The 144,179-nt window shown below is 45.0% G+C and overlaps 4 protein-coding genes across 5 annotated transcripts; all 4 read left to right on the forward strand.

Moving 5' to 3' along the window:
- Positions 1 to 8,389: 8,389 nt before the first annotated feature.
- On the forward strand, positions 8,390 to 78,664 carry LOC306917398 (nck-associated protein 5-like). The gene is made up of 14 exons (XM_079495618.1): positions 8,390 to 8,518; positions 33,113 to 33,188; positions 37,914 to 38,132; positions 41,852 to 41,920; positions 44,476 to 44,514; positions 46,212 to 46,331; positions 53,976 to 54,092; positions 55,482 to 55,706; positions 56,190 to 60,112; positions 62,871 to 62,958; positions 65,076 to 65,163; positions 73,282 to 73,682; positions 77,714 to 77,826; positions 78,642 to 78,664. Exons 1-13 carry the CDS (start codon positions 8,490 to 8,492, stop codon positions 77,717 to 77,719), a joined length of 5,400 nt encoding a protein of 1,799 aa, XP_079351744.1. The 5' UTR covers positions 8,390 to 8,489; the 3' UTR covers positions 77,720 to 77,826; positions 78,642 to 78,664.
- Positions 78,665 to 96,920: 18,256 nt separating this feature from the next.
- On the forward strand, positions 96,921 to 110,110 carry LOC306917250 (ly6/PLAUR domain-containing protein 1-like). Its single transcript, XM_079495393.1, has 3 exons — positions 96,921 to 97,034; positions 101,607 to 101,741; positions 107,365 to 110,110. The coding sequence occupies exons 1-3, from the start codon at positions 96,983 to 96,985 to the stop codon at positions 107,643 to 107,645; spliced, it is 468 nt and encodes a 155-aa protein (XP_079351519.1). The 5' UTR covers positions 96,921 to 96,982; the 3' UTR covers positions 107,646 to 110,110.
- LOC306917128 (polyribonucleotide 5'-hydroxyl-kinase Clp1-like) lies at positions 103,200 to 104,552 on the forward strand (the record flags this gene model as incomplete). The annotated part of the gene is made up of 1 exon (XM_079495261.1): positions 103,200 to 104,552. The coding sequence occupies one exon, from the start codon at positions 103,200 to 103,202 to the stop codon at positions 104,550 to 104,552; it is 1,353 nt and encodes a 450-aa protein (XP_079351387.1).
- Positions 110,111 to 116,112: 6,002 nt separating the features above from the next.
- LOC306917401 (actin-related protein 3) lies at positions 116,113 to 136,637 on the forward strand. Of its 2 annotated transcripts, none has more exons than XM_079495625.1 (12): positions 116,113 to 116,124; positions 125,947 to 126,002; positions 126,103 to 126,227; positions 126,986 to 127,096; positions 127,894 to 127,989; positions 129,276 to 129,383; positions 129,628 to 129,771; positions 131,753 to 131,926; positions 133,216 to 133,308; positions 133,891 to 134,016; positions 134,657 to 134,740; positions 136,286 to 136,637. In XM_079495625.1, the coding sequence occupies exons 4-12, from the start codon at positions 127,025 to 127,027 to the stop codon at positions 136,379 to 136,381; spliced, it is 993 nt and encodes a 330-aa protein (XP_079351751.1). In that variant the 5' UTR covers positions 116,113 to 116,124; positions 125,947 to 126,002; positions 126,103 to 126,227; positions 126,986 to 127,024; the 3' UTR covers positions 136,382 to 136,637. The 2 variants fall into 2 exon arrangements, with proteins under 2 accessions (XP_079351751.1, XP_079351750.1); XM_079495624.1 differs by lacking the exon at positions 116,113 to 116,124 and adding an exon at positions 124,470 to 124,640.
- The last annotated feature ends 7,542 nt before the right edge of the window (positions 136,638 to 144,179 follow it).

The raw sequence follows: 144,179 nt of genomic DNA on the forward strand, positions 1-144,179 counted from the left end.
ACACACACACACACACACACACACACACAGCCCCAACCCAGGGTTCTCTGTCTAATGAAGAGATTACTGAGTCAGTACCCCCAGTACCCCCCTGTCACCATGCGCACACACACATGCACGCGCACGTCGCACACACATAGGACAAACGCAAGCATTTGTGAAGCGCAGTTATCACACATGGAGACACACACACACACACACACACACACACACACACACACACGGAGACAGACAGAGATAAACCCAGTGCATGCCATGCACCCACGTATCCTCTCTGTGATAGCGCTGCACTGTGAGCGTTGGTTGTTCCCCCTCTCTTTGTGAGGCAGAGAGACATCATGAGCCCATGAAGAGAGAGAGAGAGCCAGAGGTCCCTAATTAATTTACAATCCTCCATGGATCAGGGGGGGGGGGGGTTAGAGGAGAGCCCTGGGTAATTCAGCTTGGGTAAATAATGTTATAATCAAATGCTGTCCAATTACTGAGGAGGCAAGGTTCATTCTGGACTAAATTGCGACTACATTACAATCCTGCAAGGCCTGCAGAAATGTGATTTGTTGCGTCGTTGTTGTGACTTTTAAGTCAACTGCAATAACCTAATGTTATTTTTTTTTGTTCTAAAATGGTGCACTCTCTATACATTATATCATATATTTGTACAGTACAGAGTACAGTGTACATTTAGTGTATTGAAATCAATACCATATCTGTCCCTCCATTGAGGCTTTCTAGCTAAATCTGTACATGTAGGGTAGATGATTAATGTTGTATTATATCGATTTGAAGATTCTTTATCGGCCAGGAAATGAGACCGGGCTGGTAACAATAAAGGCCTATAAATTAATCTGGAAACCCACAATCCGGGAATTGGGGAAAAAAAAAAAGAAAAAAAAAATCTCTCCAGCTAAAGAGGTCTGTTTAGAATCCAGCCTCTGCCATTTTTCCTCTTTCATATCAAGGCCCATTATTTATTTATTCGGCTATTTGAGCCACGGGGGGCCCAACCATGTGATGAGATTCAGCACCGCACACCCAAAATAACCTACGAATATTTTGTTGTCGATGAGATTTTGTCCATATATTTACGTGGCTGTATTGATGTTGTTGTTGGGGCCATTATAGGAGCGATAACAGGCAAAACGTTGGTCAAAATAACAATTCTTCTACATTCTCATATTTTCGTTAAAAATGTTCCCTCTGAAATATATATATATTCAATGATTTGCGCCACATTTGAACGATTTTTCAAAAATAGCAGACCTACAAGCTCGTAGCGCGCCACTCGGTGGCGCGCTATGAGCTTGTAGATCTGCTATTTTTCAATAGCTAAATTATAACATAATGTTTACAGCATTCTCTAATGGTTTAAGCATCTTGTAAATTAAATAATGCAGATGTTTAACAATAATTTACATCTACAGGATAAACAAAACATCTATAAGGCTCCATTTGGTCACCAACTCTTGCAGGACCACCTGGAATCCCTTCAACTGGTTTTAAAACCACCGTTCTAGGTTAATAAAACATATGTTCCATCAAGATATGACAACAGTTTTACAACCAGTGCATTCATTCATTGTTTGATACCCACTGGCTTTGTTTGAACAGTTTTCTCTCAGGACAAGGCTGCCCTCCGCTGGAGGAAAATGGCTAGTACAGTACAGACCTATATATTCACACAGTAGTTGTAGACAGCCAAGTCATACTAGCGGCGGATTATCCTCTCAAATCGCTGGATTAACCCGTTTTGACCTGATGTTGAAAATTAAAAAAATGTCTTCTAAATCATGACAGTTTTCTGAAATACCTATGTTTCTATATCAGTGGTGCTCAATATTTCATGTCAAGGACCCCCAGAATTATGTGTATTTGGCCCGCCGACCCCAATTTGAAAAACATGTTGTTCCAGACCCCCCCCCCCCCCCCCCCCCCCCCCAGAAGCAAAGATTTGAGTTAAAAACGTTCGCTCTGAAAGAATATATAGTCAAAGATTTGCGCCCATATTTTCACGATTTTTCAAAAAATAGCAGACCTACTAGCTCGCAGCGCGGCACTCTAGCGGCGCTATGAGCTTGTAGATCTGCTTTTTTTTCAATAGCTAAAGCATAAAATAATGCTTTAAAAACATCAAGGGGTTCCCGCCCAGAATGGATTAACCTCAGCAAAAATGTTCTCACAGACATTTTGCCAAGCGTTGCTGTCATCACATCTCAATCCTCTCACTCTGTTGACTGTTAGAAGCATCTTCCCAGGGCTGTTGGCGCACCGTGACGTGTAACTACGCATGCATGCGCGTTGCTTCTGCAGCTTATAATGGCGTTGGGACTGTAACAGCAATAATATGCTTTCAATTAGCACGGCCAGGCAATCACGGCGAGACAAAGCCAAAGCCAATGAAGTCTTGTGCAGACGATAACCCATTTAGACCTGAGGACGATTCTACAAATGAATGTCTTCTAAATCATGACAGTTTTCTGAAAAAGCCTATGTTACTATGTAAGTTGTCTCTCAAACATTTTCATGTCAAGGACCCACAAAAATATATGTAATTGACTCCCATCTGAAAATATATTTTTCCAGGGAAAACGTTCGCTCTGAAAAAATATACGGTATTCACAGATTTGCGTCACGATTTTCAGGATTTTTCAAAAAAATTGCAGATCTATAAGCTCGTAGCGCGGCAGCAATTTTTCAATAGCTAAAGTATAACATAATGCTTAAAAAACCCCACCAAAAACGACTTCCCGTCCTGAATGCGATAAATAACTTCATCTGTGAAACTGTGCAATGTATTGCCTGGAACCCGCACTGGCCACATAAAGATATGGTAATGCTTGATTTAAGGGCTCCTCGGCCCCCTGTTAAATCGTTGGGAATTATATATTGAACAAAAGCAAACACAAGAGCATTTTTACTATTATGTAGGCAATAAATCCAGTGTTGTTATTGAAGCTTTTGGCTGAGGCTGTGTTGGTAGATGTAGTGGTTTATGCCCGCGGGGCTCCAGGAAGGCAACAGAACAGGAGCAAACAGAAAAGCCAGGTTTAAGGCTACCGTTCCCTTTGTGTGAATCAGTGAACAATGCTGTAAGCACTGTTGTTTTTGGCAGCAAATTTCTATTTTTGGTTTAGTCATAGTCTTCATTTTAGTTTTAGTCATATTTTAGTCACCTGGACTGTTAGTCTACAGTAGCTTCATGTGTTAGTCTAGTTTGGGCAGGCCTTAATGCCGTCGTAATGGCTGAGTTTACACTTGCATCTACAAGCTAGACCTGCTATTTTCAGCATGCAACCAATTGTAAAATGACTTGTGTCTTTACTTTTACTGCATCTTCTGTCCACTAGTCCCTCCCTTGCAAACAGTTTTGTCTAGTTTCTATTTGTCGACAAAATCTATCACTATATTTAGTCTTAGTTTTAGTCATCATGGCTTAGTTTTCATGTAGTTTCCATTTAGTTTTCGTTAAGTGAGAAAGGGTAGTAGACGAACATTTTTCATCATAGTATTAGTCGACGAAATCAACACTGGCTGTGCGCAAAGTTTATTTAATGGTAATGCATTTGCAGCCGCGGCGATGTGCATTTACGGGGGGTTTGTCGAGCGGTGCAAATGTGAGTAAATAAATACTGAAAGCTGATACAGTACAGTAGGGCAGGCCTATAGTTGCATAAACTTTATAAAGTGTTTGTTCTCATTGTGGAAAAAGCGCAAAATGTTTTTTTTTGCGCATGACGAAGACAAGAGCATGCATGTGTGACGTTTGTTTGACGTTGATATTTAATTTATGAACGTATAATGATATAGTGTCTCTCTCTCTCTCTCTCCTCGTGATTGCTTGATGAGTAAAAACAACAAACAAAACGAAAAGAAACAACCGCATGCCTTGCTTTGGTCGTCTACTGGTTGCTCTGTGCTGTTCCTCCTCTCTGCATCTGCATCATCATCATCATCATCATCATCCCAAGCCCAGTTTCCATAGAGAGAGCAGGGAAGGAGCCAGGAACTAGCTTTGGTTTGGGTCCAGCGTATATAATATAGGTCCATGGAGCTACTTGGCACTGTGGGTTGTGGTGCTTTATGTGTCTGTAGCGCTGAATTTACAGCCACCATTATCCCTGACAGAGGGAGCCTCCTCCCCGTTGCGTAAAGAAGCTCTCCACATAGTAGTAGTCGGGGATTTATAGTCGCACTGAGGACCACAACTGGGGTTTTTTCTTCTTCTTCTTTTAGTGGTGACTTGGTTTTTAATGCGCTCTCCTCCCATCTCCCCGATGGCATGGCGTTCACAAACAGGAGTACTTCATGCCAAGTCACTCAACTCACTGCACTACAGTGACGCATTGTTATTTACTGTTTGGCATTAGGACAGTTTGGACATGGGACAAAAAACTATGTTACTTTGTTTGTTATAATTGCTTTTTAAATTGAAAGCAGAAGACATTTCCTCGGTTGATTCATATTTTACCGCATGCTATAGCAATGTGTAGCCTCGGCCGGGAGGCGAACCCGGGACTACTTTCTGGCCTTGACATGACAGCCCATACATCCAAACAGACGCTGTGGGTGCTGGCGGCATGTTTCCTCCTCCGTGCCCATACCCGAGGCGGGGTTTGGTGAAAGGGCCTTTCTGTGTGGAGTTTGCATGTTCTCCCCGTGTCCCCTAGGGTAAAAACATGCAGTAATCCTGGTCTCTAAACTGCCTCCCCCTGGCCAGCCGGGGCGCCTGATGGAGGGGAAAGGAACTGGTTGGAAAAACGTGTTCCTTCCACGCGCTACGTCCAACCAGGGAAACTCCCCCATGTCAGGTGTAAAGGAGCAACTTGGACACTCAGGCATGAAGGAAGCATGAGTTCAAGTCTGTTGCTCTCCCCAGGTTGGCGGAAGGTGTGTAGAGCCCAGGATCAAATTAGATAATTGACACAGGGGTGAAAAATGGGTTCCAAAATCGTGGGATTGAACTGATTCTATTTTTAAAAAAACCTGGTCCGCCCCGGTAACAAGATGTGCACATGCATTGCACACACTACAGTGGGGGGGACACACGAAAGGCCAACAGCACACACACGAAGGCCCACCCCTGCTCGATCATGGTTGGCGGAAGGCCCTTCTCTATCCTGAAGGCTGGGCCACCTAGCCAAAAACGAAACCTATGGTTTTTTGACCCCCAGGGGTTAACTGGGGACAGGGAGAAACTCCTTATATGGTCAGCACACTCTATAGTAGGGAGGATTATCACGACAAAACAAAAAATAAGTGATATTTGAATTAAGTGAAAATCACTGAATATACCTTTTAAACAATGTTAAACAACTCACTTTGCCACTCAATTTGCCATTGACTTTATGCATGCACATACCCTCTATACTTTCTAGTTTTGCTATAGTTTTTTGTTTTGTTCTTAATTGGCCACTAAAATACATTCTGATTGTGTTCCTTCCTTGCAATTTCGTTTTTTTTTGTTGTCGTAACGTTGTGTCGGCGGGCTACTAAATTAATGCTGTGCACAAGGCTGACACAATGACAACAAGCAGTGTGCTCCCTGGCCTGCTGCTGCCAATGGTCCGGGGACCACCAGTGGTCCTGGAGGGGGTTCCAGGTGAAACCAAATGGACCCGTACGTACAGGTCCATTTGCTTCAATTTTACGCTCTCAAGGGTTACTACAGTCCTACACAATTAGAGAATGTAGAAGAATTGCTATTTTGATCAACGTTTGCGTGTTGTCTCTCCTAGTGGTACCAACATCAATACAGCATGGAATTGTGGACAAAATATGCTCTAGTTTTGGGTACGAGTTTTGGGTCATCAGATGGTGGTCTGTGGCTCAAATGATGAATACATAATGGAACTTGATATGGAAAGGGTTGAAAAATGTGGCCACTGATGATGTAAAGGCTGCTGTCTTTAGAGTCTTTCTCCTGTGTCTCTCCTAGTTGCCTGTAAACAGGAATGGAATTCCTATTAATTGTAAATAGGAATGGAGTTCCTATTTACAGCATGGAACAGCATGGCATTGTGGACAAAATCATATATCCAATGATAACACAATATTTTTTAGTGTTGGGTCAAACGTCGGTCCTTGACATGAAAACAGGTTGAAACCCACTGCACTAAGAAGAATATCCACACAGTAGTTATGATCCCATTTCACCACTAGATGTCGCTGTAATACTTCCATGGTGGAGCTAAAGCCCACACTGTGTGGACACCATGGGCTTGACTGCAGGCTTCACCAGTCTGCAATCTTTTTCACATGAAGTGCCCTGTTTTCATTGTTGTGATAGTCAGTGGGCCATATAGAATTATGATGACACCATATCCAAAATGCAATATTCCCCAACCTATTTTGATTGTCCACAGGATACACATAACAACCTTAGACATGTTTTCTTTCACATTTTTTTCTTTCAGGATGTAATTATCGTTAAACTCCCCAGTCATGATGAGTTAGGAGTTTGAACGTATGCACAATTATGTGCAGGATGTAATTTGTGGATGTTAGTATTTAGACATAAGGACGATAAAAATAAATAAAAAAGGGCTTCTAAATCCTAAGTTTTCTTAAAGTTTTCTATGCCAGCAAGCAAGACAATACTTTTAAGTATACAAGCATTTCTAAAGATTTCTCAGATCTGTCACGTCTTAAGCTTTGGTGCCTCAGTTGAATCAAAAGGATTTCTTTCACTTCGTTCCTTTTGAAGTGCTCCTCAGTACTTGGTAATCTCTTAGAGCCGGAACAATTTTCGTGTTTAGGGGGGGGGGGGGGGGCCTTGTTTTTTTGCGATGTTATAATTCCAACTGAAGTAAATAAATCTGCAGCTAAGAAAATATAAAGCTGTAAGACGCTGAAGCCAGACTGTCATAAACAGTCTCAGGACAATATACTGTGGCTTTGGGAAGAGCCACAGTATATGCCCGGGCCTACATTTGAAAGATCCGCCGCTCTGTCTGCTTTCTTTGTCACAGGAAGAGCCAGTTGTAATCTCAAACATCTCATTACTCCTTTAAGAAATGAGTCTGCAGGCACAAAGCCCAAAGTCTTTGAAGTTTTATTTATTTTATTTATTTATTTGTTAGACAAGGACGCTTCTCTTTTCGGGAGAGGGACGGTTGATGCTGACGAAGCAGAATCCTGCGTTAACAGACAGTGGGGAGAGGAGAGCATGCAGGCTTGGGTGTTTGTGGAGTCTTCCCGTTACCAGTTTTTAAAAAAAAGGTTTACGGTAGACTAACCCATCCGTAGAAGAGAGAGAGCCATCTCTTTTGTCTGTGATGATGATGGGGTTATTAAGCCATGCAGTAGCAGACAGATCACGCAGCGCAGCAGTGACGCGCTGCCTGCTACTGTCTCAGCACGGCACCACAGAGGCCCTCGCTGCCGCCACGGAGCTATATAGGCGGAGGTGATGAGGAGGAGGTGGAGGCACGCACCAGCGGACTTTATTGCCATCGCGTTTTTTACTGTAGTTTTTCTTTGCCATAGCAACTGAGAGCAGGGAGATTGCAAAATAGGAGTAGTAGGCCTAGCTGTTCCGGTAACTTATGAGCTGTGAACAAAACAATAGAGGGCTTTTTTGTCCCCCTTCTCCAGATCAGGATGTCGTTGGGCTCTAAATGCTAGTGATAAGATCAGTCAGCTCTCAGGTGGATACTGTTGCAGTAGAGCAGTGGTTTTCAACCAGTGGTCCAACCAGGGGACAACCAATGGTCCACCAGGGGACAACCAGTGGTCCAACCAGGGGACAACCAGTGGTCCAACCAGGGGACAACCAGCTAAAAGATGGACAGTTGTTATTAACCAAATAGACCCTTTAACTGTTGAGAGCGTAAAATGAAACCAAACGGAACTCTTGGAGGCATAAAATGAAAATGAATTTACAAGAGTGCGTGCGTGCGTGCGTGCGTGCGTGCGTGCGTGCGTGCGTGCGTGCGTGCGTGCGTGCGTGCGTGCGTGCGTGCGTGCGTGTGTGCGTTGGAAGTACCTTCACTAAAAACACGGGACAGCGCTCCACACGTTCCCCAAACTCTTCTCCCTTCTGGCACCAAAACTATGGAATGCACTTCCCATCGCAATCACAACTGCAGCCTCACTCGCAACCTTCCGCCGTAGTCTGAAAACCCACCTCGTCAGACTCCGTCTTATAGCCCCGACGACCTTACAGGCGTATGCAAAGGCTCAGCTTACTGTATGCAACTTAGATAGGATTTTATGTAGACATAGCACTATATAGTATAAGCATAGTTTCATTATATACATATTCCACTGTTAGGTTCTTAGCTTACGCATGATTCTTGATGACACATTTATTTGTATATGATGTATTACCATGTTTTTGTTCTTGATTGAGAGCGCCTGCTAAAAGCCTACATTGTGTTTGTCCACAGCGAGAGAAACTGATCCACGAGCTAGAGGAAGAGCGACGCCTTCGACTGGACAGCGAGAAGCGTCTCCGCGAGGTGACGGAGGAGTCGGAGCTGGGACGGGTGCAGATGGTTTTGCTCCAGCAGCACTTCTCCAGGTAATCCCCTAACCCTAACCCCATCCTCTATAGACTAGACTTGATTTAGTCTCCTCTTCTGTGTGTGTGTGTGTGCGTGTGTGTGTGCGTGTGTGTGTGTACGTGTGCGTCACACGCGTGCGTGTTTTAGAAGAAGTAGCAGGTCGGGAGTGGCTTCTTGTCGTTCTCAGCCGGTAACACGCGCAACAATGCACTAGACCAGAGGTGGGCAACTTTGACGTATTTCCACACTAACTCCAGAGGGCCACTATAGTTCCACACTCACTCCAGAGGGCCGCTATAGTTCCACACTCACTCCAGAGGGCCACTATAGTTCCACACTAACTCCAGAGGGCCACTATAGTTCCACACTCACTCCAGAGGGCCGCTATAGTTCCACACTCACTCCAGAGGGCCACTATAGTTCCACACTAACTCCAGAGGGCCACTATAGTTCCACACTCACTCCAGAGGGCCACTATAGTTCCACACTCACTCCAGAGGGCCACTACAGTTCCACACTCACTCCAGAGGGCCACTACAGTTCCACACTCACTCCAGAGGGCCACTACAGTTCCACACTCACTCCAGAGGGCCGCTATAGTTCCACACTCACTCCAGAGGGCCGCTATAGTTCCACACTCACTCCAGAGGGCCACTATAGTTCCACACTAACTCCAGAGGGCCACTATAGTTCCACACTCACTCCAGAGGGCCACTATAGTTCCACACTCACTCCAGAGGGCCGCTATAGTTCCACACTCACTCCAGAGGGCCACTATAGTTCCACACTAACTCCAGAGGGCCACTATAGTTCCACACTCACTCCATAGGGCCACTATAGTTCCACACTAACTCCAGAGGGCCACTATAGTTCCACACTAACTCCAGAGGGCCACTATAGTTCCACACTCACTCCAGAGGGCCACTATAGTTCCACACTCACTCCAGAGGGCCACTATAGTTCCACACTCACTCCAGAGGGCCGCTATAGTTCCACACTCACTCCAGAGGGCCACTATAGTTCCACACTAACTCCAGAGGGCCACTATAGTTCCACACTAACTCCAGTGGGCCACTATAGTTCCACACTCACTCCAGAGGGCCACTATAGTTCCACACTCACTCCAGAGGGCCGCTATAGTTCCACACTCACTCCAGAGGGCCACTATAGTTCCACACTATAAACTCCAGAGGGCCACTATAGTTCCACACTCACTCCAGAGGGCCACTATATTTCCACACTCACTCCAAACATGTTTTGTTTCCATGTTTGGAATTGTAACAGCTGAAATGAATAATGTATCAACATTCTTTAACCTGAGGGCCGCATTAAGTGAAGGTGGGGGCCGCCAGTTGCCCATGTATGCTCTGTCTACACTCTAGACTAGAGTAAGCTTCCTCTTGTGTGTGTGTGTGTGTGTGTGTGTGTGTGTGTGTGTGTGTGTGTGTGTGTGTGTGTGTGCGCGTGCGTGTGCGTGCGTGCGTGCGTGTTTTAGAAGAAGTAGGTCGGGAGAGGCTTATTGTCGGTTTTGGCCGGTATAGCACGAGGGAGTCGTAACAATGCGACTAGACCGGCGGGACTCGTACGCTTTGTTGGCGGCGGTGCCCGTGATCAAACCCATGAACCTGCGGTCCAAAGGCGAGAGCTCTAGCAACTGAGCTACTGGGACTTTACCCTGTGATACAATCATACACTCTGGTGCAACGCACCGGTCCTGGGCCTGGTGAGAGCAGGAGTGGACCTGGTGAGACCAGAGACGTACTGTAGGAGGGGCCCGGACAGGAGTCAACCCACAGAGCCTAGTCCTTCCATGCACCAGAAGCGTACCTCCCAGCCCTGGCAGAGTAGTTCTTTAGTAGTTCCAACGGATTGTGTGGCCCTGGTTTTGCCCTAGTGCGACTGAGATTGAGGGTAGCTACTGGGACGTAAGTCGGGACTTGATCACCCCGGCTGGGTCGCCTGAGTGAGGGTTATGATGTTGACAGACACCGAAACCCCGATGACCTTGGGATACATCACTGAGGATACGTCCCAGGTGATGACATGATGACATTTCTAAACAAATTCTTTCAGCGCAAAATGCTGCGTTCAAGATCAGGAGAGTTCTGAGAAAAAGCAACTCTCGGGTATGGCATTATGGAAAGGAGAGGGAGGGGATTTGCATTTCTTTCACCATGTAGTAAATGCTGCATTCATGGTCTGGACAGGGCAGTTGTTTTACAGACGGGTAAAAGGGCAGGGGGCTGAAGCCTCCCTTTGATGTCTATGTGTGCACGTGCCTGCATGTGCAACCCTAAGCCGTTCCGCTATCGGGTTGCCTCCTACGTTCATGTCGTTGTGAAACGACTGTGGAAATGATCAGTAGGCTTCGCTCTGAAGGGATGATTACCATTTCTGGGGGTCAAAAAGATCAAGGGTCAAGGTCACAAAATAAGGTCAAGGTCCAGATCGGGAACAGATGTGCAGTCAGTGTAAATGTCTCGTGTTCAATATGTACTCAAGTAAAAGTACAAAAGTATCAAAATGCAGGCACTACTTAAAGCACTAAAAGTAAAAGTACTCGGACATTGCAGAATGTCCCATTTCACAAGTTCAAAATGTGCACAAAGATCTTTTTGAAAATAGCAGATCTACAAGCTCACAATGCATCGCATCGTGACGCATCGGGAGCTTCGGGGGTCCCTGGAACAACATATTTTGAGATGGGGGGGGGGGGGGGGGGGGGTCGGCGGCCAAATATATATCATTTCTGGTGTCCTTGACATGAAACCACTGATATAGAAACTAGTGATGGGAGATTAATCGGCAAACACATCGGTATCGGCCGATTCTAGTTGTTTTTAGATTAATCGGCATCAGTTCGATTAATCAATCAGACCAATTCATTAACCGGTCTGTCTTTACAGATAAACAAGCCCAAAGTAATGCAGGGAAGCTGGAAGTACCCTCACTAAAAACGCCGGGACAACGCTCCACACGTCCCAAACTCTTCTCCCTTCTGGCTCCAAAACTGTGGAATGCACTCCCAGTCGCTCTGGATTAAGAGCGTCTGCTAAATGCCTAAATTGTAAATTGTAAATTGTTGCAGTCAGAACTGCAGCATCACTCCCAATCTTCCGCCGTAGTCTGAAAACCCACCTTTTCAGACTCCACCATGGCCCATAGCACTTACCCTACCACCTTAGACAGCACTTTTTAGACTTAGATAGCATTTGATACAGACTTATAGCATGTTATGTAGACAGCACAATAATTGCATTGTATGTAGTCATAGCACTTCATAGTATATATGTACAGCATAGTATATATGTATAGTTTATATGTACAGTGTCATTATATAGATATGTTCTAGCTACGTTCTTAGCTTACGCATGTTTCTTGATAAATGCTTTTTATATATGTGATGTATTCCCATGCTTTTTGTTCTTGCTTAATGTAAGTCGCTCTGGATTAAGAGCGTCTGCTAAATTGTAAATTGTAAATTGTAAAGTAACAGCTTGAACAGATCTACAAGCTCACAATATTAAATATAAAGGCATTTAAGTTAAATCTGACTTGCCTATAAGCCTGCAGTGCAGACACCCTGTTACATGTATTTTTCAGAATGAACAAAATGAATACAGAATGAGATCATATCGACATCAGTGATATCGGCTATCGGCCATGACAGCAATTAATTATATCGGATATCGATATCGGCCAAAATGTCTCATCGGCACATTAGGTTCAGAAAACTCATGATTTTTAGAAGACATTTTAGTATAGAATCTGCTTCCAGGTCTTAACCCATTCTGAACAGGAACCCCTTTTGGTGTTTCAAGCATTATGTTATGCTTTAGCTGTTGAAAAATAGCGGTCTGCTATTTTTTTTTAAACGTGAAAATGTGCCTGAAATCTTTGAATATATATTGTTACAGAGCGAGTTTTTAACTCAAATCTTTGCTACTGGGAGGGTCCCTGGAACAACATATTTTCAGATGGGGGTCGGCGGCCAATTACATATCATTTTTGGGGTCCTTGACATGAAATGTTGAGCACAACTCATACCGAAAAATAGGTTTTTCAGTAAGTCAGGATTTAGAAGACATTTTTTAAATTTCGACGTCAGGCCTAAATTGGTTAAACGGTTAAATTCAGCCTCTCTGCGGTGACCTCCACCTCACGGCGCTTATCCACCCCATCATGCACCCACCGAGGCGTGACGGCGGCGGCACAGACAGCTCGGGGAGTCGGCGGCGGCGGCAGCGCTTTTTTATTTCCGAGACGAAATTGACGGCGTAATTAGGGAGCGATAGATAGGAGGCGTGGGTCGCTCACACATCACTCATGCACAGAATAAACCGGGGGAAATTCACATTGACTCCTTATCTCCTCATTAAGTTAGAGAAGAGAAAATTCTGCACATTTCCTTTTTTTAACAGTCTCCCGAGTTATAGTTCTGAACCGTGGAGTATAGTCCCCGTTGCGGGGGAGAATGGGAGATGTAAAAAATGTTAAAGAGCCCCTTTTGCAGATTTATCGCGCACTAAAAGACGTGTCATTGACGTTTCAGAAGTGCTCGCTCCACAAACGACATTCTCCCGGGTTATATAGCGTGGCATTCCGCACTCCACACACACGACGGCCGCTCACAGCGTGACGGCGGAGTGAACTCATCCATTGGAATGGCGTGCGTGGGGGGGGGGGGGGGGGGAATTGCTCGACTCGAGAATGTATCGATCAGCAGGACTAGTAGTTTAAACCTTGCCATCTGTACTTTTCCCACATCTTCCCTCAAACGTGTGTGTGCGTGTGCGTGTGCGTGTGTGTGTGTGTGTGTGTGTGTGTGTGTGTGTGTGTGTGTGTGTGTGTGTGTGTGTGTGAGTGTGAGTGTGTGTGCGTGTGCGCGTGCGTGCGTGCGTGCGTCTCTTGTCTGTGAGTGATATCCGTCTGCCAATAACTGAACAGCGATATTGGGTCCAGGGACCCCTGGGGGTCCCCGGACCCCACTTTGGGAACCACTGGATTAGCACCCTTACACGGCAGCCAATAATGGGTTGGCGTCGGAGGGTCCCGGAGAGGCAGATGGTCACATCAGTGTGGTCACTTTAATTAGGGGGATTATACCGGCCAGACAGAACTCACTGGGTCACTGGGCTGTGCACTGACACTGGTCCTGGGAGAACCCTAACCTCATTTGTGTCTGCCAATATCGCTGTTCAGTTATTGGCAGAGGGATATCATTCGCACGCACGCACGCACGCACGCACGCACGCACGCACGCACGCAACCAACCAACCAAGGAGACACATGTTTCACACACAAATACAAGCACAAGCACATAAGTGAACAAGTGTGTGGTTTTTTTCAGTGGTGCAACCGCTCCCTTACGGAGCTATGTGTGTGGCTGGCTGCCTGCCTGGGTGCCCATGGGTGCCTGGGTCTGAGCACGAAAATGTGTTAATCGCCCCCTAGTCTCGTGTTGCCAGACTGTTACCTCTCGCAATTTCCAAATACAGTCTGGAGCAACGGAAGTTCTGTCTTGAGTAAAATATAAAGCGGAAGTGGAGCCTCCTCCCCACTTCCATTTCGTCTTTACAGCAGATTTATCCTAATATAAATAAAAAATCATCTAAGCATATATTGCCTGCTTGCTTAGCAGAAATGGAAATGAAAAACTAAGCTCTAAAGATATTTTAAAATATATTTTCGTGAACGGAAATGGCAGCTTCCTTACTCTGATTTCAGGAGGTGTAGTTGTTCCAGACTCATTCAGAGATTGTGGACTAGCTGTCTGGCTATACGCTGCCCCGTTTGAAAAGACCTTTAGTCTGTATAATGTGTCTATAGTCTTAGGGGAAGTCGGCACCTCGGTCCAACTTGGTTCATCTCAGTCCATCCTCGTTAGTAGATAATACTCTTTAGAGATAATACTCGCAAATTATGAGGGACATGGAATCTTTTAAAATAGCCCCTGGAGTCTATTTGAGTGGAACTAATGAAGTGGAAGCTGTGCCTTGGATGGTGGTGACCAGAGCCATAGAGTAAGACAGAGTTACGACATTGAGGGGGCAGAAAACCGAGCGCTCGAGCGCCGTTCAAGCAGCCTGGAGAGAGACGAGCTGGAGTTTGAAATACATTGTTTTCCAACGAGGGTGGCGCAAATAAGAGCTATTTTTGGCATGTGTGCAACATGACTGTTAAAGTATTCTACAGTGACAACTAAAGTCTCTGTAATGTTTATGTTTTTTCATGTCATATATGAAAGCAGGGAATCATAGCTTCAAATTGACATTGTTGTTCAGTTTGACCCAGCAGTTTTGGAGATATGGCTTATAGAGTTAATGTCTTGCAGAGAAACAGCGAGTTGAGAAAACAGGCTTGAAAGGTTCACTTCTGTGGACTCTAACATTACACCTATAGCTATATGTTTAAGCATTTATTTCATATTTATATGTCGATTTTCTGACATTTATTTCAGACATGCTCTAGTACTGTATGTGAATAGTCTGCCTGTGCTATTAACCCATTTCGGGCGGGAACCCCTGTTGGTGTTTTAAGCATTATGTTATACTTTAGCTATTGAAAAATAGCAGATCTACAAGCACATACAAGCTTGTAGGTCTGCTATTTAAAAGAAAACGTGAAAATGTAGTGCAAATCTTTGAATATATATTCTACGTTTTTAACTCAAATCTTTGCTTCTGGGTGGGTCCCTGGAACAACATATTTTCAGATGGGGGTCGGCGGCCAAATACTTGACATGAAAATGTTTGAGAACCACTGACATAGAAACATAGGGTTTTTCAAGAAAACTATCATGATTTAGAAGAGGCATTTACAGTTTTTCTCCTCTCCTGAAAGTTAGTCTAGCAGCCATGACTGTCTCTGTATCAAACAGAGTCACATATATATTCATGGGCCTTGGTGTGACGCTTGCATTCAGACACAGAGGTGTTCTGTGAGAATGTGTTGGGGGAGAACTACTATAGCGGTAATGAGCTGCTTGTTAGGGGGGCCACTTTATGGTGTGACACATACAGGAAGACACGCACGCACACACGCACTCACGCACGCACGCACTGAAAAGATCAGAGACGTGCTACAGGAGCCAGACAAACTCCAGGGAGTGTGTGTGTGCGTGTGTGTGTGTGTGTGTGCGTGCGCGTGTCTTTGCCTCTTGCAGCTTTCTCTGTGGCTTGCAGGGGGTTGAATGTTTAGGGGCAGGGAACTCCATCAAAACAATCGCCCCGAAGGCGGGACTGTCTGGCTTTCTCCCCCCACCTCTTTCCGCGGTAGGCAGTATAGCTATAGCTCTGATGCTGCATGGCCTTTTCCTGTGTTTTCACCGCTATAGTGTCCCACGATCACAAAGTCTGCGTTCCCCATGAAGTGAGCGCGCTGCTTCCACCCGATCTAGCCCCAGACACAGAAGCGCATGCACTTACGCACTTGAATGTATATACACATCCCACACACACAAACATGCACACGCACGCATGCACCCTTCCCCCGCAGCTAAGTGAGCTCTTAGCCCTGTGTGGGTCACATGTTTTGCCCCTCCTGACTTGGGTCAACCCCCCAACCCCCCCCCACACACACACACACACACACACTCTCCCTGGTCTCTACCACCATTCGCGCGCGCGGCCCTGGCGTCATTAAACTACAAGGGATTAGCGAGAGACTTCCTACAGCCCCCATGGTGGCTGCAGCCCTCTCAACCCTCTCAACCACTACTTCAGTGGACAGCACAGGACAGGAGAGGACAGGAGAGGAGAGGACAGGAGAGGACAGGACGGGACAGTGAAGAGGACTATAGTTCATCAGCAGGCTAGGAGGCCTTGTCTCATTTGTAACAGGTGACAGAGAGAGAGAGAGACAGAGAGTGACAGAGAGACATTTATCTCTGGCTGCAGAGGCAGAAAGTGAAACTAGTAGACACAGACAGTGAGTGCATATACCTGTATAGTGTCAACTGCAAGCGGATGTTTTCCATTTGGACATTACCGGTTGGCTGAACCAACGAGACTTCTATACCATCATGCAACGGGACACTGAGCCTTGAGACACTTCACTTTGCCTCCGTCCGTCCCTCCGTCCTTTTCTTGTGTGTCTGTCCACTCCTCCTCCACGGTCCAGCAGAATGTCCCGTAGGCCGACGAGGGGGACAGTGGGGTCGCCGGCGGCCCCGGGGGCCCCGAGACAATGTCCCACCTGAGGACGAGGGGGGGACGGCTCTAAGGTAAACCAACGCCAGAAAATGTTTCTGTGACGCTTTGTTTTTCTATGAACTTTTTCTTTCTTTTTTTCCTTTTTTTTTTGAGGGGTCTCCCGTGTCCAGCTTTTGGTGCAGTGTGTAAACTTATTTGTGTCGTAACTTACTTACTTATCCCTTTTACACCGGCTGGCGCATAGGGCAGCAACAAACACTGTGAAAAGAGGAGTTCATTGGCAATTATGGGCACTAGATTTAACCGTAAACCTCAAATTTAGCAGGCATATACAGTTAATATACGATAATATACAGGTGTGATGGTACAATTCGGTCAGTTTGTTGGAAAGTTTAACGGGAGTTTCTGTATTCCATGCTCCACTTGCATCTGTCTTTGGCCATCTTCTCTCTAGTCCCCCAGCTCTGATGTTGTTGCTGCCTGGAGCTCCTTCTCCATCGTCCTACGCCATGACATTTTATCAAAACAAAGTGCGTTCGTTCGGAAGTGGACGAGCACGTCCTCGGCGTCCCCTTTATTCTTTTTCTTTTTCTGCTTCACGGAAGGTCAAATCATGGCATGAATTTTATCGCTTGGTATAGCTTCTAAAATATTGATGATCTGCCGCCTGTCTCCTGCCGTTCAAATGGGCTTGTTTAGCATTCACCCAGAGGGGGCTATGCCTGCAGCACCTCGGGAGGTATGGAGCTGCCGTTTTGGAAGTCAGTTCCCGGACCCTCCCTCTGCATTAGTGTCAAAGTGTCTTTGAGAACTATAGTCCACTTCAGTGGCGTATCTACAATAATCCATTTCTGGCCTGCATGGCCAAAATCCATACAATGAGAAAAAAGAGAGGACAAAAACAAGACCTGAGAACTATTAGTGGACAGCTGATTGGCCGTTGCGGTAGAGCGCGACCCTCAATCACCCATTGGAATGTAAATGCATGCCTTTCAGCCTTTGTATCCTACTCGTCTGGCAGGTATATCTCTTTGAAAACCTTTAGTGCTACGATTGTGCGCGGGGGAGACGACAATTAACACATCTTGCCTGTCCAAAATGTAATTCCTGGTTCCAGTCGTGAGGAGCAGGTCTCTTCACGACAGGATGTCGGGAGACTAACAACAACAACAACAACGCACCATGAGCAGTGCCTGACGATTTATGGCTCAACGGACGGTGTATTCGTTGTGCACATTACTTTGCAAGCATGTGCATGTGCATGTGCATGTGCATGTGCATGTGCGTGTGCGCACGTCTGCGGCGAGGCGATGATGCAAACGGGCAGGAATGGCTGTGCTTTTCGGGGGCCAAATGCGTGCTGTTTGGACAGTCACGCTCGGATGGAGAAGTCTCCACGGTCTGGCTGACTGACTGCTGCAGAGCAAAGTTCTTGCACTCGTATTAGGCCCCTCTGGCCACGGGCGGGTTCATGTGCTTCTCTCGTTAGCGATGTGATTCTGCCGATGCTTAAATAAATACACAGAGAGAGAGAGTCGAGTGCTGCTGCTGTGTCAATTGTGTGGAATTGTGTTCTACTTAACCTCTTTAACCACTTTAAACCCAATACACTTCATTGCCCCATGGGGTTCATTCCATGAACCATTCCCTTTTGCACCAAATCTCTTCACCGGAAATACTGTGTAGACGATCTATAATTTCACACCGCATCGCGTTGTGTGAGCATTTGTACTGTACAGTGTGGCCTTTTACAGTGGCTTACACTAGGATATATAGCCTTACCCCCATTGATCGGGGGTAAAATTGAATCTGTGAAAATCGGTCAAATTCTGATGGGTGTGTTTTTATTCCTGTGCGTTGTTCTAAATGCTGAATGCATTCGCTCCGGTGGAACACTGGTGTCATGTGCAGAAAGTATAGCAGATCTACAAGATCACGTGACAACCGCTTTCTATCGTCAGACACTGAACTAGGCTTTCCATTCTGTTTGTGTATCATGGCATGTCCACATTTCCCAGTACAGGGTTGCTATAGAGGTCATGTGGACGGCAGTGAGCGAGAAGACAAGGTCGGTTCAGTGCTAATCTCCTCAAGGGCATAAGAAAGAGTGCCCGGCGGTGGCTCAGGGTTAGAGTGGCCGGATGGGAACAGTTCGAACTCTGTGGGCTCCCCCCAGAGTTGGTGTCGAAGTGTCCTTGAGCAAGACACTGAACCCCTAATTGCTCCTGATGTGCAGGTCGGTGCCTTGCATGGTTTCCCCCGTCATCGGTGTGTGAATGTGCATGTGCGTGTGAATGGGTGAATTGATGCACAATCTATGTAAAGGTGCATGAATGGGTGAATGTAAGGCATGATCAAACAGGGACCAGCCACGCCTATGGCCAAAGCGTTTGAAGACTGGCGAATTCAAAGGCCCCCCCCCCCTTCCCCCCGGCCCTCGCCCCTCCTCAGATTGTGGACCAGCTGTAGGATTTAGTCCGATGAATCGGGTCCCTGTTTCAGCGCAACACATCTGGGGTCATTAACAGAAATGGAGGTGGGGTGGTGGTGGTGGTGGGTCGGGGGGGGGGGGGGGGGGGTGGTGGTGGGTCGGGCGTTCTTTGAAGCCACTTGTTCCTGTCCAATGATGGCGATGACCATCGTTACACAGATAATGGGCGTCTGGACTATTTTTGGAACACCTCATATTTAAGGGGATTTGCCGGTCTGACGGATTTAAAGAGTCATTATGCGTGATTGTAACTTCCATTGCAACTAGTAGTAACTACTACTTTAAGTACTGTACTTAAGTACAATTTTGAGTTATTTATACTTTACTTATAGAATTTCAATACTTTTACTTCTACTCAGCTACATCTCGGATCCAAATGAACTATTGTGTGTTGTAGACTGACTTACGTAGGTATTTGACATGTATGATTTTTTTCTTTTTTACCGCACAGCCTCAGAAAGTTATCTATCATTTTATAATGGCGTTTCGGGCAAGTGGGCATGACCTTTGGGCAAGTACAACATGACCTTTTACTTGCCTCTGTGACCTTAGTGTCAACCCCTGAGCATACATTTACAGTATGACGTGGCAGCACGTACAGTACATCAATGCAACCCATTACTCTGCTTGTAACTGTGTCACGCAGAGAGACACACACGCACGTGCACACACACGCACACACACACACACACACACACACACACACACACACACACACACACACACACACACACACACACACACATATGCGCGCACACACACACACACACACACTCTGCTAACTCATGGATTAAAAATGCTGATTATGATGTACACTAAAATAGGTCAGAGTGCATCCATCCATCCATCCATCCATCCATCCATCCATCCTCGCACTCAGTGGTTTTCAACCAGTGGTCCGGCGGGGACCACCAGTGGTCCTTGAGGGGGTTCCAGACCCTTGTCCCTATAGCTAAATGATGGAGAGTTGATAACCAAATGGACCTTTAACTCTTGAGAGCGTAAAATGAAACCCAATGGACCTTCCCGGGTCCATTTGGTTTCATGTTACGCTCTCAAGAAGAGTTAAATTATTGTTAAACATCATGCATTACTTAGAATTGTTATCTGTTGTCTCTCCTATTATGCCACCAACATCAATTTGGAAAAGAAATGGTGGCCAAAATTCAACGACATTCTTTAGTTTTGAGTCTGAGAGTCTGAGACCAAAATGCCATCAAATTGTGGTCCATCCGTGGCTCAGATACAAAGTAAATAATGGTCTTTTTTGGTATGAAAAGGGTTTGAAAACCACTGCTCACACATCCCTGTCCTCTCTCTCTCTCTCTCTCTCTCTCTCTCTCTCTCTCTCTCTGTCTCTCTGTCTCTCTCTCTCTCTCTGTCTCTCTGTCTCTCTGTCTCTCTCTCTCTCTCTCTCTCTCTCTCTCCTCTCTCTCTCTCTCTCTCTCTCTCTCTCTCTCTCTCTCTCTCTCTCCTCTCTCTCTCCTCTCTCTCTCTCTCTCTCTCTCTCTCTCTCTCTCTCTCTCTCTCTCTCTCTCTCTCTCTCTGGCTGGCTGGACTACAGCTGCTGCTCACTGACTCTCTAGCCTCTGGGCAGATGACATGGGATACGCACTGACCTTTTTATGGATGCCATATAGATGGTGTTCGTTGGGGCTTTCCTCCTCCTGACACACATATTCACTGAGTTCACTCCAGACCTATACAGTATGTGTGTCTCTGAAGCCATGCAGGAGGGGCGGCGGTGGCTCAGGGGTAGAGTGGCTGGATGGTAACCGCAAGGTTTGCCAGTTCGAACCCTGTGGGCTCCCCCCAGAGTTAGTGTCGAAGTGTCCTTGAGCATGCAAGACTCTGAACCCTTAATTTCTCCTGATGTGCTGGTTGGTGCCTTGCATGGTTTCCTCCGCCATCGGTGTGTGAATGTGTGTGTGAATGGGTGAATATAAATGCACCATTTACCATTTATTTACCATTTAGGACATATATTTCTGTTCCTGATGAATCCAGCAGTTAGACAGAGATCACGGTGACTTGATCTGCAAGAAGTACAAAGTCAACATTCTGTGTGATATCCGGTTCAACTCACTGTTGTCTCAGTCAGTGACTGATTATATTAGGGTAAAAGTCTATTCTCCAGGCTGGGAAGTGCCATTTTAATAAAGTCATGTACCAAACAGAGTAACTTCTACTACTGCATTTCCGGGTGGCGCCTGCGCCGATCCGGTGGGATGCATTTTATTTCATGACACAAATAGTGCATTTTAGAGAGAAGCTGGGGAACTGAGACACTTCCCAGCTTTGAGAATAGACTTTTACCTTAAGGTCTAGCAGGCTTTGTTTCGACCAGTTACGTTGTTTGGTTTTATTTTCGGGGAATTCCAAAGTCTCGCACGGCAGTGGGAAAACTGCTACAGAGCAGTGGATGGCTGTCCGACAGGGCGTCAGTGAGAGACTGGCTGATGTACTGGACCAGGGCTACTGTGCCTCATCTCACACTCAGCCATCTTCCGCTGTCCCTCCGTCCCCCACCCCCCCGTCCCCCCAGTTGGGTAAATGGAGGAGCAGTTAGTTGGGGGTCAGCTGTGGCTCCCGGTGTGACCAAAGGGGATTCACGCTGGCATTCCAAACCCAGACGTCCCCCCTCCTGGCGTCTAGCGTCTCCGCGTCTTGTCTCCGTCTCTCCGTCTGTTTCTCCGTACGAGAACCGTGTCAGACATTTAGACGTCCAGACAGACAGACGTCCAGACAGACAGACAGACAGACAGACGTCCAGACGTCCAGACAGACAGACAGACAGGCGGTCTCTAATCCGTCTTCCTGTCTCCATGGTGGCGGGGGCAAACATTCTTGTATAATCTAATAGGATGTTGCGTTAAGAGGAGAGCGCTTGATTTTATGATAATTAAAAAAAATAAAACGATGGTTCGTTCGTTCGTTAAAAGCTTTCCCTCCTCGACGTTCGGGACAGCGTTGTATAATATATATATGGAATCTATTTAACTTCCACATACAGCTGGCTCCATCCATGCATAATGTCATGTCACTTTAATTTCATGTCGGTGAAAACGGGTGATTGCGAGAGGGAAATTACATTCCGAGCTTTCATGCCATGAAGCCATTGAGTGAAATATGAATGTCTTGAACACACAGTAAACGCACGGTTCCCCCAAAGTGGGTTCCTGGGACTCCCAGGGGTCCTGGAGGGAGTTCCAGGGGGTCCCCCAGCATGATGATAGCTATCGGAACCAAAATGGACCCTTATGGGTGTGTAACTCAGAGCGTGTACAAATGGAACCAAACAGGTCCGTTTGATTCCATTTGTACACTCTCAGTTAAATTAACATTGATTGTACAAAATAAATTGGGGTCCCAGAGATAGAATTGCCATGAAATGGGGGTCCGTATGTAGACTGATGCATGTCCAACTGGTGGTGCTTGAAATGAAAATGGTTGAGAATCACTGCTAGAACCGTATAATACTCTTATGCGGGGGGTCCCTGGCATATCTTTTCAAATGGAGGTCCGCATGAAGGCCCCCCGCCTCGGGGCTTCTCGAACCCCTGTCACGTGGCCCTCATTGAAGGGGGGTCAGAGGTCGGGCCGGCCGTCCATAAGGGGGGCGAGGGGTCTTTGTAACGCTATACCCCGCCGTAACGCGCATGACTGACTGACCTCTGGAAGAGTTTTACTGCTCCAAGCTGTCCTCACGACGCTAAACTGGGATGCCTCGCAATAAATCTGTGGAAATTAAGGCTATTTATCTCCACCCTCATTTGGAAGCGCATGTCCTTCCCTTCCCCTTCCTCCTTCCCTCCCTCCCCAAGCAGAATGACCCCCCCCCCACCCCCCCTGCATGTGCATGAGCTCCACTGGGGGGGAGAAATGCAAAACCAAACAAATGCTCTAAAGAGGATAGATGTGGCTTAAACATTATAGGCTAAGCTGGGGGTAATTAGCCTGGGTGGGCGTGCATGGAGGGGCGGAGATTTGCCGGGGACCGATTCCGAGGAGAAGAATGGGATACGTATATTTTTCCCCGTGGCCAAAACGGACTGCATGCACGCCGCATGCATGGGGCTCAAGTCACCGTGGGGTCATATAAGGCCATTTGTGGCCAAATAATATTGGTCCCACGAGGGGCCCTCTTATAATGGCCTCAATTCACACGCACACACACACACACACACACACACACACACACACAAGCAGGGTGATTGTTCTCCCCTTATTTCGATTTCGACCAGGATTTGGGTGACATTGTGTTCTCTTATGTCCAATCTGATTAGTGGGCTCTATTGGGTTGACCTGCAGTGTTGACAGAGTGAGAGTCATGGGCGGAAAGTACTTAAGTATTGTAAAGTAAGTAAGTAGCCTTGCCGAGCCATGGGGCCCATAGGGCAGGGCAGGGCAGGGCAGGAGACTATCTCCTGTTTCTGTAGCGTGAGGCAGCTTGTACACCCCCTGGAGATGACGCTAGTATGTCGCAGGGACTTACCCCCAATGCAACCCTTGATGCTGAGTGTCAAGCAGGGATGTACTGGGTTCCATTTTTACAGTCTTTGTTATGACCTAGCCGGGGATTGAACCCCCGACCTCCCAGTCTCATGGGGCCCATAGGGCAGGAGACTATCTCCTGTTTCTGTAGCGTGAGGCAGCTTGATGTACAAGTACACCCCCTGGACATGACGCTAGTATGTCGCAGGGACTTACCTCCAATCCAACCCTTGATGCCGAGTGTCAAGCAGAGAGGCACTGGGTCCCATTTTTAGAGTCTTTGGTATGACCCGGCTGGGGATTGAACACCCGACCTCCCAGTCTCAGGGCAGACACTCTAACCACAAGGCCACTGAGCTGACATACTTAAGGGAGGTGGACGCTTTTCAGACAGGGCATTAGTCCGACATTCATCCGCATGTAGGACTAGCGTCTGCTCCCGTGCTTGCGGTTATGGTTAGGTTAGGAGATGAGGTTGGTTGTCGTTTGTCGGACCAATGACTTGTCTGAACTACGTACGCAGGTTTTTTAGGGTGCAATTGAGCTCAGAAAACCTAAAAAAAAGAAAATTACAAAAACTTTTTTTAATGTCACAGTCCTTTTTGTAGGCTCTGGAAGATTACATTTGATTAGTGTGTGATTGTGTGATTTGATTAGTGTGTGATTGTGTGATTTGGGGGCGTGCAGTACTTCTGCTTTGGTAGACAAGAATGTCTCGTTAAATGAATGGACAATTAAAGCAGATCTCTGCAAATCTACGATCTCATCAACAGAGCGCGTTCAAGTTCAAACGTCGAGCTGAGAAAGACAAAGGCAAGGAAAAACAAAGACAATTATAGCACTTGGGTCTTTTCCTGAAGCGTGTGTGCGTGCGTGCGTGCGTGCGTGTGTGTGTGCGTGCGTGCGTGCGTGTGTGTGTGCGTTCGTGCGCGTGAAGGGCGTACATTTACGGCGTCTGTGTTTAGCCGAGATCTCTCATCATATGGCGAGCGTAATGACAGGACGCGGCTGAAATTGCTCGTCTTAGCGCGCAAAAAAGTGTCGTTTTTTTTGGGGTAAATCCTCTTAATCCCCAGGGAGCCAATGAAGCACCATATGTCTGTGCACAGACAGACAGACAGACAGACAGACAGACAGACAGACAGACAGACAGACAGACAGACAGACAGACAGACAGACAGTTGCCTCTCGCAATCTCCAAATGCTTCCGTCATACTTTCTGGAGCAACGGAAGAGCTGTCATGAGTAAACTATAAAGCGGAAGTGGAGCCTCCTCGCCACTTCCGTTTCGTCTTCACATTTGCGCACGTTTATCCTAATATAAATAGAAATAATCTAAGCATATATAGCTTGCTGCAAGCTTAGCAGAAAAGGAAATAAAAAAAGTAAGCTCTAAAGATATTTTAAAATATATTTTCATCATCACCAGGGTGATTCTATGACCCCGGGCCGCGGGGGGCTGCATGCATGTATGCATGCATGAGAGACTGAACATGTTCACATGTCGATGGAGGAGGGTGGCGGGGGGGGGGGGTGATCACTGGGGCTTATATGATGACTGACTGCAGCGTGGCCTATTTAGTTTATTTAGTTTTGTATCGGCAGAGAGCCACGTATGGTATGAGCAGACGTCACTGGGCCACTCTGGTACGTGGCGCGGTGACAGCAGCGAGTTGGCGTGTCTGTGCGAGCGTTCTTCTTCTTCTTCTTTTGCGCGCGGCCTGTATGGTACTGTAGCACGCGGCCTGTATGGTATACTGTACTTACTGTACTACCAGTCATGGAGCTCAAGGGGGTCTGTACGGTGTTTCTGGCGTTGTTCCGGAAGAACGGCAGCGTTAAAAATGGAGGGAGATTCAAGACGGGGTGAGTGAGTTGTTGTTGTTGTTGTTGTTAAACCTTGACTACAGAAGGGTTTTTTTTCCCGGGAGATATTTCTGTGTCGATGAACTTGCAGCACCGTCTGCAGCCTCGTTTGTTCAATTATCCACAGACCTCTGTCGCTAACCAGCTCAGTGGCCTTGTGGTTAGAGTGTCCGCCCTGAGACTGGGAGGTCGGGGGTTCAATCCCCAGCCCCATACCAAAGACCCTCTCTGCTTGACACTCAGAGAGTGGGGGTAAGTCCCTGCGACATACTAGTGTCATGTCCAGGGGGTGTACTTGTACATCAAGCTGCCTCACGCTACAGAAACAGGAGATAGGCTCCTGCCCTATGGGCCTCATGGCTCGGCAAGGCTATACTTACTTACTCTGTCGCTAATAAGATTTATTCTGCTACTGGTTTTCAGTTATTGGCTTTTTTTCCCTTTAAAAGTGCTGCATTTGAGTGCAGCACCCCCAAGAGATCCAGTATAAGTAAAATACACAAGTCATTACAATTGGTTGCATGCTGAAAATAGCAGATCTTCAAGCTCACAACGTGTCGCGCTGCGACGCGTTGTGAGCTTGTAGATCTTGAGCTTGTAGATCAGCTATTTTCTAAAATCTTGTGATTTAGTCGTGCGAAACTAGACTAACACTAAAACATTCCGGGTGACTAAAATGTGACTAAAACTAAATGGAAGCTATTCAAGAGACTATATATGACTAAAACAAAATGTCCTGCCAAAAACAACACTGGTTCTGTACCAACTGCATGTGTCCTCGCATCACATCCACCACCATCGGCCGACACATTCTTGTCATGTCGCTGGCAAAGTGGAGCAGGAAGCTGGTGGCGGCGGGGGGAGGGGGGTTGTTGGGGGGGGGAGGTGTGTGTGTGGGTGTGTGTGTATGTGGAGGGGGGGTGTTGGTGTTGGGAACGTCTTTTGACATTTGAATAGGCCTGTGGACCTACGGTAATGACCGATGCTCGTTAACCAGCCTGCGTGCGTGCGTGTGTGCGTGCATGCATGTGTGTGTGTGTGAGTGAGAACGAGAGAGAGAGAGAGAGGATGCAGCAGCGCCTCACCTCTAGTCGCCCTGCATGTAAGCAGTCACCACCAGCGGTGAATTCTGATGACATCAAAGGGTCCTCGTTGTTCTTCTCAGTGGCGCGCCGCTGCCCCCCCCCCGCCACCCGCCAGTGGCAGCTTGTGGATGTGTGCTGGGTGGTGGTGGTGGAGGGTGAGGGGGGTGTTGGGGGGGCGGTGGGGGGCGGACGGTTCACTGGTCGACCCTCAGGCTGAACATTGATTGAGTCTTAATTGTACTTCCTGGCCTTGTGATGAGCTGCCCGTTTGAAATTCAGCCTGGGCCGTGTCGGGGTCAGCGAAACGAGCCCTCGCCCCCCCGCCCCTAATCTCCCCCCCCCCCCCCCACCACCCCCTATACCTCCCTTGCTCGATGAGAGAGGCAACGTTTTCCTTCTTATTTTTTCGATTATAAATAATTATAAAATTGGTATGGTGACAGTATACATTTTTTGCGCTATTAAACAAACATTAAAATGCCATTAACAAATAAAGAGAATTTAATGTTTGTTTTGACATCACCATTACATCACCCTGGTGAAAAGCTGAAGTTTGGTCACAAATTGACTCTCTTTGTTGTTCAAGAAGTTCCTTATTCTCTCAAGGTGACGTGTATAAATACAGAAAATAAAGTTTGTTTCTCTCGCTTGTGGAAAAAAAGGCTTCCAAGGCCGCTGGCATTAGTCCCCAATCAGCTTCAGACTACAAACCATGTTTGTTGGGTATTTTTTATGTGCTTAATAATTAGATTAATTTAATCCCCATCCCATTAATTACATTTCTTGGAGGGAAAATGTATCGTTGAAAGCGGCCATTTCCTAAGAAGCATATTTGTGTGGAGACACTTGATGTGTTTTCCATGAGTTCTTTGCAGGAGATTTGCTCTAATTATCTCCCTCCGCAGGGAACATAGATATGGTTATCCATACATTTACATTTGAGCCGTGACTTAAATCTCCCCAGTACTTTGTGATGAAATATTACTTCATTGACTATTATGAAGAAATGGTATATGGCGCCACTTATTGCCATTAGCAATCAGTGCACCGTCAAATTGGATTATCCGGAGGCAACTTGTCCGAGTCATTCTTATTGGTTTTGTTTGCGATGCCGTGTGAGTCACCGGAGAAAATGAGAGAAGAATTATCAGTCGGTCAACAACCCGTACCCAGTAATCACAGATCGCAATAATACAACAGAGTAATATTGCCCCCAAGTTATTAATGTGGTTCTTCTTCATGCATTAACTGCTATACAAGCTTTGCATCAGATGTATAATAATAGACCGAAAGGCTTTATTATTTAGTACTTTATGTCAGTCGGGAAACAACTCATGAATGGATGAAATGTATATTTCTCGAATATAAAATGAACATTTTTATTTTGTTTTGGCGATGAATTGGATCTGCTTCTTAGGTACTCTGATCAAGCACATGCATCAGTCCCAACCTTATAGGGACTCCGAATCCGCCGTATGCCTAAACAGCAGATCCTAAATGACAGGTGGTGGCTGCAGTATCCTCGCGTCACCAGGATTTCCACCTCGGAGGAAAGCCTCGTCTGTGCGTTCCGTGTGAACCGCGGTCTGGAGCGGATGGTAACTTCCGTCATGTTGTAGTCAATGATTTGTAGTCATCTGGCAGGAAACCACAAGGCGGAATCAGACGTACCCCATTCACAGTACTGATTCTGCCTTGTGGTTTCCTGCCAGATGACTACAAATCATTGACTACAACATGACGGAAGTTACCATCCGCTCCCGACCGGATCATATACCCCGAATTGGAATGCTGCCTCTGCAGGCTAGGTAGCTGGGGTGGAGGAGGGTGACGCACTTACGAGGAAAAAACACCAAAAACGAGGTAAAAACACCATAATGCTTAAAACACCAAAAGGGGTTCCCGCCCAAAATGGGTTAAAACTAACCCGTGCTGTGGGTTAAAAAAAATCACCCGTATAAGATGTCGGACTCGCGACTGTTGGTTGCAGTGTTGTTTTTGGCAGCAAAATTTGATTTTAGTTTTAGTCATAGTTTTAATTTAGTTGTAGTCACATTTTAGTCACCTGGAATGTTTTAGTGTTAGTCTATTTTTAGTTGACTATATCTTCAGCTGAATTAGTCGACTAAAATGTATTTTGTTGGGCCTTGCATGCTGTCGTAATGACTGATTTTACGCGATGCGTTGTGGATCGGCTATTTTCAGCATGCAACAAAGTGTAAAATGACATACTGGATCTCTTGTCCACTAGTCCCTTCCTAACATTTTAGTCTAGTTTTTGTAATTTGTTGACGAAATTCTTAGTACGGTATATTTAGTCTTAGTTGTATTCATCATAACTTACTTTTCATAGTTTCCATGTAGTTTTCGTCAGTGAAAAACGGTAGTCAACATTTTTTGTCTTAGTTTTAGTCAACGAAATCAACACTGGTTGGTTGGAAGATATGGATATCTGGCCCTGTGTGGTAGCAGGATATACAATTAAAAAAGATTATTCTATATTTCAAAAGCCCTTGTTTTGTTTGGCCTGTATTTTATGTTTATATGTAGGCTATAGGTCGGGCCTGTCACAAGTCATGCGCCCGCCTGTGTGTGTGTGTGTGTGTGTGTGTGTGTGTGTGTGTGTGTGTGTGTGTGTGTGTGTGTGTGTGTGTGTGTGTGTGTGTGTGTGTGTGTGTGTGTGTGTGTGTGTGTGTGTGTGTGTGTGTGTGTGTGTGTGTGTGTGTGTGTGTGTGTGTGTGTGTGTGTGTGTGTGCGCGCGCGTGTGTGTAGATCATTACCACGTTTTTAAAAAAAAACAAGACAAAGTCCATTGCCAAACGAACGGATCAATCTAATTCCTTCCTCCATCATGAGACGTTGTTGTTGTTGTCTCAGATACTTTGGGATTCAGGTACAGCAGCCATGACCGCCGGCCGCCCCGGCTGGGCCTTATGACCGCCGGCCGCCCCGGCTGGGCCTTATCGACTTTCTGTCTGCAAAGCTCTTCAGCCTTAAGTTTATCCACTTGGCCTCTGCTGCTGATCACACAACTGTCACTTTCTGTCCTTGACCCGGTCATGGAGACGACCCCCCGCCCCCACCTGGCCTGGCCTGGCCTGGCCTGCATGGCCTCCCATGGCTCGGCCCTGCGTGTCTGTCTTGTTACTCTCTATGTAGCCTCGGAAACCCAGACGTTTTTATTTCCAGGGAGAGAAAAAAAAGTCTGGGTCCGAGTCCACTTCAATTCGGCATAGAGTAGCGCAACCGTCGATCACTCTCTGCTGATTTCTGATCGTCTGCACCTTTGTTAAATTGACACACGCACACATGTACACACACATACTCCTCTCTCTCTCTGTCGCTCTAAGTAATTAGTCTCATGTCCAGCAGCTGCGCACAGTTTCTGCCGGCGGATCCTGCCAGGAGCTGCCTATGCCATAGAAAGCATAGGTGAGTTCCAGGCTACTCTATATGCGTCGTGCTGCTGACCCAGTGTTGATTTCGTCGACTAATACTATTACGAAAAATGTTTGTTTTTACGAAAAATGTTTGTTTTTCACTGACTGAAAACTAAATGTGAACTAAATGAAAACTATAAGCTATGGTGACTAAAACTGAGACTAAATATATTGACAATTTCGTCAACAAATTAAAAACTACACTAAAATGTTAGGAAGGGGCTACAAGAGATCCAGTATAAGTCATTTTACACTTCTTCGCATGCTGAAAATAGCAGATCGACAAGCTCACAGCTGCGACGCGTTGTGAGCTTGTAGATTGTACAGACATTACCTTTTATCCACCCGACATTGAAACATTATATCCTAAGTACGTCACCATCAACATCCAGTATACATACCTAGTACCACACATACCGTACATACATACATACGCCAGCCGACCACAGTATAGTACATTCAACTTACATACATGTATACATACCTGTACATATGTTTTCCTGTTACCCAACCAATATTGAAACATATCGTAAATTACGTCACCATTGACAGCCAGTTCTTTATTATTTTATTGCCACGATTTTTTTCCAACCCTAAAACATGATCATCAGGTATTATTATAATATAAGGAGGAAGAACTTTTTCCAAAAAGTGTACAGTATTTGTTAAAATCATGCTTTTATGTGGACACGCCCACCAGTTCATTAAGTATGCCTGCTTTGCCTGATGGGTGGTGATCCACCTGAACTGAAGCCGCACCCATGCACAGCTCCAGGCAGCGGTGGCCAAACGGTTTGCGGAGCGGTCTTGATACCGGAAGGTCGCCAGTTCGAATCCCCGGACCGGCATGTTAAAATTACCACCGCTGAAGTGCCCTTGAGCAAGGCACTGAACCCCAACCATGAATTGTTCTATGAGCAGGGCGTGGCTGTAAACAAGCATCTCGAGCTTAGTCCACCTACCCTGGGTAAACAAAGAACTTTGCTTTACTTTGCTTTTGCTTAGCTGTAGTTGTATGATAAAGGGGAGGGGTTAATAGTGTGATGTCACTATATTACTGTTTATTTCATTGGCCCGTTTGAATTTCAAGGGTTCAGCCTCCAGGAAGAAACCCTAAATACAAAGTTAATACACCATTGCACATAAAAACGACTCCAGGGTGTCTAATGAAGTACTGTCACCTCACAGACACATGAAAAACTGGAAAAATACAAAACTTGTGGCACTCCATCTTTAAGGGTTTATTTGTTGTTTTGGTATTTAATTTCAACTTCAAATTGAGTTGGCACTCGACAGAGTTCAGTTCTAGTTCAAACTGTGCCCTGCATACAGTAACCGGTGGCACATTTGTGTATTAACGAGAGCAATGATCTCTCCATCTATTTCTTTCTGTTGTGAGTGTTGTGTCCCGACGGTAACAGATACGGTCGCCACTTTTCCATCTCGCCCCACTACTCTACCTAGCTGTAAATAACAAACATAATTCATGTTGGTGATTATATAAAAGGTATTATCATATTAATTTATCATTGTCAAGTTCACTCTGTATATCCACGGGCATAATGGCATGATGATGCCATTACAAAACATGGGCTACATGGAAGAAATGTGTTTAATAAAACGAAATGAACTGCTAGAAGGTCCTAAATTAACTTCATTAAGCAGTCACCGTTTCTGTGTCATGTTGTTCTTTCTTAATGTTACAGAGTATAGAGATCGACTACTATACAATCAAATAAATCTCTATACAAGATAATTTCAGATTTCAGAGAGGGAGGGAAATACTAAATGAACTGTTAACTACATTAAAACATTTCGCGGGGGGCGAGTTGGTAAAGGGACGAGTCGTTTGGTATTCGTCCCGACTGGTTCCAAGGTTGGTTCCAAGGGCATATCTTTGATCACATATGTAAATAATCCTGGTCATATCTTGGTCACGAGCAGCATCTGGTGAAGTCCTCTTTTTCTAAGACAGGACGAAACAGGAACTCTGTTCACTGAGGGTACGACTCTACGCGTTGTGACTTTAATCCATCCGCGTCGGCAGCCGATTCCATATATTATTTAGGGTCCTTGACATGAAATAAGTTTGACAACAACTGATGTAGAAACATAGGGTTTTTTCAGAAAACTGTCATTATTCAAAAGACATTGTGTAGAATCTGGTCCTAAATGGGTTAAATGGAAAGAGGAACAGACAGGTGTGTGTGTGTGTGTGTGTGTGTGTGTGTGTGTGTGTGTGTGTGAGTGTGAGTGTGAGTGTGAGTGTGAGTGTGAGTGTGAGTGTGAGTGTGAGTGTGAGTGTGTGTGTGTGTGTGTGTCTGTGTCTGGTAGCTGTTTTGCATCTGCATCCTAAGCTGCACAAATGGAAGCGAGGATTGTTGTTCTTTCAGTAGGCAATTACCTTGAAGGTCAAGGTCATTTAATCACACAGCGTTTACCTCCGTGATTGAACTTCCATACCTATCACTATCTATCACACACACGTGATGCACGCACGCACGCACGCACACACGCACGCACGCACGCTCGCACACAGCCACAGGTCAGTGAATGCCATATTCGGTTCAGTTAACCAGGAAGTGTTTTAGTACATTTTTATCCTGGGTTTAACTGACATTGTGTTTATCTTCCTTTACCAAAAAAAAAATCTACCAATCTATCAAACCAGACGCATTTTGAGCTTGTTGATCTGCTGTTTCTTGGCGAATGTTTCCCCCGGAATAATGTGTAGGCAGGCTGGTGTGTTCAGGTGGTTGAATGTGAACAATGTAGGCAGGCTGGTGTGTTCAGGTGGTTGAATGTGAACAATGTAGGCAGGCTGGTGTGTTCAGGTGGTTGAATGTGCTCAATCTGTCAGTCAGTCAGCTATAATGGTATTTAGGAAATACAGTAACATCAGCTTGTTATTTTTGTATGCGCTCACTGCTATAATAAACATTTTGTTCACTTATACATGTCCTCTTCTCTCTCTCTCTGTGTGCGTGTGCGTGTGCGTGTGCGTGTGCGTGTGCGTGTGCGTGTGTGTGTGTGTGTGTGTGTGTGTGTGTGTGTGTGTGTGTGTGTGTGTGTGTGTGCGTAGGATGGAAGAGACCGTGCGGTCACTGCTGCAGAACCCGGGGTCTGGGGACACCATGGACATCATGAAGGCCTACAAGGTAACAGAGAGTACATGTTGAACAATAGAACTGACCAGCCTGTAGTATGCACATGCATGATTTTCCCAACAGGACACGCCCCCCTCATCTAGACTGAGTGGCAAAACATTGAGCAGCATGGAGTGTTGGAGTTTGGAAGTGCTGTTGGAAATCACTCAACCGTCCTGCGTACCACCTGTTTCTAAATGTCACATAATGCAGGAGGCAGCAAAATGTTGTGTTATTGAAAACAAGCTCTTCCAAACTCTGACACGCTGACACTGGTGGATTTTTATGAAACAAAAACTTTGCATATAGAAAGAGGATAATTCAAGCTTTTCGTATACAGCTGCAATGTTGGTGAGTTTAACATTGTTTAATGCAATCAGACAGGACTTTTCTGTTTGGATGAATGGGCTGGCATGGCCAGAAAGTAGTTTTTTGCCACTCAGTGGGCGTTCCCGCATAACTTCCAGGTACGATGATGTCACGCGCATACCCTCTATACCTCATTTCGAGCTCTTCCAAAGTCAGTAAAAGTGTTTCAGATCAAGACTCGGACTTGGTCTTAACACATTTTGTGCCCAAGACGTCTGTGGACGTCTTTGGTATTACCGCACGGGCTGAGCCCAAGACGTCTGTGGACGTCTTTGGAAAAAAAAAATATATATATATATATATATATATATTTTTTATTTTTTTTATTCAAAAAAATCAAAACAATGATTTTGATTTTTTTTTAATACATGGTGCCAAAGTTCGTGTTTTCGCCATTGAGCTTCAGCTGACTGTCTCCACAGTCAGCTGAATTATAAAAAATGTGAATGGATTTTCTAGGTGAAAGTGATTTTTGGGCAGTTTTGCGTGGGCTCTCAATGTGTTAACTTGGACTCGCTTTAGGTGGACTCGACTACAACACTAACATATATCGATTTATCGTGATACCGCTGCCTTTTTGCGATACTGATATTGCGCATGTTCATACCTCGACATCGATGCGTTAACGATATATTGTGCAGTCGACTTACCTTTTTTCACTGACGAAGACTAAATGGAAGGGACTGGTGGATAAGAGATCCAGTATAAGTCACGGACGCAGATGTGATTGGTGTAGGACGGTTGTCGTGTTGGCTGTTTTGTCGACGTGAGTCTCAAAGCGGTGGGTCCACCTTGCGCAGGCACAGCAGGCCAGATAGCTGCCGCTTACTGCCATGGTTCCATTGCAGAGGGATAACAGCATCCTACATGTTAATAAACAAGAGTGGATTACCGAGCGAGGGATTAGCGACCATGGGACAACGATCCAGGGAGGAGACGGATATCCTCGAGAGTGCGCCATGTGGCGCCAGCGAACGCACGGCATTGAGGACAGATTCCGACGGACATATGATGGATTCTGGGTAGAAGGATAATCTTAGTTTAATTCCACGGTGATGTACAGTTGGAGGCCATCGATATTGTCCTTTTCTTTTTGCTGAGGTTTGCGTGATCTGCGCAAAAGGACAGTTAACCCATTTTGGGCGGGAACCCCTTTTGGTGTTTTAAACATTGTTATAATTTAGCTATTGAAAAATAGCAGATCTACAAGCTCATAGCGCGCCACCGAGTGGCGCGCTACGAGCTTGTAGGTCTGCTATTTTTGAAAAGTCGTGAAAATATTTATTTCAGAAAACTGGAGGATTTAGAAGGATTTTTTTAAATTTTGAGGTCAGGCCTAAATGGGTCAAATGATAAGGGACAATATCGGTGGCACCCAACTGTATGTGCAGATGTGGCAATTGCAAAAGTATATTTTTTTAGGGGTGCTATAGCCCATCCTATATACAGCTTTAATGTTTGTGTTGTCTTGAACAAACATTTAAAATGCCATTGATCGGCGTCAAAGACGTCATAATGTGTCTGAGCAAATCGGCACGTGTATGTCGGTGGGTGGGAACCCTGGGCCAATAAGGGACCACCCCATTCTTGATGTACTGTGATTAGAGCGCCCCTCACTTCACATGGGTGTGATTTTTTTCCCTTGTCTTTTTACTGCATCCTTGCTTGAATTGTGCTATCAGAATATAGAGCTCTAAATGCTTACTTTAACAAAAGAATAGCACTTATACCTTCAACATTCTTTTGGTTAACCCATTTTGACCTGAGATCAGATTCTAAAAATGTCTTCTACATCCTGACAGTTTTCTGAAAAAGCTATGTTTCTATGTCAGTCGTTCTATTTTTCAAAAATAGCAGACCTACAAGCTCGTAGCGCGCCACTCGGTGGCGCGCTATGAGCTTGTAGATCTGCTATTTTTCAATAGCTAAAGCATAACATAATGCTAAGACCAAAAGGGGTTCCCGCCCAAAATGTGTTAACATTCTGAATGCAAATTTCCAAAAGCAACACAATGAAAGCTGTGTTTTAAATAAAGTATATCATTTCTAAACACAATTGTCTGATGGAAATCAGACAAGATGGAAAGCCCTAATACGTTTTGGTCGAGATTTGATCGAGTCGAGACCAAAAAAAAGAGCTCGCGACGAATAACGTTATTTCGAATGCCTATTAGGAGATAGTGTGTGGGGGGGGGGGGGGGGGGGGGGGGGGGGGGGGGGGGGGGCAGGGTGCAACACGGGCCTGCCTCTCTGCTGCATTTGGGTATAAGGCGTATAGAACGCGTGGAGAGATCCTTCCATCCATCACTGTTGCTCTAAGCATGACTTTGTCTGGAGCATTAGCCACGGAGGTAAGCGTTATCCCACAGGCTTGACAATGATGTGTCAAAGCCAGGCCGGGGATGAAAAATGTAAGGCGCGTCCACAGCCATACATCAGAAGCTATACCATTACTTAACCCATTTAGACCCATTACTAGCATGACTGAAGTAAAATCAGACACAAGTAGCATGTGCTTAAATTCATATTTAGATAATGTTTCAGATGTCAAACATGTCTGAGGTGATAGAATGGTGATGGTTGATGATGGTCATGGAAGGGGAACCTTCCGACAGCTTCATGGGCCAAAGATAATAAACTTCAAAATCTTTAAAAAAAAATGGTCAAAAGGACAAGGTCATGCTAGTGTTAAAAAAAAGTCTTCTAAATCCTAACAGTTTTCTGAAAAACCCATGTTTCTATGTCAGTGGTTCTCAAACTATTTCATGTCAAGGAGCCCCAGAATATGAAATTGGCCGCCGACCCCAGTCTCAAAATATGTAGTTCCAGGGACCCCCCCAGAAACAAAGATTTGAGTTCAAAACGTTTGCTCTGAAAGAACATATATTCCACATTTTCACGATTAAAAGAAAATGGCCGCGCTACGAGCTTGTAGATCTGCTATTTTTCAATAGCTAAAGTATAACCTAATGCTTTAAAACACCAAACGGTGGTTCCCGCCCAGAATGGGATAATTCAAAGCTCATTGACCACCAGTGGCAGCCTTCATTTCATCCCCAGCCCACTGACTCCTCCTGATCTCACTTTAGGGAAAGAGATATTCACTAAACAGCAGGTCTATATGCATGGTGAAAATGAAGGAATTTTCACAATTGGTGTGTTGTTGGCTCCAATGTGGATCCTAGACTTCAGGCCGTCGACAGGGGGTCCCCAGCTAAATGATGATTAGGAACCAAATAGACCCTTCTTATGGGTCTGTAACTCTGAGAGTGTACAAATGAAACCATACACTCTCAGAGTTAAATCAACATTGATTTTTACAATATAAACATGGGGGTCCCAGAGATAGAAATGCCATTACATGGGGGTCCGTAGCCTATTGCATGTCAAACTGGGGGTCCTTGAAATTAAAATGGTTGAGAAACACTGCTAGAGCCGTACAAATCTTCTCTTATGGGGGTCCCTGCTGTATCTTTTCAAATGGGGGTCCACGGGTTCATAAATGTTCATTTGGGGGTCCTTGACATGAAAAAGTACACTATATTTCCTGTGCCAACACGCTGACACCAACATATTAAACAAAAGTAAATAGATACAATGTATACATAACATAATCAAGAGTACTGTACATTCAAGTAGTCCATTTTGTGGAAGAACATAAGGAGATAATGGACAGAAGACCGATTTGCGTTTAACTTCGATTATAAATGCAATGTATATTTTTTAAGTATAAAACAAAGACTAGCTCCTGACACAGACATACACAGAGACAAACAAAGCCTCCTACAAAGCCACACCATAAACATAAAGAAGGAAAGATTTTTTCTTGTTAAACTATACCTGCAGCCTCTGCAAGATTTGAAAGAATGACACTTTACATTGAATTTTCTAAGGATGTCAGACATACGAGGGGAGTTGTGGAGGTCACAGCCAGTCCTTTGGGTAAACCAGTGAAACATGATTTGGGGATGATTTATAAATGGATGTTTTGGAGTTTCAGTGTCTCTGAAGCTGCTCGTCTGGAGTCTCATGTATTCCTTTGTTGTGCAGCAGTGCTGCTCGCAGAGAAACAACAACAACAAGATTATTTTTCTTCATTCTTCAGACTTTTTCTTGCTCCAGGATTTGATTCTAGTCGATTTTTCCGTGTCGTGTAACATTCCTCCCTCTGTTGTTTTCTTCCTTGCACTGTGCGTACTTAAATTAAGTGTCACCTCGCCTTTTGTAACCTCGTTTCAATTTTCCTCTCTGTCTCCCCACGTCTAACCTGCTTTTCTCTCGCTTGTCGTGTGTGTGTGTGCGTGTGCGTGTGTGTGTGTGTGTGTGCGTGCGTGTGTGCGTGCGTGTGTGTGTGTGCGTTCTCATCAGGATAAACTCTTAGAAGAGGCGCACAAACAGCATGACAGCTCCGTGGAGGCCGTGGAGCGCCGCCGCTCGCTACCGGCGCCGCCAGCCGATCCGCAGCAGCCATCGGATTCGTCCGGGTCCGTCCCGCAGAGCGGTAGCGCCGAAACCGACGGCCAATCGGACGAGGAGGAGAGAGACAAAACGACCAATGAACTCCTGGAGCGCCTCAAGGCCATGGAGGTATAGCCTATAGGAGACACTTATATAGACTGCACTGGTGGAACAACACTGCTGTCTGTCTGTCTGTCTGTCTGTCTGTCTGTCAAGTGGTCTTTCCTTCGCTCGGAGAGCAACACGATCCTACACATGTCACATGAGCATGTAGCCCCGCCTCCCTTTAGTTTGGCTCAGCGGGGGGTACATTTATGTCTAAATATCTGCCGTGTGACACTTTTAATGACGCTCTGCGTCCTGAGCCACTAGCCACACTAATACCTGATCTATATGTGGTTGTGCATCGTGTTGCACACTGAAAACAGCCACGGTGTGAGCTTGTATATCGGCTATTATATATATATATATATATATATATATATATATATATATATACTGTTTATATATACAATATGTTTTATCCCACGGTTTTGTGACACCCACATTTTCATGTTGCCCTCTGAAAACAGCCACGTTGTGAGCTTGTATATCAGCAATTTTCATCGTGTTGCACACCAACAATAGCCACGTTGTGATTGATAGTCACAGTGAAGACGGACAGGACAGAGGGAGAGAGAGAGAAGGGGAGAGACACGCAGCAAAGGTCGTCATGAACGGAACTCGAACACGCGACGCGCTGTCAGGCCAGAGCCTATAAGTGGCATGATGCGCCTGGACCACTAGGCCAGCGGGCCCCATGCACTTTCATCATGTTGCACACCGACAATAGCCATGTTGTGAGCTTGTGTATCAGCTAGTTTTGGTGCGCTACAGCCAGAGTAATATAGTAAGAGAGTGGCGACACTAGCGTTGACTCCCATTGTAACAATGGAATGCGGAAGTGCTCATTCTATCTCAATGGGATCGTTCCAGCCATATAGGAGCAATGTTTGGAACTATAGCCCATATAGGCGAGATCAAAGCGTGTCGCTACTCTCCTACTCCACACTCTGGCTACAGCTACTAAGTTACTATGCTGCAGTTACTAAGTGTAAGCATTAGGCGCAGGCCTTCATTCTCTGGCTCTTGCCACCAATGTTCCAGTGACATTAACTTCTACCTGACACGAATGGAGGCTGTAGCTAATTACAGAAACACGGCAGACAATTGCCTGTGTGTGTGTGTGTGTGTGTGTGTGACTGCGGCTTATCTTGGTGGAGTATATAGTGGCAGAGGAAGCACAGCCAACCTGTCCGGCTGACGTCCGTCGGTAGAGCAGCGGCAGCACATTAGACGGACGTTTTATACGTTTCTAAATGGCTTTAATCCAACGTTATCTGCCATTTTTACACTCCGTCCCGCCGCTCCGTGTGATGGATGCTACAGCCAGCAATAGTAACACGAGCGACGACGGCGGCCAGGCAATACATCACTGCCCCGCGCTGCGTATAACCTATTTAGAACTGAGGCCCAAAAAAAGTCTTCTAAATCCTGACCGTTTTCTGAAAAACCCCTATGTTTCTATGTCAGTGGTGCGCAACCTTTTTCATGTCAAGGACCCCAAAAAATATATGTATTTTGCCGCGGTCCCCCATCTCAAATATGTTGTTCCAGGGACCCCCCCCAGAAGCAAAGATTTGAGTTAAAAACGTTCGCTCTGAAAGAATTTGATTTGCACCCACATTTTCATGATTTTTCAAAAACGCTACGAGCTTGTACATCTGCTATTTTTCAATAGCTAAAGTATAAACATAATCCTTAGCCCAATTTGTGCCCAAGACGTCTCCGGACCTCCTAGGAATTATAACACCAAAAAGGGGTCCCCGTTCTGAGTGGGATAAATGGCGCTGACACTAAGTAAGCGCCGCCCGTCTCCTATTTCCAACACACTGATACACTCCATTGACATGGCAGGCACGCAGCCAGCCCGCCTCATATAACTATAGCTTCTCTTTTTTGCAAAAGTTCAAATTGTGTCTGCGAGGGGGAAAAAAAGAAAAGATTTGCAATTGCATTTCCTCCGTGCCGTGCCGTGCGTGGCTAAATTAAACCCCTCTTTTGTTTCAAATAATGGAAGGTGATTTAAGCGAGGAGGAGGAGAAATTGTTTCAGTCATTTGTTTTCTTTGACGGAAGAGATTATTGTGGCGGATGGTACTCAAATTTAAACAAAGCACGTTCCAGCCACATATATATATGCAGGCCAAAGAGAACTTCCCCAGGGAAAGGAAGGGACCGCACACTCCAGAGACTCAGGACAAGATTACTTATGCTTCATTTTTTTTATTGCACGACACGTTTCGCCGTTTGGCTTCGACAGGTGCTTGTATGTGTGTATATATATATATATATATATATATATAAACAGATAGCTTCTCACTTGCACATCCAGGTGGGGGAGGTGCTGGTAGGCAAGGTATAAATGCAGGCCAAAGAGAACTTCCCCAGGGAAAAGGAAGGACCGCACACTCCAGAGACTCAGGACAAGATTCAGTTATGCTTCATTTCTTTATTGCACGACGCGTTTCGCCGTTTGGCTTCGTCAGGTGCTTGCATACATGATATATATGATATATAATCATAAGAAGAGGCATTCTTATGATTTCTAATATCTCCCAATAAAAGCATTCTATAAACGTATCAATTTGCCCTACTTATGCCTTACCATATACCTGTAACCTAGCAACTGCTGCCAGCTGTCACAAACTATAGGTGACGTTAACCCACATCTCATGGGATAGCAGCAATCCCTCTCGAGTATTATCGGCCCCCGGAACGTCTCTCTCTACGTCGTCAATGTAGTGAGGCCGCTTTATATGTAACACAGAGCGAGTTTACACTAGATACACTTGAGTTCACTCGCACAGATTTACAAATGGATCAATTAACTCTGTAAAGATATGCGCGTAGATCACGGAAACGTTATTTGACTACAGTATCATCAAGTTCACGCACACACACTCCTGATGATTGAGGCTTTTCTTTTTCTTTTTTTTAGGAACAATCTAGTGGAACGGGTGAACATAGCGTTCTCTTACTTAACCCAATTTTGAAATTTTTTGCATCAGCAGCAACAGCTGTCGCTTCTGTCCCTGGAACAACATACAGTATTTACAGATGGGTCAAAAATTTCAGAATGGTGAAAAATATTTCAGATCATTTTTGGGGTCCTTTTCACATGAAATAGTTTGAGAACCACTGACATAGAAGCATACTTTTTTTCCCCCCGGAAAACTGTTATAATTTAGTAGACATTGTGTAGAATCTGGTCTCAGGTCTTAATGGGTTTAATCAGGTCTGGTGGTTCCTAGTTCCTACTCAAAGGTCATGGGGGCGGGGCATCAGAAACAGGCGCTGCGGCCTGACAGAACAGTATACGCCGCCCCTTCTTTCCCCCGCCCCGTCAAATTGTAAACCACCGCGATCGATATAAGAGCGCCGCTGTAAAAGGTGAAGCAGGAGCGCCCCTGCCCGAAGATTCAATATTCAGCCTCCAAACTCCACCGCCACGCTGCTCCAAAGTTCACCCAACATCCGTTCCTCACGTCCAGCCGGCCTTGACCTTTTCACGGAAACTAACGCTTTTGACACATGACCTTTTGTGAAGCTCCGGCCCGGCCCCCGGCCTGCCTGCCTCCATCGTGCTTGGTCATTATTCCTGATCCGGTCGTCGGTTCGTCGTTGTTGTTGTTGTTGTTGTTGTTGTATCAACTATGTCGGAACTCGAGCTGCGAGTGAAGGTTGTTGCTATTCTGACTGTGTGTGTGTATGTGTGTGCGTGTGCGTGTGTGTGTGTGTGACCTGCAGGAGCAGAACGGTGTGCTGGCCTCGGAGAACGCCAGTCAAAGGGAGCAGTACGAGCGCTGTCTAGACGAGGTGAGTTTGGACCTAACTATGGAATGCACTTCCCATCAGTCCTGTTTTTGTCGGCTAAAACTATGGCGAAAAATGTTCGTCGACTACCTTTTTTCACAAATGAAAACTAAATGGAAACAAAATGAAAACTAAGCTATGATGACTAAAGCTAAGACTAAATATACTGACAATTTCGTCAACAAATAAAAACTAGACTAAAATGTTAGGAATGGACTACTAGTGGACAAGAGATCCAGTATAAGTCATTTTACACTTTGTGAGCTTGTAGATCAGCTATTTTCAGCAAGTGTACAAAGTCATTACGACAAATCATGACAATAAACACAATGTTTTGGGCCGATCAAATAATTTATAAGAAGAAAAACAGCCTTTATTGACTGAAGAGTGACTCAGGCTCCTTACTCGGGACCTTACCTTACTTTGCAACGTTATTGAATGTTCCTCCTTTTTTCCGTTTATAGTTTTGGCAATGCGCTTTACTTTTAGTTTTGGCACCGCATGCGTGTGTGCATTTATTGCAAAAGCCACACGCACACAAGCTGCAAAATACATGAACAGACCCTTGAATTGTATTCCCACCACCTCCCTCCCTTTGCTCGGCAACACGGCTGAAGGAAAAAAATAATCAATTTTTCAGACTTTACAGTAAACATTTTAATCATCCCAAGAATGGGTGCTGCTGAGTAGCTTACGCTGCGACCCTGTATGAACCATGGTTTGTGGCAACAAATAATGCTTCTCTGGGCCCTCTATTTACTTGTGAGAGCTGCAGGGGGGGGGGGGGGGGGGTTGTTTACGAATACCAAAGTTGGTAAAGGGGCGACTCCCTTTACCAACTCGCCACGGGCGTACAGCCGGCGGAACTGCGCGGCCTGGTATTCCTCAAGTAAATGATGCTTAAACGGTAAAAACCTAACATTATTCCCAACCTTAATTAACCTCAGTAAAACTATGCCAACCCTATACCTAAACCTAACCCCAGTAAAACTATGCCTAATCCTAAACTTATTTCTAACCTTATTCTCAGTAAACGGAACAAAGAAATCACACCCGTGTGAAGTGAGTGGTGCAATTAGTAGTATCAGTATTCTGTATAGTATTGATACTTTTACTTAGTATTACTTTTGAGTACTTTTGTTCCACCCACACCCTCCCTCCCTGCATGGTCGAGGACGTCTGGGTTCATCCCGTCAGTGGCTTTCCTTGAAGGCGAGGCTCACTAATGATGCCGTGTTTGATGACAGGGGTCCACACGTCTCTCCTAACAGCCTCCAGCGCAAGGCATGGGGCCGCGTCGCCTTGCTCAGATAATGACTGTAGACAAACAATCTGCCAACAGAAGAGACCAAGGAACGCTTATTTTCAAATGAGACCGGCTGTGCTTGTTTAACTTTTTCTTTGCTGTTGTTTTTTCTTTTCTTTTTTTTAGGGTTTTTTAGGTTTTTTTTAAACGCTTTTAAACTCAAATCTTTGCTTCTGGGAAAACTGCCATGATTTTAGAAGACATTGTTTTGCAGAATCGTGTCCTCAAGTTTAGAACGACCATCCCCCCCCTGTTGTTGTGTGGCCCAGAAGTCATGGAACACATTTCCATTTAAATACTGCTGCTAGCTGCTCACTTCATCATATTTCCTGCTTTTCCCTCGACCGGTTCGATACGGGGAGAGCGAGGGAGAGCTATAGACACCTCGGAAGAAGCTCCAGTGTGGCCTCGCCCGCCCGCCGCATGTTAATGAGCAATCAATGGCCGGTAATCGGAGTCGCCGGTCGATGGACTTTGTGGTTCCCCTTGTGAGTGGTTCCACTTGTGAGGTGTGAGTCTCCAGGAGACCCAGACGAGGCCCGGTGGAGGCACAACAACACTTTAACGCCTCTGGCCCAATATACGTCAGCCCCTCCGCGCTGTCCATACAGCATACAGCGGGCCCTGGAAGGCCATTAATATCCATTTAGAGCTGAGGCCAGATTCTACAAAGTATGTCTTCTACAGTTAACTTGTGTCAAGGACCTCTAACATTATATATATTTGGCCCGCCGCCCCCCATCTCAAAATATTTAGTTCCAGGGCCTCCTCCCAGAAGCAAAGATTGGAGTTAAAGATGTTCGCTTTGAAATATGTATACGTATTGAAAGATTTGCACACATTTTCCCGATTTTTCAAAAATAGCAGACCTACAATATCTGCTGTTTTTCAATAGCTAAAGTATAAAATAATGGTTAAAGTGGTTAAAAGCTAAATTATTAGCTAATTATTAACTATTATAAGCTATTATTTAGTCAATCTATTTTCAAATTTTATTTTCAATCTGATATTTATCAACCAATTAGTTTTTTTTTATGTTTAGCCTATAATGTCCAAAATTGGGATGCTAGGATTTATACTGGTTGTTTCACTGGATGAGCGACGCGTAGGGCCTTTTGAAATGTACTGCACGCACACACATCTGTGAGCATGTATGTATGCATGCACAGCACACACACATTCATTTAATAATGATTTGTGTTTTTCCTTTTTGTCTGTCTCTCTCTCTCTCTCTCTCTCTCTCTCTCTCTAGGTTGCCAATCAAGTAGTCCAGGCGCTTCTCACCCAAAAGGTTTGTCTACTGTTTCCACGGAAACGCTTTTCGCCGCGGCTCCAATCTCAGAGTCACTGCGTTGTTTTTCGGGGTCCTATTATAATCGGGGGACTAGACTATTTGACATTCAATGTTCTTTCTCCACAAATGAGTCTTGGAAAAAATGGGGGGTCGTCTTATAATCAGAGTTGTCTTCTATTCGGCACAATACGGTAATTATTACCCCAGCGACCATGTGAAGTCATTCGATTATCCATCATCAGCTGTAGGGTTTTTTACACGTTCAATCGTGTTTGCAGTTTGCACAGATATGTTTGATATATCTCCATATTTGACTCCGTGCAAATGACTGATTGACTGTTCTCAGTCGCCACGACTGTTTTCAGTCCTTTGGATTCCATAGAAGCCATGCAGCACGTCTCCTATGGAAGCACGTCTCCTATGGAAGCACGTCTCCTATGGAAGCACGTCTCCTATGGAAGCACGTCTCCTATGGAAGCACGTCTCCTATGGAAGCATGTATCCTATGGAAGCATGTCTCCTATGGAAGCATGTCTCCTATGGAAGCACGCCTCCTATGGAAGCACGTCTCCTATGGAAGCACGTCTCCTATGGAAGCACGTCTCCTATGGAAGCGCACGTCTCCTATGGAAGCATGTCTCCTATGGAAGCACGTCTCCTATGGACGCACGTCTCCTATGGAAGCACGTCTCCTATGGAAGCGCACGTCTCCTATGGAAGCACGTCTCCACGTCTCCTATGGAAGCACGTCTCCTATGGAAGCACTTCTCCGTCTCCTATGGAAGCACGTCTCCTATGGAAGCACGTCTCCTATGGAAGCACGTCTCCTATGGAAGCACGTCTCCTATGGAAGCACGTCTCCTATGGAAGCACGTCTCCTATGGAAGCACGTCTCCTATGGAAGCACGCCTCCTATGGAAGCACGTCTCCTATGGAAGCATGGAAGCATGTCTCCTATGGAAGCACGTCTCCTATGGAAGCATGTCTCCTATGGAAGCATGTCTCCTATGGAAGCACGTCTCCTATGGAAGCATGGAAGCATGTCTCCTATGGAAGCACGTCTCCTATGGAAGCATGTCTCCTATGGAAGCATGTCAAGCACGTCTCCTATGGAAGCATGTCTCCTATGGAAGCACGTCTCCTATGGAAGCATGGAAGCATGTCTCCTATGGAAGCATGTCTCCTATGGAAGCACGTCTCCTATGGAAGCACGTCTCCTATGGAAGCACGTCGCGCACCCAAACAATGCGTCGAGATTAGGTTGATTTATTTTGAGATTATTACAAGTATTTGAACTGATCAAACTAGCAATAGAATACATGTTTTTAGAAGCATCTTCCATAGACGGTCTCAGAAATGTGATTATAGCAGATGTACAAGCTCATAGCGCGCCACCGAGTGGCGCGCTATGAGCTTGTAGGTCTGCTATTTTTGAAAAATCGAAGAACGACTGACAGAAACATAGCTTTTTCAGAAAACTGTCAGGATGTAGAAGACATTTTTAGAATCTGATCTCAGGTCAAAATGGGTTAAAGATTTAAAGCCTCAAATCTGTGATTTCTTTCTTCAACTTCAACTGTTATGTGGAACGTAAGCACCGCAGCAACACGGAATGATAATAATACCTAAACATCGTGAATACACTTTTGAGTCATGAGATATTTATTTATTGTCTCTTCCTTCCCTGTGTGCAGGATCTGAGGGAGGAGTGTCTGAAGCTACGGACGCGCGTGTTCGACCTGGAGCAGCAGAACAGGACCATGGGCATTCTGTTTCAGCAGAGGGTCAAGCCTGCTTCAGACCTGCTCCTCCAGGTACAGTACACTTACAACAATCATTTAGTCCATAATCATTAAGCCAGTCTGAAAAGGTGGGTTTTGAGTGTGCAGCTCTGATGTGTGCTGGGAGTGAGTTCCACAATGAGGGGGCGGCCACTGCGAAGGCCCTGTCACCCCAGGTTCTCTTGTTGGACTTGTGGGTTTCCAGTAGGTTGGCAGTGCTTGACCTGAGGGAGCGGGAGGGGGCATGGCGTTGGATGAGTTCAGAGAGGTAGAGGGGGGGCCTGGTTGTTGAGGGCTTTGTATGTGGTGGTGAGTATTTTGAAGTCGATTCTGAACTTGACTGGGAGCCAGTGGAGTTCACGGAGGACAGGTGTGATGTGGTCCCCTGGATCGGGTTCTGGTGAGCAAGCGGACGGCAGAGTTTTGAACATATAATTTTTGAGAACCTTGGTGGTGACGCCATACAGGAGGCTATTGCAGTAGTCGAGTCTGGATGTGATGAAGGCATTGATGAGTGATGAAGGCATTGATGAGTGTCTCAGCGGCAGTGTGAAATCTCATGAATCTCGTTTGCGTCCGAGCATAGGCATGGCAACGCAAAACGTACAAGTTAGTTACAAGGCTGCATTCTGTCGCGCGTGCCAAGCTGTCATTCTCTTGTATTATTTCCCACCACGGAGTAACCTCGCATCTCGGAGGACAGTCAAGACAGGCAGTGTCGGTAGGCCAATCAGAGGCAGGCGGGGCGTTACCATGGCCAGACCATGCCTATGCTCGGACGCAAATGAGATTCACGCGATTTCCACGCTATTTAATCCATGTTTCTCCCCTGCGTAATACGCTATTTGTTTTATGTGTTTAATTCGCCGTTTATTTATAATTAAAAAGAAATAGCGGATTTGTCGTGGACCTGCTGAGGAGGCCGTCGTGTTACGGTGACGAAACCGGAAATGGACCCGTGCTCTGGGCTGCAAGGGCTTCTGGGAAAATGAGTTCAATGCAAGTGAACGGTAGTTTCAACTGGGCTCCAGCAGCCCTCACTGCTTGTTGTTGTTTCCGCATCGCGACGGTGGAATATTTTTCGGTCAGGTCAGCTCCATATATGGAGATCTAAGGGTGGCAGCGGGGGCAGTGTCTTGAGGTAGGGCCGGGCCTGTTGAGAACTTTAGTTTTCGCCGGCTGCCGGGCACGGCTGTACTAATAACTTTGGGGCAGGCCCGTCTAGAGTTTAAATGGACCGGAATCAGTCAAAAGGGAGACATCAAAGAGGAAGGATGGATGGGGAAGGATCAACATATGGAATGTCACCATATATGGAGATCTAAGGGTTTGAGGTCAGATGTAGAGTTTCTGGTCAATATTGATGACATCAGGGATCTCCATCTCTGATGATGTCACGTGATGTCATGAGACCTGAGCACCATATATTACTTTCTGACTTTTTCCGAGCTTGTTTTTACTACAAAAAAATAATCTGCAGAATAATCAGCTGAACATATACACATGACACACACACACACACACACACACACACACACACACACACACACAAACAAGACTTTTTTCCTTTTCACCATTTGATTACAACGCCAATCGACGACAGACACGACACTTCAAGCCAAATTGTTCTGCTCCGCGTTATGCTCGAGACACCGCCGCCCGCCGTGAGAAAATTACTGATATTACCAGACAGACAGACAGACAGACAGACAGACAGACAGACAGACAGACAGACAGACACTGAGTTCTGAGTCTGACGCCATGCCTTTAATATGAGATGTGGAAAATGGAGCCTGACAGACGATAAGGTTAGAGGGGGAAGGGGGGGGGGGCTGTCAGTCCATCAGGAGAAGAGAGGCAGAGGGAGGAAGACGGACGAGCAAGGAGAGATAAGGCTGGAGAGAGAGAGAGAGAGAGAGAGAGAGAGAGAGAGAGAAGCAGCAAAGGGACACTGCCTGAAGAGAGACTGTAATGGGGTGTTAAGTGTAGTTCTGGTCACATGGTCACTTCAAGTTCCCCATGTCGGGTGTAAAGCGACCACGGTGAAGAATGGAGGGGGGGAGAGAGAGAGAGATTCCAGTTTTCATATTTGAGACGGGTGGAAAATGAAATGTCTCAGGGCTGTCATTATTTAGCAGCAGTGGATATTGAGTTTGAAGTGGTCTGAAAAGCCACCTCTTCAGACTCCATCTTAGCCCGTAGCACTTGCCCTCTAGCCCCGACTCATGTAACTTGAGTAGCATTTTATGTAGACATACGGTAGCACACTCTATATAGTGTATGGTAAATGCCTAAATTGTAGGCATTTAGCAGACGCTCTTAATCCAGAGCGATTTACAGTATAAGCAAGAACAAAAACATGGTAATACATCAAATACATAAAAATAATCATCAAGAATCATATACATACCACCTAACAGTGGAATATCTATATAATGAAACTATGCGTTGCTGTCGGGAGGAAACGTCATAACTCCATTTTTGAGAGCTGATCTGCAACAACCCGGTCACCAATCCTGCAATGGCATTCCTTGCATGGAAATGGGACCACGGTATTAATTGTCATTTCTGTTCATTCCTGTAATCTCAGGTATCACGGCTGACTTAATACATTAAGCCTGGAACGAAATAAATGTAAATATGAAATAAATGCTTAAACATGTAGCTAGGTGTAATGTTAGAGTCCACAGAAGTGAACCTTTTCAAGCCTGTTTTCTCAACTTGCTGTTTCTCTGCAAGACATTACTCTATAAGCCATATCTCCAAAACTGGTGGGTCAAACTGAACAACCAATATGTCAATTTGAAGCTATGATTCACTGCTTTCATATGACATGAGAAAACTAAAACAAAAAAAATGCAATGACAGAAATTGTCACATATGCATACAAGGAAAGAATCCACAATGAGATATAATATATGTACATACTGTAAGAATTAAGTGACAACACCAAATGAAGCTAAACACTGTTTGTTTTTGTTTTTTAATATCTCGAGAGTGAACATCAGATCATTATGTGATCCCTTCCATTTATGTAGCATTACTGAGTGTGACAGACATGTACAGTATAATATGGTAATTCAGTTGCCAATTACTGTTACAGTCGCTCTTTGCAAGGCAACCTCAGAGCCTCAAGGACACAACAAACAACACAAGCTTAAGTTCTAGGAGGTAAATAGAACTTTTAATATCTAAAGTAAATGTAGCAATTAAAGCCCTGCCTGAAATCCTCATATCTGTCTTTGGCAAGTGAGGATTCCTCTTTTGTATGTAAGAGCGGCATAAGATTTTGCTTCCCATGCACAGATCTGACATGCGATTGACGTAACAGTTGAGAAGAGATGAATCAGGTAATGGAGGACAGGACAGAGGAAGGTGAGCTCGCTGTGCGTGCGTGTATACGTGCGTGTGTGTGTGTGCGCGCACCCCTTTTTAGCACGTGCCTATGCGCCTTTTGACCAATGTCAGTTCATGGGGATGAGAGGCAGAGCCTACTATCATGCACTCGACCGAATGCATTTTGACGAGCCTGTATACGGCAGTGACTTTGCCCTTCATGGCGAGACCCTCCTTTCAAGAAGAAGTGTATACACCCCCTGGTCCTGGTCCTGTCACACCCACTCGTCATATGCGACCCCCCCCTCACCCCATGGCCTTGTGACATTATCGACTGAATCCTTGATGAGGATGCTGAGGAGGTGAAATGAAATCCTGCACCGGCGCCGTACGATAAGATCACTCCCTCCCTCCCCATGACACCCAAGCCACTCCCTCCCATCCCATGCCCTGTTGGACGCTGCTGCATGGGGCGGACGTGATGATGGCACTGAGCGATGTCTGGCTCTTCTTCAGAGGAGAGGCCATCTGGCACAGTGTACTTTCACCCAGTGGTTTTTTTTCAGCTCTTTTCATATCGAGGTCCATTTTTAATCCCATTCTGAACAGGAACCCGTGCCAGAAGCATTCCAGTGAATCACAGAATGGAACGTTTCATGTCAAAGAGAGACAAGTTGTAGGTTAAGGCTCTAAAGCAGGGATGGGCAACTTTGACGATGGAGAGGGCCACACACGGCCACACTGCATATTACTGTCGTAGCAAAAATAGCTGATCTACAAGCTAAAAACGTGTCGCACTGCGACACGTTTTTAGCTTGTAGATCAGCTATTTTTTGCTATATTTGAATTAAAATCCTGAATTATATTTTGCCATTTTTGAATTGGAATCCTGAAAAGTAACCTTTGTATTTAATTTCAAATTAATTTACCGTAGTTATAGTTATGTTAACTTTATGAACTAAATACAAATACACTGGACATAAAAAAGTCAATAACATTTTAATACTAGTCATTAAGCTACTAATTTAGACTGAAGTAATTTAAGCGGGTCGTGTTTGTATGTTTGGAATTGTAACAGCTGAAATCAATAATATATCAGAATTTTTATATTAACCTGAGGGCCACATTAAGTGATGATGGGGGCCGCATGTGGCCCCCGGGCCGCCAGTTGCCCGTGTGTGCTCTAAAGGATGTTGGTTGCTGCGATGGAATTTGCGTGAAATAAATAAATGATGTGTTTTACGGTAATTTTGAAGAAGATCTGTCAAAGGAAGTTCCTTTGGAGACATGGGGAGATAAACCTGACAAGTTACTTCACGCTCCACAGGCCCAAGGTTTTGGAATATAAAAGCAGTTTTGAACGCATCGTTGCTGAGCTTAATGTTTTTTACAATGTCTCAGAATAGAAGATTGTCCTTTACCTTATCTCTCTCGCGCACCCAGCTCTCTCTCTCTCTCTCTCTCTCTCTCTCTCTCGCACACGCGTCACACACGCCACGCGTGCGTGCGTGGCGTTTGTGCGTGCGAATGGATCAGGGGTCTGGGTCCGTTACCATGGCACCAGAATCGCTGCATCTCTCAGAGTCCAAGGCCAGAATGTGTCACTTATTTCCCCATTCCGCCCGCCGGTGTAAAGCCGTATCTGAAGAGCCATCATCAGGCCGCTCTGAAGGTCTATGTGGTGGGCTCATAATACGCTACGCAGAAAAGCACTCTCTCTCTCTCTCTCTCTCTCTGTCTCTCTCTGGCTTCTGTGTGTAATGATGAAAGTCGAGAGGAGAGAGGAGAGACAAATGTGGGCCCGTTCTGTTTCGTCTGCGTTTTACTTGCAATTTGCCTAATAGCAAAAGTAGGCGTAACGGTTTTGACATAATGTAATCTAATGTACAATGTGGGTTAGAGTGAGTTCATTTTGTTTAGAACAGTGGTTTTCAACCAGCGGTCCGGGAACCACCAGTGGTCCTTGAGGGGAGGGGGTTCCAGGTGGTCCTTGAGGGGAGGGCGTTCCAGGTGGTCCCCATGCTAACTGATGGAGAGTTGGTAACCAGAATGAATGGTCCCAACCACCATGTAGTCATTAAGTGATTTAAATTCATTTTTATTGTCATTATTATTGTGCTATTTTGTAGTTAGGTTTCCGGATGAAATTGTTGGGTTTTTATTTTATGCCTGAAGTTTCCTTGTGAAATTGTTGAAGGTGACTTTGTCTTTTAACCCATTTAGACCTGGAAAAAAGGCTTCTAAATCCTAAAAGGTTTCTGAAAAAAACATATTTCTATATCAGTGGTTTTCAAACTATTTCATGTAAAGGCAAGGACCCCAAACATTATGTAATTGGCTGCCGACCCCCATCTGAAAATACAGTATGTAGTTCCAGGGACACCCCCCAGAAGCAAAGATTTTAGTTAAAAACGTTCGCTCTGAAAGAATATATATTCAAAGATTTGCTTCACGATTTTTCTAAAAATAGCAGATCTACAAGCTTGTAGCGCGGCACTCGGTGCTCGGTGCTATATAGATCTGCTATTTTTCAATAGCCAAAGTATAGCACAATGCTTGAAACGTTCCCGTCTTGAACGGGATAAACTGCCATGCGGTTTTCTCAACAGATCTCTCCTTATATAATAACTCACTCTGCGTGGCTCTGTCTCACAGTGCGAGGGGGGGGGGGACCAAGAAGGACAGCGAGTTTCATTTTAACGTCGCCAGAGCTAATAATGATATATTGGGGGGGAGGGCCCACCCCCCCGGTGGGGCGGGCGGCGGAGAAATTATATTCCGCTGTATATTATACGCTCCACACATGACTCCCCGAATGAACATTAGATACACTCACACCCTGGGCAGCACGGAAAAGGAAATGCGGCCATAATATTATAATATGATCAAATGTTTTGTTTCAGCATAATTTCAGTTGATCTGAGCGCCGGGAACTGAGCTGTAATTAGAGTCTGAGATTAAATAATGTGGAAAATTGTATTTGGGATTTTTATTTTTATATATCCTCCTTCCCTCTGGTGTGCGAGAGTTATAAGGAACGGAAGCGAGCGGTGGAGAGAACGGACCGACACAAATTGGTGTATGAACTTAAGAGGGAATCCCTGGCTCCCCGATGCAATTATTTCTCATTCACATTAATTATTTCCAACGGATGACATTAATGATTTGGTGTAAAGACTGGGATGCAGGGGCCCTGCATGGGGTCGCTGGAAATGAAGGGCCAAGAGGGCTCCTCTCGAAGTCAGCAAGATCAACCGAAAGTAAATAGGCCATGTGTTTTTTGGCGGGCCTTGATGCCGTCATAATGGCTGATTTTACACTTGCTGAAAATAGCCGATCTACAAGCTCACAACGCGCCGCACTGCGACGCGTTGTGAGCTTGAAGTGTAAAATGACTTAGAGTCTGACATCAATATCGGTAGAGGGCGCAAAGTTCATGTACTTTTTATTAGCATTGTAATCCCCATAGGGGGATTTTAGTTCGCCTCGTATAAGAACTGTGTTTGAACAAATCATCCAGGCCGCTTCACTCATAATTATGAAGAATGAACTGACTGTTACATTTTCGCTAGAAACAGACTGTATATCATATATGAGTGACTGACTGTCGCAAACGATACAGAGACACCTCCCTGACAATAACACAGAGACACTTTATTTTCCACAATGCTTATAGTAGACGATATTAAGATCACCCCATGTTATTCTCCATAGAGAAATTACTTCCGTGAACCAGGGGAATCGAGGGGACGAGCGAGTGACGTCAGGACTTCGGTGCTCTATACTGGATCTCTTGTCCACTGGTCCCTTCCTAACATTAGTCTAGTTTTATTCGTTGACGAAATTGTCAATATATTTAGCTTTATAGTTTTAGTCATCATAGCTTAGTTTTCATTTAGTTTCCATTTAGTTTTCGTGAGTGAAAAAAGGTAGTCGACGAACATGTGTTTTGAACATAGGAACGCCTGCAGTGCTGAAAGTGCTTACAGTCGTCTTTTTTGTCTTTGTCTTTTTTCTTTTGTCTGCCCGCTCTTTCTTCTTTTTCTCCTTCTGAAATGTACACTCTGAAGCGATATTGCCCTTTGCCCCTGTTAAGTGTTGACTTGATGCCATATGTGGTCCTGAAGAAAGCAAGGATGTTACAGAGACACTGGAGATGGAGTCACTTGGAGGGGGGAGGGAGGGAAGAGGGGTGAAAAAAAATTCCTGGGAACTGCACTTGTGCCCTATGTATGCATAGAAATGCTGTTATTGTAATGCTTTTTCCAAATAAAATAAATATTATAAAAAAAAAAGAAAGTGCTTACAGTCCTGTCTGTGCGTGTCCTCCATGTCTTTCAGAAACTGCACTCTCGGATCATGGATCTGTCTGCGGCAGACCTGCTCCTGGAGCCAGAACGAAGCAAAGCAGGCCTCCTCCTTTCCAGGAACGCGGCAGCGGACCCCCCGTCGTCTCATGTAAGCTCAGTGCAGGAGTCAAGATGTTTCTCAAGCTATGTGACCTCCTCGCGTCGTGTACACCTACCACGCTGCTGTACTGTATACTGTATACCTACCACGCTGCCGTTGTTGACCCCAAGAAATCATTACCGGATATTAACCTGTTTAGACCGGAGAGGTCGATTCTACAAATGGCTTCTAATTCCTATATCAGTTTTCTGGAGAAAAACTTATGTTGCTATAACAGCGGTACTCAACAATATTTTATATATGTCAAGGACCCCCCCTCCCCCAGAATGATATGTATTTGGTCGCAGACCCCCATCTCAAAATATGTTGTTCCGGAGACACCCCCCCCCCCCCCCAGAAGCAAATATTTCAGTTAAAAACGTTCGCTGTGAAATAATATATATTCAAAGATTTGCGTCACATTTTCACGATTTTTTCAATAGCAGACCTACAAGCTCTGCTATTTTTCAATAGCTAAAGTATAACATTACGCTTAAAACACCAAAAGGAGTTCCCGCCCAAAATGTGTTAAAATACAAAAAGGGCCAACCATTTGGAGACCTGACCCTTCCCTCTCTCAGCAAGCAGAGCACATGAGTATCACTTATTGGCTCCAAAAGAAATAAATCCCTGTCGCGTTACCAGAAAAGCCATCGATTGAGACTCGTCATCGGTAAAAATGACTCCACGGAACGGCGCGGTACATTACTCATCTTATGTATTATGCATTGAGTTCTGGAAATGAGTTTGCTCCAATCTTTAGACCTTTGCCCCCCGCCTCCCTCCCTCCCCTGGAGAATGTCAGCTGATAAGACACGCGTGCATGCATGCTCCAAGACGGGGCGGGGGACTATCCATCCATCCGTCCATCCTCAACCGCTTATCCATGGCCGGGTCGCGGGAGGCAACAGCAGTGTTGATTCCGTCGACTAAATCTAAGACGAAAAGTGTTCGTCGACTACCTTTTTCCACTGACGAAAACTAAATGAAAACTAAGCTATGATGACTAAAACTAAGACTAAATAATATACTGATAATTTCGTCAACAAATAAAAACTAGACTAAAATGTTAGGAAGGGACTAGTGGACAAGATATCGAGTAAAAGTCATTTTACAATTAGTTGCATGCTGAAAATAGCCGATCTATAAGCTCACAACGCGCCGCAGCGCGACGCGTTGTGAGCTTGTAGATCAGCTATTTTCAGTGTGTCATTACGACGGCATGAAGGCCCGCCAAAAGACATTTTGTTCGACTAAATCAACTGTAGATTTAGTCGACAAAAATCTAAAACTAAACAGCATTCCAGGTGACTACAATGTGACTAAAACTAAATGAAAACGGATCAAGAGACAAAACAACACTCTTTCATGTTCACTGTATGTATGTTCTTCTCACAGGAAGTCCAGCCAAACGGGAATAGAACGGGTTCTTCGTATCTCTCCACCGCGGCGGCCAAGTGTCTGAGCCAGTGGAGTCTGAGCGCGTCGTCGTCCCCGGCGCCCCCTGCTGCCTACCCGCGAGGCAGCAGCTGTAGCAGCAGCGAGCTGTCCCTGTCAAGTGCCTGCAGCGAATACTCCAGCGGCTCCTACACCTGGAACGACGGACGCTCCTGTGGGAAAATGGTAATATACGCTAGCTGGGCTTCTTTCACTTCTAGTGATTTTTACTAGTTGACTAGTTGCCTAGTTGTTTGACATCGAGCTGGTCATTTTTTTGTTTTAAAACCCATTCAGGACGCGAAGGAACCCCTTTATGCATTATGTTATACTTTAGCTATTGAAAAATAGCAGATCTACAAGCTCATAGCGCGGCACCGAGTGCCGTGCTACGAGCTTGTAGATCTGCAGCGAACAAGATATTGTCAGATGGGGGTCCGCGGTCAAATACATATAATGTTTTCGGTCGTTGACATGAAATAGTTAGAGAACTACTGACTTAGAAACATGTTTTTTTTCCACGATTTAGAAGACATTTAATATAATCTGGTCACAGGTTCTCAAAGGGGTTGAAATTCTAATTAAAATGACTTCTGAGAGCTTCAACCTTCTCTCCCTCTTCTCTCTCCCCCCCCCCCCCCCCCCCCCCTTGTGTTTCCTTCCCTCCAGTCGTCTCTGACCTGGGAGAAGAGGCTGAGCCTGGGCTCGTCGGCGCCCGGCAACATCTGCGCCGCCCCGGCCTCCTCCGAGGAGCACCCACCGCTGCCCACGCGGAGCAGAGCCAATAAGGAGAGCCACATCCTGGAGGGCCTGCGCAAGCTCCAGAGGAGGAAGCACCGGAGGAGCTCCTCCGCGTCCTCCCGGGGGGTGTCCCGGTCGGGCGGCGGGGGGGAGAAGGACTGCATGGACTCCAACGAGGGCATCTACTCGCTGGGCATCAAGAGCAGCGGCGGCGGCAAGGGGGTCTGCAAGCCCCACGGGGCGTACGTGGGCCGAGCCGTGGTCTCCTTGGGGTTCGGGGGCGCGGGCGCCGCCATCGTCAAGAGGTTTTCGTATGACTCTGATGACGCGGACGACGAATCGGCGGCGGCGGCGCATCACGCCGGGCGCCAGAGGGGGGACGACGACAGCGTCCCGTGCAGAGACAGCTGGTTGTCCGGTTGTCAGACGAGGCTCTCGCGCAGCACCTCGGAAAGTCTGTGCAGCTGGGAGGGGCCGCAGGACAACGGCGTGAGCGACGGGGGGGACGTGGTCGGGGCGGGTGGTCCCGACGACGCTAAGCGCCCTCCGCCCTCCGGCTACGACTCCAAAGAGCGCCCCGAGAGGCTGATGAGCTTCATCAGCAGCTTCCTCTCCGGGGGACTCGGAGGAGGGGTGGGGCGGGCCTCGGCGTTCTCCAAACCCACCAAACTCCACCGCCACGTCCCGCCTGCTGCTGCTGCTTCTGCTGACCCCGAGGTTCCCAACCACTCGTCGGACCCGGAAGACCCCCTGGAGCCTGCCTTGGAGGCCCAGAGGCCGTCCAGGGGGCCCACCAAGCTGTTAGTGACCCCGTGCTGGAGGAGAGACCCGGGACGGACACAGTCGGCCGACGGGAGGCCCAGGCCTTTCAGCCTGATCAAGGAACCCAGCGGGGGGTCGGCGGGTCAGGGTCAGTTCGCCAAGTCTGAGGAGAGCCTCATGGCGATATTTGACGCAGACGGACAGCCTATTGAACTAAGCACTCAGACACTTTCCACTGGCGCCGCCGGGCCTCGCAATGACATTCCAAATAGCAGAGTGGCGGCGGTGGGCTGCACGCGACCGGTGTCCCAAGAGAGGCCGACCAGACAGAAAGGAGGAGGCAACGGGAGGAACTATGGCGTGCTCGAATCCCCGGAAAAGCCATCGGAGTTTCAGAGTAAGCCGAGTAAGGCTCCCAAAGCGAGCAATAGTAGCGAAGGCAGCGCGGAGCGGTCGGTACATCTGCCGCCGCAAAAGAAACTGATCAAACCGCTGAGCGCGCGCGCTAACAGAGGCCACCCCATCCCTCCCGTCATCATCGGTGACTCCACCGCCGCCTCCAAGTCCAACGGCTCCAAGATACCCGGCACACGGAACAAGCCGTCGGCATCTCCGCTACGGGTCTCTAAAGGTTCCTCCACTGAACCCGCGGGCAACGCGGTGAACGTAAGCCAGGAGAAACTATCACCCTCGTCCCCTCCCGTCAAACTGTCCAGGTACATCAAACCCTCCTCGGGGGGAGGAAGCTGCAGCGCTCAGAGCCCCAAAGCCGCCAACGCCAAACTCTGGAGCAAGTGCGGCGTCGCCTCTGGCTCGCCACTGCCATCCAGGAGGCACCATCATCTGGAGCAGCACGTGGACAACGACAACGTGGGCACCGAGCAGCCCACCCGAGACCAACACTGTGAAACCACCAGCAAACAAAACAAACTCAGGTCTCCGTCGCCCCCGCTGCCCCCGGGGCGCAGCACCTCCCTGCTGATCAGACCCAACTACGAGGGAGGGTCTCCTCAGGCACATAAAGCACCCGCTGCACCCACCACTGTGAGGGGACCTCCCCCGAGCTACCACCCGCCTCCCGTACCAAATAATATGCAAGCCACGCTCCCCGTCAAGGGCCACGCCGACGCCGTGGACTTTGACGCGGGTTACGGGACCGCCCTTGCACCTCAAAAGCTGGCCGACAAGACGACGGGTCAGAACCTCCTCCCCAAATCCCCCGCCGCCGCCGCCACGACCCAGAGCAAAGGCACTTACAAGCGGACGGCGCCCGTCAAGCACTACCTCTCCTCCTCCTCCGCAACCTCAGGATGTCCTCCTCCGGAGTCTGAACACGCTGCACCGCCGAAAGGCTCCAAGAACGGCCCGCCCCCCTACGGCGCCCTCCGTGGCACCTCGCTGCAGGGCCCGTCGTTTGTGAGCAAGAGGGGGTCGGTCCACGAACAGCCAACACACAAGACCTCCTCCGCTGGTCCACCCGGGTCACTTCAGGACCAGCCTCCGTGTAACACGGAGCCGCAGGACAGCAAGCTAGTAGTAACTGTAGCCGGCCCGCCATGCATCTCTGCTGTGACGTCCCCCAATGCTGTAGAAAGAAGCTCAAAGACTCGCATCCCCATGGGATTCAAAGCCTTTCTGAAATCTCCCCCCGCGCACAAGAGCGGCCAGTCTGTGGCGGGCCAAAAAAGCGAGAAAGATCACATCAACTCGGCGTCCAGGGAAACGGTGACCTTCAACGCCTCCACCCAGTGCGACGGCCCGCTGCAACCCGAGTATAGTATGGATTCGTCGCCCATGACCTCCGTCGCGGAGGGGCAAGGTGACGTCCTCCAGGGCAGATCACTGGAAGGGGAGGCGGCGCTCGGCGCTGTGCTGCTCGAGGAGGAGGGCGGGGAGGCGTGTGATAAAGGGAAGAGGGGCAGCCAGCTTTTCTCCAGGTCCATCTCCGTCACCACCAAACCTCACCTGAAGCCGGCTCTGGGGATGAACGGGGCGAAGGCCCGCAGCCAGAGCTTCAGCACCAACTACATGGAGAAACCCAACGTCGGCGCGCCAGACAACGGGCCGTCGTCGTCGGGCAAAATCCGAACTCAGATTATCACCAACTCCGGCGAGAGGGGGAACTCCCTGTCGAGGCAGAGCTCCATGGAGGTACCCTGTGGCGTCGCGTCTGCCGAGAGCCCTGCCCATCGTTCCAGGAACCGGCTGAGCCTTTACGGAGGCCTGCCGGGGTCCTGCAACAACAGCCATGGCATACTCCCCGACAGAACGTCTAAATCAGGGCCCAATAAAGTGGAATGGTCGCAAAGCACGATGAAGGGGGAGGTAATCACCCCTCCCCAGCCACAGAAAGAAGCTCGTAGCTTACCCATTACGGACAGGATCGGCTTGAAGAACTCCAGAAAGCCGGCCAAGGTCACATCCTATCCACAGTTTCAGTCTCCATCCTCTCACGTCCGTGACCCCAACTCCACTCTACTTTTGACCGATGTAGCAACAAGCCCCGTCACTAAACCGGACGTGAGCTGGATCATCAAAGCCCAAACGTGCTCCCCCTCCTCCTCCTCCTCGAACGAAGTAGTTCCAGACGTCGTGGAGGAGAAGAAAGCGCTCAGTCCGACGGCGACGGCCTGCACCATCGAGGAGAAGGTCATGATGGGGATCGAGGAGAACCTGCAGAAATGCCAGCAGGAACAACAGGAGAAGGTGACGGAGACCAAGCAGAAGACGGGGCCCTCGCTGGCCAACTGGTTCGGCCTGCGCAGGAGCAAGCTGCCTGCGCTGAGCGGCGCCAAGAAAGGCGATCCCTCCTCCTCCTCCTCCTCCCCCAGCAACAAGGGAAAGGAGCTGAAGACCATCGGCTCCGTGCTCGGCGGCGGCAAGCAGGCCAAGGCCGACAAGAAGAAGGACAAGAAGAAGAACGAGTGTAAAGACAGCCCCGAGGAGCAGAACCTGAGCCACGAGGCCAACAACAAGCTGAGCTCCATCATGGACCAGTGCAACATCCAGATGGGCCAGATCGCCACTCAGATCCACTGCACCACGGCCTACTTTGGTAAAGACCAGTTCATGAAGGACTTCCTTGGCAGGTCAGTGTATAAATATAAACTATATATAGTTTTGTGAGGGCGCTAGCATTATTATGTTATACTTTAGCTGTTGAAAAATAGCAGATCTACTAAGCTCATAGCGCGGCACCGAGTGCCGTGCTGTGAGCTTGTAGATCTATTTTTTGAAAATTCCTGAAAATGTGCAGAGCAAAATGTTTTTAACTCAAATCTTTGTTTCTGGGGGGGGGGGGGGGGGGGCCTGGAATTACATATTTTCAGATGGGGTCTGCGGCCAATTACATATAATTTTTGGGGGTCCTTGACATGAAATAGTTTGAGAACGACTGACATGGGAAACATGGGGTTTTTCAGAAAACTGTCAGGATTTAGAAGACATTTGTAGAATCGTCCTCAGGTCTAAATGGGTTAAGGCTGCATGTAAACACAAACATTGTCCCAACACAAACATTAAATGCCATTGATAATGAATGGCCAGTTTTTTTAGTGTTTGCGTAAACACAAACATTGCGTAAACACAGACTTAAGACGAAGGTGAGGACGCAAATTATAATTCGCCGGAATGAGATGATGATGATGATGTGATAAGAGCGCCCTTCACTTAAGTTCACGCGGGTGTGATTTTTATTCACAAACATTTGATGAATTAACCAAAACTTTGAAAAGTTTTTTACCCGAATCCTTTTAGTTCTATACGATTGTATTTTTTTTTTTACGTTCTATACAATAGAACAATAGACAATTGTTATAGTGTGAAATCCGAATGACACATTTTGACGCATTGTTGCGAGGATTTTGACGATGCTGCCAAATGTCACTCTCACTCTCAGCCATCTGTTTCATGCTATCAAAAATATAACATGACCCTTCGCTCGGCTCTAAACCATTTTGGGAGGGAACCCCTTTTGGTGTTTTAAACATTATGTTATAATTTAGCTATTGAAAAATAGCAGATCTACAAGCTCATAGCGCGCCACCGAGTGGCGCGCTACGAGCTTGTAGGTCTGCTATTTTTGAAAAATCGTGAAAATATTTATTTCAGAAAACTGGAGGATTTAGAAGATTTTTTTAAAATTTTGAGATCAGGTCTAAATGGGTTAAACAACATCACAGCTGTCTGTCTGTCTGCTAAACAACATGGTCTCGAGACTCTAAAACCCGTCATGAATTTGACGTTTGTTGTCGCCAGCTGTTTGTAGACGAGAATCTCAAGACGCCGCCAGTCGTGTTCGCTTGAAGTACCTTCTCCGTCAGGGGAACGCTTCACACACACACACACACACACATCACACACACCCTTCAAGGAACTGATTGGCCACTCAAGTCGCCACCGGCACATTGTCGTTATCGCGAGCAGTTTTCAGACGATAATCTGTCAGTGGTAGCTGAAGGCTTCCCAGGGGACCTCGACAAAGTGTTTAAACCATTCTGGGCGGAAACCCCTGTTGGTGTTTCAAGCATTATGTTATACTTTAGCTATTGAAAAATAGCAGATCTACAAGCTCATAGCGCGCCACCGAGTGGCGCGCTACGAGCTTGTAGGTCTGCTATTTTTTTTAAATCGTTCAAATGTGGCGTAAATCATTGAATATATATTTCAGGCCCAGGCGGTGGCGTAACCGTCTGGGCACCCGACTGGTAATCCAGTCGCAGTGTGCCGCGGGTTCGACTCCCGAGCCCGACACGGCCTTTACTGCATGTCTTCCCCCATCTCTCTCCCGTTTCCTGTCAGCCTACTGTCTGTCCCTTCAAAAACCAATAAAAGGCGTAAGCCGCAAAAAATATATCTTAAAAAAAAAAAGAAAAAAAAAAGAATATATATTTCAGAGCGAACATTTTGAACTAAAGTATTTGCTTCTGGCGGGTCCCTGGAACTACATATTTTAAGATGGGGGGTCCGTGGTCCAATGGAGATAAGTCTGGGGGTCCTTGACATGAAAAAGATTGAGCACCACTGACATAGAAACATAGGTTTTTCAGAAGAATGTTAAGATTTAGAAGCCTTTTTTTTTATCGACCTCAGTCCAAAATGGATTAACATTCAATGTGTCTGCCTGTCTACATGCCAGTGCATGTGCATCATGCAAGGTGCATCGCTATTAGATATAGCTCTATAATAGAACTATAATATAATATCTAATATATTGTTCTTTTACTGCACTAACATTATTTGACAACTTCAGTTACTAGTTACTTTGTACATTTTGATTATTAATACAAAACATACATTAACAACGTCAGCCCTATGTACATTTCGGGCCCCTACGAAAATAGCAGATCTACAAGCTCACATCGCGACGCTTTGTGAGCTTGTAGATCTGCTATTTTCACACTTTTGCACTTTTACTCGAGTACATATTTAATTCCGGACGTTTACTTGGTACGGAGTATTTCTACATTGAAGTATTGATGCTTTTACTTAATTAAAACATGTGAGTACTTTTTCCGCCACTGCGCTCGCTCGTGTGTGCGTGCGTGTGTGCGTGTGTGCGTGTAACAGAGTGTACGGTGTGCGTCAATGTATTTTTTGTGAGCGACAGAGGAGTGGAAGGGGGGGGGGTGGGGGGGGGTCAATGAGACATATCGACAGGCAGGGTTCACTCTCTCTCTCTCTCTGCCTGCAGACTCTTGATAAAAGAGGACGTCACTGCAGAGAGCCGTCGAACTGATCAAATCTGTGTGTGTGTGTGTGTGTGTGTGTGTGTGTGTGTGTGTGTGTGTGTGTGTGTGTGTGTGTGCGTGTGCGTGTGCGTGTGCGTGTGCGTCCATTCCCTCGCAGGTCGTCTGTGAAGGGCGGTGACTCCCTGGGCCCGACGCTGGCTGCCGAAATGAGAGGCGACATGATGGAGATCTGCACTGATACGGCGGTGGGTATCTTTTATTTTTTTTTATTTTTTTATATATATTCTAAAAAAAGAGAAATGAAGTTGGGAACTTCTGCTTTGCTCCACCCATTCCTAGGGCACGCGTGAGAACATTATGAAAATGACAAAAATATAATCGTCCGGGTGAAAATAACCCGTGTTTATAGTGCTCTAGGGTTAATTCATTTTAACACCCGCACCCCAATACAAACTGACTGCAAAAATAACCTTAATAATAGAGGAAAATATATATCATAAATGAATGAATACTGAAACCAGATATAATCTTTTAGGAAATGTACTATGCATGTACTATGTGTACTATGTAAACTCTTCATTTCCATTTTCCAGCCATTCAGTTGCAAAAAAAAGAATATATATATATATATATATATATATATATATATATATAATTTTTTTTATTTTATTTTAATAATTTGGGGACTCCCCCGAGGGGTCGCGACCCACGTGTTGAGAACCCCTGATCTAGACAGAGGGTGAGACAGTAGAGGACGCCGGAAAGTAAAAGACAAAAGAGAGGAATATGGTGGGAGATGAGCACGTCTCGCTGGCTGCACTATGTGAGGAAACCTAATCCAGGCGATGTGGGCCCTCGATAGCGTGGAAGAGGACTCCTCTTATCACACAGAACTCAATTTAACACCCCGAGCGGCATAAACGGGGTTCTCCGTCCTATCAAATAGCAACGCTCGACGCTCAGGACGGAGATTAATAAAAGGACGGAACTTTATTGATAACAAAAAAACGAGCGCATCGCTTCCACAGGCTGGGAGCGTCTGTTGGGCAACATTCAATGTCATCCAAAATGCCCCCCCCCCTCCCCATTTTAGCGCATGAGACCGAAAATCTTAAAACGTGAATAACTCTTGATCTAAATCATTCCGTCCAATTCCAATGAAAGATTATGTTTTAGACGGGCCGTCGCGGTCCCGTCGCTAGTCGCGTTAGAATTAATCATACCACCCGTTGTTGTCGATCGCCTCGGGGGTGTTTTGGCTACATCTAGCTCCTTCAGCTACGTCCGGGATAGCGCCTGGTGCGTCGCTAAATGTGCTCCGTTGCTGCGAATCGCTGGGCGCTCTGATTTAATGGTCCTAAATACCCCCGGGCGTTCGTGGTGTTAACAAAGAGGCCATTATAATGCCTCTCGCCTGTGTCTTCCCCCCACAGACATACAGACACCAGAGAAAGGGTGCCTCGTGAGCTAGCGTGCGCCTAATACATCAACCCCATCACAACGCATTTCTTTAATTATAAACCAATTTATAGCAAGGCACAGTGCCGAGTGCATCAATTAGGTTATTACTTACTTAACCCATTTTGGGCGGGAACCCCTTTTGGTGTTAGCATTATGTTATGCTTTAGCTATTGAAAAATAGCAGATCTACAAGCTCATAGCGCGCCACCGAGTGGCGTGCTACGAGCTTGTAGGTCTGCTATTTTTGAAAAATCGAAGGACGACTGACATAGAAACACAGCTTTTTCAGAAAACTGTCAGGATGTAGAAGACATTTTTAGAATCTGATCTCAGGTCAAAATGGGTTAATACATTTCAAAGCGAAAGGAGTCACATTAACTGCGGTGAAGTGTGCTTTGGCAATAGACACTGCGAAATCCATCGGCACGGTGCCAGACGGTTTTTAATCCATTTAGACCTGGCACCAGATTCTACAAAATTGTCTTCTTCTAAATCATAACAGTTTGTTTTCTGGAGAAAAAAAAATCTATATCAGTTTGTTCTCAAACTATTTCATGTCAAGGAGCCCCAGAATTATATGTATTTGGCCGCCGACCCCCATCTCAAATTAAAATATGATATTTAACCTACAAGACTCGGTTAAATGCCCATCTAGAAATAATCAGGTATAATGTAGTTGCCTTCGTAATTTTACGCTGAAGATTGTTCCCTGTACTCTGAAACCGCCGGACGCAGATTGATCATTGACACGTCGCACATGAACACTAGTACGTACATACCAGGCAGAACACGTTTTGAGTCCAAAGTGGTGGTAATTCTGTTACCATGACGATGTCAATTGGAATCGAAAGATCTTCCGTCGGGGGAATTAATGTTCAACGTCTTGTCATTTCGCCCTCAGACTTTTATCGTGACTCAGAAGATCAGCCCGAGGGCTGAAAATGAAGAGGCCCTCGTCCCAGAGCCCACTCGCCAAGAACACATGATAGGTAAGGCCTGTGTACTGCTGTAGAACACATGCTAGGTAAGGCCTGTTTGTACTGCTGTAGAACACATGATAGGAAAGGCCTGTTTGTACTGCTGTAGACTATACTAGAACACATGATAGGAAAGGCCTGTTTGTACTGCTGTAGACTATACTAGAACACATGATAGGTAAGGCCTGTTTGTACTGCTGTAGACTATACTAGAGCACATGATAGGTAAGGCCTGTTTGTACTGCTGTAGACTATACTAGAACACATGATAGGTAAGGCCTGTTTGTACTGCTGTAGACTATACTAGAACACATGATAGGTAAGGCCTGTTTGTACTGCTGTAGACTATACTAGAACACATGATAGGTAAGGCCTGTTTGTACTGCTGTAGACTATACTAGAACACATGATAGGTAAGGCCTGTGTACTGCTGTAGACTATACTAGAACACATGATAGGTAAGGCCTGTGTACTGCTGTAGAACACATGATAGGTAAGGCCTGTGTGCTGCTGTAGACTATACTAGAACACATGCTAGGTAAGGCCTGTGTACTGCTGTAGACTATACTAGAACACATGCTAGGTAAGGCCTGTGTACTGCTGTAGACTATACTAGAACACATGATAGGTAAGGCCTGTGTACTGCTGTAGACTATACTAGAACACATGATAGGTAAGACCTGTTTGTACTGCTGTAGACTATACTAGAACACATGATAGGTAAGGCCTGTGTACTGCTGTAGACTATACTAGAACACATGATAGGTAAGGCCTGTGTACTGCTGTAGAACACATGATAGGTAAGGCCTGTGTACTGCTGTAGACTATACTAGAGCACATGATAGGTAAGGCCTGTTTGTACTGCTGTAGACTATACTAGAACACATGATAGGTAAGGCCTGTTTGTACTGCTGTAGACTATACTAGAACACATGATAGGTAAGGCCTGTTTGTACTGCAGACTATACTAGAACACATGATAGGTAAGGCCTGTTTGTACTGCTGTAGACTATACTAGAACACATGATAGGTAAGGCCTGTGTACTGCTGTAGACTATACTAGAGCACATGATAGGTAAGGCCTGTGTGCTGCTGTAGACTATACTAGAGCACATGATAGGTAAGGCCTGTGTGCTGCTGTAGACTATACTAGAGCACATGATAGGTAAGGCCTGTGTACTGCTGTAGACTATACTAGAGCACATGATAGGTAAGGCCTGTGTACTGCTGTAGACTATACTAGAGCACATGATAGGTAAGGCCTGTGTGCTGCTGTAGACTATACTAGAGCACATGATAGGTAAGGCCTGTGTGCTGCTGTAGACTATACTAGAGCACATGATAGGTAAGGCCTGTGTACTGCTGTAGACTATACTAGAGCACATGATAGGTAAGGCCTGTGTACTGCTGTAGACTATACTAGAGCACATGATAGGTAAGGCCTGTGTGCTGCTGTAGACTATACTAGAGCACATGATAGGTAAGGCCTGTGTACTGCTGTAGACTATACTAGAGCACATGATAGGTAAGGCCTGTGTACTGCTGTAGACTATACTAGAGCACATGATAGGTAAGGCCTGTGTACTGCTGTAGACTATACTAGAACACATGATAGGTAAGGCCTGTTTGTACTGCTGTAGACTATACTAGAACACATGATAGGTAAGGCCTGTTTGTACTGCTGTAGAACACAAGGAAAATGGAGGGTTACTCTTGGGGTACTCTGGTCCATGAGTACAGCATATAGGGTTTAACTGTTTAACAGATTTTGGGCAGGAACCCCTTTTGGTGTTTTAAGCATTATGTTATACTTTAGCTATTGAAAAATAGCAGATCTACAAGCTTGTAGCGCGGCACCGTGTGCCGTGATACGAGCTTGTAGTTCTGCTATTTTTGAAAAATTGTGAAAATGTAGTGCACAGTGAACGTTTTTAACTCAAATCTTTGCTTCTGGGTGGGTCCCTGGAAAAAACATATTCTCAGATGGGGGTCGGCCGTGGCCAATTTCATATATTTTTTGGGGTCCTTGACATGAAAATGTTTGAGAGCGACTGGCATAGAAGCATGAGGTCAGGATTTAGAAGGCATTAGTAGAATCGTCCTCAGGTCTCAATGGGTTAACAGATTTTGTCCACTGCAATAATTATACCCCATAAGTGTGGATAAATGATTGGGGTCACACAGAGGTGTGCTAGTCAGTGATTGCTGTGTCACGGCCGGGGTCAAACCGTCAAATTTGATTCTGAGCGTTTGAATGAGTTGCAGGCAATTTGAATGAATAATCCCTGACAATAATTATGATGAGCACTACTTACTGGCTGCTTTAGTGTACACACACACACAGCAATGTTTGCAGTTCCGCCTGGAGAATGGAAGGTTGGCATAATTGGCTGTTTACTGGATGCTTCATTGCGCCACACTTTACCACTCAGTGGAATGTTTTAGGCCTTGGCTGTCAACCGCATTGTGTTGATTTCATCGACTACTATGACGAAAATTGTTCGTCGACTACCTTTTTTCACTGACAAACTAAATGGAAACAACATGAAAACTAAGCTACGATGACTAGAACTAAGACTAGAATATATTGACAATTTCGTCAATAAATCAAAACTAGACTAAAATGGACAAGTGGACCATGAAGAGATCCAGTATAAGTAGGCCTAAAAGACAAGTCATTTTACCCTTGTTTGCATGCTGACAATAGCCGATCTACAAGCTCACAACATTGTGAGCTTGTAGTCGACTAAATCAACTATAGATTTAGTCGACAAAAATCTTGTGATATGCAGTCGACTAAAACTAGACTAACTAAAACTAACTAAAACATTCCAGGTGACTGAAATGTGACTAAAAACTAAATTAAATCTATTCGATACTATGACTAAAACTCTAAATGTTGCTGTAAAAAATCGACACTGCTCAGAGATGAGTTTTCATCTCTGCGGTAACAATAAAGTTCTTTAGGGCGTAAAAGTAATTTTGTTTAGTTTATTTTTGTATTAATTTCTTTCTTTCTATCGTTACATAAGCAGCGTTCGGGGGCTGTTGGAAACGTATCCCTCTCTACCAGCTAGGGGTTATAGTTTCTTCAACTTTTCTTTGCTCCTGCAGTGAAAAGGAAAATGTGCTATTAGTGAATTAGTTGCACAGTTGTCAAATTATTCCACCAAATAGTTTTGACACGGGCCAGTCTCCAAGCGGCAGTGGAAACGAACCTCCTGTGGTGGACCGGGGCCAGATCTTATGCTTAATCGTTCCTCTATTCTAATTAAACTATATGGCATTTTTACATTTCTGCCAGCTAAGCACATCTACTCTGTATGTGAATTAAATGTCTCATAAAGGTTTCAGCTGTGATTACTTATCGTCTAGCTGTGCATTTGCCCCTAATGCCTTCTCGAGTCATGTAGCATGGCTTATATATGGGAGCATTAATTCTATCAATAGCTTTAATACACCCAGGGTATAGTTGGATATAGATTTAGTTTGATTGATTGAATACTTTATTAGTTCAGAGAAGGGGGGGCTCTGACTCATAAAGGGGCTAGGGAACGTTACAGCTATGCTGCGAAATATGAGCTAAGTGTACCGTAATCACAGTAATCCTTAATCATATATATTCCGTCATATTCGAGGGCTTTTGGAGAGAACGTCATGGCCCTCCATCTGTGTGTAGAATCACTGTGGGGCTTGTTATGCAATCTCTTGTGTTGGCTTCAGGCTTATAGTGACAAAGAAGCAGAAGGTCAAGGTTGCATTTTCGTTCTTTCACCTTTATCTATTCAGGGAAGTCAATTGAGAACCAGCTCTCTTTTACAATGACGCTTTGATTACACTGTACATGACAAACATTATTGAACACATTACAAGAATAAAATATAATAAAATAAACAATTCAGATTGAACAAGTACAGCTATATGTCAAATTATTCCAAACAAGACATTTAACCCATTTAGACCTGACGTCGAAATTTAAAAAATGTCTTTCCTGAACATGTTTCTATGTCAGTTGTTCTCAAACATATTCATGTCAAGGAACCCCAAATATATATGACATTGGCCGCTGACCCCCATCTGAAAATATGTAGTTCCAGGGACCCTCTCGGTAGCAAAGATTTGAGTTAAAAACTCGCTCTGAAAGAACATATATTCAAAGATTTCAGGCACATTTTCACGATTTTTCAAAAATAGCAGACCTACAAGCTCGTAGTGCGCCACTCGGTGGCGCGCTATGAGCTTGTAGATCTGCTATTTTTCAATAGCTAAATTATTATATATTATATAACATAATGTTTAAAACACCAGAAGGGGTTCCCACCCAAAATGGGTTAAATCGATCAAGTGAAATGAAAGGCAGTCTTACCCAGTTCAGAATTAATATCAAGGATTTCTAATAGAAAGTAGTCTTGGGAACGGGTGTGATGATTGCTTTAGGCTATAATAGACTGCAAAAGATAATTAGGTCATTATAAGTAAGGCTTTATAGATACAAATTATTATTTGGTACCCAATATTTTCCCAAAGCTAAAGAACTCGCGTGAATTACGTTCACTACCTGGTATAGCTCTCATCTCAACACATCATCTATAGCCTTGACATCTGGAGGTGAATCGGTTGGAATGCACCGTATATGTTTGTTGGAGGAGGCAGAATAACGTACGTTGTACTGCAGCTTCTCAGATATACAAATAATATCATCAATTATGAAATGTTCTCGGCAAGGAGAGCTCCCCCCCCCCACCCCCCCGTGGGTGAAGTACTGTACATGAGTTCTTTGAGGATAACGTTGCATTTAGGCCCTTTTTTTGCTTCATAAATAAATAGATCATTTCTTTTAATGGTTGCCCTCACGGTGAACCTTTTGTTTTGTTTTTGTTTTGGAAGCTTTATATACTGAATATACGTGAATCATTTTGAGTGTGGATGGAAAAGACAATGCTTATTATTATTATTCCACAGAGTTAAAAAACACTTTGATTTGCTGCTCGGGGGAAATGCTCATCACGAGGAGCCATTTCTTCGCTGTCCTCTCCTCTATCGGGGGGGGGGGGGGGGGGGGGGGGGGGGGGAAGACGACGGCACTTTACGGGCAAGGAGACGGGATTGATGAAATCGACCCGACCTCTTTTGAAAATAGAAAAAGCTAGGTTTGCTCCCTCCCAGAGCTCTATATCACGTGCTTTGCTTGGGCCATGATGCCATATCACGATATCATCTCTCCATCATGTTATGTTAAAAGAACCGACACCTTGAAAAAGGAGTCGTCTCTTCCGAGGCCAATCGCGGGAAGGCGACGGACCGCCACGCGGCTCCACGCCGGCGCCGTCTGCGTGCGCGAGGGTCGGTCCGCGCGGGTGACTCCGCAGTGCGGCACAGTGCAAGGCTTAGCGCATTTAGACCTGATACTATAGATTCTACAAAATGTCTTCTAAATCCTAACAAGTTTGTTTGAAAATCCTTTGTTTCTGTGTCAGTGGTTCTCAAACTATTTCATGTCAATGACCCCTAGAATTATATGTATTTGGCCGCCAACCCCCATCTGAAAATATGTTGTTCCCCCAGAAGCAAAGATTTGAGCTAAAAACGAACTCTGAAAGAATATATTCAAACATTTCGGCCACGTTTTCACGATTTTTCAAAAATAGCAGACCTACAAGCTCGTAGCGCGGCACTCGGTGCCGCGCTATGAGCTTGTAGATCTGCTATTTTTTAACAGCTAAAGTATAACATAATGCTTTAAAAAAAACACCAAAAGGGGATCCCGTCCTGAACGGGTTATAACACTGCAGCCAGCAACACACAAACAGCTTGTTAATTGAAGAGTGAAGAAATGTACTGGGTCCTTTTTTTTTTTTTTACCCAAATCCTGTCGCTTAGTCAAAGTGTGTAGAGTTTGGTAATTAGCTCAGTGTCGGTCATTATCATTCACACTTACAGGGATTTGGGATTGTGCTGAACGGCAATCCATCTGTTCCACCCCAAGTCAGGACTCTGCAAACTGTGTATTCTAAATGGACTCACCATCTGTTCATTCTGTTGCCTCTCGCTGTAGTTTGTCTCTGTTTTTACGACTCAATTCCACTTTCCAGAGTGTCCTTTTTAGCTAGTGGTTCCCACCACACACATGGCTACTGCTGTTGTCCTGCGACGTCCCCTTATCATTCACTAAACTCACCCCACACAGCTACTGCTGTTGTTGTCCTGCGACGTCCACTTATCATTCACTAAACTCACCCCACACAGCTACTGCTGTTGCCCTGCGACGTCCACTTATCATTCACTAAACTCACCCCACACAGCTACTGCTGTTGTCCTGCGACGTCCACTTATCATTCACTAAACTCACCCCACACAGCTACTGCTGTTGTCCTGCGACGTCCACTTATCATTCACTACACTCACCCCACACAGCTACTGCTGTTGCCCTGCAACGTCTCCTTATCATTCACTAAACTCACCCCACACAGCTACTGCTGTTGCCCTGCGACGTCCCCTTATCATTCACTAAACTCACCCCACACAGCTACTGCTGTTGCCCTGCGACGTCCCCTTATCATTCACTAAACTCACCCCACACAGCTACTGCTGTTGCCCTGCGACGTCCCCTTATAGTTCACTAAACTATAAACTTGTCTCCAGAGTATGTTTTGCACTCTGTCCGTGTGTGTGAGGCCATAACGGCCTGTTATAGCGCCACCAGGAGGCCGACTTTTGTAAAACAATTGTTGTCCAAAAATCCCGCAAATCGTTTCACAGTATCTCTATAGTCATGTGCTCAAGGCAGATCTGTCCGATATTTCATATTCCATCCTGATTGGCTAACATTGGCTTTCAAAGTTTGCAGGATTGGCCCGTTTTGAACAAAAAGCCTCAAATCATGAACGCAGCGTGCAATTTACGTGAAATCTTTCACAGACGAACTTCCTACTAGGCTGAGGAATATATCCCACCCTTTTCACATTGGCTTATTATAGCGCCACCAGGAGGCCACATTCTAGTTTAGCTATTTTGTCATACAATGAAGGGTTTACCAGTAGGCTATGATGTCATCAACATGACATAATAATGTATTCCTTGTCTCTCTCTCTCTCTCTCTCTCTCTCTCTCTCTCTCTCTCTCTCTCTCGTAATTAATTGGCCCTCAAGGTGTTCTGTTTACCCACCACCCCTTCCACTGCATGTGAATCCACACATACACGCACGTGCACACACACACACACACGCACCATGCACACACAAAAATCTTTTGAAAATAGCAGTTCTACAAGCTTGTAATAAATATACTCAAAGGAAAGTACAAACACCTCAAAACTACAATACTACAATACCTCAAAACTACAATACTACAATACCTCAATACTGAGTAATGAGGAATATACTACAGGAATATACTACACTACTACAATACTACAGAACTACAATACTGCAATACTACAGAACTACAATACTACAGAACTACAATACTACAGAACTACAATACTACAATACCTCAAAACTACAATACTAAAGAACTACACTACTACAGAACTACAATAGTACAGAACTACAATAATACAATACCTCAAAACTACAATACTACAGATCTACAATACTACAATACCTCAAAACTACAATACTACAATACCTCAAAACTACACTACTACAGAACTACAATACTACAGAACCACCCCAGAACTACAATACTACAGAACTACAATACTACAATACCTCAAAACTACAATACCACAGAACTACACTACTACAGAACTACAATACTACAGAACTACTACAGAACTACAATACTACAGAACTACAATACTACTGCACTTTACACAACCCCCCCGCCACCCACACACACAGACAGACACAGACAGACAGACAGACAGACAGACAGACAGACAGACAGACAGACAGACAGACAGACAGACAGACAGACACACACACACACACACACACACACACACACACACACACACACACACACGATGCCCCACGATTTCCCACGTCGATTGTTCCTCCGTCCTTCTTGCTTTTCCCTTGGCTGTGACATCATCATCATCATCACACCTCTCTCCTCCCCGTGTCCTGACCCCTCCCCCCTCCCCACCCCTCCCTTCCCCCCCCCCCTCCCCTCCCCCTCCCCCTCTAGGCTCGGGGGGCTGTCAGATGAGGACCCTGGACAGCGGCATCGGCACCTTCCCCCTCCCCGACTCTGTCGCCCGCGGCGCCGGCAGTCGCGGCGGCGGTGGCTCCTCCCACCACGTCCCCAAGTCCGAGTCCAGCCCCGGGCGGGTCACCTGCACCGCCGCCGAGACCCCCCCCTCATCTCCCCCCCACCACCTCCACCCGACCACCTCCACGCCGCCCCACCACCCAGACGTCAAAGTGCCTTCCTCCTCCCTCCTCCTCCTCCCCAAAAGTCGCCTGCCCTTGCCTCCCCCCCCCGGCCGCCACCCGCTGGGACCCTGGGCCACTCCCTGTCCGACCCCACGTCGGAGACCCTCCTCAGCAGCCAGAGCCGCCTCCCCAAACCCACCGCCACCACCTCAGGTGAGAGTGATTGATTGATTGATTGAACATTTTATTTCACAGTATGTAGAATGAAAGCACAGGTCAATACAAAAACTGTGGACGATTACAATTTGACTTCTAAACACAAGTTGCTCGAGTTAATTAATTGTTCCCTGCGATCCGCGAGTTGCCCGAGTTATGTTTTCATTGTTTAATCCAGTTTTTAATCAGTTTTAATCCACCGGACAGAATGGGATATGAGACGCGTGCGTCATCGCAAAAAGGTCTGTCGCTCCGGGCGTGCAAAGTGTTCTGGGTAATTCCTGCTCCGTTCTGTTGTTGTGGTCGGCACTTTTGGAACACTTTTCAACACTACAACAACCCATTTTGACCTGAGATCAGATTCTAAAAATGTCTTCTACATCTTGACAGTTTTCTGAAAAAGCTATGTTTCTATGTCAGTCGTTCTGCTATTTTTCAATAGCTAAAGCATAACATAGTGCTAACACCAAAAGGGGTTCCCGCCCAAAATGTGTTTTAAAGTGGATTTTCAAGGAACTCAGCGGTCGGTGCAGTGGCTGTTCAAAGGTATAACTTTAAACATAGGCAGTCTAGCCTGAAAGACGGCCGTAAATGGTCCGCAGTCAACCTGTTAAGCACTCAACGCTTTTTGTTTACAACATGGTCCAGCATTGTCAATTCATCAGAACATTTAGAGACGTACAAATGTACACTTCTATAAAATATAAAGAAAGGGGGGGAAAAACATGTACAGTATGGGGAAAAAAGCGGTGGGGCGGGTTGGGACTCAGACTTTCTGTCCTGCACCAAAACATTCTCACTCACGAAACGATGGGATGAATAGGTCAGTGTGGATTTCATAGCTAAGATGACTAAAACGATAAGACTAAATATATTGCCAATTTCGTCGACTGAAAATCGTATGATATTTAGTCGACTGAAACTAGACTAACTATTAAAACATTTCAGATGACTAAAATATGACTAAAACTGAATGACATTTTAGTCGTAGACATTTAAAGGACTGTGACTAAATAAAAGCATTTGCTGCGCACGCACGCACGCACGCACGCACGCACGCACGCACGCACGCACGCACGCACGCACGCACGCACGCACACACACACACACACACACCCGTAAAAACATCTTTAAGAGTCTGCATATTAAATTTCACCTCATGGGGTCATTATTAGGAAGTCTTCAAGTCAGTAATTAGTTTAATGTGTTTAATCTCGCCGCACTCTATTTTATTTACCATGTATTGGTTTGTCTAAGAAGCGTTTAGTTCTTTACTCCACTCTGCAGTTCAAAGTGTTTTCATTGATAGCCGTAAAACGCTCTTCTCGTCTCAAGGTTGCACAATATGAATAATGTATTTACTGTAGAGTACTGTATAGAGCCGTCTCTGCTCTGAAGTCATTTTTCATTGATTTTTCTTTTTCCTGCATGAATTGAATGAATTATTTAAATCCAGTTTTCTGAAAAACCTATGTTTCTATGTCAGTGGTGCTCGACCTCTTTCATGTCAAGGACCCCCCAGAATTATATGTAATTTGCTGCTGACCACCATCTGAAAATATGTTGTTCAAAATGTTGAAATTACAGTGAGATTCTGTGGACAAAAAGAAAACCCTGCTATTTTCGGACAGATTGGCCGATCCTGTCCTTTTTGTTTCATAGGACAGTGGTTCCCAAAGTGGGGTCCGGGGACCCCCAGGGGTCCTTGAGGGAGTTCCAGGGGGTCCATTTGGTTCCATTTGTACACTCTCAGAGTTAAATCAGCATTGATTTTACAATATAAATTGGGGATCTAAGAGATAGAAACATTAAATGGGGGTCCGTAGCCTAATGCATGTCAAACTGGGAGGTCCTTGACATTAAAATGGTGAGAATCACTGCTAGAGCCGTCAAAATCTCTCTTATGGGGGTCCCTGCAGGCATATATCTTGTAATGGGGGCTAATTAGTGTCAATTCGGGGGGTCCTTGACAAGAAAATGTTTGGGAACCACTGTCATCCTAGGATATGAATGTCATAACGTGCAGCAGCACCACCACAGCCCTCCGGGGATTAGCACTGCGGTCTAATGCAATTAAAAGTGCAGGTCAGCGTATTCATAGATCATAAAGCGCCTTTAACCCCTGGGCTGCGGCTGCGCTCCGCTCAGCAGAGGGCGGGAGGCAATCTGATGACTTATTAGAGACACACTCGGAGATGAGAGATCACACCTCCGAGGACATTAAAGCCCCCACGCTGCCGCGTCTGTTTTCACACCAGCACAGAGAGCCGTGGGTGGCTGCCAGTGACCGCGTTCACACTACACTAGACCTACAGCACGCCATGTTTCTCTTAACCCGTTTCAAGGACGCGTTTCAAGCATTAGCTGTTGAAAAATTGCAGATCTACAAGCTTGTTAGAAAGGCTCCAAAGATAATATAAGTCGAGTACCACCTTAAAGGGGAATTCCACTCATTTTCAACCTTTTACCATGTCATTAATATAACTTAAAGCTGTTGTGTGGAAATAATAAAAAAGTCCCCCCATTCTGTGTTTCCTAGAACTGGAGGTCTGAAAGAAATCATTAGAATGAAACACAGAATGGGGGGACTTTTTTTTATAGAGCTTTAAGGTATATTAATGACATAGTAAAATGTTGAAAATGAGTGGAATTCCCCTTTAAGAACTGTTCAGAGCATTGTACCTGCTACCTAAGTGTGCAATGCATTGTGGGTCATCATTCCAGTGTGGGAGCGGTGAATGCAAGTCCAATTAGTTCACTCGTCTCCGCTATAGGAACTTTCATTATTATGCAGCATTGCAGTGCCAGTGTGTGTCCTTGACAAATGTATAAGTTCATTATTGCATTCAGTAATGTGATTATTATAGCATTCCTGCCGTTTCTGTATGTTTATTTAGTCTCTGATGCTGGTTTGATTGACAGTGATTTATTACCTCGTTCCTTCATGTCAATCTGGTCACACACACACACACACACACACATTTTATATATATATATAATGTATGTATAACTGTTAAAACAGACAATTAAAGTCCATGTACAACAGCGCAGTAGGCTTTGAGACCGTCAGCGAGTGCTTAGTCATTTGGGGGGGTGGGGGGGGGGGGGGGGGGGTCGAGGCGACAGCATAAATCTGATGTTAGTTTGTGCGTTGCCAAAGAGTCATACTGGAGCTGCAAACAACCGCGGGTGGATGACGCTAATGTTTCACAGAGCGTTGAATAGAACACACAACACAACTCTCTCTCTCGATCTGCCACGTACCGTGCGTCTCAGTCGCAGATGAATGGTTGTGCGGAGGGCGTTTGGAGAGGAGGCACGATGTGCAAGACGTGCAGCGTTGGTGTTCTATACGAGTGACTCATATAGAACACAATAACACAGTGTTTTGTCTGTTTGTCCTATAGTGTAAATTAAAAGTTTGTTTCGGCATCTTGCAGTGATGTAAATGTAATGTAATGTAATGAGTCCCGGGATGCAGGGCTGGTCTTTTAGATGAGTCCCAGGATGCAGGGCTGGTCTTTTAGATGAGTCCCAGGATGCAGGGCTGGTCTTTTAGATGAGTCCCAGGGGCATTTGATGAGTCCCACTTCAACGACGTTAGGTGTCATATTTTTGCCATTTTTACAAATTGCAGTTATATTCAAAGTAGAAAACAGAAGAAGAAATGATTATTATATAACTAAAGCTAGCAAAATAAACTAGAATAAAAAACAGTACAGTAGTACAGTAGTGCATCCCGTGGATGCAGAGGTCGTTGTTTTATTGTGTCCCTTAACTATAAACTGCGTTTTGGGATGCAAAATGCACACTATTTTATATCAGAGCGCGGAGCCCCGTTAGAAAATATTTTGTGCCAGGGAACCTGCGTGCGTGCGTGTGTGCGTGCGTGCGTGCGTGCGTGCGTGCGTGCGTGCGTGCGTGCGTGCGTGCGTGCGTGCGTGCGTGCGTAAACGTGTCTGCCGTGTGTGTGTTTGTACTATACGAATTACTCACATCATCATGTTGTCTTCTCTCTGTTGGAACAGATGTGATCCGCTCAAAGAGGCTGAGTCAGAGTGAACCACGCAGCGCCAACCCTTCTTCCACTGACGCCATCGAGAGAACCGCAAGAACCACCAGGGACCACCATTTACCCAGGGTAAGAGTCTAATGAACCAATAAGGACCACCATTTACCCAGGGTAAGAGTCTAATGAACCAATAAGGACCACCATTTACCCAGGGTAAGAGTCTAATGAACCAATAAGGACCACCATTTACCCAGGGTAAGAGTCTAATGAACCAATAAGGACCACCATTTACCCAGGGTAAGAGTCTAATGAACCAATAAGGACCACCATTTACCCCAGGGTAAGAGTCTAATGAACCAATAAGGACCACCATTTACCCAGGATAAGAGTCTAATGAACCAATAAGGACCACCATTTACCCAGGGTAAGAGTCTAATGAACCAATAAGGACCACCATTTACCCAGGGTAAGAGTCTAATGAACCAATAAGGACCACCATTTACCCAGGGTAAGAGTCTAATGAACCAATAAGGACCTCCATTTACCCAGGGTAAGAGTCTAATGAACCAATAAGGACCTCCATTTACCCAGGGTAAGAGTCTAATGAACCAATAAGGACCTCCATTTACCCAGGGTAAGAGTCTAATGCACCAATAAGGACCTCCATTTACCCAGGGTAAGAGTCTAATGAACCAATAAGGACCACCATTTACCCAGGGTAAGAGTCTAATGAACCAATAAGGACCACCATTTACCCAGGGTAAGAGTCTAATGAACCAATACGGACCACCATTTACCCAGGGTAAGAGTCTAATGAACCAATAAGGACCACCATTTACCCAGGGTAAGAGTCTAATGAACCAATAAGGATCACCATTTACCCAGGGTAAGAGTTTAATGTGTTTGTGTTCTCATGTGACCCCTTGACCTCTCTCTGTGAACAGGACAGGACCCTGAGAGTGTGCACGTACCCCCCCGAGAGTACCGTGAGAGTGTGCACGTACCCCCCTGGCAGCAGCAGCAGCGACTCGGACACTGAGGCTGAGAGCAGCGAGAGCACGCTGAGCTCGCCTCACAAAACTCTGACCCACCAACCCACGGAGAGCAACTCAGGTCAGCAGAGCTTTTTTTTCACCGAGGAGCCCGTCGTCATGTTTGTGAACTTCTCTGCTCGTCTCCCTAGAAGCAATACTGTCTTATGTCGTCGCTGAAACCAATGTATCTCCTTTTTTCAACTTGTTTTGGGGCACCTCTGCTTTATTGTGCAGACGAGTGGAGTGAGAGTTAACAGTCAAATAATCTGTGATGTTCTCACGGCACCACTCAAAGAAAGGTTTTTGTTTATGTCAGACGAAACCGTTCTATTCCATGTATCAGTGGTGCTCAACCCCAAAAGCAAATATTTGAGTTAAAAACGTTTGTATATATTCAAAGATTTGCCGCACTACAAGCTTGTAGGTCTGCTATTTTTGAAAAATCGTGAAAATGTGGTGCACATCTTTGAATATATATTCTTTCAAAGCGAACGTTTTTAACTCAAATCTTTGCTTCCCTGGAACTACATATTTTCAGATGGGGGTCGGCAGCCAATTACAGATAATTCTGGAGGTCCTTGACATGAAATAGGTTGAGCACCACTGACATAATTATAGAAACAGAGGTTTTTCAGAAAACTGTTTCGAAGAAGAAGATTTAGAAGTTCTAAATGGGTTTTAAAAGCAACAGGAACGTCTCGTCCCTCTCCAGCTGATCCCAACGAGGAGGAGACGCTGAAGAGGAGGAGCGGCGTGGAGGAACGTCTGTCCATCATGGACTGCTACCAACACGACGTGTTCTCCCAACGCGGCCGCAGGATCTCCCAGTACAACCTCCTGCCACGGGACCTCGGCACCACGGGAGACAGACTCAGCGTGAGTGGGGTTTTTCTACCGACTCGGTGTTATTATTAAACACCTTGACTGCTCAGGACGGAGATCTCCTGTCTTTTGAATATAGGTATTCGGGAGCTTGATACCCGAAAAATCCGTTTACAAGCTTATTGCAATGTCTACCCGTTATGTTATCTGTGCCTGGGCAGGTTATGTTGCTGTTGTTGTTGTTGTTGTTGTTATTCCGTGTTGTTGTTTCTCCGTGAATGTCGTTTGGCAGCAAATTTAGATTTTAGTTTTAGTCATAGTCTCTGGAAGAGTTTTCATTTAGTGTTAGTCACATTTTAGTCACCCGGAATGTTTTAGTGTTAGTCTTGTTTTAGTTGACTAAAACTACAGGTGATTTAGTCGACTAAAATGTATTTTGGCGGGCCTTGATGCCGTCAGCAAGTGTATAAATTTTTACACTTGCTGAAAATAGCCGCGGCTGAAAACGCACGGGTATGGTCGGTGACGTATATCGCGTCCGTGAGTACGTGCGTATATAGGCCCTTCTGCCTTCCTCAGCATGCCGGTCACGAGGGTCCAAACTGAACTGCGGTCGAAATGTTCGCTGAGTCACAACTTGTCACCGGCTCAAATGTGTATGATACCTTTATTATAAAGCACTTTGGAGAAAAAGGCACTGTATAAATGCACCATTCAACATATTATTTAATATGTCATGGGCTTCCAGGTTTAATAGCAGAATCGTTCGGGCTGGCATTAACGGACTGATTAAAAGAGATAACCAAGGCCTTTATTGCATTTTATATCACCTGATAGTTTCAGCTCAGAATGCTTGGAGTGTGGTGCTGACAGGGGGTTTAGACAGTGTCTTCAGGCAGGCACGAAACGTTGTTATAGCTGGTGAGGCCTTGGCGGCGCCGGGGCCTTGGCAGCACCGGGGCCTTGGCAGCACCCGCCCATCGGGATGAACCTGTGTAGTTTATGGCTGCTCCAACAGTAGTGGCAACATTCAAAAAAAGAAAAAAACGGAACGTCAAAATATCTACCGCGGTGGCCGAGACCAGAGCCATATAGTAATGGTTGAGACAAAGCAGTGAAAGGTCCTGAAAGATACATAACGTCAGTCTTACCCAATACCAAATCTTTCTGTTTTAGGAACACAAGGCTGCTGTACTTTATACCTCATACTTGCTTCGTATGAGGTTAGTATGAGGTATGAGTATGAGTAAAAGCGGCCATTTTTTTCCGGCACCCCAGAGCTCCTATTTTGAAGGAATCCCAGGAATGATTGTGTTAAAAGTAGAATCTTCTATCTCTAAAACTGTATACGAGCGCTGTCCATGGTGATCGTCATCCATCCGAGGTTCGGATGTGATTTGTGATTTTTTTGAGTGGTACAACCACTCCTATAGACAGCTATGTGTGTCCCTTATCACGTTTCTGTTTAACTCATTGCCATCTCCACTCTCCACTCTGCCCATTTACCATTCAGTTGGACTGACTCCCGTAGAGTCGGTGTGCATGTGATGTGACGTATACATACCGCAGGCTGTCTGTGTGCACATGCACCGCCCTGCATATCCTCCAGTGATTGTTAGAAGAATATAAATTAAAAAAAAGAACCTCTGCTTTCACACTGTTCCCCCGTCCGACTCTGGGGTGAAGCTCTGTGCAACAGGTTGTTTGAAATGTCAACTACAGTAGGCTGCATGGTGGCGCTAAAAAGAAAATCACACCCGTGTGAACTGAGTGGTGCAAACCCCCCACCCACCCACCCCCCCTCTCTCTCTCTCTCTCTCTCTCTCTCTCTCTCTCTCTCTCTCTCATTAGCAGGCAACAGTGCATCTCTCTGTCTCTGTTTCTGCCACAACAGCGCCCCTACTGGTACTCATGAGTCACACATGAGTCACACACATTAACACGAGTCACATAGGTTAACACGAGTCACATAGGTGAGTGAACACGGACATTGCTGTTCCTTGGAGTGGTTGCACCACTCAAAAAGAGAGAAAAGTTGTAAAAAACTAAGTTTGAACGCAAACACACGGGCATTAAATAGATGTCAAGAAGAAAGAACTCTATCTCCCTTTGTACGTGAGGCTTGAACGGATTCACCCGAGCCCCTCCAAAAGAACTCTATCTCCCTTTGTACGTGAGGCTTGGACGGATTCACCCGAGCCCCTCCAAAAGAGTATAGGTTGTTGGGTTTATTTGTTTTGTGTTTGCTTTTTTTGGTGCCTTTTTCATATGAAGGCTAATTGCTTTCGATCGGTTCAGGCTCACCGTGTCGGGGCGTATTTGCCTACCAGTATTTAGCTCTACACTGAATGACGAATGAGAATCAGGGACCATGAAATGGCCTCCGGGCCAGTCGGTCGTGGCGTGTACGTGTGCGTGTGTGTGTGTTTTTGTCGGCCGGCCGTTCCGTCCGTCCTGGAGGCGTGCAGGCGTTGTGTTGGGTGGTGGAATATAGTGTCTCACAGTTCAGCCAAGCGCTCCTCACTTCACTTGCTCCCGTTGCCGCCCAGGCAGGGCAGACACCCACCGTGACACCAAAATCCATATTCTGAAATGAGATCTGACTCAACACAACTTTACCTAAAGCAAGCGGCATTTTGCTTGAGTGTGCGTTCGTGCGTGCGTGCGTGCGTGCGTGCGTGCGTGCGTGCGTGCGTGTGCTCGAGACATGGAGAGAAACACACACAAGCACGCACGCGCACACGCACACACATACACACACAGATATTCCGTGTCCTTGACCAGGTTCTGTTATGAGAGAGGAGCAGGTTCTCTCGGGGTCTTTGTAGAAAGAGGCATACCGGTACATACAAACACACACCTACGCTCTCTCTCTCTCTCTCTCTCGTTTGAAAAAGATCATAAATAATTGAAGTGACTCACAAATAAATCACCTCAGAGCGTGTTTTTTTAAGTGTTTGTGTTGCGCTCAGTGTTCCAGCTTTTATCTGCACAGAAAATAATATCATTTTACATTAACCCATTTTGGGCGGGAACCAATTTTGGTGTTAGCATTATGTTATGCTTTAGCTATTGAAAAATAGCAGATCTACAAGCTCTTGTAGGTCTGCTATTTTTGAAAAATCAAAGAACCACTGACATAGAAACATAGCTTTTTCAGAAAACTGTCAGGATGTAGAAGACATTTTTAGAATCTGATCTCAGGTCAGAATGGGTTAATTTGGGCAGATCTCTCTCCACCTCCACGCAGTGACGGATGTGTAAAAGACCAGAGGTTTTCTCCACAAATCTAAGTCAATAATTCCTGTTACTTTAACCACTTAAACCCTCTACACTTGGTAAAAACGGACCCGAGAATATATATTCTTTCAGAACGTTTTTAACTCAAATCTCAAATGCTTCTGGGGGGTGCCTGGAACAACATATTTTCAAATGGGGGTCCGCGGCCAAATACGGATAATTCTGGGGGTCCTTGACATGGAAAAGGTTGAGAACCACTGACATAGAAACATAGGTTTTTCTGAAAACTGTAAGAATTTAGAAGACATTTGTAGAATCTAGTGTCAGTCAGGTCTAAATGGGGGAACCCTGCGGTCCCTTTGGCGTGACGCTCAAGCAATGAAGTCACACAACGATATCAAAGCATCGTTATGTTTGTCTCCTCACCTGTGCATTCTCAAGTTGTCTATTCCTCTCAGTGACGCGGCACGCTGGGAAAGTTTGGAGGTAGCTCCTGACCGCCACGCACCCCCTAAAAGTAATTTATTTATAGTTAATCTGAAAGTGGAATCGAACATGGACCTTTATTGCCTCTGGTTTGATTGCTGTCGAAAGTAAAAACACAGACAAGGCATGGCTCTGCGTTAGAAATAAGGCATTCCTTTTGCTTTCTGTGGCAACGGCGGTCCGATATTTAGTGTCATGGCGCACCTCAATCAAAAAGACTCGATCTCTCCGTAATGACGAGCGACCCTCCATCGACCCGCTTTATCCCATATTATTCTCTATAAAAAAGTCAATCCTTTCTAGAGCGGCTGCCTCCTCACCCCTGACAGTACGTGTCCAAATGTGTGTGTGTGTGTGTGTGTGTGTGTGTGTGTGTGTGTGTGTGTGTGTGTGTGTGTGTGTGTGTGTGTGCGTGTGTGTGTGTGTGTGTGTGTGTGCGTGTGTGCGCGCGTGTGTGTGTGTGTGTGCGTGTGTGCGTGCGTGCGTGCGTGTGTGTGTGCGTGCGTGTGTGTGTGTGTGTGTTCGGGAGACTGTAGTTGAAGTTTGGTGGTTTGGGTGTCAGTGCCTTTAATAACCTTTCACAAACGCTCAGGGGAGTGATGTAAAGCTGGGTGATGTTGGCTCCCATCGGAGGGGCCCCTCGTCGTCGCCGCGGCCCCCCCCGGCCTCGTGGCCCCCCGTACCGGCCCCTCATTCATCATCCTGACATCACCTGACAGCCCTGCATGCTGCCTCCCTCTCTCTCTCTCTCTCTCTCTCTCTCTCTCTCGCTGTCTGTCTGTTTTGTATACCTCCTTCCTTTGTGTTCTTCTGTTCTCTTCTCTGTGTGTCACTCACTCACTCACTCACTCACTCTTACTTGCTTTTTTTCGTTCCTTGGCCTTGCCCCCTTTTTTTGTTGCCAAAAAGGAACACATTATTTCCTTCTTCTGTCTCTGGATCCTGTCTTGTTTCGTCCAGTCTCCCCCCACCCCCACCCTCTCTCCAATTCTTTCCTCGTCTTTCATTCACTCTGTCGCTTCCTTCCCTCCCTCCCTCCTCCTATTCATCTCCTTCTCGATTGAACGAGACTTTCCTCTGACGAGTGGAGAGAACGTCGTTAGCCGGTGCGTCAGGTGACCTTGGCCTCAGATGTGTTCAAGGTCATTAAGAGAGATCCTTTCTCTAAGTCGGTGGTTTTCCAAACCCTTTTCATGTAAAGGTCCATTATTTATTTATTGGGGCATTTGAGCCACCGTTGGACCACCGTTTGATGCGATGTAGACTCTCAGACCCACAACCTCTTAGAATATTTTCTTGTTATCGTCGGATAAGATTGTGCCCACATTTCCATGCTGTATTGATGTGGTACCATAGGGAGAGATAACAGCCAAAACGTTGATCAAAATGATTATTTTACATTCTCCCGATTGTAATTCTTGTAAATTAATTAAGTAATGCAGATGTTTAACGATAATTTAACTCTTGATGATACGGGTCTATTGGGTTTCATTGTACGCTCTCAACAGTTAAAGATCTAATTATGGTCAATTTGGTTATACCAACTCTCCATCTCCATCACTCCATCCCCCAGCTGGGGACCACCTGGGGGAGTCTGGGACCCCCCTCAGGGACCACTGGTGGTCCTCTGGGACCCCCTCAGGGACCACTGGTGGTCCTCTGGGACCCCCCCCACAAACCACTGCTCTAAAGGCTTGTCGTGGCAGTCGCGTCGTGTCGATGTGCGTAGCATCTCCGTCAGGGACGTGCAGAGAGGGCAGGGGGCTGAAATCCCGTAAGAGGGCACTTTTGAACAACAAATTGCGAAAATAGCAGATCTACAAGCTCAAGCTTGTGAGCTTGTAGATCTGCTATTTTCGGGGACGCAACCCAGCAATCTTTAGCTACTGGAGATGCGGTGTGTAACGACATGGATTTAGAAACAAATGTGTTCAACGCAAAATGGTGCGTTCCAAGTTCAGGAGACTTCGGAAAAAAATGTGACGCAAATTTGGAATATCTTATATATTCTTTCAGAGCGAATATTGGAACAACATATTTTGAGATGGGGGTTGGCAGCCAATTATACATAATCTTGTGGGTCCTTGACATGAAAATGTTTGAGAACCACTGACATAGAAACATGGGTTTTTCAGAAAACTGTCAGGATTTAATTTAGAAGACATTTTGTAGAATCGTCCTCAGGTCTAAATGGCAACGCGAGACTAGGTGCAACTAATACATTTTGGTAAGAGAGAAAAGCAGGTATAGCTTCCTCAGGATGCTGCCCTCGGTTTATGGGCAGTGGGTGCTCAGCTAGAAACACAACTTTAAATCAACTACCACCAAAGTGGAAAAATAAATGATGCAATATACCGATTTTTATTGAGACCGCTTATTCGCATTTTCGGCCTCAGCCTTTCCTCAGAGCCAATTAAATTAATATGGTCTTCCTTATGTAATGATAAATTGTGGAGAGGTAGGGTGGGGTGGTCCTTTTAATTTAACCCATTCATGAGAGGAACCCCTTTTGGTGTTTTAAGCATTATGTATACTTTAGCTATTGAAAAATAGCAGATCTACAACTTACAAGCTTGTAGGTCTGCTATGTTTGAAAACTCGTGAAAATGTGTCGCAAATCTTTGAATATATATATTCTTTCAGAGCCAACGTTTTTTAACCCAGATCTTTGCCACTGCTACAGAAACTGATACAGAAACAGGTTCTTCAGAAAACTGTCGTATTTAACACACCGATTGCGGGACATTCTAATTAACTGCATGGCCCTCGCTGCTACATGATAGCATTGGACGAACACACTTTTCCTAAGCCGACCGTAAATGTTCTCTTATAGCGAGAATCACACAGCATACCTCAAAAGAAAGCGTAACTTGTCCACTCTAATTTTTTTATGTAACACCTGCTTTTGTAGTAACGTACTCTTCTTGAACAGAAAGCCTAATTAGAAGCGGTTTTATGTCAGACGCTTTGTATCGTTCCAACCCGGATAGCCGTGTTCGCCTGCTGTTTTTCCCTCCGAGGTGGAACGACTGTTCTGAGGCGGTTAGTATTGTTGCCAAGCCTTCCCAACTCTCGTAACAACACAACACATTTGCAATGTTCTGTCTGACATCATGATAAAGAAATAACCGCTCGCCGAGGGACGATACAATCCGTGAGTTTTTTTGTTTGAATATGAAGGAAAAAAGGAGACAGAAATCTGACGGACAGACACTGCATGCAGTCACACTCGGGTCAGATTACACACACAACCCCTCCGTTGAAACACAGAGGAGAGAGCCCTCCCCTCCCTGAAACAAAGAGAGAGAAACAAGAGGTGCACCCTGTTGCACCGACACGATCGGCTTGGTATGAAGCCATTATTTTGCCCGGAGTTGCATGCGAGTCTCCGAGCAGCCATTAAGTGACAATACGGGGGTTGCCTGCCATCCTGTTTTCAGGAAGGGATGGGGAGAGGCATTTTTTTCTTTTTTTTTGGGATCACGTGATCGGAGTGTTGTGCTATCATCCATGCTAGTTGGTAAAGTGCCCGGGTGTGTAGAAAGACGATTGAAAGTAATCAATAAAAACATGCGGTAAACGTAGAAATCCCTTTCCCGCATCGGACCGTTGGGATTTGAACCACGTAGAAATCCTTCTCCCGCAATTGGTGTGTTAAGAAGGCATTTGTAGAATCGTCCCCGGGTCTAAATGGGTTAAATAAGCTAGAGGTACGGTACGGAGCTCAAAAACATTTCGAGAACCAACGTGGTTATTATTGCTTATGTAACAACAGGATACATCACCACGAAGCAATAAGGGTTCCTTTTTATCTTTGGCAGCACACTACACTGTCAATCTTCCATCTCGCACAGCAGGTGTTTCGTCTCTCAATCTTCCATCTCACATGCAGGCACTGCTACCCTGTCCACTTTCCATCTCTTTTATAAGAGGACCGTCTAAGCTAAATGATAGTTTGGAACCAAGTGGACCCTTATGAGACTGTATAACTCTGAGAGTGTACAAACATTTGTACACTCTCAAGAGTTAAATTAACATCGATTTTACAATACTAGACCTGTACGTGCCCGTCACAGTCGGCCACCGGCCTACTTGGGAACAATGCAACTTGGGAATCTAATGATATACGTTGTCATAGCACCCGTTTTAACTGTCATCCGGTGTCCCACATGGAGATCTGTGTATGTGCCTGTGTGTGAAGACTGCAAACTGAAAAGTGTACTTGGCAATCAATTCGGCCCACTGGCAGAGCCTGATTGGTTGAGCCTCAATTGGCTGAGGCAGAGGCTGGAAATTGCACAGGTGAAAGGAGTTGGCCTCGTTAGGCCCACTGGCAGAGCCTGACCAGAGCCTTTTGTGGTGGTTCTGGAGAACCGTGGGTCCTACCGACTCGATACCTGGCACTTCACTCCCTGTGGGCGTGTGGAACGCGTGTGTCGAATGTTAAGTCGGTGGGTCAAACGGTTCTCGAGTTACGTGCATTACAACCGTACACGCACGTACGTACGCATGCACGCACACACACGTACGTACGCAGAGACGTGGCGCATTATATAGTAGACAGGGGACCCGTGGAAGAGGGGAGCTTCCATCGGCCCGGTAATAATTGTGTAATTTCTCCCAATCAAATCCAATCAGAGATAGATAGCGCACCTGGGGCCCTATATACGTAACGTATACCTCTCCTCTTTACTTCTCTAAAGGATCTGGCCCGTGCAGAAAGCCCCGAGCCTGATGGCTGTTGCCCCGAGCCTGATGGCTGTTATCCACCAACACACACACACACACACACACACACACACACACACACACACACACACACACACACACACACACACACAGAACAACACAGAACAACACACACACACACACACAGAACAACACACACACAGCTCCTCTGATCGCTGATACAACCATCACGACTTTGCACATCCCCCGCTGAGTCTAACCACCCTGCCGCTCGCGCTCGCGCGCGCACACACACACACACAAACACAAACACACACACACACACACACACACACACACACACACACACACTGAACAACACATGCATGCACATAATGACTGTGTTTGACTCGGTACTCTTATAGGTCTGATTTAAACGTGGGTCCTGTGGGTCTTGCCAGGCACCAAGCTGACAACATCACGACGTGTTGTGAGCTCGGAGTTCTAGATTTAGTTTATTTTTTATATACTTCGTATATCGTGCAAAATAATAGAATGGAAAGAGTTGGTCCTAAAGTGTATTTTCCATTATTCTGCAAGTGGAAAACAAATGGAGGTTACCACTTATCTTGTATTCAAAGAAATTGATTCCTTTTATGGTGCGAGTTGCAGATAAGGAAGTTAAACGTGGTGACAAGTATGACAAATGAAACTGGATTCCAAGGATAACAGTGTTTTATTTAGATTATATGAAAGTAAACCTTTTTTTTTGTTTTAAGCGATAAGGAAAATATTTTGCCGTACATGCATTTTAAAACAGACAGATTTGTGTTTCTTCTTATACGGTGTGGCGCCAAGAGGCGAGCCGTTCTAGAAGACTGTGTGTGTGTGTGTGTGTGTGTGTGTGTGTGTGTGTGTGTGTGTGTGTGTGTGTGTGTGTGTGTGTGTGTGTGTGTGTGTGTGTGTGTGTGTGTGTGTGTGTGTGTGTGTGTGTGTGTGTGTGTGTGTGTGTGTGCAATATCACTATCACAAAAAGGCAACGATATTGCAGTATATCGTCAGTATATCGTCAATATATTGATATTTCGTCTATATATCGTTCACTTCTGAAGCCAGCAACATCCCTCTGTTTTAGCCTGTGCCCCCCTGTGTGCGTGCGTGTGTGCGTGCGTGCGTGCGTGCGTGCGTGGTTTGTAAATAAGGAGAGACGACAGAATGCCATCTGGTTTTGTCTACCATTCTGTGGTTGGACTCTCAGTCCACTGTCTAGTGTCCCGGTGGGGGGGTAGGGGGCGGGGGGTGGTGGCAGGGGGTGGGGGGTGCCCTTGAAAAGGCCAAAACTGAGATAATGAAATCCTAACTGAAAGATAAGCAAAAAGCCTGTCCCTTAGGGGGCAACAACACCGGTCAATACCTTTTAGGACCCCCTTGGAGGAGCCATAAGAGTGTGCCTGACTAAAATGTGATCATAGCGTCACCAGATTGCTCACCAGTAGTGCATGGGGGGGGGGGGGGCTTACTGCCCCATTCTGTAAGTGAGACAGTATGTTGGTCAGACCTGCGTGGCCGGTTAAGACTCACCAGTGCTGCTGGTTAAAAATCATCCTGTGAGGATAGGGTTATACATACAGTAGCTCTGGTCCATAGTCTTACTGCTCTTGCTGCCGTTGCATTAAGGCTCTATGGAACTGATTGGCTTCCTGCCTCGCATGAAATGCAGACCAGCCTCTCCTCTGTAGCGGAAATAAAAAATAACGTTTTACCTACTCACCAATACAAAGACTTGGGTTGTGTAATTAGAAAGCCTACTTTCCTTAGTGGACGCACTTTGAGCCACCTCCACCACACGGATAAATGCACTTTTTGACAAGAAAGGGATTTTTTTTTCACCCGAAGGAAAAATCTCCTCTATGAGGGTTTTTGCGAGCCCCGGAAGTCAACAGTAACATAGCTCTAAATGCGACGGCATTAGAGCTATGGACCAGAGCTAGGTTATACAATGACATGTATCCTGGCATTAGAGCTATGGACCAGAGCTAGGTTATACAATGACATGTATCCTGGCATTAGAGCTATGGACCAGAGCTAGGTTATACAATGACATGTATCCTGGCATTAGAGCTATGGACCAGATCTAGGTTATACAATGACATGTATCCTGGCATTAGAGCTATGGACCAGAGCTAGGTTATACAATGACATGTATCCCGGCGTCTGCAATCATCTTTAAAGGAAACACAAATCTTTCACAGATAACTTTCCATCGGCCTCCCATGTTTGTGACACTAGTGATATATGATCCGTCAGAGCTGCCTTCCGGTACTTTTAGAACCGAAATGACTCAAAGTGTTCCTTTTTTAGACCTATTATTAATCTAAAGCCACGTGCCTGTGTGGAGTTTTCAGCAGAGTGCTCCGGGGGATCCAGTGCACTCACTACACCGTCTGCTGCTTTTCATTGTAGTCTTCTAATCAGCCTCTAATTTAGATCTAGGGCAGCAGGTGAATGCGATTAATCACCTGGCTGGATAGAAGGCACGTCCGCGTTCAAGGCAGCGGCTCCTCTGCTAACTGGATAGCACTTAATACTGCATGGCCCTTGAGTGTGACAGCAATCTTAACCCATTTAGGCCTGACGTCGAAATTTAAAAAAAATGTTTTCTAAATCATGATAATTTTCTGAAAGATTTGAGGCACATTTTAACGATTTTTCAAAAATAGCAGACCTACAAGTTCATAGCGCGCCACTCGGTGGCGCGCTATGAGCTTGTAGATCTGCTGTTTTTCAATAGCTAAATTATAACATAGGACGCGTTCGGAAATAGCGCACTGTGCAATGCAAACTAATAGGCCAGTGTGCTCCGGTGCGGTATTTCCGAACGCGCCCATAATGTATGTAACCACCAAAAGGGGTTCCCGCTCAAAATGGGTTAACACAGAGGGCTCTCATGCGCTATATCACTCTTAACAGAACGTCGCAGCGGAGATGAATGATGCCGTGTGTCGAGAGAAGGGAACTGGCGATGCATCTGGGACCCATCGAAAGGCTCCCATCTTTCCATGTTTCCTTTCCAACGCCAGGATAAGATCAGATGAACGGCGTCACGTGCATGTCTCCTGTCCAGTGTTGATTTCGTCGACTAATACTATGACAAAGAATGTTCGCCGTGTACCTTTTTTCACAGACGAAAACTAAAGGAACACCTTAGCTATATGGTGACTAAACCTAAGACTAAATGCATTGACTCTTCGTCAACGTTATAAAAACTAGACTAAAATGTTAGGAAGGGACTAGTGGACAAGAGATCCAGTATAAGTCATTTTACAGTTAGCTGCATGCTGAAAATAGCAGATCGGCTATTCTCAGCATGTGTAAAATCAGCCATTACGACGGCATTTAGATCGACTGAAATCTTACGATATTTAGTCGACAGAAGCTAGACTAACACTATAGGACATTCCGGGTGACTAAAACTAAATAAACACTGTTCAAGAGACTATGACTTAAACACTAAAATAAATTTTTTTCTGTCTTAATCAACACTGGTCTCTCCATGTCTTCCTCTCTCTCCACACACAGAAAGAGATTCCTGCACTGCTGCTGGAGAAGAAGACTTCAGACGGTAACGCCCAGCCACCTCCACCACCGCGGACGGGCATCGGCATCTCCCTGGAGTCCCTGAACCAGCTGAACCACCATGGCGGCTCTGCTGGTGGTGGCGGCGGCAGCGGGGGCCTCCTCCTGTACCCCGACCACAAGGGGGGCCCCGTGGGGGGCCGCCGCAGCAGAGGCGACCTCGATGACTCGTGCAGGGCCGACGAGGAGGAGGAGGAGGAGGAGCCTGATGATCCGCCGCCCGGCACCGCCGCCGCCGAGCCCTCCTCGACGGGCTCGCTCAGCGACTCTCTGTACGACAGCTTCTCCTCCTGCGCCAGCCAGGGATCCAATGACGTGTAGGGGGGTGGGGGGGGGGTGGGGACGCTTGCAACATGAGTTGAGGGGCCATTTGTCCACCCCTCCCGTCCCCCACCAAAAAAAAGAAAGATATGGAAAAACTGAAACAGAAGCACTTAGTCGGTTGGATCATATTGTTGACCGGAGCTGAACTCTGTGATCTGCGGCGTGCGTTGAGGAGCTGTATTAGCGATATACAATAACTGTGTTTCCTTTTGCATTTTTTGATGTTATTATTTTTCTCCTCCCGGGTAACTTCTTATCATTGCACTGTAACAGACACTGTACAGAGTTTGTACAGAATGTAAAGTGAAGCTTTTTTTTATTTTTTTGGTTTTTGAAAAGTGGTGATGATTGTGCAGAGCTAATTGTTGTGGAGACCCAATATACTACGTCTACTATATAATTGCCTCTGTACCGCTGAAGCGATTGCTTTCTGCTGCTGGGAATGTTAACATCTACTGTTTTTGTTGCCATGTGTATCTATTATATCCTTCTTAGACACTGGGAGAGTCACAATAACAACAGCATTGATCTGTGCTGCAAGTCATTTTGATGGAAACAATATTCTCCAAATTAAAAACGTTATAAAAATAACAATGCAGCAGCTGTTGACGTCAGGTTTTCAATTATCCTAAATTGTCCATTTACTCATTCAAAAGAATGGTAATGGTAATGTGGGTGTTTGGGTGAGCGATTATTGTTGACCGCAATAGTGAAGACGTCAAAATGATCAAAAGAAAAACCGAAATTAAGCTAAAAAAAAAAAAAAAAAAAAGCACTTATTGAACCTGAATTTAGCGATGAGCTGGCATTAAATTGATCGACGCTCGGCTAAAGTAGCGCTTTTTAAAACGACCTGACCTTGCAGTGTCTGAATGGTACAGTATGTACAGTAAAACAACTGGTCTGGATTGAACCCCCAAACAGCAGTAGGGATGGAGCTCCATACCCGACACCCCCCACAGCTTATTGAGTACCCGGGAGGTATCGATAAGCTTTCCTGTCAATCCTGTTATCGAGCATAGCGGCCCTTGATGTCATTGTTTAACCCATTTTGGGCGGGAACCCCTTTTGGTGTTAGCATTATGTTATGCTTTAGCTATTGTAAAATAGCAGATCTACAAGCTACGAGCTTGTAGGACAGTTTTTCAGAAAACTGTCAGGATGTAGAAGACATTTTTAGAATCTGATCTCAGGTCATGGGTTAAACAAGCAAGACAAGAGGCGACCAAGAAATAAATCTAATCATCCACGCAAACATGTCGGTCTAAAAAGTGTACAAAATTACACTTTTAAAGTGACTGTACACATATTAACCAGTTTACAGTTTCTTCAATATTTGTTTTTCCAAAAGTCAAAAGTTCAGTTGCCTTCCATCTGTTGGAAAAGTACTGTATTTGAAGGCCATACTTGTTCTGTTCAGAATGTGTTCGTCTCCCCGTCTTTCCACAAAACAATAGAAGATTCTCGATAGTGGGCTCGATAAGAACCCGGCTCGATAAGCCTGATCGATAAGGCGCTCGTTATCAATAAAAGATTAAACGAGCTCCATCCCTAAACAGCAGACGATATCACTGGTGGAATCTCAGGGAACATGTATAACCTAAACTGACCGATTGTAACAATTTAAAAAACAGTCAATGGAAGATGATCCATGAACGCAACATGGACGCAGGTGTTTTCTTCTCATGGTTAAACTCCAGGATCCAAATCGTTCTCCATGTTTGTCTCTTAATGTAACGTATAATATTATAGTGTATCTGAAATCTTCCAAACCTCGCTTTTTTCCCCCTTTAACGGTTAATTGTACATTATTTTGTATATAAAGAAGTTCTATGAGGTAATATCGGAAAGGGCATTGCTGATCGATATATGCAAACGAATAATAATAATAATAATTCATGTGTTTTTTTTAATATGTTTTTGCCAATCATTCAGCCAAGGTTGTAAATCGACTGTTTGAAAAATGTGCAGACAACATGATGTCTATACTGTGTTTATAGAATTCTGTCCGGGGGGTTCATGTTAAGAAAACAAAACAACAACAAACAAAAAAAGTCTTTATTTTGATCAATAAGAGCTAATTCTTTATATTTTATCACTTTATTTTAAACAAAGACATATTTGAAACTTTAGTGGTTTTAAGGTTATATTATGCCAAAATCCTACTTTATCTTTATCTAATTTGGCCAGCATACATGGTGCTAATTTAATGGTGGGTTTAATTTGTATTTTATTTTTTATTTTCTCTATGAAAACCTGTTAATATTGTATGAAGAGAGTCTTTAAAAGGACTTGTGTATTTTTCTAGTTGTCGACTATTTATACCCAACATTTTTGTACAGACTTCAGTGTCATTGTTCCTGTTTCACCTTCTCTCCTTAACTCGTTCAGGACGGGGAACCCCTTTTGGTGTTTTAAAGCATTATGTTATACTTTTAGCTATTGAAAAAATAGCAGATCTACAAGCTCGGAGCTTGTAGATCTGCTATTTTTTTGAAGAATCGTGAAAATGTGGCGCAAATCCTTCAAAATGTTCCTGGTTCCCTTATTGGTAAAGACTTAATGGTTACCGGCAGTGTTACTTTGGTAATTATTATTGTGTGCAATGTTTTTTTGTTTGGCTGTTACACTCAAACTTTAATGCTATATATTTTATGTAACAATTTCCTAAATAAATACAAGAAACTATTTCCTATTTCAAACTCTAAAAGTCATGCTTGTGTTGTTTTTGTGTGCGTGCACAACACATTTTCGTAAAGCGGATCCATACGTTCACACTGGGGTCATAATTATAACGACACGTTGCGAGCTTGTATACGACAGTAGAACGATTTTGAAAGAAATGACAAACTTTGACAAGTTTTCCCATATAGGGATGCCAGCTAGGGCTAATGTGATTAATTACGCATTTAGCAGACGCTCTTAATCCAGAGCGACTCACAGTAAGCAAGAACAAAAAAACACGGCAATACATCAAATACAGAAATAGTCGTGAAGAATCATAAGCAAGCTATAAGAACCTATAAGCAGAGAGGAATAGACCCCCCCCCCCCCCCCCCCCCAGCATGTGTCACCGTGTGATTCATGTGTGTTCTAAGAGGGAGTGAATGAGGGAGAGAGTTGGAGAGAGAAAACTAATCTCTCCGCCTCTCAAGGGCATGCGGTCATAATCACTGCTTCCCACTAAAAACCTGTCAGCATGAGTTGTGTGCTGTCCGTCCAACCAACAATTCGCACCACCGACTATAGGAACGTTTTCAAAGCTATAGGCGGATTTATGCTCATGTATACTCTCTCCATGGGCAATATTATGAGCACTAAAAAAATAAAATCTATTAATTTAGCTATACTCCCCTCATCTATCTTTCTCTTCTCTCACACCTTCACTAGGACAGGCTATATTATGTTTTCAAAAAATGTTAGAGCATAAACAGTATAGCTATAAAGGCTTAGGGTAATTATAATAGCCTAATAATTATAAAACATAATTTACAATCCACAGAGAGAGTTCATGCTGCTACAATATAGGCAAATGCATGAAAAAAAGAAGAAACATCACCCACACACACCACTAAAACACATCTAACAAATGCAATCAAAAACATTGAAAACATGATGAGGGCATAGATAGAGCCTAGAGTTAAAACCAGTGAAGCTATATAGAAAAACGCCTTGTTAACAAGGTAGGTCCGCTCTTAAAAGAGTCAATGGACTGTGGTGTGGTGCTCTCAGGTGGGCATATGCCCTTACTGGGCTCCGTTCACACATTCAAGACACCCCTCTCCCACTGTTTATATTGTGTTTAGTTTCCAAGATGGCCGCAGCACCAGGAGGGGGTGGGGCGTAGGTGAGCGGGCGGGGTCGACATATGCCCTTACTGGGCTGCATTCAAGACACTTGCCTTGTGTCTGACACCTGACTTGTGTCTGAACACAGCTTTGATGGATGTGTTCTTCCCCCCTCCCCCCCATCAAACAAAATGTTTGGTCAAACCAAATGGGCTTCCATTGGAAATGCATTGGAGCGTTAAGAAGAAGATAAGAGCGCAAGCACTCAGTTGAATAGTTCCATGTAGTGATGTAACGGGTGCACGGTTCTAGAAAGTTTATACTGTGAAGGAATAAATACCAGCACTCACGTTATCCGTTAGGATTCTTGTTTTATTTCAGTTTTCCCCAGCAGGCATAACAAACAGACAGACGGACGTTTCGGCCGGGTGGCCTTCTTCAACTGTAATCTGCATTGGAGCGGCCATTAAACACAGACACAAGACAGACACAAGACAGGTGTTCTTGAATGTGTGAACGCAGCCCAGTAAGGGCATAGGTCGACCCCACCCGCTCACCTCCGCCCCACCCCCTCCTGGTGCTGCGGCCATCTTGGAAACTAAACACAATATAAACAATTGGAGAGGGGTGGGGCAGAGAAAGGCCCTTATTAAGGCGTGCATTACAAACATCTACATAGGCCTATAGGCTATACTACTGTATACTACACTGTGACTACACTATTAATATAGGTACAAATACAATTCATAAATGTTTTGGATTATTTGCAATGTTGCATAATTATATTATTTATTAATTAATTATAGGCTAACATCAATCTTTTTTTTACCTTGATTTATAACCTTTTTTCAATTTATAGCAGACATCATTACCACGGGAGGCATGACTAATTAGTACACATTTAGAACTATTATGAAACGCCAATACAAATGTTTTACAGCCAGCTGTGTGTGTGTGTGTGTGTGTGTGTGTGTGTGTGTGTGTGTGTGCGTGTGTGTGTGTGTGTGTGTGTGTGTGTGTGTGTGTGTGTGTGTGTGTGTGTGTGTGTGTGTGTGTGTGTGTGTGTGTGTGTGTGTCGTGCGTGCAGACAGTGCGCGCGTGTGGGAGCGTGCAGACAGAGCAGGAGCAGCGCAGCGCACAGTGTGATCACTGCTGATCGCCTCGCGTGGTGCGTCTCTCTCTCTCTCTCTCTCTCCCTCCCCAGCTGAAGTTGATCCCAGCCTGATGATGATCATGTTGTTCTGATGTTCTCCCTCAGAGTGTCACCGGAGTGTCTGAGGAGACAGAATGCGTCGTCCTGTCATTTTCGCCACTTTATTTGGAATCCTTCTCGAAACAGGTATGTGGAATGAAGTTGCCAAGTTGGGAGACAGACCACCTCACCTCACCGTGCATGATGCCTGTCTGTGTCTGTCTGCGCCATGCACGGCTGTCCTCTCTCTGGCACAGGTCGGAGGGAGCGCACATCATCATCAAAACCACCAACGCAAGCACGGACATTATTTTTGAGAATGCCCAATGCTTAAATTGTGAGTTTTATTAAGTGTTCGGTGAGAACATAATTTGGATCTATTGAGATTGGAAAGCAGTTTTTAATTGTGGGGAAACTATAAGAATGCTGCATGGTGATTTGATTCCCCATGCACAGCACCGACTTTTTGGAAACGTGCATCGTGCGCTGATAGTTGGATGCTGTCTGTGCGCACGGGTCTCCTGCAGCCGTGACCGTCCCCTGCCCCTAAACAACGTATTTTAGACCAAAATCGGGATTTAACAGGCGTGGAAATCCAGGATAATTGTAGTAGCCTATTTGTTGTCATTGCGGATAATCATGTTAGAAGTAGAGTCAGTACTAGAGCATTCGGTTTCTGTCTGCACGCTGCGTCTTTGTCAATGTAACGAATTGGATACAGAGAGAGAGAGAGATAGATGCGCATTTGGTCACTAGATTTGAGGGCAGGAGTGAATGTGGAAAAATACAGCGTGACAATTTTATTTTGTTGTGACTGTAGCCTATATTATCTTAGCCATATACGTATATTATCTTTGTCTTATAGTGAAAAAATAAAGTAGCTATACCCAAACTATATCTACAGGTGACGATCTGGATGGAGAGGTTGAGTCTGAGCGCTGTTAAGGTCATTAACACACGTGTGCGTGTGTGCGTGTGTGCGCGTGCGTGCGTGTGCGTGCGCCACGGATGGATCTGTCTGAGAGTTTAGATTAATGATTTGCGCCATTTCATTAATTACATGATGTGTCAGTGGAAATGGATGGCCTTTGCGACTAAACACAACACAAACTAATCACTATACAGTGGTTCCCAAAGTGGGGTGACCGGGGACCCCCTGCAGGGGTCCTCGAGGGAGTTCCAGGGGGTCCCCAGCTAAATGATAGTTTGGAACCAAATGGACCCTTAGGGTCTGTAACTCTGACACTCCTAACGGGTCCATTTAGTTCCATTTGTACCAGAGTTAAATTAACATTGATTTTACAATATAAATTGAGGGTCCCAGAGATAGAAATGCCATTAAATGGGGGTCCGTAGAACATGCATGTCAAACTGGGGGTCCTTGAAATTAAACGGGTTGAGAATCACTGCTAGAGCCGTAAAAATCCTCTCTTATGGGGGTCCCTGCGGCATATCTTTTTAAATGGGGGTCCGCAGGCTAATTAGTGTCAATTTGGGGGTCCTTGACATGAAAAAGGTTGGGAACCAATATTAAACCAAATTAACCAATTAAAGTGGATTACATGGCAATCTTAATCTATTCGGTCAGATTGTTAATTACATTCACCTGGTTTGTTGTTGTTGTTGGTATTCATTTAAAGCAATGGTTTCCAACCAGTGCAGGTCCGGGGACCACCAGTGGTCTTTGAGGGGGTTCCAGGTCGTCCCCAGCTAAATGATGGAGAGTTGGTAACCAAATGGACCCTTAGAGATCTTTAACTCTTAATTGAAAGAGTAAATGAAACCAAAAAAGGACCCTTACGGGTCCATTTGGTTTTATGTTACGCTCTCAAGAGTTAAATTATTTTTAAACATCTGCATTACTTAATTTACAAGAAGTCTACACAATTAGGGAATGTAGAAGGAATTGTTCTTTTGATCAACGTTTGCCTGTTGTCTCTTATTGTGGACAAAATCTTATCCAATGCAATGACTGACAACAAACAAACAAAATAGTTTGTGGTCTGAGAGGCAGAATCTCATGGTCCGACCGTCCGTGGTACAATTTATGCAGAATAAATTATGGGTCTTGACATAAAGTTTTGAAAAGCACTGATTTAAACAGAAGCAGCATGTTTCTAAATATAGATGATAATAGTAATTGTGATGATGATGATGATGATGATGATGATGATGATGATGATGATGATAATGATTTTGGTGTAATTGTTGGGTGAGAATTTTCTGCTAAGCTTGGTATCTATAACTACATCATTAAATGTTTTTATATTGATAATTGATACGCAATGGCTTTGTGAACATAGATTGTGGTTGTCAAACAAAGGACCCCCAAACATGTATTCTTTGTCTGACCCCTTTCTATAAAAAATAAAAAAATAAATGCAGTGCCAGTGATGCCCATAGCATAGAAGTTTTGGGCTGTTAAAATGTTCAAACATATATATTAAAATATTTTCAAGATTTGTTTTAACATAGATAGACAATTATAGGGTTAAATGTATGCTACATCAACACATTTATCTGGTTTCATTTTACGCTCTCAAATTATTGTTAAACATCTGCATTACTTAATTTATAGAAGTGCACACAATTTGAAAATGTAGAAGAATTGTTATTTTGTTCAACGTTTGCCTGTTATCTCTCCTAATGGTACACCAACATCAATACAGCATGGAATTGTGGACAAAATCTTATCCAATGATTAGTTGTGTTCAGGGTCTGCAAGGTTAAATCTCATCAAATGGTGGTACATGGCGGCTGAAATGCAGAATAAATAATGGACCTTGATATGAAAAAGGGTTGAAAACCACTGGCCTATACAGTTTCAGATGACCAGACAGAAAATGTCAACTTTCTGAGGTGGGCCGCGTCCTCACAGAGATGGATGAGGTCAGCAGGCTTAGCATATACTAGCGAGCAACAACAAGCTCGCCATCTTGTTTGGTACGGTATATACCAGTGGTTCTCAAACCTTTTCATGTCAAGGACCCCCAGTTTGACATGCGTTGGGCTACGGACCCCCATTCAATGGCATTTCTATCTCATGGGACCCCAATTTATATTGTAAAATCAATGTTAATTTAAAGGTATACTATTCAGTGATTTCACTTAATTCAAATATCACTTCAATTTTTGTTTTGTTGTGATAATACTCCCTACGATAGAGTGTGCTGTCCATATAAGGAGTTCCTCCCTGTCCCCAGTTAACCCCTGGGGGTCAAAAAAGGTTTTGTTTTGTTTCTAGCCTTCATCCAATCAGGATAGAGAGGGGCCTTCCGCCAATCATGATCGAGCAGGGGTGGGCCTTGGTGTGTGTGTGCTGTTGGCTTGTTGCGTGTCCCCCCACTGTAGTGCGTGCATGTGCACATCTTGTTACCGGGACGGACCGGGGGGTTTTCCAAATCACCCAAATCACTGAATGCTCCTTTAACTCACATTGTACAGTGTGTACAAATGGATAGTTGTTCCAAACTATCACTTTGCTGGGGACCCCCTGGAACTCCCTCAAGACCCCAGGGGGTCCCCGGACCCCCTTCGGTATACTAGCATGATGTTTAATCCATGTTACCGTCTCTACGGATGGACAGAGATGGGCGGATGAATAGTTAAGTTAACATTAGTCATGACTGCATGTCAGCCATGATCTAAAAATCAGAGTAACAGAGTTACCGTGTGCCGGTCCCTCTACTGTACTGTACTGTACTGTACTGTACTGTACTGTACTGTACTGTACTGTACTGTACTGTACTGTACTGTACTGTACTGTACTGTACTGTACTGTACTGTACTGTCACTGCACTGTACTGGCACACCCGAAATCATCATATATACAGTTAATGTGTGCATGTGTGTTTGTGTGTGTGTTAGGTTGCGCACAGGTGGTGAAAAACAACCATTCTGTTTTCATGCTCATACCCACCCAGCCAGCCAACCACGCACATAAGTCCGTAAGGGAGTGGTTGCACCACTCAAAAATACATCTATTAGATGGGAGTGGCTGTTTATGTCCGCTTATATCCCTGCTGAGTGTTAATTTAACTGAAAGTGTAAGATTCGATACACATTCATTAGTTAGTTACTCATTTCCCTTTCACTGCATGGGGGGTATTGATTGGGCAATATGACCCTCCTTCAGATCAATAAAGTATGGTCTTATATTCACTCAAATTAAGATCAACAGACAAGATTGGACGTCAGTGCAGGAATCTGAAAGCAACCCTGAGCACATCCTCGATCATCTTTTAAGCGACGGACAATTTCATTTCATCTCATGTGTGAAGCTAGGCGGCGTCCTTATTATACAGCATGGGCTAATTTCAGCATTGGTGGTCGATCCTCCTGCAAGATTCATAATGAAATATAGGCCTACATTATTGCAGCTGAATAATTCATACGGTACAGAAAGATGGAGAATTTGAACATTATTATTGTGATATTGTCCAGTGGCAACGTATTATACATTAAAATCCAAAAGTTATAGTACGCTAAAGTTATAGTACCGTATAGTAAAACATAAACTGTAGGCCTAAGGTCTGTCTGTCTGTCTGTCTGTCTGTCTGTCTGTCTTAATGGGGACGAGAAAAAGTCCATTGTTGGTGTAGCGGATCTACAAGCTCAACACGTCGCGCTGCGACCCGTTGAGAGCTTGCAGATCTGCTATTTTAGTCCAAAAAGTGGTCTCTGACTCTGCACGTCTGTCTCCCTGCCTTATGGCTGCAGGGAATGCCCTCCAGATCCAGTGCTACCAGTGTGAGGAGGTGAAGCACAACGACTGCTCCACGCCCGAGTACCTGGTCAACTGCACGGTCAACGTCCAGGACATGTGTCAGAAGGAGGTGCTGGTCAAGGACGACGGTAAGGGACATGCGTCAGGAGGAGGTGCTGGTCAAGGACGACGGTAAGGGACATGTGTCAGGAGGAGGTGCAGGTCAAGGAAGACGGTAAGGGAGGAGTCAGGAGGACGGTAAGAGACATGTGTCAGGAGGAGGTGCTGGTCAAGGACGACGGTAAGGGAGGAGTCAGGAGGAGGTGCTGGTCAAGGATGACTGTAAGGGACATATAGACATATAAACGTAGACGCCCTTTCCGGCTCTGGAGCGTATGTGCGTATATGTGCGTATATGTTCCCGACATTCCTTGCGAAGCCCCGCGGAAGCATGGGCGTGCGTCACAGATGCTAAAAACGGCCAACGAACGGTAAATAAAATTCTATTAACTCTGGATTAAATGGCATTAAAGAAACGCGAGAGTTTTCTCGTGCAGGCCCACGAGGTTGCAAGCACGAATCCCGAGAAATCGCGGGTTTGGCAAATATTGTGTTAAGTCGATCCCAACCCTTCCGGCAGCACTTCTTCTCAAAGGAACCAATATTCCAAACACTCGTCACAGATATACCAAACATCTGACGCAACATTCGATTAGTGGACGGAGGAGGCTTATGAAAAAAACATTCTGGCAGAGCTCTGGATGCCGTATTGCAGTCGTATTCGGTTACCCGTCGCGGAGGTCGGAGTGTGTTCAGACTTTCATTCCCAACGAGAACAACAATGCACCTGCTGATCTCATGAAATAACACTCCAACCAACCAAAGAGGGCACAACCAATTAGTGAAATCGCGTTGCGTTTTAGCTGTTTTGAATGAAAGGACTGCTGTATTGGAGGAGACGCGTGTTTGAAGTGCTCTGTTTATTTGTTTGCAGCTCTGCAGGCACCTGCAAGAGAGATACAGAGGGCCTGAAGAGATTTATTTTATCATATCAATCTAAATCAAAGTGATACTTTTCTAGCCCGGGGATAATGTGTTATTGTGTGTCACAATGTGTGGGCGTTTGAGAAGCAGAGCAAACTAAAATGCATTTTGTAATTCAGCATCGATGATTGAAGGTCACTCTGGATTACAGCTCTCGATACTTTATTTTATAGCAAGTTTTGAATGCTACAGATTCATCAGGAAAATGACACCATGTTGATGATGTCATATAGGTTATGACATCATCTGGTGGTGGATGCAACGAAACAAACACGGTCGCCCATTTAGATGCAAATTCACCCAGCGCTTCGTAATTTGAGCCGGAGTAAGAGAGTGGCGACACTAGCGTCGACTCCCACTGTAACAATGGAATGTGTAAGTGCTCATTCTATCTCAATAGGATAGTTCCAGCCATAGGAGAAACGTTTGGAACTATAGCCCATATGTGTAACAGAGTTAGAAATAGACACAACCCGTTACATAGGCACCCGCTTTGCGGCGAGATCAAAGCGTGTCGCTACTTTCCTTCCACAAATAAGGCCTTCTTCGGCTTGCCTTCCATCATGACGACAGAAGGTGCAGATAAGACCAGTGAAGGTGTGCCAGCACCCGGAGGAGGCGCCAGGTTTGACCTGGAGAAGGAGACGGAGCTTCGCTTTGAGGTGGATGAGGCAGGAGGGGAACGTGTCCAACTGGAGCTCTTCGCGGGGACGGCCGAAGTCTTCGGTTCGGAGCTCGACCGGAGCGAGAGGTACACGTTCGGACCGGGCTCCAAGGTGGCGGTTTTCACCTGGCGGGGCTGCAGCGTGGCCCTGTACGGCGAAACGGAGGTGGCGTACGTATGCGAGGACACTCCCATGCGACTGTACCTCGACGCGCACGCCGCTTTGGAACAGATGAGAAGACGGGCCGAGAGGGACGGCGAGCGCGGGCCCAGGGTGATGGTGGTAGGGCCAACGGACGTGGGGAAGTCCACGGTGTGCCGGTTGCTGCTAAACTACGCTGTGCGACTCGGCAGGAGGCCCACGCTGGTGGAGCTGGACGTGGGACAGAGCGCGCTGTCGCTCCCGGGAACCATGTCGGCGCTGTGCGTCGAGCGTCCGGCGGATGTCGAGGAGGGCTTTTCAGTCCACGGAGCTCCGGATCTGGTGTTCCACTTTGGCTCCGTCACCCCAGCGACCAACGTCAAACTTTACAAGGAGCTGATGTCCCGCCTGGCTGAAGCGTTTGCCCGCCGCTGTCGGGTGAGCAGGACGGCCAGCGTCGGAGGCTGCATCATCAACACCTGCGGCTGGGTGACGGGCGCCGGCTATCGGGCTCTGCTGCACTGCGCCTCCGCCTTCCGGGTGGACGCGGTGCTGGTGCTCGCCGGGGAGAGGCGGCTCTACGACGAGCTCAAGCGAGACCTGCCGCGCTCCGTGCGGGCGGTCCTCCTGCCCAAGTCCAGCGGGGCGGTGGAGCGCACCAGGGGGTGCCGGCGGGAGGCGCGCGACGAGAAGATCCGCGAGTATTTCTACGGCTTCCGCGGCGGCGCGTCCTCCCTCTACCCGCACGCCTTCGACGTGCGCTTCTCGGACGTCCGCATCTACAGAATCGGGGCGCCGCCGCCGCCGCCCTCCGTCCCAGACTCGTCGCGCTTCGTGCCGCCGGGCACGTCTCGGGACGACCCGCAGCTGAAGCTGGTGCCCGTGACGCCAGGGCCGGACCTCGTGCATCACGTCCTGAGCGTAAGCTGTGCGGAGGAAGGGGATGAGGGATCTGGAAGGGACATGGTAGTGGACAGTCCGGTTTGTGGCTTCATCGTGGTGACCGATGTGGACACTCGGGCACAGGTGATGACCGTGCTGTCGCCAGCGCCCGCACCTCTACAGAGACGCACCCTGCTAATCATGGACATCCGCGCCTTTTGCACCTGAAATAAAAGGATCTTTTTCAGGCACAGAGGATCATGTGACAAGGCCCTCATTGTTGAGGGGCGCTAGCTAGCCCCTCCTATATTCAGCTATTAGTGTAGATTTTCGTCTTACACAAACATTAAATTCCCATTGACAATGAATGGAGATGGAGATTTTTCGTCATAGTGTCTGAGAAAATAGGCATCAATTTAACAAAACGTTGTTTAATCTAATAGCAAAATGTTAAATATGGGAATTTGAAACTGAAAACTGAGAAGGAAACTGTTGTAAATGTCATTATGCTTATTATTATTCGTTTAACTCCAAAGTATAACTGATTACTGTATATCACTGGGTATTCTTGTCTCCTGCAGTGTTTGTTAAGGCTCTGACTTATTCATAAATGATCCATTTTGGGTGTTATTCAGTATTGACGATTGACGAGTATTGGCGATGATGATGTACGATGATAAGAGCGCCACTAACTTCACACGGGTGTGGCTTTTCTTATATACCTTTGCCCCATGCTCAAAGGTGGGCTATATAGGCGCACAGTGTACGTTTGTTTTTACAAGCTCGTAGCGTGGCACTCGGTGCCGCGCTATGAGCGCCCGGCCACATCACTTTTGGCGTCCTCACTTCAGAACGTAGCACATAGGAGGGGCTAGCCAGAGCCACATAGAGTAAGACAGAGTTACGACATTGAGGGGGCAGAAATCAGCCCGGCGGTCACGTGGTTCATGTAACTCCTTTGTCACTGTGAAGCCTATAGACTCCAATGCGTTCCGTAAACTTCCGCTTCAGGCCTTAATTGTCACTATTCGCCCCTCAAAGATATTCACACAAACGAGTTCCACATGGGAACAGGTCGGGTACAGGCTTTAGTTTAAACATAAACAGGTTTATTTTGTCACATGTATAAATAGGTTTATTTTGTCACATGTATAAATACGAGAGTATAAATACAATGAAATGATTTTGCTCCGAGCACTCTGTCTTATAGACACCAGTGTAAACGGGACAAAAACAAACAAACAAACGGCTATAGTGCGAAAGAAAGAACACAAAAACAAAGTGCAGAGTAAAGTGACAATAGAGTGCAATACAGTTCAAGGTCAGCTGTTCCAGCAGCCTGACTGCCTGGTATGGGGGAAGAAACTGTTACTGAGACGGGTGGTACGAGATTTGATGCTCTGGTAGCGTTTTTTTGGAAGGGAGTAGTTGGAACAGGGTATTTGCGGGATGGCTGCTGGTGTCTTTAACGGTTAAAGACACCAGCAGCCATTCCGCAAATACCCTGACAGTTTTCTGAAAAAGCTATGTTTCTATGTCGGTCGTTCTTCGATTTAAAAACAATAGCAGACCTACAAGCTTGTAGATCTGCTATTTTTCAATAGCTAAAGCATAACATAATGCCAACACCAAAAGGGGTCCCCGCCCAAAATGGGTTAATGATGTTGTGGGCTTTTTTCCGTACAGCGAGTGGTGTAGATGTTATGGAGACTATAGGTAATGCTGTGCCAATGATTTTAGCTGCTGTTTTAACCCATATACTGCCTCCTGCTGGACGCAGAGCCAACCGCAGCCTGCCGAGCCGCTTTCAATGTAGCACACGCTCGACTGATATCATTTTTCGTCATAGTTTTAGTCGACGAAATCAACACTGCTGGGGGGGATACTGGTCATTACCGGTCAACTCAAGTATAGTTTATTTTAAGTGGTTGGCTCACTGCAGCAGAGAGACACCGGGCACAGCCGGCACTGAAGCTAACGATTCCTCCACAAAGTGGTCACACTCCTATAATGACCCGCCATCGATGGCTAAAGATTGACAGGGCGGAGGCCACGTCATGCCATTACTAGACTAATGTCTTGTCTTAACACCCATACGGTACACTATACAGTATACAGCATGTCCTTCACACGTACAGACTACAGTAGAGTGTGTGCAGGAATATATCACAGTTTTTAAAACTGTTTGTGTCACATGTTTTTGTGTGTGTGTGTGTGTGTGTGTGTGTGTGTGTGTGTGTGTGTGTGTGTGTGTGTGTGTGTGTGTGTGTGTGTGTGTGTGTGTGTGTGTGTGTGTGTGTGTGTGTGTGTGTGTGTGCGTGCGCAATTTAGGCATTTAGAAGATGCTCTTAGTCCAGAGCAATTTACAGTAAGTAAGAACAAAAACATGGTAATACAATATATCAAATACATATAAAGCATATAGTCATCAAGAATCATATGTAAGCTAAGAACCTCTAATGAAACTATGCGTATACACTATGTCTACATAAAATGCTATCTAAGTTACATAAGTAACATGGTCGTCGAGGCTAGGGCAAGTGCTACTAACGGCAAGTGCTGCGGGCTATGATGGAGTCTGAAGAGGTGAGTGTTCAGACTACGGCGGAAGATTGGGAGTGAGTCTGCAGTTCTGATTGCAATGGTGGTAGTAGTAGTCTAGTACCCCCACTTTGTTTTGTCCAAATGTTGGCACGGATGACATTATAACTGTTTCACTGTCAACATAATTTCAGTATGGAATAGCAAGCCTTGCAGTCATGACCAATTGTGCTAAGCAAAGAAAATGTATACTGAGCTCAATTGCACCCAAAAAACTGAACTTTTTTAAACCTGATGTAGCTCCACTTCAGGTTAGGTAGACAAGCAAACGGCTGGAGCTTTCAGAGATAGTCGGTTCAGATCGGGCTGAAACCATGCCCAAATATAGTCATACGTCATAGGCCATATCTAGTCTAAGGATCAAAAATCCCCCCCAAAAAATTGCTGTCAAAATCAACTCTTGTCTCCTTCTTCTTCTTCTCTCTCTCCACACATGCAGGCGTCCACTACCGGAAGTCGTGTGCGTCGTCCGGAGCGTGCCTCATCGCGTCGTCCGGCTACCAGCAGTTCTGCACGGGGAACCTGAACTCCGTGTGCATCACCTGCTGCAACACGCCGCTGTGCAACGGGCCCAAGAAGAAACGCCCCGTCCTGTCCGCGGGGACGTCGTTATGGAGCCACCGCTGCAGGAGGACGCCCCCCTGGGGGTCCCTCCTCTCCGGCCCCCTGCCCCTCCTCCTGCCCTCGCTGTTTCCCATGTCGGTGCTCTTTAGGATGTAGGCTGCTGCTGTGTATGTGCTTTATAGCGCCTGGATTCCAACTAGAGATGTCCCGATACTGTATCGTATCGGAAAAGTATCGGTATCGGCCCTTATTTGGTCATATCGGGTCATATCTGTATCGGCGAATATGCCAGTCTAGCCACCGATCCGATACAGGGGTAAGGGGTTGACACTATGGCAGGTAAATCAAATGTTGGGGCAGGTGGAATTTGCTTTCGAGTTGCCCAAACTGCAAGTGCACATAATGAGTGAGGAGTCTGCTATAAACACGAGGTATATATATATAGGTAGATAGCTATAAACACAACACGAGATCACAACACTGGTATCGGAATTCGGTATCGGTATCGGCTAAAACAGAAATTGTGGTATCGGGATTGGATCGGAAACGAAAATAGTATATCGGGACATCCCTAATTCCAACCACCTTATGGGAAACCAAACGTCTATCTATACCGCTCATCCAAATTGGGGGGGGCAAACCCTTAACCCTTCCTTAAATCCCCGGGTTCAGGATAGATATATTGGCTTTGTGGGCTAACCCCCACGCACGCACACACGCGAGCGCGCATGCACACACGTCAGGAAAGCCTGGATTTCAGACCAGATCCCCCCCCCCACCTCCCCCCACCACAAACACACTTATCTGAAGGGAATCCCCCTCCCCAATGTGGTTCAGGGTACATATTAGGCTTCTGGGCTTACAGGCAGGGCTACTGTGTTGTATAAACAAAAGTGATACCAAACAGTGATAGACAATTGGACAAACGGCATTTCCACCTTCATCTCCTTTGGCTATGAGCTGTAGAGGTTTCGTTTCCCAGGCAGGAGACCCAGGTTCGAATCCAGGAGGGTGTGTGCGTGCGTGTGTAACACCCGTGATTCGAACTCAGGCCTCCCGCATGAAAGTCCAACATCTTAACCACTAGACCAAAGGTATATCCCTCTGGACCAGGGGAGATATTAGACTTTTGAGGCCATCAGGCAGAGGCTCCGAGCCACTCTGCTACACATGCGTGCGTGCGTGCGTGCGTGCGTGCGTGCGTGCGTGCGTCCCCTTCCCCCCCCTGTGATCTCACACCGGAGCCGTTAGGTGGTGCTTGGGGCTGACGCGGACATCATATCTGGTCCGTAAACTCACCAGTTGTAGCCTGTGTGAAGGACTGTTGACTTGTAAACGACACTGAGGAATGAGTTACGGGAGGGAGGGGACTCTGAGACTTCTCAAAGTATTTTTGCGCTCATTACCAGAGGGGGGAAAAAAACTATCTTAATCTGCTACAAAGGCACACCATCTCTCCATTGATCTCCTTGGCGTTTTGTGAAGTAGAGCATTTCTTTTTGACGATCCTGCTTTGACGTTATTTATTCCGTTTTTTGTTTTTGTTGTTGCTGTTGCCCTGAAATAGACAGGAGTTTGTATTAAGTAACTGTGGAAAAGGACAAGTTCAAGGTTAATCTGTTTCTCTTATCAGTTATTGCTTGTTGTTGTTGTTGTTGCTTATAGGTGTGCATCACATTTGATTTGGGCATTGGTTTCAAAATCGTGATTGGCAGAATAATTCATGAGCTGAAGCTTCTGCATTGCAGCAGTCATGTCTACTATTTGAATTATTACTTTTACACGTCATCATCAAGTAACACGTTACTTTTAGTAACGCCAAACTTGTTTTTATTTTAAGCTCACAAAATTCATGCACTCTAATGGCAATGTCAACATTCACTACATTATTTAGATTTCCTTATAGAGTGTATACTGCAGCTTGAGAGTTGTTTGTGTTTTTCATCATGATGTTGAAATTCAGGCAGATGGTAGCATAACCTTATGGTGATATTGTTCTCCGTTATTCAACTTAGCCTACCCTGTTCCATTTAACCACTTGAACCCCGATGGCATCCCGATTCCGGGGCAAACATCCGGTGACTATAGCAGGTTTACACGGTTGTACGTTGGCTATTATCTCAGCTATTTATTGTAGAGTTTGAAGAAAGGAGGGACAACCGCACACCGTCACTTGCTAGGTTCACAAGCATTTATTTAAATAGCAGAGCAACGTTTCGGTCTTGCGACCTTCCTCAGGCTTGAGGAAGGCGGTGTGCGGGTATTAGTCTGGCAGGCTTCTTTTGTTTAAAGTGGGACATTTGGTATAGTCTTTTTTTATTGGCCTAAAATATTGTCTATTATTCATGAATCCACTTGCTGACCGGCTGTCACTATTGGGCAATTTATTTTATAGGGATTTCTTGTGACCGTACCATTAACATCCTATGGCAGGCAAAAATGTTATGCTTATACTAATGTTCCTTATGCTTTAAGTAACATGTCAAACTAGGGGGTTTTCATGATTCTGAATCCATTCCAAGCATTAGTTTTGCACACAAACACTCCTTGGCAGTGGCGTGCACAGACATTTAGAGGGGCAGGTGCTCAAGTTAAAAAAGGGCACCTTGTGCAGCGCGTGGAACCGGCCGGTTGCCTTAATCTATTTTGGGCGGGAACCCCTTTTGGTGTTAGCATTATGTTATGCTTTAGCTATTGAAAAATAGCAGATCTACAAGCTCATAGCGCGCCACCGAGTGGCGCGCTATGAACTTGTAGGTCTGCTATTTTTGAAAAATCAAAAAAAAGAAAGAAAAAAATAGTTTTTTTTTCTTTTTTTTTTTTTCAAAAGGGCACATTGGCAAAAGGGCAGGGGGTGCTCTAGCACCCCCTAGTGTCTATCTGTGCACGCCACTGCTCCTTGGACTAAAAACGGCCATAGACGTCATGACAAATGGGATGAGGTCAGCACAAAATGTGATGTGAAGTGGCTATGGCCGTTTTTTTTTCCCCCCCCACCCGTCCACCTCGACTGCCGGACTATATCCCTCCTTTCTTCATCGTCGTCTATGCCTCGTCTCTATCGCACCTGCTCCAACTTGCTAACCGGGTGTGCGGAAGCCTTCTCTACATACAGTACAGTAAAGGTGGTTGCACACTGGACGCGTTTTTCAGAAAACCGATGGAGAAACGCTGCTAAAAATCCGAAAAACGCGCTCTGTGTGCAGTGAACTTTAGTGTATAAGTTAAAACAGGAGCCTGCAGGGTCCTAGTAAATTTTTAGTAACAAATTTGTTGTTTTACTCCTATATGCTTTTTCCTTTTGCACATCATTTCAGGGTGTTATGTAATAGTAATGCAAAAGTAACACAATTAATTTCTTGCTGTATTGTCACGACACATTATGTGCTTAAACGAGCATGATGGAATGCCTCATCAAACTCAGCTGTGCTGAGTCTCGCTGCGTTCCCCCAGAGCAGCGCTCCATGGGCGATTTTCTTGGTACATTTTCGGTCGTCGCTTGACTACATCTGTCATTAAATAATTGATTTCGTTTTTTATCAAATGTCTTAGTTGAAATTAAATTTAGTTGATGTGTTTTTTTAAGGGTAACTGTGTATAATCGCAATAATATTACGGTACATTCGAGGATGTGCGTTACCATCCGTCGTCAATGGTACTTCTGCACTGCCACGGGCGCGTGCCATTAAAACAAATTGACTGCCACCTGGTGGACGCAAGAGCCAACGCTAGACTGCCGACCCAGATGTACTTCGTTTTAGTGTGTAAATAATTAGCGTCAATGCTAACGAGCTAAAATTAAGCCATCCTTGCTCTAGAAAGCGCCAATGTTCCAATCGGGATCACTGGTTAATCGGCAAAGTCCTCCGAACATCACGTGTTTTATCAAAACCATGGAGAGCTCCATAGATTTGATTTAATGACGGTATAAGGCACACCCTCTCCTGTGATATTATTGCTTAAATGTAGGCTATTACACTTTGAAAATAAGTTCCTCCAACACCAGTGGTGTGCACAGACATTTAGAGGGGCAGGTGCTCAGGCGGAAAAAAAACGGCACATTGTGCAGCGCGTGTAACCGGCCGGTTGCCTTAACCCATTCTGACCTGAGATCAGATTCTAAAAATGTCTTCTACATCTTGACAGTTTTCTGAAAAAGCTATGTTTCTATGTCAGTCGTTCTTCGATTTTTCAAAAATAGCAGACCTACAAGCTCATAGCGCACCCGAGTAAACACCAAAAGGGGTTCCCACTTAATAGTGTGAGATTTATAGATTTTGGGGCCTAAATAATATATTGGAAGCTTTTTACCAAGAATTGATCAATGTCACCATGGTCCACATACTGTACAGTATACACAGTGTACAGTGTGCTCTAGCACCCCCTAGTGTCTATCTGTGCACGCCACTGCTCAACACTGAAGGTGGTAATGTACTGTATACCGTATTTAGTCTGAATCGTAGCTTACTTGGGAGTGTAGTGCAGTAACTCTAGCACTATTTTTTTTATGTTTTGCTTTTATCTGTATTCCACTGTCACACACGGACCTGATAACGGACCGCTTCGTTCTAGGATTATAAGACGCCGGTGAGGTGCCATGCAGTGTCTTTTCACAGCAGTGTTGTTTTTGGCAGCAAATTTAGATTTTAGTTTCAGTCAGTCTCTTGGAATAGTTTTCATTTAGTTTTAGTCACATTGTATAGTCACCTGGAATGTCTTGGACTCTTGGTGTTAGTCTAGTTTTAGTCGACTAAATATCATAAGATTTTAGTCGACTAAATCTACAGTTGATTTAGTCGGAACAAAATGTATTTTGGCGGGCCCACAAGGACAAGGAGCTTGTAGATCGTCTATTTTCAACATACAACCAAGTGCAAAATGACTTATACTGGATCTCTTATCCACTAGTCCCCTTCCTAACATTTTAGTCTAGTTTCTATTTGTTGACAAAATTGTCAGTACATTTAGTCTAGCTTAGTTTCCATTTAGTTTCCATTTAGTTTTCGTCAGTGGAAAAAGGTATAGTCGACGGAACATTTTTCGTCTTGGTTTTAGTCGACGAAATCAACACCGTTTCACAGGCATTTGAAAAAAATCGCTGCACTGCCTGGGAGACTAGCTATAATAGTTGGCAGTTAATGACCTAAAACAAAAGCAAAAAAATGTCCTCATAAATTCTACCCGCTAATCATTAGCGGGTAGAATTTTTTTAGCGGCTAATGTACAGTACATACATAAAGATTTCCAGCATTCAACAGCGTTTTAGGATAAGCCGTGCAGTAGCTCGTATAGCTATAAGCTATCTCCCAGTGATGGAGAGTTTAGATTCATCCTTCCTCTCATAATCTTAGTTTCAGGGCAGGAAACATAGGAAATGCTGATGTGTGTTTTGCATAGAGTTCTGTGGGTTGTGTTGGCCAGTTTGATTTTATGCATGAGTTTGAAGATGAAGTTCACTTAGTTGAGAGCATTGACTCAGCACTTCAGAAGTATTTCATGAAGAACATTTAAATGCTCTCCAAATAATGCACCTTATTATTTCCTTTCTAAAAGTGAGACCCATAGCTTTTGTTTTTGTGCGAGTTTAAAACAGCCAATACGGTGAACCCTTGGGGTTTGCATACATCTAAATGACGGAGCGGTTGTGCAAAGACCCGCCCGGCAGCACTGTTTATTAATGCAATTTATTTGTGGGAGTATTTTTTGTTGAATTACTCATGACAAAGTTGTAAAAGTCAACAAACAGTATGTATATCCATAAAATAAGCAAGCAGCACGCGCAGACAATACACTAATTATTTCTTTCAATCATTTTATTATTATTATTATTATTTATTATTATATTTTCACAGTCTGATACAACGCCGGCTAGCCTACTTTCTAATGTTTTGATAATTCGCGCGACAGATGTACAGTATGCATATGACGGTATAGAGTTTCCAACTAGTGTATTTTAAGAAGATGATCAAGGTAATATATTGTGAAAATTAAACCGCTCCGTCATTTAGATAAATGCTTGGGGTTTGCATCGCATATTAGACTTGTGGAAAACATTTCAATCACAAGAAAAACAATTAACATAATTCAACGTGGGCATTGCTTGTACTGTAGATGATGCCAAATATATTCAAATGTTCCCTTAAGGAAGAAGTCATAATTGATCTTAAATTAAAATAATGAAAGGCGATTATCATGCCCTAGTTAGTTATAAATGGTAATGCATGTAGCCAACGCTTTAGACGAAACGTATTGTATAGTGTTACTTCATGCACTAAATGGGGCAGACATTAATCTGCTTGATTGTTCTTTTTTATTCTTCTTAGATTTCTCTCCAGATTGTGAGTTATGGGCAGGCCTTCCCTACAGTATATAATACCTTGTTGTTTATTGTTGCTTGATATTGAATTGTCCGCCATAGATTTATTTATTAATTGTCCACCATAGATTTATTTCCATCATGCCCCATATTTAGAGCTATTTATAATACACATGTCAACGTTTTCATGTCAAGGACCCCCAAATTGACAAAGATATGCCAGGGACCCCCATGAGAGAAGGTTTTTACGGCTCTAGGGCCTCACTCACACGGTCGCAACAGATTGCTGTATGCTTGTTGTATACAAAGGGTGTGACACAGCTTGCCCCAATGCATTTCCAATGGGAGTCACATGGTTTGACACAACATTTGTGTTGTATGAGGGGGAGGGGCGCAGTCGAAACACAGCCGAAAGCCATACAACAGCTTGTAGTCCAAAATGTGGACTACAAACCATGTGACTTCCATTGGAAATGCATTGGGGCGGCCATGACACTCACAGCATTCATACAACAAGCATGCAGCAATGCTGCAAAGGTCTGAGTGAGGCCTAGCAGCGATTCTCAACCCATTTAATTTCAAGGACCCCCAGTTTGACATGCATTAGTCTACGGACCCCAATTTAATGGCATTTCCATCTCTTGAGAGACCCCAATGTATATTGTAAAATCAATGTTAATTTAACTCTGAGAGTTTTACAAATGGAACCATCCATTTGTACATTCTCAAAGTTACAGACCCATAAAGTCCATTTGGTTCCAAACTATCATTCAGCTGGGTGGGGACCCCCTGGAACCCCTGAGGGGTCCCCGGCCCCACTTCGGGAACCACTGCTTTAAGGCATTGCAGTGCACATTGATTTCCTGTAATGTCATACTAGGCACAAAGGTACTGAGTTGTTTAAAGTAAAGTCAAAATGCCAGGAGATCGAGCCGAGACCTTGAGGCTATACATTCAGCAAAGTGAAGACAGGCAGCCCATATTTATTTTCAGTGGTGGAAAGTTACTAAGTACTTTTACTTAAGTACAATTTTGAGGTATTTGTACTTTACTTGAGTATTTCCAATTTCCAATACTTTTACTTCTACTCCACTACATCTCAGAGCCAAAATGTTGTACTTTTACTCCACTACAATTATTTGAAAAATGTAGTTACTAGTTACTTTGGAGATTTTGATTTTGATTAGAAAACATATATTAACCACTTCAACCCATTTCGGCCATTCGGAAATAGCCGATCTACAAGCTCACAATGCGTCACAACGCGACGCATTGTGAGCTTGTAGATCTGCTATTTTCAATAGATTTTGTACACATTCTGCACAATGAGTACTTTTACTTTTAGTACTCTAAGTACATTTTGATGCTGATACTTTTGTACTTTGACTCAAGTACATTTTCAATTCCGTACTTGTAACAAAGTAGTTCTAAATTGCAGTATTGGTACTTTTACTTAAGTAAAACAATTGAGTACTTTTTCCACCACTGTTTATTTGATAGGCATAAATAAGATATCAGAACGCTATAAGAGAAGAAGAGCAATGGTCATTCAATGGACATGATGTGGAATGTTGTTCGTCTTGAAGAAACAAGATTCCTTGTGGAGAGAAAGCAGGGCCACACAGCGATTTTATATGACAGTTATTTTTGATCAGTCTTCTGTGAAGAGTAATATATTGTATTATGCTGATCTGTGACGCAAATAAAATGTTGCAAGAAAACTCTCCCTCTCTGCTCTCAACGTCAATAAAGACAACGTAAACAACGGGAGGAGGAATTGTTACGACAGAATATGAATTAGCAACACATAGGATGGAACAATAATTTATTTACACAAAGGAAAGTTGTAAAAAATATTTTTACAACTTTCCTTTGTGTAAATAAATTATATATAACAGGCTCATGCCAATAAACTCTGCCATGAACCTGATAGAAATAGAATGGTTTCTCCAAGTTCAATTATTTTTTATGGGAGGGATCCATAGAGTAATAAAAGGACAGAGACTGAACCGGAGCGATAGCCCCGCCCCCCGCTATTCATGTCAGTGGAAGTTGCTCAGTGGCGTTTTGAAGCACCCGGAATTACGGTCTACTTCCGCATTTGCACATGGGTTTCCGCGACATGAATCCACGGGTCTGCCTGCAGTTCACGCTCCAACCACTAGGGCCGAGTGCTTCGACACTGGAGAGACTCACTGGGCTGGGGGCTTGGGGGGATCATGTGACTGCTTGCACCAAACTCCAAAATGGCCTCTCGTCATCATCAGTGACAGTGAGGCGTACAACCTTCCTCTGGTAGGCCTCGCTTCAAGGTACCAAGTAAGCAAAGTTAACTCTGATGATGATTAATGGGCATTTGGCCGTGCATGGGGTGGGGGTGATTTGGGGGTTTCACTTATAAGAAAATAACATCCCACCTTTTGGTGTGTACGTGTGTTTTGTGTTGTAGCCTATACAGTACTATCTGGAAAATGGCCTTGGCCTTTTTTTGAATTCTTTAATTTTCAAACAGCCAGACTATTACTGAAAAATAGTGGAATCATGTGATCTGAGATATACAATTAGCTACACATCACGCCTGAGTACACCTTATACTCTCCAATTACTTGACCTTATCAGAAAGCTGTCGATTATTCTGTGCAATTATGCGTGGTCTGCCGCAATCAAATCCATTTTGAGATAGCATTATATTACTAGATTGTTTGGTTCCCCCCGAGTGGAATAGTATGAGAGTGGCGGCACTAGCGTTGACTCCCATTGTAACAGTGGAATGCGGAAGTGCTCATTCTATCTCGATGGGATAGTTCCAATGTTTGGAACTATATAGCCCATAGGCACCCCGCTTTGCGGCGAGATCGAAGCGTGTCGCCACTCTCTTACTATTCCACTCGGGTGCAACAACATCCCTGAGTACCAGGGATGTTGTTGTTGAGAGTGTTAGAGGGGCAGGGGCTGAAATCCCGTAAGGGGGCACTTTTGGACAAAAATAGCAGATCTACAAACTCACACCGCGTCGCGCTGCGATGCATTGAGAGCTTGTAGATCAGCTATTTTCGGGGCTCAACCCAGCACTCTTTAGCTAGTGGAGATGCGGTGTACGACATGGATTTCTAAACAAATTTGTTCAATGCAAAATGCTGCGTTCAAGTTCAGGAGACTTTGGGGGGAAAAAACAACTCCCCTGAATGCTGCCTTCCGGCATGGCAATCATTGGCATAGAAAGGTGTGGCATTTGCAGTTCTTTCACCATAGTAAATGCTGCATTTGTGGTCTGGAAAGGGAAGTTGTTTTACAAACGGGTAAAAGGGCAGGGGCTGAAGCCCCTTTGATGTCTATGTGTGCACGTCCCTGCTGAGTATCGAAAACAACTTAGTCTTATATTGAGCACAAATAGGGTATTTAATGACAATCCAACCACATTCTAAGTGAATATACTGTACGTAAGTGTCGATCTTCTTCAATAATTGTGACCAAGTTTAAGTTTGCTTTCAGTGTGTGCATGCCTGTGGTATGGCTCTTGTCTTGTGTCAATGTGCGTTTGTCAACATAGTGCCCACCAACCATATATACAAACAATTTTGATTTAAAAGTTGATCTCTTTACGTTTTTTAAATTTCATTACTCTTTATTATTTTTTGTAAATTGTCTTGTCTTGTGTCTTAATTAACTGAGAGCTCATGGAGATTACTGCTGCACCTGGACATGTATGACGACACACCTGACGCACATTATTATCTGAGCATACATGTGACCTGAAGAGACACAGCCATTATGTGAACCAATAATATGCTCTTTAAAGATTTCTGTGCAAATATATGTTTGTACAGAACATGCCCTGATGAAGACAGCGTATTGTTTACACTGACTGTGTGGATTCTTACCAAGATACATTTTTGCTATTCACTATTATTCACCTGTCGTGTGTGTGTGTGTGTGTGTGTGTGTGTGTGTGTGTGTGTGTGTGTGTGTGTGTGTGTGTGTGTGTGTGTGTGTGTGTGTGTGTGTGCGTGCGTGCGTGCGTGCGTGCGTGCGTGCGTGCGTGCGTGCGTGCGTGCGTGCGTGCGTGCGTGCGTGCGTGCGTGCGTGCGTGCGTGCGTGCGTGCGTGCGTGCTTTTTTAGTGCGAATTGCAATTCCTGTTGTGCAGGGCAGGCACACGCCTAAACAGTTGCCTGCTGGAGCCTTAACATGTTTGTATTTCCAGCGTGGCACCGAGCCAGCTGGGGAAGGAACATTATCACTTCTGGTTTTAATGAAAGGTGATATAAGTCTTCTATAAAGCACGCAATTAAGGCTTGGCCAGATTGAGCTGAGACGCAGGGCGACCAGGAGGAATACAGATTAGACATAATCCTTCTACAGTTTATTAGTTATAGCTTTTTCATGTCTTGGAGAAATGCCAGATAGGCCTCTACACTTGTATGTACTTATACAACAACAATAGTACATCACAATTTTATAGCGCTTTTCTTGGTAGACTCACAAAGTCGCTTTACAACAAAACCAAATGAACATACTACAATAACTACATGCTTATATACTGTACTCACCACACAATATAAAATAAACCATAACAAAAAATACATCGCATGGATGCACCTGGGACGTATCCTCAGTGATGTATCCCAAGGTCATCGGGGTTTCGGGTCTCTCGAACTCAGGCGACCCAGCCGGGGTAAGTCCTGACTTACGTCCCAGTAGCAACCAACCTTTATTTAATTCTTGGAAGACACTGGGTTCAAAATCATTGATATAGCCTACTGTTAAAGCACACTCACAGGCGTGCCGTGTGCGTGCGTGCGTGCGTGCGTGCGTGCGTGCGTGTGTTCTGTTCACTCGACTGCACCTGAAACATTGTCTGGCAGCCTGGCACTATTATTATAGCAGTAAAGAGTAAAGACTCTGCTGGGTCTGTGAAACAGCGTCATTATAGAGACAGACAAACCACGCCCGGGGGGGCAGATGGGGTCGGTTTAGGACAGTGGAGAGAGAGAGAGGGACTAAACATCAGAGAGGGGAAGTGCAGGCTACAGATCTCCTGTTGGTTTAACCCATTTTGGACTGAGGTCGATATTTTCTGAAAAACCCATGTTTCTGTGTCAGTGGTTCTCAAACTATTTCATGTCAAGGACCCCAAAAACTATATGTAATTGGCCGCCGACCCCCATCTGAAAATATGTCGTTCCAGGCAGCCCCCAGAAGCAAAGATTTGAGTTTAAAACGTTCGCTCTGAAAGAATATATATTCAAAGATTTGCACCACATTTTCACATTTTCAGAAATAGCAGATCTATAAGCTTGTAGAACTGCTATTTTTCAACAGTTAAAGTATAACATAATGCTTGAAACACCAAAAAGGGGTTCCCGTAGAGAATGGGTTAAGTTGCAGCGAAATAAAAAATAAAGGGAGATTATTAAAAATAATAAGACCTACCTCTGCTGAGCTCTAATGATGTGCACGCAAACAGTCTTATCAGGCCAGGGCTTTTTTCTTTTTTGGCAGTAGACCTTAGTTGATGGGGGACTCTGTGTGTGTTTGTGCAGTCTCGAACCATATCTATTTTTGTTGTTTACTGCGGGGGCCAAGTGCTGTGCCGGAAATGAGGATGGCAAATTATCTTTTCTTCTGTGTGGGAGGAAAGAAGGGTTTGAGGTGTGTTTGCACTGTTCACAGGATCGAGGCATATGGAGGCCCCATAGCACTGTAGGGGCTCAATTATGTCCTAAAACGTAAACGGTGCAAACCTTGGATAAACTGTGCATGTAATAAACAAATAAATAAATACATTTATCACACTATACGCCGGTATATATATTCACTTCAGCTCAAGTTTTGGTCTTTCATTGTATTCTGAAGGGAGCGGTGAACAGCTTGCATACTTAATATGTTTTCCCACACCTCATGCTACCTTGAGTTAACAGGGATTTCACTGAAGCAAATCCAATCAATCAATTCCCTCCCTATACAGAAACCAATTGTGTGCAGTTAAAAAGTGCATTCGTTCCACAGTCTGCAAGGTCAGTGAACAAATAAACAGACACAATTAAACCCAAATTGTGAATGAAAAAAAAAAGAGAAAAAGGCTACAACAATGTGGGAGTGAAATGGACATGAACTTGTTGGCCTATATATATCACTGACTGTGGAAAAAAAACTTAACAAGAGCTTGAATGTCGTGAAACATGTTATATAGGCTTATCCCCAGAGGGAATAACCCTGAGATAACAGAGAATTAATCTGTACTAGACCTGCACGTGTCACCGGCTTACTTGAGAACGATGCAACTTTGGAACCTAATAATACCTGTTGTCAACTTGTCATAGCACCTGTTTTAACTGTCTGTCTGTGTCCCACATCTACTTTTTAATTATGCACCATGTCTCTGCGTACCATGTCTCTGCGCACTGCACTCCCTGCGGGGGTGTGGAACGCGTGAGTCGGTGGGGCACACGGTTCTCGAGTTACGTGCATTACAACTGTACACGCACGCACGCACGCACGCAGACACAGAGACGTGGCGCATTTCTAGTAGGATAACATTTTGTTAGTGTGACATTATTTGCCCCCATAGTCCGATTAAGAAAGATTAATGGGATTTGGTGCAGGAGTGATCAAGGAGGATGCTTTGTCTCAGGGACGTGCACACATAGGAGCCAGTCTTACCTGGGTTTCACCAGTATGTAAAATGTGGTACAAGGAACAAAAATGTGTTAGACAAATGTTATGGTAACATCAAATATGAGTACAGAGCCATGGCTCTCCCTCCTCTTGCCAACTCGGATCACTCGACTGTCCAGCTCATGCCCACTTACAAATCTGCTTTAAAGTCCAGTAAGCCTGTCCAAAAACTGTGGTCAGAGGACAGTGTGGAGTCTCTGACCACCTGTCTCCTATATGCACGGACTGGAGCATCTTTCATGATCTGGAGGCTACAGAGACAGTAACGGACTACATCAACGTCTGTGTGGACAATGTCGTCCCAAAAAAGACTCCACTTCCCTAACAACAAGCCCTACATTACCAAGGAGGTAAAGGCCTGTATGTATTAACGGCAAGTAAGTGGCTTTTAAAAATGGGGACAGGGGCTTCAGCCCTTTTACCCGTCTGTAAAACAACTGCCCTTTCCAGACCACAAATGCAGTGTTTACTTTTTATGGTGAAAGAAATGCAAATGCCCTCCTCTCCTTTCCATGCCATATATCGGAAGGCAGCATTCAGGAGAATTGCTTTTTTTCTGAAGTCTCCTGAACTTGAACACGGTATTTTGCATTGAACAAATGTGTTTAGAAATCCATGTCGTTACACCACATCTCCACTAGCTAAAGAGTGCTGGGCTGTGCCCCGAAAATAGCTGATCTACAAGCTCACAACACGTCGCAGCGTGACGCGTTGTGAGCTTGTAGATCTGCTATTTAAGCTATTTTTGTCCAAAAGTGCCCTCTTAACAGGAGTTCAGCCCCTGCCTCTCTAACACTCTCTGCACGTCCCTGCTTTGTCTAAATACACATACTGTATGGGTCGATTAAGACCAAAGTCACATTGTTTGAACCGATAAATAAATTATATACTAATTTAACCCTAGAACACGATTAGACGATTATGTTTTTGTGATTTTCATAATGTTGCTAATGTCTGAGGTGGGTGGGCCTTTCAGTATTTTCATGATGCTCAGTGACATCATAGAAGGTAGGTTTGTTTCCCTGCCCATGTAGCAGTGGCTCAGAGCCCCTGCCTGATGGCCTCAAAGGTCTAATATCTCCCCCAGTCCATGGGGATATCCCTTTGGTCTAGTGGTTAAGATGTTGGACTTTCACGCGGGAAGCCCGAGTTCCAATCCTGGGTGCCCACTTGTTGAGTGGTGTAAACCACTCCTACAACTGGCTTTGTTATTGAGTGGTGTAATTGAGTGGTGTAAACCACTCCTACAACTGGCTTTGTTAGTTTACGTGTCTGTCCGTTTACGTGTCTGTCCGTACCAAAAAAAATCACACCTGTGTGAACTGAGTGGTGTAAGGTCTTATATAGCCTGATCAGCTGTGGTCTGACGTAATGTCTGACGTAATGAAATCAGCATCAACCAATCAGCATCAACCATGCTCATTTTTTTTTTTTAGGAGTGGTTTACACCACTCAAAAATGAGCATGGTTGCTATGGTCATCCAGTTCACACGGGTGTGATTTCATCATTGTTAGTTTACGTGTCTGTTCGTACCGAAAAATGAGCATGGTTGCTATGGTCATCCAGTTCACACGGGTGTGATTTCCTTACGTCAGACATTACGTCAGACCACAGCTGATCAGGCTATATAAGACCTTACACCACTCAGTTCACACGGTGTGATTTTTTTTTCTTTACAGGCAGGTGTGTTCGGGTGAATTTCACCAGTGTTTTGTGTGATAGAGAACAATTGACTTTTTCTATTTTCTTCTTCACTGGACCAGGGTGGACCAAAGGAGAATTTCCCAATTTAACTTCTATCTTTTTTTTCTTTTCTTTTAATGAATATTTTTAAAATAATACGTTTTTCACCAATTTTGCCCCTCTATAATATCGATGTTTCCTTTTTTGTGTGAAAGGTCATGATGAAATATTAAAGAGTAGCTCAAGTTGCCATGTATTGCTGTATAGGCCTATACTTCAATATATGTTTTATGGAATTGTTTTCATTGTGTAAGGGTGAACCAGTGCTTCTCCATATTCTGCAGTATAACTGATGGTCCCTGAGGCCCTCTAGTGGTAAAAAGTGGTGACACGTGAAGCCTGTATATTGCACTGTAATACTACACCTATCTAGAGATTTAAATTTTCGCTGAATTAAAACACTATTCACAAATGACTTCACCAAAATACCAAATCAATGGCTTAATGAGACTATTTTGTGATTTAATCATGATTGATCTCTATACCTTTTCATGTCAAGGTCCATTATTTATTCGGCATTTGAGCCACGGACCACCATTTATTTGATGAGATTGAGCCTAAATTGAACCTCAAAGATTTTGTCCACAATTCCATGCTGTAGGCCTATTGATGTGGTACATATAGGAGAGGTAACAGGCAAATGTTGATCAAAATAGCAATCCTTCAACATTCTCTTATTGTGTAGACTGCTTGTAAATTGCCTAATGCAGATGTTTAACAATAATTTAACTCTTGAGAGCGTAAAATGAATTTTATGCTCATACATTTTATGCTCTCAAGAGATAAAGGACAACTTTAGTTTTTTTCAACCAAGGTTCATGTTTTAGGTTGTTATTAGAGAAAGTAAAAGATGAGTGTTAATTTTTTTTCATTTGCTGCTATCTTTCGTTTTAGGGATTTTAGCTGTTTTTGACGGGTGGGGGCATTCGAGCATGGGGCTAAATATGTATTTTTTTACAAAATATTATGACGATTTCGCATTGCTTGCTCTGGGTGTAAGCACACCTAGGATTCCATGCGCGGACAAAACCGCTGTCTGCCGGCGTCTCTTCCGGGTTTTTAGACAGCTGGTGGATGGAAATGAAGCTCCACCCACGTCGGCCAGATTCCCGGAAACGCTTGGCTGACTGCCGCTGGGGCAAGCGTTTTCCGGGAATCTGGCCGTCGCAGCATTCAGCCGCGTGGGTGAGCTTCTTTTCCATCCACCAGCTCTCTAAAAACCCGGAAAACGCTGGGCGACAGAAAACGGCCAAGCCTGTCTGGTAGGTAGGACTGGTAGGACTATTAAAAGAGGACGGGAAGCGAAGACCGTACGGTGGACTCCATGTTGCTCCCTGGAAGGAAAGAAACATGCGCAATGGGCTACATGCTGAAGCGTTCAGCTTCCTTGGTCTCAATTGCGCATGTTTTTTTCCTTCCAGAGAGCATCATGGAGTCCACCGTACGGTCTTCGCTTCCTAACCTTATTTAATTAACCTTGCTAAAAACCCAGAAGAGACGCCGGCAGACAGCGGCCTTTGGCCGCGCATGGAGGTTCAGGTGTGCCTGCGCTGACTGCAAGAAGTGATTGAGAACATTGTTGCCATGTCGGCTTATCATAAGTGACGTTGGGCTTCATTTTCTTTCTGTAAAGTTGCTAGCTTGATTGATTGAAGTATTTATTAACAGATTGGAGAAATACAGTACTTTTTACAGTATTTCAAGCACAACTCAATACCAAACTGTTAACTGTGGACGACACAAAGCGTTACACTTGTTTACAATAGGGTCCACCATTATCATAACATTTATTTAGAGACGTATATACACTTCTATATAGCCAAAAACATAGCCAAAAACAGGAAACCATCAAACTCACATAGTTGTGAGCTTGTAGATCAGTTATTTTCATATAGCCCCTATAACCTATAGTCGCTTCTTTTGGGCTTGTTCTCATAGGTTTTATGGAATATGTTAAATTAATATAAATGAATATAATCATGTAAAACCATAATATGAAATGTATGAAATTGAAATAAATATATATGAAATGAAATGAAAATAGAGTCACCTATGGGTTGCTTGTTTCTCTTCCACAACCTGGCAACACTGTACAGAACCCGGAAGCGTTAATGATCCATCTCCCCCTTAGAGAGGGCGGAGTTTGCCTAGAACTATGGTGGGATCCATAATAACGCCCCCACGGAGGGCGGGGTTTGCTAGAACTGTGGTGGCATCCATAATAACGCTGTACACTGTGGTGTGTACTGCTGACTGCTGCTCATTGTGGCTGTATATTATTAGCACTTTAAAAACAGGACCTCTGCTTCAAAGAAACGGAGTTATTCTTTCTGTCCAAGCAGAGGAATTATTATAAGAACAATAATAAGGCATGGCTGGTCGCTTGCCGGCTTGCGTGGTTGACTGCGGCACGGGGTAAGAAGACAGTAAATAAGTGACCATTAGCATTAGCATGTTAGCACGTCGGCATTATTCATCATTGACCACACACACACACACACACACACACACACACACAGGCGGCTGTCAAACAGAGAGTTAACGCCCTGTCTAGCAATGTATGTTATGTACAGTAGACAGTACTGTATGTATGTAGCCTGTGTGCTAAGCTAACAACACTTTAATGGGGTTGTTTTTAATTCAATGGGTTCACTCGTAGTTTTTAATTTAACGCCGTTTACATTTACGTTTACGCCGCAGTGCAAATTGTGACGTCTGTCTGTGTGCCTAATCTCTGGCAGTGGTTCCCAAACTTGTTCATGTCTTTGATGAATTGAACAAGGTGGACCCTCTTGTAAACAAGTGTAATGCGTTATTGGTCGTCCACTCACAGTTAACAGTCTTTGTATTGAGTTGTGCTTGAACTGTACTGTAATTCTGCAAACTGTAAATATTTCAATCATGGACCCCCAAATTGACACTAATTTGAAAAGATATGCCAGGGACCCCCATAAGAGAAGATTTTTACGGCTCTAGCAGTGATTCTCAACCCGTTTAATTTCAAGGACCCCCAGTTTGACATGCATTAGGCTACTGTCCCCCATTTAGTTGGGGACCCCCTGGAACTCCCTCAAGGACCCCTAGGTATAACATGTATATTTAACGATACAATGTGACATAGCTCTGTTTACCCTCCAACTGTATATACTTCCCCCATTTTCAACTGTTTATTGTATTTTGACACTTTTGGCAAAGATATGTTTTCTCATGCCAATAAAGCTCATTTGAATTGAATTGGGATGTATTATCGATGCTAGCCGAAGACTTTGTCAGAACAAGTCACTTTCAAAAACAAAAAAAAACTACTTTTTCAATAGCTAAATACTTTAGCCATTGAAAAATAGCAGATCTACAATCTCATAGCTCATAGCTTGTAGGTCTGCTATTTATTTATTTTAATCGTGAAAATGTGCCTCAAATCTTATATCTAAAATCTAAGAATATATAATTGTTACAGAGTGAACGTTTTTAACTCAAATCTTTGCTTCTTCTGAAGGGTTCCTGGAATAACATTTTTTTCAGATGGTGGTTGGCGGCCTATTACATATAATGTTTGGGGTCCTTGACATGAAATATTGAGAACCACTGATATAGAAACATAGGTTTTTCAGATAACTGTCATGATTTAGAAGACTTTTTTTTTTATTTCGATGTCAGGCCTAAAAGCACCAAAAGGGGTTCCCGTCCAGAGTTAACTGAAGAATTCCCATTTGTTCCTTAGGTACACCAAGATTGGATATGCAGGAAACACGGAACCACAATTTATTATTCCATCATGTGAGTATAATAATGGCCATATAGCATCATGTTCACATATTTACATTTAGATATTTAATAAGGCATCTGCTAAATGCCTAATTTGTAAATTGTTCTTCAGGTATTGCAATCAAAGAGTCTGCCAAGGTGGGCGACCAGGCCCAGCGGAGGGTGACGAAAGGAGTGGACGACCTGGACTTCTTCATCGGGGACGAGGCCATCGACAAACCCTCGTATGCAACAAAGGTAGACACACACACACACACACACACACACACACACACACACACACACACACACACTGACTGACACCTCATTTCATCGACTAAAACTAAGACGATTTTTTTTTGTGGACTACCTTTTTTCCACTGACGAAAACTAAATGGAAACTAAATAAAAACTAAATAAAAACTAGTTTCTATGATGACTAAAACTGAGACTAAATATACTGACAATTTCGTCAACAAATACAAAACTAGGCTAAATTGTTAGCAAGGGACTAGTAGACAAGAGATCCAGTATAAGTCATTTTACAATTGGTGAAAATAGCCGATCTACAAGCTCACAATGCGTAGCAGCGCGACATTGCTGAACATTTTATACCACTTAAATGATATAAAAGATCGGTTTCTCCAGATCGGGTAAATTGCAGATCACCGATCGAGTCTTTTGGAGTTAATAATAGAGAAAATACATCATAAATAAATACTGAAACCAGATTTAATCATTAGGGAAAGTTTATGCATGTACTATGTACTACTGTAAAGTCTTAATTTCCATTTTCCAGCCATTTAGTTGCAAAACATTCTGGGGACCCCCCAAAATAATTCTCCCCCTCCCCGAGGGGCCGTGACCCCCAGGTTGAGAGCCCCTAGAGCTATGTTTATAGCCTGCTTGTCCTGCACCTTACCTGACCCGATCTCTCAATACTCGTGGGTTTTTAGATTGAGCTGCGCTTCACTAAAACGCTAATCTATGTTCCTTTCCTCTCTCCTCTTTCCCAGTGGCCCATCCGTCACGGCATAGTGGAGGACTGGGATCTGATGGAGAGGTTTATGGAGCAAGTCATCTTCAAGTATCTGCGGGCAGAACCTGAAGACCATTACTTCCTCTTGGTAAGGCAGGCTAAACACCGTTTTTATTCCAATTACTACACCTGTCCTGTACGTGCAACGATGCAACTTGGGAACCTAATAATACCCGTTGTCAACTTGTGATAGCACCAGTTTTAACTATCTGCCCGTGTCCCTTTTGTGCCCATACTGTATATGGAGATCGGGGTTGGCGAAAGGGCCCTTCTGTGTGGAGTTTGCATGTTCTCCCCGTGTCCCCTAGGGTAGGTACCCTCACAAAAAACATGCAGTAATCCTGGTCTCTAAACTGCCTCCCCCTGGCCAGCCGATGCGCCTGATGGAGGGGAAAGGAACTGGTTGGAATAACGTGTTCCTTCCACGTGCTACGTCCAACCAGGGAAACTCCCCCCTGTCAGGTGTAAAGGAGCAACTTGGACACTCAGGCATGAAGGAAGCATGAGTTCAAGTCTGTTGCTCTCCCCATGTCCCCCATATGGGGACTAGGTTGGCGGAGGGTGTGTAGAGCCCAGGATCACATTAGATAATTGACACAGGGGTGAAAAATGGGTTACAAAATCGTGGGATAAAAATTATAAAGTATGCAATACCTGTTGTCATAGCACCCATTTTAACTGTCTGTCTGTGTCCCACATGGAGATCTCTGTATCGGTCTGTACCAGAGCCTTTTGTGGTGTTTGTTGACAACCGACTCAATACCGGGCACTGCACTCCCTGTGGGGGTGTGGAACGTGTGTGTCGAATTTGTGCGTGCGTGCGTGGGTTCAGGGTTTACCTACAGTGTGTGCATGTTCATTCATGGGTCTTGTTTGTGTCTCCAGACAGAACCTCCACTCAACACACCAGAGAACAGAGAGTACACGGCAGAGATCATGTTCGAGTCCTTCAACGTGCCAGGTTTATACATCGCTGTTCAGGTAAGTCTCAACCATTGCAACGCCATAACATTTAACCCATTTAGGCCTGACGTCGGAATTATAACAAGAATTATAACAATTATAACAGTTTTATTTAATTGGCCACCGACCCCCATCTGAAAATATGTTGTTTCAGGAACCCCTCAAAAGCAAAGATTTGAGTTAAAAGCGTTCGCTCTGAAATAATATATATTCAAAGATTTTTGCCACATTTTCACGATTGTTCAAAAATAGCAGACCTACAAGCTCGTAGTGCGGCATGCGGTGCCACGCTATGAGCTTGTACATCTGCTATTTTTCAATAGCTAAAGTATTGTACTTTTTTGTACTTTTTTGTGCATGGGTGTTGCACACCGAACGTTTTTGGGACACCCACACGCAGTCCAAGTATAACTTGGATGCTGAGTCACACCTCTAAAACAACTCCTTGGGCTTAAAACGGCCATAGCTGTCATCACAAATGTGATGAGGTCGGCACGTTTGGTCACATGTGGGCAAGTGGCTGTGGCCAAATTTAGAATGTTGGAATGGATTCTTTCAGAATCATGAAAACCCCCTGGTTTGACAAGTCACATGCTACATAAAGCATAATAAAAATATGAAAATCTTGAAAACCCACTCCACACCCCCGGTTGCCGGACTGATTAATTGATTGACAGTTTTATTAACAGTATGCACGAAAGCACAAGTCAATACATGAGTACTCATGTTTTGCCCAGTGTTGATTTGACAGCGAGTTTTAGTCAGTCTTTTGAATAGTTTTCATTTAGTTTTAGTCACATTTTAGTCGCCTGGAGTGTTTTATTGTTAGTCTAGTTTTAGTCGACTAAATATCACAAGATTTTAGTCTAATCTACAGTTTATTTAGTCGACTAAAATTTATTTTGGCGGGCATTGGTGCCGTCGTAATGACCGATTTGACACTTGCTGAAAATAGCCGATCTAAAATGACTTATACTGGATCTCTTGTCCACTAGTCCCTTCCTAACATTTTAGTCTAGTTTTTATTTGTTGAAAATTGTCAGTATATTTAGTCTTAGTTTTAGTCATCATAGCTTAGTTTCCATTTAGTTTTCGTCAGTGGAAAAAGGTAGTCAACAAAACCCCCCAAAACGGGGTTGTAACCAGGTTGTTGTTCCTCCTTCGCAGTGTTGATTTCGTCGACTAAAACTAAGACGAAAAATGTTCGTCAACTACCTTTTTCCACTGACTAAAACTAAATAAACTATTCAAGAGACTATAATGACTAAAACTAAAATAAAAATGTGCTGCTCCTCCGTCCTCAGGCCGTCCTGGCGCTGGCCGCATCGTGGACTTCCAGACAGGTGGGCGAGAGGACGCTGACGGGCACGGTGATTGACAGCGGGGACGGCGTCACGCACGTCATTCCAGTGGTAAATATTTATAGCCAATGCAAAAATCTTAAAACGACACGGATGCTTTGCCGGTTTAAATGTTCTAATTGATGCAGAACTCCATGTGAATAAATGAACAACAACAACAACAACTTCCGGTGAATAAGGATATAACATGATCACTGATGTCCGGATGATACCGGCAATAAGGAGAGAGATCTTTCAGTAGCCTTACTTCCGGTGAATAAGGATAATAACATGATGTGCGTGTTGTTCCGTGCAGGCAGAAGGCTACGTCATCGGCAGCTGTATCAAACACATCCCCATCGCCGGGCGGGACATCACCTACTTCATCCAACAGCTGCTGAGGGAGAGAGAAGTGGGCATACCTCCGGAGCAGTCCCTGGAGACGGCCAAGATAGTCAAGGTCAGTCACAGTGTAGCCTCGGAAACCCAGACGTTTTTATTTCCAGGGAGAACAAAAAAGTCTGGGGCCGAGTCCACTTCACTCCGGCATACAGTTGCGCAAACGTTGCTCACTCTCTGCTGATTTCTGATTGTCCTTTGTTAAATTGACGCACACACGTACACACACATACACATTCTCTCTCTGTCGCTCTAATTAATTAGTCTCATGTCCAGCAGCTGCGCCTAGTTTCTCCCGGCGGATCCTGCCGGGAGCTGCCTATGCCATAAAAACCATAGGTGAGTTCCAGTCTAGTCAGTTTCATTTAGTTTTTGTCACATTTTAGTCACCTGGAATGTTTTTAGTGTTTAGTCTAGTTTTAGTCTACTAAATATCATAAGATTTTAGTCGACTAAATCAACTGTAGATTTAGTCGACTAAAATCTTATATTTAGTAAAATGTATTTTGGCGGGCCTTGATGGCGTCGTAATGACTACAATTTGCTGAAAATAGCTGATCTACAAGCTCACAACGTGTCGCGCTGCGTTTCATATTCCATCCTAATTGGCTAACATTGGCTTTCAAAGTTTGCAGGATTGGCCCGTTTTTAACAAATAGCCTTAAATCATGAACGCAGCGTGCAATTTACGTGAAATCTTTCACAGACTTTCCTACTAGGCTGAGGAATATATCCCACCCTTTTCACATTGGCCTATTATAGCGCCACCAGGAGGCGACAACCTGACCTGCAGCCCTGGTGGAGACCTGTGCCCCGAGGGGCACTTTATCTAGTTAAGGTATTGTTCCGTTCAGTGTGAGAGGACCTCAGTGGAAATACGTCTTCAGACTTTCCTGTGAAATCCTTGAATCTCTGACGCTGATTATATTTTTTATAATTGCTTTTCTAAATAAATCAAATCAAATAATAAAAAATAATAATAAATGCAGTGCATGCTTCCTTGTGCATGCATTTCTCTGACTGGCCACCAGAGCGCAGTAAAGCAACAATGTCACTACCACTGTATGTGATAGTTGGAAGTCTTGGTGATTTTTCTGTAATCAAGGACATCTTGTAAGAATCTGTTGCTGTACCTCCCCTTAATGTGTTTTTCCAGTAGTCTTTGTTCAAATGAATATATATATATATATTTATATATGATGTTGGTAGACCCGAAACCCTGTTGACCTCAGGATACATCACTGAGGATACGTCCCAGGTGAAACCCCGTTGACCTCATGATACATCACTGAGGATACGTCCCAGGTGAAACCCCGTTGACCTCATGATACATCACTGAGGATACGTCCCAGGTGCATCCATGCCATGTATTTTTACTTTTTAGTTATACCCAATAGATAAATTAGAATGTACACGGTTGCCTTATTATAAAAGTGAAACTTTAGGAGAAGAAAATGCGACTCTATGTTCAACTTCAAAGATGCATTTGTGTACAGTGTTTAGTTTTTAATTTGTTGATGAAATTGTCAATATATTTACCTTAGTTTTAGTCATCATAGCTTAGTTTTCATTTAGTTTCCATTTAGACTTCGTCAACCAACATTTTTTTGTCACAGTATTAGTCGGCGAAATCAACACTGACACAAACGCGGCGTTTCCTTGGTGTGTTTTTTCTTTTCTTTTTTTTTAAAATAATTTTTATCCCACGATTTTGCAACCCATTTTTTCACCCAGTGTCAATTATCTAATGTAATCCTGGGCGCTACACTTCCTCTGCCAACCTGGGTGGGCAGCGGACTGACCTCATGCTTCCTTCTATGCATGAGTCCAGCTGCTTCTTTTCACCTGACAGGGGAGAGTTTCCCCAGCCGGACGTAGCGCTTGGAAGGAACACGTTATTCCGACCAGTTCCTTTCCCCTCCATCAGGCGCCCCGGCTGGCCAGGGGGAGGCATGACCAGGATTACTGCATGTTTTTTGTGAGGGTACCTACCCTAGGGGACACGGGGAGAACATGCAAACACCGAGTTTTTTTTCTTTCAGGAGCGCTTCAGCTACGTGTGTCCCGACCTGGTGAAGGAGTTCAGCAAGTACGACACGGACGGCTCCAAGTGGATCAAACAGTACACGGGTGTCAACGCCGTCAGCAAGAAGGAGTTTACCATCGACGTGGGCTACGAGCGCTTCCTGGGACCCGAGATCTTCTTCCACCCCGAGGTAAGAAGGTAGTTCAGCATCGATGTGGGCTACGAGCGCTTCCTGGGACCCGAGATCTTCTTCCACCCCGAGGTAAGAAGGTAGTTCAGCATCGATGTGGGCTACGAGCGCTTCCTGGGACCCGAGATCTTCTTCCACCCAGAGGTAAGAAGGTAGTTCAGCATCGACGTGGGCTACGAGCGCTTCCTGGGACCCGAGATCTTCTTCCACCCAGAGGTAAGAAGGTAGTTCAGCATCGACGTGGGCTACGAGCGCTTCCTGGGACCCGAGATCTTCCACTCCGAGGTAAGAAGGTAGTCCAGCATCGACGTGGGCTACGAGCGCTTCCTGGGACCCGAGATCTTCCACTCCGAGGTAAGAAGGTAGTCCAGCATCGACGTGGGCTACGAGCGCTTCCTGGGACCCGAGATCTTCCACTCCGAGGTAAGAAGGTAGTCCAGCATCGACGTGGGCTACGAGCGCTTCCTGGGACCCGAGATCTTCGTCCACCCAGAGGTGCACCACATTTACTTTTTACATTTTTTATAATGTTTTTTTTATTAGGTTTTTTTTCATACAAGGAACATAGTACACAAAAAAACAACAAAAAACAGCAACAACATCCATAACAAAACAAAACCAACATTGACGGCATACCAACCCATCTCTCTCTGCCCTGAAGAGAGAGATGTTATCTTTGCGGTCTCGATCCAGCTCAGCATTATATACTCTGTCTTAATCTCAGGATTTACTCCAGGGTTCCCCAATTAATTTTCCTCAAGGGCCATATTTTGACTAGGGAACCAGGCTGGGGGCCGAGTCTGAACGCTGTTTTTTTATTTTGTCATTAATTAATTAAAAACTGTTCTCAACCAGTGGTCCGGGGACCACCAGTGGTCCTTGAGGGGGTGCCCAGTTTGACATGCATAGGCTACTGACCCCCATTTAATGCCATTTATATCTGGGACACCCCCCCCAAAACAAAACTAAAAACTTTTTTTTTCTTTTTGTAATTCTTCCATGGGCCACAAGGGGGCGCTCCGCCTATTGGGGAACCCTGATTTACTCTATGTTGATTCCGGTGTAGCTTTCACCATTTGTCACATGCCCTGCCTGGGGGGGTCGACGTCGGCAAGGGCATGCAGTCGCAGCGGGTTCCTAACGCCGAATCAAAATAAGGGGGAATGGGGGGGATGGTATCCGGACGTAAGAGCGAGCGAAAAAGTGCTGGTGATTTTATCTCAGGTAGTGGATATGCTGTTTTGGAGCCAGGTCATTAAACAATAATTGTGTGTGTTTCTTTTGTCCAGTTTGCCAACCCAGACTTCACCCAGCCCATCTCTGAGGTGGTGGACGAGGTGATCCAGAACTGTCCTATTGATGTCAGACGTCCACTGTACAAGGTAACACTATACAACAAGACCTAGTAGCAGTGTCATTATAGTCTCTTGAATAGTTTTCACTTAGTTTTAGTCACATTTTAGTCACCCAGAATGTTTTAGTGTTAGTCTAGTTTTAATCGACTAAATATCATAAGATTTTAGTCGACTAAATCTACAGGTGATTTAGTTGACTAAAATGTGTTTTGGCGGGCCTTGATGTCGTCGTAATGGCTGATTTTATACTTGCTGAAAATAGCCGATCTACAACGCGTCGCGAGCTTTCCTACTAGGCTGAGTAATATATCCCACCCTTTTCACATTGGCCTGTTATAGCGCCACCAACAGATGGAGTTTTACAAAACACATTTTTGGAACAAAATGCCTCAAATCATCCAATTGCCATCCAAGGCGTAAGAAGAAATGGCACCCTTTACACATTGGCCTTTTATAGCGGAGACCTGTGCCCCGAGGGGCACTTTATCTAATTTATTTTTGCTTTAACCCCTGTATTCAAGTTGTTAAGTCAGAGTGCAAAAACAAAAAAAAGGAGTCCCATTTCTACCAAAGCTGACTGGTTGTTAAGATGTTTGCGTTGTCCGACAGAACGTGGTGCTGTCCGGCGGCTCCACCATGTTCAGGGACTTTGGTCGACGTCTGCAGAGAGACCTGAAGAGGACGGTGGACGGACGACTGAAACTCAGCGAGGAGCTGAGCGGAGGCAAGTTAACGGTAAGATGCATGCAGAGCTCATGGATTATTAAAAACCCATTCTGGGCGGGAACCCCTTTTGGTGTTTTAGGTGTTATGTTATACCTTAGCTATTGAAAAATAGCAGATCTACGAAGTCAGGAAATGTAGTCCTTTTTCCACCACTCCTTATTATTTTCTAACTTCTCTTAATTTTATCCCACAATTTTGCAACCCATTTTTTTCACCCAGTGTCAATTATCTAATGTAATCCTGGGCACTTAAACTTCCTCTGCCAACCTGGGGCGGCAGCGGACTGACCTCATGCTTCCTTCTATGCATGAGGAGTCCAAGCTGCTTCTTCTTTACACCTGACAGGGGGGAGTTTCCCCGGACGGACGTAGCGCGTGGAAGGAACACGTTGTTACGAATTTCCGACCAGTTCCCAGGATTACTGCATGTTTTTTTAATGAGGGTACCTACCCTAGGGGACACGGAGAGAACATGCAAACTCCACACAGAAATGCCTTTTCGCCAACCCCGCATCGGGTATGGGCACTGATTGGAGGAGGGAACACGCCCCCACAGTGGCCACAGCATCCCCTGTGGCTGTGAGGCGACGGCACTACCAACTGTGCCACCGTGCCCTGCCAAAACAATGTTCTGTGTGCTGTGTTTTCAGCCCAAGCCCATCGACGTGCAGGTCATCACCCATCACATGCAGAGATATGCTGTGTGGTTTGGAGGATCCATGCTGGCTTCCACCGTGAGTAGCAGTGTTGATTTCGTCGACTAAAACTAAGACGAAAATTTTGTAATGTTGACTACCTTTTTTCACTGACGGAAACTAAATGAAAACAAAGCTATGGTGACTAAAACTAAGACTAAATATACTGACAATTTCGTCAACAAATAAAAACTAGACTAAAATGTTAGGAAGGGACTAGTGGACAAGAGATCCACTATATTCAGTCGTTACGACGGAATCAAGGCCCGCCAACATACATTTTGTTCGACTACCGTAAATCAACTGTAGATTTAGTCGACTAAAATCTTATGATGTTTAGTCGACTAAAACTAGACTAACACTAAAACATTCCAAGTGATTAAAATGTGACTAAAACTAACTGAAAACTATTCAAGAGACTATGACTAAAACTAAAATCAAAATGTGCTGCCAAAAACAACACTGGTGAGTAGCAAAACGAACCTTCTGCTTCTGCCCTGTTATTCTGTACTAGTACTATGGTGGTGTCCACAAGAATGACGCGTGTATCATTAACACATTCAGACCGTACGATGTGTGGGTGACGTCATAACTAATCCAACCGACGGGCATTCATTGATACATTTCATTGATATCAAACGAGAGAAAAATATTGTTTTTTTGTTTGCCTCCAAGGCCACCATACTCCTTGCTCTTCGCACATCCACGGTCCCGTTCACTTCCCTGTTTACCGTTGCAGAAAGAATCCCTCGTATCTGCTAATCTAGGGATTGGCAGATTTTTGTCCGGAACGGAAGGGGGGGGGGGCTTTACAGAGTAAAAGCGGCCAGCACCCCGAGCTTCTATTTTGAAAGAAATCCCGGCACTGATTGTGTTAACGGCCAGCTGAAACAAGCGCTCTCTGGACAAACCTCCCGGCCGTTGTTTGCGTTCGTTTCCAACGTTCTTTTGTTGGTCCAGTCACTGTTTTTGTTCTGTAGCTCCAGTTAGCTCATAACATTAGCCGCTGTTGTCACTTGGCCCTGCTGCTGCTGCTGCGGCCATAGAGTTTTACTCTGGGGTTTTACTGCGGCGTTGCAGAGTCTGGGTTAGTACTTCTGCAGTGGTGCGTCGTCTCAGGCCTTAGAAGGCACTCCCTCCACATTGGCTTAGGTGGCGTGTATGGGTTCAGACTCGTGGCAGTCAATCATGACTAGGTCGGTCGTCAATGCCAACCCGAGCGAAATTAGTCCATGTTTCACCTGGCAAAAAGCAGTTGTGCAAGCACTGAAAACCACTGCCTAAAGAGCCTTGCAAACGGGGAGCGATATAACACGCCTATAGTTCATTTTCAATGAGACCTGCGTTTTTGCTCTGAGAAGTCGCGGTGCGACAACGAGCGCGGTCCCATGATTTTTTTTGCCGCGCGTGCTCGTTACGTGCACACGCTTTTTTTTACGCTTGCGTTGTTGCGCCCCTCTTGAGCAGACCTGGAGGAGACCTGTGTTGATCCAGGCAACAACGCCTGCGTTCCTCGCTTCACGTTTGCAAGGCCCTTTTTATACTTCCAAAAAAAGTTGATGTTCATATCTATGTTCTCTCCAGCCTGAATTCTACCAAGTGTGCCACACCAAGAAAGACTATGAAGAGATCGGCCCGAGCATCTGCCGCCACAACCCAGTATTCGGAGTGATGTCCTAGGGTGGGCGGCCGGGCCGGGCGGCGCAGCCTGGAGGGAGAGAAGAAGGATGGGCACAGGATGGCGCGAGGACCCCCCCGCAGACCAGGACCAGACCAGACCAGACCACACATACTGTGGAAGTCAGAGTGTAGAGTAGGAGAGTAGCGACACGCTTTGATCTTGCCGCAATGCGGGTGCCTATGGCTATAGTTCCAAACATTGGAACTATAGCCAAACATTGGAACTATCCCATTGATACAAAGCGGGTGCCTATGGGCTATAGTTCCAAACATTGGAACTATAGCCAAACTTTGGAACTATCCCATTGAGACAAAGCGGGTGCCTATATGGGCTATAGTTCCAAACATTGCTCCTATATGGCTGGAACTATCCCATTGAGATAGAATGAGCACTTCCGCATTCCATTTTTACAATGGGAGTCAACGCTATAGTGTCGCCACTCTCTTACTACTATTACTCTGGTGGAAGTACACAATAGCCTTTTGCACGGATGCGCCGACACAACTTGTTGATCATTCGACTTAAAAACGACAATGGACCAAACTAAACAACAACAACAACAAAAAAGAACGGCAGTGTCCGCAGTCTCTTCACCCATGAGAGGATAGCGGGGACAAAAAAAAGCATCCTCATTAAAAAATGTTTACCTGCCGCTAGTATAATAAACAGGGGATCAAATCTTTAATTTCCATGTGCCTGATATATGTTGTTGTTATAATTATCCTCACAGGGTTGGAAATATGTTTAGCCTGGCTTGGCACAGCCTCATAGCGGGTATTCCATGAAGATTCCTCCCCGCGTATGGGTCTGGGGTCGGTCCCATTGGCAGAGAGGGTGAGTCTGGGGTCAGTCCCATAGGCAGAGAGTATGAGTCTGGGGTCGGTCCCATTGGCAGAGTATGAGTCTGAGGTCGGTCCCATTGGCAGAGAGTATGAGTCTGGGGTCGGTCCCATTGGCAGAGAGTATGAGTCTGGGGTCGGTCCCATTGGCAGAGAGTATGAGTCTGGGGTCGGCCCCATTGGCAGAGAGGGAGTCTGGGGTCGGCCCCATTGGCAGAGAGTATGAGTCTGGGGTCGGCCCCATTGGCAGAGAGTATGTGGAAGCTGGAGAAATGCAGAAAATGACCGGGGCCCAATCAGTGCGTTTCAACAGCGAAAAGCAGCCTCTGATTGGTTCATGTGTATATATGGCGACGTAACATTTCATGCTTTCATACTTTCAAAACAACAATGGCTGACCTCAACGCAACAAGCTACTGCGTGAAAAGAGGAGTTAAAAGAGTTAACGGGCAATTATGGGCACTAGATTTGCCCGTAAACCTCAAGTTTAGCAGGCATATACAATTCGGGAGTTTACCGGAGTCTGTTGGAAAGTTTAACGGGAGTTTCCTGTAATATACACATCCGTATTCCATGCTTTTTGCGCAACTTAATTAAGTTTAAAAGTTTACACGGAAACGATAAGAACAGCAGTTATTTCAGACATAGACTGACATTATATCTGACATCTCGCTCACGTAGAAAGTAGAAACTAAGCAGACCTTGTTGTTTTTAGCGTAGTATCTTGACATGCATGAGTGTGGTGACGTCAGCTTTTTGTTACACTGATTGGCTAGACGGCTCGGTCTGTCAAGGCAACTACTAACGCCCACTTTTCATGGTGCCTATGGGGTGGCTATGGGGTGTGAAATCAACCCTCAAGGCTTTCTGACAGACAAACCCCTCCCCTACTGGGTGCGGTTTTTCCTTTTCTTTTACATGACTTGGGGGCGTGTTATAATGAAGTAGACTCTAGAAAAGCATTCCAGCAGCCAGCTCGTAGCATGCCTCGTTAGGCAATAGACTTTCAATCCATATACCTCCTGTGTTGAGTGGGTTCGAATCGTGCTCTTATCATTTTTGTGTCCACCGCAAACAACTTTTTTTTGCGGATAAAGTGAAGTTTGCTTTGGTCCGACATGTGTTGCGACGTGCTTGCGGTTAGGTTTAGGTTTGGGATTTGGGCTAGGGTTAGTAATAGTGGGAAAACGACCGGATTAAGGTTGGTGAGGAGTCCGTTAAAATGACCGGATTAAGGTCAGTGAGGGTTCCGTTAAAACGACCGGATTAAGGTCAGTGAGGGGTCCGTTAAAATGACTGGATTAAGGTCAGTGAGGGGTCCGTTAAAACGGCCGGATTAAGGTTGGTGAGGGGTCCGTTAAAACGGCCGGATTAAGGTTGGTGAGGGGTCCGTTAAAACAACCGGATTAAGGTTGGTGAGGGGTCCGTTAAAACGACCGGATTAAGGTTGGTGAGGGGTCCGTTTGTGGCTTTGTGTGGTGCCACTCAATGACTACTGGGTTGGGCTTGCTGGATGCATGGTCCAACCCCTAGTATGTCTGTCAGAAGCCGTTGAGGGGTGATTTCACCCGAGTGCGAGGACTCTTCAGTGAATCCCCCGCTATGAGGCTGTGCCAAGCCAGGCTATGGAATATGTAGTTAATAATGGATGCGACTCCTGTATAAATGCACTTCTGTTGTACATGGGTTGGGTTGTTAATATGTTTGTTGTTGTCTCGGTGGATCATGAAGGAAGCAGGATGACATGCTTAGAGCGATGAAACAAAACACTATAAACAGAATTAAACTAGTCTCGCGTTACCAGACTGTTGACTCTCGCAATTTCCAAATGCTTCATCATACAGTCTGGACCAACGGAAGAGCTATCATGCGTAAGCCATAAAGCGGAAGTGGAGCCTCCTCCCCACTTCCGTTTCGTCTTTACAGTCGCGCAAATTTATCCCGATATAAATATAAATCATACTTAGCTTGTTGCTTAGCAGAAAATAAAATACAAAAATAAAATGTAAAGATATTTTAAAATATATTTTCGTGAATGGAAATGGCAGCTTCCTTACTCAGCTCATGGGGGCTATAGTTCCAGACTCTATATAGCATTCCTTACTCAGCTCATGGGGGCTATAGTTCCAGACTCTATATAGCATTCCTTACTCAGCTCATGGGGGCTATAGTTCCAGACTCTATATAGCATTCCTTACTCAGCTCATGGGGGCTATAGTTCCAGACTATATATCATTCCTTACTCAGCTCATGGGGGCTATAGGTCCAGGCTCTATATAGCATTCCTTACTCAGCTCATGGGGGCTATAGGTCCAGACTCTATATAGCATTCGGAGATTGTGTAAGAGTTGTTTGGCTACGCGAGACTACTGTTAAACACATATCAAAGGTACAACATAGGGCTTGAAGACGTCCTTAAGAAGTAAATCAAGTTTAACTTGACCAGCTAATTAAAACGTGAATACTATTTTTTTTCTCTTTCTTCTTGTGACCTCGTTGAAGCCAAGGGCATTCTTGATTTATTTTATTTTATTATCTTCCCTCCAGACTAGGGATGCTCCGATCAGGGTTTTTTTGGACCGATACCGATTGTTTTTCTCATGATCGGTCGATACCGATAGGTCCGATACTGATCTTGTGAAATGTTGCAAATTTTAATATTTCCAAAATTATTAAATGTCAAAACTGTTTCTGTGTGTGTGTGGGGAGGAAGGGGAGAATGTTTAGGCCTGTCACAAAAATGCAAAATGATATTATGCTCTATATCTGATTGACATTTATACCACTTAAATGGTGTAAAAGATCAGTTTATCCAGACAATGTAAATTGCCGATCACATATAGGGTAAATGCTGATTTACCGATCAGAGTGAATATCGGTCGATATGGCCGATCACCGATCGCTGGCCGATTATCGGAGCATCTCTACTCCAGACCCTAAAAAAAACATTTATTATGTCCACAAATTCACAGCATTTTCAAGTGAGCTTGAGTTTTCATTACCAAACACGATTAAAAGAAACTGCAGTATATTGACAAATCAAACCTTCAATGTTTTTTTGTTTTTTTTGTAACCCCTCGTATGAGTGATCTCCACGAGGTCTAAACCAGGGACGTGCAGAGAGTGTTAGAGAGGCAGGGGACAAAAATATTTTCGGTGCGCAACCCAGCACTCTTTAGCTAGTGGAGATGCGGTTGTAACGACATGGATTTCTAAACAAATTTGTTCAACGCAAAATGCTGCGTTCAAGGTTCAAGAGACTTCGGGGAAAAAAATGCTATTCTCATGAATGCTGCCTTCCGGCATGGCATGGAAAGGAGTGGCATTTGCATTTCTTTCATGTAGTAAAAGGCTGCATTTGTGGTCTGGAAAGGGCGGTTGTTTTATAGACGGGTAAAAGGGGCAGGGGCTGAAAGCCTCCTTTGATGTCTATGTGTGCACGTCCCTGGTCTAAACGACGTGGCATGGTTGTCAGCAGTATGTGTTTTTATTTCCATGTCCATCGTTACATTCTCTCCGTTTTCACCTGAGATCCGATTCTAAAAATGTCTTCTACATCCTGACAGTTTTCTGAAAAAGCTATGTTTCTGTCAGTCGCTCCTCGATTTTTCAAAAATAGCAGACCTACAAGCTCGTAGCGCGCCACTCGGTGGCGCGCTATGAGCTTGTAGATCTGCTATTTTTCAATAGCTAAAGCATAACATAATGCTAACACCAAAAGGGGTTCCCGCCCAAAATGGGTTAAGCATTGTGACTCACACCCCCTTCTTTACACGAGAATGGTGTTCATAGCAAACGGCAAAATAAAGTATCGTAGACGAGAAGAACAGCGTTTTCGGGAGGTGAAAACGCAACAAAGTGAAAACACACCTTCCAGAGTCTCCATGTAAACGGGCAAAACGGTGAATCCGCAAAACTTGTGACATCATGGCTCACGCGGGCTCACAACGTATATGTTAATTACATTGACGCAGAGCCGTATAGGTGATATTTCCTAGAATGAGCAAGCACTCATCCTACGAATACAGATGTAAGTCACTAGCGATTGGTGAATGTTATGCCACCAGGGGGCGCCAAAAGTCCCAGACCGCCACCATATATATCTTTTTTTATTTCATTTTATTTATTGTTTTTCTAAAAAAAAAAATCTAAATATATATATATATATATATATATATATATATATATATATATATTATTTTTTTACCATGTTAAAAAACACGAAAAACACGTCCTTGGCGCTCCAGGACATCATGAAAAAGAAGTTAAATAAGTCCTTGGCGACCATTGAGTTAACACCCCGAGCGCACAGGACGAAGTTCACCGTCCTTTCAATTAGTAGCGCCGCAGGATGAAGATTGATCAAAAGGACGGAGATTATTTATATCAAAACCGATCGCATCGCTCCACAGCCTGGGAGCGCCTGTCGCGCAACATTCGATGTTGCGCAACAGTGGGATGTCATCGAAAATGTTCCCCCCCCTGTTTAGCCGACGAGACCGGAAATCATAAAACGTTAATAACTCTTGATCTAAATCATTCCATCCAATTCTAAGCAAAGATTATGTGTTAGACGGCCCAACGCGGTCCCGTCGCTAGTCGTGGTAGATTTAGTCATACCTCCTGTTGTTGTCGATCGCCTCTAGAGTGCTTTGGCTACATCTAGCTGCTTCAGCCACATCCGGGATAACATCCGGTCCGTCGATAAAAGTGCTTCGCTGCTATAAATGCTATAAATGATTTAATGGATTAAATAACCCCGGGCGTTCGGGGTGTTAACCATGATGTAAACGGGTGCCTGGTCTTTGTGGCAGTCCGTCAGCGCCACCTAGCGGCCTGGCATGGCATGGCATGCACACTACAGCATATTATTCAGTAAAATAAAATAAGAACGCAACGAGACTTTGCCGTTTTTATCTGGAGACCGTCGCCGTCTAAAAGTGGCCAGATCATGTTTAGCCTTGATCTTTTCTTTTGGTACTGGTTCCTGAACTGGCGGTATCCTACCCATGATGCATTGCACACATAAGGCGAGCAAGAGAGACGACCTGACTTCAGGTTTATTTCGTCGACTAATACTATGACGAAAAATGTTCCGACTACCGGTTTTCAATGACGAAAAACTGAATGGAAACTAATTGAAAACTAAAGCTATGATGACTAAAACTAAGACTAAATATACTGACAATTTCGTCAACAAATAAAAACTAGACTAACATGTTAGGAAGGAACTAGTGGACAAGAGATCCAGTATAAGTTAAAAGACACAAGTCATTTTACACTTGGTTGCATGCAGAAAATGGCAGATCCGCAGCGCGACACGTTGAGATAGTTTATTTTTCTCATTTACCGGTAGTTATTGTAAAGATCTTTTAAAGGGCATTCCACTCATTTTCAACATTTTACTATGTCATTAATATACTATTATTAATATGAATTACTAATATTAATATACCTTAGAGCTGTTGTGTGGAAATAATACAAAAGTTCCCCTATGTTGAAAATGAGTGGAATGCCCCTTTAAATAATATATTTGTGAATTTTCCATTTCTCCCTAGTTTTTGACTCATTTCATTTCCAGTAGGACTTACAGTACTGGTAGTTATGCGACTGCAAAAGTGACACCTGAATTGTGTACGGCTACGGCACGACCAGATCTTCAGCGCTTCCCCATGTACAGACTGATCAGGTGGAACCCATGTACAGACTGATCAGGTGGAAGCGTTTGAAACAGTATGGGTATGATCATGATGCATGGGTTTTGGGTGGTTAAACCCATTTAGACACAAGGACGATTCTACAAATGCCTTCCAAATGTAAACGGTTTCCTGAAAAATCCCATGTGTCTATGTGTCAGTCGTTCTCAAACATTTTCATGTTCCCCATACATATATGTAATTGGCCGCCGACCCTCATCTGAAAATATGTTGTTCCAGGGACCCTCCCAGTTCGCTATGAAAGAATATATATTCAAAGATTTGCGCCACATTTTCACGATTTTTCAAAAATAGTAGATCTACAAGCTCTGAGCTTGTAGATCTGCTATTTTTCAATAGCTACAGTATAACTATATATATATATACATAATGCTTAAAACACCAGAAGGAGTTCCCGCCCTGAATGTGTTAAAGTACGATTTCTGACTGGGTAGAATTTGGTTACCAGTACAGGAGCCATGACCTTTCTTTTTATTTTTACATTTTTAGTTGAAATAATGTCTAGGAAAAGTGTAATGTCTTTTGAAAGTCTTCATAATATATACTGTATAAATACATTCAATTTGACAGACTGTTGGACCGTCACTGTTGAATCTCAGTTCTATTGTATAGCCTTTCTGTACCTAATCTGGATTCTCAATGCTGGCATTCCAATAATAAAGGCTGAGGAGATATTTCCACCAGGGCTTTCACTTCTAGTGATTTTTACTAGTTGACTATAGTTGTTGACATCATCACATTTGTGATGACGGCTATGGGCGTTTTTATCCCAAGCAGTGTTTTTTGTGCAAAACTAATGCTTGCAATGGATTCAGCATCATGAAAACCCCCCAGATTGACATGTCACATGCTACATAAAGCATGATGATAATTTGACTTTTTTTCTATAGGTTGTTAATGATATGGTCACATATGCCAATTATGAAAATTGCTCAACATATGCAAGTTAGCATCTGGCAGTTTCTACATTTATAACATAACACCTTGGTATACTCAACATGTCCGGGTTCACATTCTGGCAAGTGGACTAATTGGTGGTTACGTGTATGTAAAAGCTAGAGAGGTTATGTGCATGGTTTGTACCTCCGACTTCATCTTCCATGTTCTCTGTCGTCATTGGTTGTTATTCCTTCCATAATTAGGTGGGTGGGGAAATTAATTGTAAATGTACATCCCCGGAACATCACTTTACTGTACTCTTAGTGCGGTTTTTATTTTTAGATTTGTTTTCAATTGCTTTC

The sequence above is a fragment of the Electrona antarctica genome (genome assembly GCF_951216825.1).
Source record: "Electrona antarctica genome assembly, chromosome: 24".
NCBI classification, from domain to species: Eukaryota; Metazoa; Chordata; class Actinopteri; order Myctophiformes; family Myctophidae; genus Electrona; species Electrona antarctica.

What these genes read in the sequence shown, in the direction of transcription:
- LOC306917398 (XM_079495618.1), top strand. Translation starts at nt 8,490, where the DNA reads ATGGTTTTGCTCCAGCAGCACTTCTCCAG. An exon ending in ACATCATGAAGGCCTACAAG is followed by an intron (nt 33,189 to 37,913) that starts GTAACAGAGAGT and finishes CGTTCTCATCAG; the next exon opens with GATAAACTCTTAGAAGAGGC. An exon ending in AGGCGCTTCTCACCCAAAAG is followed by an intron (nt 44,515 to 46,211) that starts GTTTGTCTACTG and finishes CCCTGTGTGCAG; the next exon opens with GATCTGAGGGAGGAGTGTCT.
- LOC306917250 (XM_079495393.1), top strand. Translation starts at nt 96,983, where the DNA reads ATGCGTCGTCCTGTCATTTTCGCCACTTTATTTGGAATCCTTCTCGAA. An exon ending in TGGAATCCTTCTCGAAACAG is followed by an intron (nt 97,035 to 101,606) that starts GTATGTGGAATG and finishes TTATGGCTGCAG; the next exon opens with GGAATGCCCTCCAGATCCAG. An exon ending in GGTGCTGGTCAAGGACGACG is followed by an intron (nt 101,742 to 107,364) that starts GTAAGGGACATG and finishes CCACACATGCAG; the next exon opens with GCGTCCACTACCGGAAGTCG.
- LOC306917401 (XM_079495624.1), top strand. Translation starts at nt 124,597, where the DNA reads ATGGCTGGTCGCTTGCCGGCTTGCGTGGTTGACTGCGGCACGGG. An exon ending in TCACGCACGTCATTCCAGTG is followed by an intron (nt 129,384 to 129,627) that starts GTAAATATTTAT and finishes TGTTCCGTGCAG; the next exon opens with GCAGAAGGCTACGTCATCGG. An exon ending in GATCCATGCTGGCTTCCACC is followed by an intron (nt 134,741 to 136,285) that starts GTGAGTAGCAGT and finishes TGTTCTCTCCAG; the next exon opens with CCTGAATTCTACCAAGTGTG.